General features: G+C 43.2%; 2 protein-coding genes, 3 long non-coding RNA genes and 5 pseudogenes across 15 annotated transcripts; 7 read left to right on the forward strand and 3 right to left on the reverse strand.

The window, feature by feature from the left end:
- Positions 1-389: 389 nt before the first annotated feature.
- On the reverse strand, positions 390-1451 carry LOC145861391 (uncharacterized). The gene is made up of 2 exons (XR_014381163.1): positions 1110-1451; positions 390-903 (listed from the first exon to the last, which is right to left on the reverse strand). It is a non-coding gene; the product is annotated as an uncharacterized LOC145861391 (long non-coding RNA).
- A 102-nt stretch (positions 1452-1553) lies between these two features.
- On the forward strand, positions 1554-7783 carry LOC123728219 (acyl-coenzyme A thioesterase 5-like; annotated as a pseudogene). Its single transcript, XR_014381161.1, has 10 exons — positions 1554-1642; positions 1801-2003; positions 3946-4045; positions 4159-4516; positions 4733-4852; positions 5008-5090; positions 5224-5317; positions 5373-5453; positions 5542-5676; positions 5783-7783. The product of XR_014381161.1 is annotated as an acyl-coenzyme A thioesterase 5-like (transcript).
- A 256-nt stretch (positions 7784-8039) lies between these two features.
- Positions 8040-16691, forward strand: LOC123728218 (arg8-vasotocin receptor-like; annotated as a pseudogene).
- Positions 16692-31276: 14585 nt separating this feature from the next.
- On the reverse strand, positions 31277-32352 carry LOC123728221 (uncharacterized). Its single transcript, XR_006760103.2, has 2 exons — positions 31998-32352; positions 31277-31791 (listed from the first exon to the last, which is right to left on the reverse strand). It is a non-coding gene; the product is annotated as an uncharacterized LOC123728221 (long non-coding RNA).
- A 25-nt stretch (positions 32353-32377) lies between these two features.
- LOC145861389 (acyl-coenzyme A thioesterase 5-like) lies at positions 32378-38224 on the forward strand (annotated as a pseudogene). Its single transcript, XR_014381160.1, has 10 exons — positions 32378-32523; positions 32686-32888; positions 34842-34941; positions 35055-35412; positions 35629-35748; positions 35904-35986; positions 36120-36213; positions 36269-36349; positions 36438-36572; positions 36679-38224. The product of XR_014381160.1 is annotated as an acyl-coenzyme A thioesterase 5-like (transcript).
- Positions 38225-39017: 793 nt separating this feature from the next.
- Positions 39018-47603, forward strand: LOC123728220 (arg8-vasotocin receptor-like; annotated as a pseudogene).
- An 8971-nt stretch (positions 47604-56574) lies between these two features.
- Positions 56575-69616, forward strand: acot5 (Acyl-coenzyme A thioesterase 5). Of its 4 annotated transcripts, none has more exons than XM_082963260.1 (10): positions 56575-56720; positions 63592-63794; positions 65748-65847; positions 65961-66318; positions 66535-66654; positions 66810-66892; positions 67026-67119; positions 67187-67267; positions 67350-67491; positions 67598-69170. In XM_082963260.1, the coding sequence occupies exons 2-10, from the start codon at positions 63605-63607 to the stop codon at positions 67726-67728; spliced, it is 1299 nt and encodes a 432-aa protein (XP_082819386.1). In that variant the 5' UTR covers positions 56575-56720; positions 63592-63604; the 3' UTR covers positions 67729-69170. The 4 variants fall into 4 exon arrangements, with proteins under 4 accessions (XP_082819386.1, XP_082819387.1, XP_045554414.1 ...); XM_082963261.1 differs by lacking the exon at positions 56575-56720 and adding an exon at positions 63291-63407; XM_045698458.2 differs by lacking the exon at positions 56575-56720 and adding an exon at positions 63347-63429.
- LOC145861390 (uncharacterized) lies at positions 62183-63258 on the reverse strand. The gene is made up of 2 exons (XR_014381162.1): positions 62904-63258; positions 62183-62697 (listed from the first exon to the last, which is right to left on the reverse strand). It is a non-coding gene; the product is annotated as an uncharacterized LOC145861390 (long non-coding RNA).
- A 5684-nt stretch (positions 69617-75300) lies between the features above and the next one.
- On the forward strand, positions 75301-80246 carry LOC106576043 (arg8-vasotocin receptor-like; annotated as a pseudogene).
- Positions 80247-84764: 4518 nt separating this feature from the next.
- On the forward strand, positions 84765-101204 carry LOC106576042 (acyl-coenzyme A thioesterase 5). 6 transcript variants are annotated; one of them, XM_082963805.1, is made up of 10 exons: positions 84765-85052; positions 97194-97396; positions 97790-97889; positions 98003-98360; positions 98577-98696; positions 98852-98934; positions 99068-99161; positions 99229-99309; positions 99398-99539; positions 99646-101204. In XM_082963805.1, exons 2-10 carry the CDS (start codon positions 97207-97209, stop codon positions 99774-99776), a joined length of 1299 nt encoding a protein of 432 aa, XP_082819931.1. In that variant the 5' UTR covers positions 84765-85052; positions 97194-97206; the 3' UTR covers positions 99777-101204. The 6 variants fall into 6 exon arrangements, with proteins under 6 accessions (XP_082819931.1, XP_045555650.1, XP_082819930.1 ...); XM_045699694.2 differs by lacking the exon at positions 84765-85052 and adding an exon at positions 88750-89107; XM_082963804.1 differs by lacking the exon at positions 84765-85052 and adding an exon at positions 89228-89604 and having other exon boundaries at positions 99229-99313; positions 99402-99539.
- The last annotated feature ends 246 nt before the right edge of the window (positions 101205-101450 follow it).

The following is a 101450-nucleotide window of genomic DNA, read 5'->3' on the forward strand; positions in this document are numbered from 1 at the left end:
ATTAGCCTATCAGAAGCTTCTAAAGCCATGACATCATTTTCTGGAATGTTCCAAGCTGTTTAAAGGCACAGTCAACTTTGTGTATGTAAACTTCTGACCCACAGGAATTGTGAAACAGTGAATTATAAGTGAAATAATCTGTCTGTAAACAGTTATTGGAAAACTTACTTGTGTCATGCACAAAGTAGATGTCCTAACCGACTTGACAAAACTATAGTTTGATAACAACAAATTTGGGGAGTGGTTGAAAAACATGTTTTAATGACTCCAACCTAAGTGTATGTAAACTTCCGACTTCAATTGTACATGCAAGGACAGCATCACTCAAAGACTGGAATTTGATACTCCTGGTATTGGATTTGACTGAAAAATAATCTCAAAGACATTCATACCTAAACTGCACCTTTATTTGCCAAGGTAGAGTACATGATCAGTGAATATATTAAATGTACAGGCTACAATGTGGGGATCTCATGCATGGTAATAACTACATGTACATACAACTTGCATCCTTGACACAAAGTTATATTATATTCTACTCAATCCATAGCCTTCATTAATGTAATTCAGACTGTTTTCAAGTTGATACAACTGGCTATGATAGCTGAGGTTCATAGCTAGGTTCTGAACTAATATGTATACCACGTTTGGGTCTATACACAGATCGCTAGATAGCTAGCTACACATCCATAGGCATACAGGTATTTTTATCCTCCACTGTACAATAAGCAAGATCATAGCTAGCAACATTATTTCATCTATCTGCATTGCATGGCAAATATCAGCAAGGCAAGCCTACAAAAAAGTACATTCAATTTGCAGTAAATGCTTTAGCTAGCTAGATTCTTTACATCCACTGTTTCACAAGACGATAGCCTGGTTTGCTGGTTGTTTCAGGAGTCCCTAAAACATGAAACAACCAGAATTACAATTTCATACTCATGTCACAACACCCATAAAGCTAGTCAGCTAGCTTGCTAAATAGCGTTTTTTGTAAATTAACTTTATAATAAAAAAATATGTATAATCGTTTGTCGCTACATTAACTAACATATTTATGTCAACTGTAAAAGTTTTGCATGATTCGTTATGACGTTATAATCACTTACATTTGCTTCGATCCTAGGGTGACAAAAATACTATCTTTGCTGAGGAAAGTCTCCAGCCCTGGGTTGCATAGCATCAAATTCATAATGGGAACCACTCGATATGACTTTTATATTACGTGAGGTACTGTTATTTTGAAAATGTCCGAAATTCAGAGACCTGGACGTACGCTGATTAAGCAGATCCTCTTAACAAACAGTACATAAGCCCCTTCATTGTGTGGATTTCATCAACGTAGCCTACGGTCTATGTTGACATTATTAACCGGTGAAGTAAGTAATTGTCCTTTGAGAAAAATGTTGCGGTCTTTATGAAGGTGAATCCTGCAAAGGCCTACAGTTCACCGCTATGGGTTTCTAGTTGCTGTAACTTTGTGGGCAGTGCAGCACGGACTTTGTACTTTCATGCACGAGTAAACTTGTCTAATCGCACCTAGCTATATAAAGCGGTTGCCTATGTCAGCATAGGCAACCGATAATGCCTTTGTCATTATCAAACATTATCAAACTCAGTGTAAGTCATTATCAAACTCAGTGTAAGTACATTTGGACACGAAGTTTGAAGCGAATGGGACTCGTAGGCAATTTGTTCTGTCGCCAACCAGTTTTCACAGGTTAAAGCCAGGACAAATGGAATGTTTATCCCACCATCTTTATCAGTGTTCGGTTGTTTCTGTCTTGTCTTTTTCTACAGGTGTTTGTCCACCATGGTTGGGACTTTCCCGCTTCTGTCAGTGCAGCCAACACGGGGGCTCGTGGATGAGAAGATCCAGGTAGTTGTGAGGAATTTACCTCCAGCGCTCTCAGTGACGCTACATTCCCTTCATCGCTCTGAGGATAAGGACCTTTGGGAGGCGTTCGGCCATTACACCAGCGACGGCCAAGGCACGGTGACGGGTAAGGTTTGTGACCGCCGACCGGGCTTACAGACCGTGTTCTTGGATGTAGCCTTGGCCTAACTTCTGTATGAAATCCCATATATACTATTGTTTAATTCAATTACACGTTGTCCCGGTGGTCGCCAATAAGATCAGCATGCGCTGAACCATGAGATGCTGGCGGCTGGCCAATGTTTTTGCCTGCTAGTTTGCCCTCTATTGCTATCAAGTTAGTATAATATCACTGTACAACACAGCAAACCTTGAGTAAAGGATAGCAAATGAGATGTTATTAAAACCAATATGGCTGTTGTAAAGGTCATTGTAACTCCCTCCATAACCACGAGCACGACAGTGCCTTGATTTTAACTGGTGGTTTTATTCTGTAGTTTGTCATAATTATCACCTTCCGTGAGAACTATAAAGTAAATGAATATACAGTTAAGCACACTCTTACAACCCTCTTGTCTTACGAGTGACTTATTAGCTTGATACAACTCTGAAGTGCTTACATACATAAAAACAGTTTAGCCAGAGATAACAGTATCAGATTAAACACATAAACAAAGGAAAAATACCTCGTTGGCTGCTTATTATAGAAGGGAGGAAATCCCAAACTTCACAATTCTTATTCCTGGCATGAATTCAAGCTTCATCCTTAATTATTATAACGTTACCATCCTAACATACACGCTTCAACCGTTACGAACTACCCCCGAACACAGTGTGGGATTGCCTCACCCCAAAAATGTCGGTTGCTAAGATAATACTCCCGTTAGAACAGTTCTTAGCCACGTAGTTCCGCATGGTTTACAATTTCCCCCGCATAGCGAACACGTAAACAATTCAAACAAAAAACAACGACATAGACTGACAGGTTAATTGTCAGTTACAGTCATGCTGTGGTCGCAAGTAGTATAATTGTTCAAATGCAACACACTTTGAAAGGCGTGACCAAAGTTGATCAACATCTTGACAAAAGTGTTCAACTGGAACACGCTCAAGCAAATGAATACCAAGTTAAAAACACCTGGGAACTTTGATTTTGGAAATATTCGATTTCAGCGTGTTCAAGGCAAGTGGGATGAGCTCCGACTAGGACAAACCGTTTTAAACTGTCAATCAACTTGGAATTCCAAGTTAGGAACTCGGCCTCTTTCTAAAGCTCTGACTTTCATACCTAACAACTACCTCATAACAACTACCTCTTCCCCTACTGTATTTATTTATTTTATTTACTTTTGATCCTTTGCACCCCATTATTTATTTCTACTTTGCACTTTCTTCTACTACAAATCTACCATTCCAGTGTTTTAATTGCTATATTGTATTTACTTTGCCACCATGGCCTTTTTTGCCTTTACCTCTCTTATCTCACCTCATTTGCTCACATTGTATATAGACTTATTTTGTTTTTACTCCATGTGTAACTCTGTTGTTGTATGTTGTCGAACTGCTTTGCTTTATCTTGGCCAGGTCGCAATTGTAAATGAGAACTTGTTCTCAACTTGCCTACCTGGTGAAATAAAAAATAAATAAAAAAATACCTGAAGTTCACTAACATCATTAATTGATTAATAATTAGTTCCCAGTTGTTTTGAAAGCACCATTCAGTGTGTTTTAGAATAAAAAAAAATTAAATAATATTCTTTGTTCTTTACTGACTTGCCTAGTTAAATAAGTTCTTGTTTACAATGACGGCCTACACCGACAAAACCCTGACGGCACTGGGCCAATTGTGCACTGCCCTATGGGATTCCAATCACAGCTGGTTGTGATGTAGCCTGGAATTGAACCAGAGTGTCTGTAGTGATGCCTCTAGCACTGAGATGCAGTGCCTTAGACTGCTGCTCCACTGGGGAGCCCCAGTCAACAGACAACTGACAACTCTGAAAAAACAAGCTCTGATTACAAAAAATACAGAAACCCAAGCCTCTTTCTCTTTTTTGTTGTTGATGTAGTTGCTAAGGATGCCAGTCTTGGAGGAACATATGAAGGAGCAGAGCCCATGGGTCTACTGTGGAGCATGCAGCCTGTTCCAGGCAGTCGGACAGGCCTCAGGTAACACACCAATGCAATTCAATATTTGGGTTCAATTCTACATAGGATAACCAGATAATTTAGGGTGACCAGGCCCGGCTGGACAAGTCAAATAAACTCTCTCTGTCTCTCAGGTTGAGAAAGATGGATGTCCTCACTCCTATGGTGGTACACATCTCTGTGTACAGTGGGCACATGACTGAGGGCTTCAGCAAGCAGTCTCCCTTAGCGACCGTTGTCTCAGAACGATGGTACATGGCACCGGGTGTGTGCAGAATTGACATCAGGGAACATGGAATCCGAGGGACCCTCTTTTTACCCCCAGGTCCTGGACCCTTCCCTGGGGTGTTGGATATGTGGGGAGGGGGTGGGGGGCTGGTGGAGTACCGCTCCTGCCTCCTGGCGTCACAGGGTTTTGTTTCCATGGCGCTAGAGTACCTTTCCCATGACAAGAACAGAACCTCAGACATCGACTTTAAAACCTACTTTGAGGTGATTCTCATACTGTGTGTGTGCCTACAAGGTTGTGCATGTCTTAATGTTCAGAAATGGCCCTGAGAGGGCATAGTCCTGCTGTGACCATTTACCCAGACTCACTGTTATATTACATCACTTCACATTATATTACATCACATTGCATCTGCTACATTGGATCCTACATTGTATCCTTATCACTTGAACTTGAGTTCTATCTCTCTTGTTATGTAGAAAGCGTTCAGGATTGTGCAGGAGCACCCCCTGGTGATGAAGGACAGAGTTGCTCTGTTTGGGCTCTCCTTTGGGGTGTCAGTCGCCCTCACCTTGGTAGCCTACTCCAAAGTCATCAGCGTGAGTCTCGCTCCCACTCTCCTCTTTTTCCTCCAGTTTGGAGCTTTGTATTTATAGAGTGAATTCAGATTCAGAAAGCTATTGTCCCAACACTGACCATGTGTATAAGCTTATGAGTTTGTTCAGTGTGTAACAATAAATCCTGTTTATTCCAGCCCAGATGCTGTGTGTGTATCAGTGGGAGTCACGTCAACCCGGTCAACAAGGCTATCGGTGAAGTGTTTAGAAAGATGAAGGAGTGAGTGGGATGTGGCTGAAAAATAAACCCAAATCTCTTCAAAGTGAAGGTGTAAGGTACCGTGATTATGAAGCTTGTGACATACAGTTCGAATAAAGAAATATAGACTAAAAACATAATTATTTATTGCCAGGGATGGGTATAAGACCCAATTTGATGAAGAGGGCCGTGTGGTCTGGAGAGACATCATTCTGCCCATCCCAACCGACCTTGGAGAGAAAGTGGATGTAAGTCAACACAAACACAGTGGGTTTGTTTACTCATTGCCCTGTCTTCTGACAGATGGGGAGGATAAAGTGTCCATTGATGTTGGTCGTCGGGGAGGATGATCAGAACTTGGCGACAGTGGAGTCTGCCAAGGACGTGAGTACACACACACACAAACACGATTACAAGCTTCCTATGAAATCCATCATTTTCAATGACGCTGAATGTGACCTCTGACCTGCAGATGACCCAGATGATGCGGGTAACGAGCACCTACTGACCATTCTACAATACCCTGATGCTGGACACCTCATTGAGCCGCCCTACACACCCCACTTCAGAGCCAGCAACTTCATAGTGCCTCAAACACGACAGAAAGGTTCTGTACACACACAAAGCTCACACCTATAGTATACACACCTGAACTAAGATATATGTATAACCAATTCTTTACTCCCAATGTAACTAATGATTGTGTGTTGTAGTGATCATGTTGTGGGGAGGGTACCCCAAGCCGCATGCCGATGCTCAGGAAGACTGTTGGGAAAAGAGCCTTAGCTTCCTACGGCAACACCTGTACCCCAGCCCTGACTCTGTCCCTAAGGCCAAGCTGTGATGTCACACCCGAGGAGCATCAAGGACCTAGTATGATTCACTAAGCTATAACTGTTAAAATACATTAACACTTAAAATATAAAAAATACTAAGCTAACATGGAATTGTTTTGGTCATACCATAGATAATTTAACTATTTCATTTAGAATTGTACGACTCCTTTAAGCCAGGTGTATGTTACACGATTTTGGCCCCCATTTAGCTGTCCCAGACAAGTTTTTGAAATTGTCGTTGCCTACTCGAGGCGTTTGGCCGTCACAACGCTCATTTAATGTGAGCAGGTCAGATACGCAATCTGAGGGCAATCAATGTTTGATTTTATCGGCACAATCTGCAGTGCCAGTGAGATTATGATATTTCTCATATCCCAGAATGTGAGCTACTACTACTACTACTACTACTACTACTACTACTACAACAACTACTCCTAGTATGAGTTTTTACTTGCCTTTAACCAAAGTGTCAAATCGGTGCAACTCTGAAGTTCACAAGCAATGTTATTCAATTCAAAATGTTTGCTAGATATTTCGAGTCAGTATGGCAAGCGTGAGTGTCTGACTGAAAACGTTTGAGGCTGCTTTGAGCCACAGCTCGTTGTAGCTATGTTAACAATCTAATCACATAATTATTTTCGCGAGACAGCGTGGTATTGAGAATCCTAACGACCAAGTGAAGAATCTTGTAGTGAGTGACCCCTGTCTTTGCCATGTCGTTTAGTGTGCGCACCACTACATTGTCAAGACAAAAAAACGTCAGGAAAGATGGTTGTTTAATGTGAGAGGCTCAGCGATGTTAGGATTTGGAAAGTTGTGTAGTGTACATCTGGTTTTAGGTATTATTTAAAAAATGTATTACTTAAAATATTGAGTTTGGCCTTTACTACTATAACCCATAGAAACGCATTGAATAACACATTCATAAATGGCAAAAAAGACAGTCCAAAAATGTATCATAAGGAATACGATTTTTTTGTGAGAAGACCAATTTTCGAGATGTCTCGGCCTGACAAACGCCTCAGATGTGGAATGTCTGTCACGTCCTGACCAGTAGAGGGAGTATTTGTTATTGTAGTTTGGTCAGGACGTGGCAGAGGGTATTTGTTTTATGTGGTCCGGGGGTTGTGTGTATTGTAGAGGGGTGTTTTATTTATGTGTTCCAGGGTTTTGGGTGTATGTTCTAGTTATTGGTATTCTACGGTTTTCTGGTTTGTGTATTTCTTTTGTCTGTGTGGCTCTCGATCAGGAACAGCTGTACTTCGTTGTTCCTGATTGAGAGTCATATATAAGGAGCTTGTTTTCACCTGGGGTTTAGTGGGTAGTTGTATTTCGCACTGCTGTGAGTATTATCCTGTGAAACTGTCGGTCTGTCTTGTTCTTCGGTGTTCACATTTAGTTAATAAAATATAATGATTCACATGCAACCCACTGTGCCTTGGTCCTCTCTACCCAACGACACCCGTGACAATGTCGACATAGGCGGGTGCGGTGGATTGAGACACAGCCTATGAAAAAAAAAAATAACATATTTAATCTTAAACTGACAGGATTTTGGTGGAGATTATTATTATGTTACTTAGATTGACGCACGGGTGCATCAATATACTCTTAAGGATTAATATGTGTGAAAAGACAGTCATCAGACCAGTGGACACAGCTGTACAACATAAATTGAGGGCTGATGAGTGTCCACAGTAATGGGTCGGAGTCTCTCATTCACTGAACTGCATGAGTTTCAACCTGCCAATAGTGTTAACACCTGTGCCTGAAACCTAACTGCCATAGTACACAGATGATTGATTCTATTTTTTGATTCATTAGGAAATGTGTTGTCTATGATGTTTATAATAAATCAGAAGAAGAATATGAACAATATCTGTTATTGAGCGCATGAGAGAGCTATTTGGTCATTCTTTTGCAGTTCTTCAATATATCACACGAGGATGATGAATGCACATAGCACGTGTAGTGGTGGGCAACGGATGAGTCCTGGGCCTGTATTCCAACATCTGAGTAGGACTGTTGATCTTGGACAAGGATGTCCCTGTCCATGTTATCTTATTCATTATGATCAGAAAGCCAGAACTGATTCCTTTTTGCAATATGGAGGGAGAAGGAGGGATGGAAGGAGAGAGAGATAGTGTGGAGGGATGGAAGGAGAGAGAGAGATAGTGTGGAGGGATGGAAGGAGAGAGAGAGATAGTGTGGAGGGATGGAAGGAGAGTGTGGAGGGATGGAAGGAGGGATGGAAGGAGAGAGGGATAGTGTGGAGGGTCTGTTTGTCATCTGGATTGTATTGCTCTTTACCGCTCAACCCTTTGACCCTTCCATTTCTACCTCTGATTCATGTTCAAAGGGGAATAGGAAATAGGGAAGTTCAATGCTGACATAAGACCAGTGTATTGCCTATATTCCCTTCACTGTACATCAATTGAAAATTGTTATCTGACCAATTGTGGTACTGTTACAGAGGGTTACTATAGTGTGTGGTTATGGTATGTGTGTAGGCCGAAGGCCAGGCCATATAGAGGATTTGGCTTTGACAGAGAGCAGGGCCGATCTGTTTGCACAGATTTAGTGCTTAACAGCTCACCTGACTAACAGCTACCAGCTCCTCCATGAGCTAATGCAGTCTCGCTCTAAATTCAAAAGTCACTAAAAAGCCATGCAATAAAACAAACACGAGAGCGCGGGTGCACACACACAAACACAGACATTGTTCTAGAGTGATGATAAACTTAATTGGGGCCATACTTGCGAACATTAAACAGTTTAAATTGAAAGTTTCTCCGTCTCAAAATGCACATTAGCCTATTTAAGTATTTGATTAACTTGCACGTGATAGAACGCTACATTGTAGCTGGTCCCATCAGATAACCTGGCACACGTTAGCCCTATGCTAACCTCCACCAGATGAGTGATTATTTCCTGTAACAATGTTCCCATCAGGCTGTCAAAGATCTTAGACTTCATATCCACCGACCAATGGCATTTCTTAAAATAAGTCAACCATGGTCACTAGTGGGATATTTTTAAAAGGTCCAATGAAGCTGTTTATATCGCTATCAAAAAATGTCTGCTGAATAATTTAGTACCTTACTGTGATTGTTTTCAATTAAAATCAGTGTTGTGGATTTATGGACGCCAAGGGAAGCTAGTCTTCCCCAAATATTTGACTTATACATTTTTTTTAAATATCTTTCGTCTCTGTATTTTCATAGTTTTTCGTCAATTCATAAGTGGCTGAATCACACTGGAGAAATCATCAGAGCGAGGGAAACCGCGCCCCTCTGTCTTAGTATGTGTAGCCCATGTATCTGCTGCTATCTGGACCAAAAGCCACTGTCTGTTCACCCCGCTACCATCCAGAAGGCAAGCTCAGTATAGGTGCACCAAAGCTGGGACCGAGAGACTGAAAACAGCTTTTATCTCAAGGGCATCAGACTGTTAAACAACCATCATTACCACAGAGGCTGCTGCCTGCATACAGACTTGAAATCATTGGCCACTTTAATAAATGGATCACTAGTCACTTTAATAATGCCACTTTAATAACGTTTACATATCTTGCATTACTCATCTCATATGTTTATACTGTATTTTATACCATCTATTGCATCTTGCCTATGCCGCTCGGTCATCGCTCAACCATATTTTTATATGTATATATTCTTATTCCATCCCTTTACTTAGATTTGAGTGTATTAGGTAGTTGTGGAATTGTTAGATTACTTGTTAGATATTACTGCACTGTCAGAACTGGAAGCACAAGTATTTCGCAACACTCGCAATAACAACTGCTAACCATGTGTAAGTGACCAATACAATTGAATTTGATTTTACTCCCCAGCAGAACATCTCAAAGAACAACCTGTTCTCTCTACAGACCACTGGGCAATGTTGAGGCAACATGGAGACTCTTCTCTCTCATTGTTCTCACAAAAACACATGAATTAAAATATTTTTAAAAATATATGTTTTTACTTCCTTCCCGGAACAGTGGTTCAAACATAGTTACTTCTGGGTTTGTTTTCAGTTCAGACTCAGGAGCTCTATTGTATAGAACCCACAAAACGTTTTTTTGTGGATAAGTGGAATGCAGTATTCATCTTCCTGAGCTTTTAGGGTTTTTAATGATTGTTTTGGTTGAATAGGCTTGTATATCAGCTCTCTATGTAGCTAACCTATTCCTTCCCCCCAGACAATCTCACTCCGCTATTGTTCAGTGGATTCTGAGCCAAACAACAACACTCACTATAGCTTCATATTGCTTTGGTCTGACAGACCCAGACCTCTCTGCTAAACACACGCACACACAACCCCATACACACACACACCCCCTGTAGCCTGTATATATTTATCTGGCCCTGCTCGATTCAACAGTCTTCCACAGGGCTGTCCTCACTCACACAAAGGCCGGTAATTTTCTTGACACTGGTGGCCACTTAGAGATAAATATGTTGAGGCAGAGACCATACCAAACAATGTGTGTCATATGTCGCCAACCCATATCAAACACATATCATGAGCCAAATTACACCAAACACGCCTCCAACACAATCATCAAGTTTGCAGATGACACAACAGGGGTAGGCCTGATTACCAAAATCGACGAGACAGCCTACATGGAGGAAGTGAGGGCCCCGGCAGAGTGGTGCCAGGACTGTGCGCAAAGAGCGAGTTTATGTAGACGATAGACTCTAAGACATTGCTTAAATTTAAAGCTAGCTGGCAGCAGGTGATCGTGGGCGCGGATTGGTTCAGGACAGTCATGCACTTCTCCGGAGACGCACTCTTCCCTTCAGAGAGCTCACTCAACATCATGGAAGAAAATGTGAACATAGGCTTCGACCCCACCGGCAAGCCGGGGATGATGGAGGACCCTGGGAACGACACCGGCACTCTTGAGAACTCCAGCGACCCGTTTGGCCGGAACGAGGAGGTTGCTAAGATCGAGATCACGGTGCTTAGCGTGACATTCGTCGTGGCTGTGGTGGGGAACCTGAGCGTGCTGCTGGCCATGTACATGAGCCGACGGAAGCCCTTGCGCATGCACCTGTTCATGAAACACCTGAGCCTCGCGGACTTGGTTGTGGCCTTTTTCCAGGTGCTGCCGCAGCTCTGTTGGGAGATCACCTTCCGCTTCTACGGGCCTGACTTCCTGTGTCGCATCGTCAAGCACCTGCAGGTGCTAGGGATGTTCGCGCCCACCTACATGATGGTGATGATGACGCTGGACCGCTACATCGCCATCTGTCACCCGATGCAGACCATTCACCAGCCCACGCAGCGCGCCTATATGATGATCGGGGCCACCTGGGTGTGTAGTCTTGCCCTGAGCATGCCCCAGTATTTTATCTTCTCACTGAGCGAGGTCCACCCGGGCTCGGCCGTGTATGACTGCTGGGGACACTTTATCCAGCCGTGGGGTGTGCGCGCCTACATCAACTGGATCACCGTGGGCATCTTCCTTGTGCCCGTGGCCGTGCTCATGCTCTGCTACGGCTTCATCTGCCGATCCATCTGGTTGAACATAAAGTACAAGACCCAGAAGAGCACGATTGCGATGGCACTTGTGAGCAAGAATGGGCTGATCGGGAAGACTTCAGTCAGCAGCTTCACCACCATTACGCGCGCCAAACTGCGCACAGTGAAGATTACTTTCGTGATCTTGCTGGCATACGTGGTGTGCTGGGCTCCGTTTTTCACCGTACAGATGTGGTCGGTGTGGGATGAGAGCTTCTCGTGGGATGGTACGTGTTGTATTTGGGCTCTGAGCCGTAAGTTAGTGGCAGCGCGCGCTGGTGCCATGTCTCCGTTCATTGTGTTTTTAAACATTCCATTATTGCTTAGGTCTACTTCCTCAATAATACGTTGGCAATAGTGCACAGCTTCAGCATATATTTCATGCATCACCCAAGGGGCTTCCCTAAAATCTGCTTCACTGCTCTCCAAATTTAGATAGCTTTTACGCAACAGTTTACCACGGACATAGTGAGACAAAAACTGTATAACTCCTCAGATACATAGACCAAACTGAAACAAATAGACTATACAGACAGTCAAGACGTATTACTTAGGCTATAGGCTGTGCAAACTGGAGACCTGGGGTACATTATTGTGACCTCAATGGAATAACCGCGCACAAAAACCTCTTACTGGAAGTCATTTCATTATCATTTCTGTGCATGTGAGTTAACTCATAACCCATTGCCTTGATGAGGTCTGTATGTAGCGGATGTTATTCCTCCTGCTGTAGCTTGAATTATCGGACCGTGCGCAATATAGAAAAACAGCAGAACCACCTAAAGGGCATACATAAAGTGTTAAACACGTGCCATTTAACGCAACCGTTGTGCAGGTGTGACAGACAGTTGTGAAAACGACCACCGGTCTTAGTTAGTGCATTCATCTTAGACGCAATCATCAGTTGTACATCCATTTTTAGACTTATAAGTGACGAATACGTACCCACTGATTCTTGAAGAATATAACTCATAAATGCCTTATGAGCTTAGTTAAACTGTCGTACCACATTAGAACCGAAAACATATGATTGTTTTACGCCAATGTTGGTAAACAATGTAAATGTAAACAAACACTGTATAGCCTAAAAATATGGTTAAAAACTACAGTGCCTTCGGAAAGTATTCAGACCCCTTGACTTATTCCAGGAGAGATGGATGCACTGACTCTGATCTCTCCTGGAGAACTCCAAATGTTAATTAAATATTTTGCTGGCGAGTCAGTGACCCTTCAGACCTAGTGGCTTGCTGAGACTCCCTCGAGAATACGCATAAATAGTGTGCGTCACTGCTAGTAGATAAACAGAACAAGCTTGAATGTTTTCTCCTTCACTGACTGGCCGACACCTATTCCCTGTTTCTCTCTCTCCAGACTCTGAAAACACCACAGTCACCATCTCGGCTCTGCTGGCCAGTCTGAATAGCTGCTGTAACCCGTGGATCTACATGATCTTCAGTGGCCACCTCCTCTGACATGGTCCACGGTCTGCCGTGCTGCCGGAGGCTGTTCCACATGTTCGGCCATCAGGACTCGAACAGCAGCATCTGCCGCACCACACTCCTGACCCGGGGACCACCCCTGTCCCTACCCCGGTGGAGCTCAGAGAAAAGCTCTTGCAAAGATTGCATTCACCACTCCCACAGGAACTGTCAATCAATCCCGGTGGAGTCTTGACCGCGCGCTCACAGTAAACACTGTCCATATGGTTCAGTTTACGCGCCACAGCGACGACGACTGTCGTACGTTTAGGGGGAGGCTTAATGGAACCAATGTGAACAGAGTCAGTGCATCCATCTGTCCTGGAGATTGTGTTTCTGCTCAGAGAGGTATTCAACACTCATCAATCCGTCAGTGGAAATGTGGCAGGCAATAACTAGGACATCCTGTCTCTTCTTGCTAAATGTGAACTGACACAGTCAGGAGGCATCTAAAACCCAGGCGGTACTAATATGTATGTTCTTACAGGCTCTTATGGGCCCAGACTCTTGCAGCGATCAGAATCGTTGCCATTAACCAGTCATTTCAAATGAACCGAGAGGTCAGGCCTGTGTTGTTCAGTAACTCATCATATGCCTAATATATGGTAATTGCCATTTTTAAATGACTGGTTGACTGTGACTTGGTGATTATGTTTAGGTTTACTGTACATTGTCCCCATTAAATAGTTAAACTGTTTTTAAAAGGTTTAATAAAAAACAATAATATACTGGCACACACCACTCTTCTTTCTCCCTTCATCACTCTCCCCCAACGGACCGCTCTCTACCCCTCTCCCCATCAAGCCCTTCACTCCATCTTTGTGAAGTATGTTGTTGTTTCCTTCATTGACTCTTCATCATCCCTTAGGGGTTTCCAGTCTGTGAGAGATGGAAGGTTCTAGAAGGTTTACCACCCCAAGATATTCCTGAACAACGTCTATTTGCGCCCCTACTGGATGGAAATTACAAGTGTAATGGCTGTGCTCAATGCAATGCCACTTATAAATGTAGATCCTTCAAACACCCACAAACAGGGAAATCGATCCCAATCAAAGGTGTTATTACGTGCTCCACTAAGGCAGTTATTTATCTTAGAACTTGTCCTTGTGGTAAAAATGATGTGGGTAAAACAAAGCGTGAATTAAAAGTACGTATCTCAGAGCATCGTAGCACCATTAGGTGCAAAAACTTGACTTACCCAGTTGAGGCCCACTTTTTGGAAGCAAACCACTCGATTTCGTCTCTGCTTTATATTGGCATCGAACATGTCACCCTCCCGAGGAGAGGGGGTGACCTTGTTAATTTATTGTGAAAACGAGAGGCTGCCTGGATCTTTAACTTAAAGACCCTTGCTCCCTTCGGTCTCAACATAGACTTTGATCTTAAGCCATTCTTGTGATTATTGTGACTTTGCCATTGTAATTGTTTGTAAGCTTGTGTAGTCTAAAATGAATCTATGATCGTATGCTATCCATTTGTATGCTGTTCTTTGTATGCCATTTTTATATTTGAGAATTAACCAATGATATTAGGCCACACTTGGCCATGATTACAGACACCTGTGTGTCTTTTGACACTATATAAATTAGTCATCTCTCAGTGTTTGTGATCATACCCTGATGAAGACAGCTTGGCTGTCGAAACGTTGGACATTACATTTTTGTGTCTGAGCTCCTAGAGTGTGCGGCTTTCCCTTACTTTCAAGAGATGGAAGGTTGAAGTGAGTCAGTTCGGTCTTGAGTATTCTGTGGGGAGTGTTGAGGAAGGAGACTGGCACCTGGGTTCCATTCCATTCTAAATCCATTTAGATAAAAGCCACGCATCGACGTTTGATATTATTGTAATTATATGACATATATGAAATGTACAGTGTATACTAAATGAAATATCACTATTTCAAGTCAAATCAAATGTTATGTCATATGCGCCGAATACAACAGGTGCAGATCTTACAGTGAAATGCTTACTTACAAGTCCTTAACACTTTTTTTTCTTAAAACTGCATTGTTGGTTTGTAACGGCCGTCGTCAGATTGAGACCAAGGTGCAGCGGAGGATGTGTTCATATTAAGGATTTTAATAAACGAATGAACACTATACAAAAAGAAAACACGACAAGGAATGACAGCCAAACAGTCCTGTCAGGATTAACAAACCTAGACAGAAAACATTCACTCACAAACCCCAAAGGAAAAACAGGCTGCCTATGTATGACTCTCAATCAGCAACAACGATCTACACCTGTTCCTGATTGAGAGCCATACACGGCCGAAACAAAGAAAACCACCAACATAGAAAAAGAAACCTAGAACGCCCACCCATGTCACACCCTGGCCTAACCAAAAATAGAGAACAAAAAACCCTCTCTATGGCCAGGGCGTTACATGGTAAAAAATAGATAGGTAAAAAATAATTAAAGAGCAGCAGTAAAATAACAGTAGTGTGGGGGCACAGGTTAGTCGAGGTAATGGAGGTAATATGAACATGTAGGTACAGGTAAAGTGATGTCACGTCCTGACCAGCAGAGGGCGTATTGCTTAGTCTAGGTCAGGATGTGGCAGGGGGTTTGTGTTTGTTAAATGTTGGGTTGATGATTGGGACTTCCAATTGAAGGCAGGTGTGTATAGTTGCCTTTGATTGGAAGTCCTATATAGGTGTGTGTTTGTCTTTGGGGTTGTGGGGAATTGTTCTGTGTGTAGCCTTGGGCCTTACCAGACTGTTTTTGTCGATCGTAATTAAGTTTGTTATTTTGGGTGTTCATTTTGATAGTTAATAAAAGTCAAGATGAGCCTGCACATACCTGCTGCGTTTTGGTCCTCCTCTTCTCTCCAGTACGACATTTTTAAGGATGAGTACGACTTATTCTATGACAAGTGACTATGCATAGATAATAAACAGAGAGTAGCAGCAGCATAAAAGAGGGGGCTGGGGACAATGCAAATAGTCTGGGTAGTCATTTGTCCTGGAGTGGCTTGGGGGTAGAAACTGTTAAGAAGCATTTTGGACCAAGACTTGGCACTCTGGTACCGCTTGCCGCGCGGTAGCAGAAAGAACAGTTTATGACTAGGGTGGCTGGAGTCTTTGACAAGTGCTAGGGCCTTCCTCTAACATGGCCTGGTATAGAGGTCCTGGATGGAAGAAAGCTTGGCCCCAGTGATGTACTGGGCCGTATGCACAACCCTCTGTAGTGCCTTGCAGTTGGAGGCCGAGAAGTTGCCATACCAGGCAGTGATGCAACCAGTCAGGATGCTCTTGATGGTGCAGCTGTAGAACTTTTTGAGGATCTGAGGACCCATGCCAAATCTTTTCAGTCTCCTGAGGGGGAATAGGCTTTGTCGTGCCCTCTTCACGACTGTCTTGGAGTGTTTGGACCATGTTAGTGTCATGACGTTGGCCTCTTTGAGTACAGGGAGGACAGTTGACCCCCTCCCCCCTTGCACCATCCCCCAACCTACCTTCCGCCACCCAGTCCCTGTGTGAAGGAGTGGTAAAATTCCAGGAGAATCTCTTGCCACATGGCCCATAGAGAGACACAGGAAATTCTTCCAACTCACAGAATTGGGGAGCCAAGCGACATTTGTGTTCTGGAGAAGGTATGGAAGACTGGTGAAGAATCCAGCTACGAACTGGTCCGCTTGGTTCAATTTTGTGATACTCAGAAGAGACAATATAGCCATATTACCATAAAACTGTTTATATAATAGCCTCAGCGATGAGACTTGCATCCACATGGTTGTATAGAATGTATTAATAAGGATAAAGCTATTTGTAATACATTGAGATGCTATGTACTGATGTTAATGTGATAGAATTGTATTTCTGTACCAAGCTTAACTCAGTCATCGGCACGCCCCCAGGGACACAGACAGGACCAGGCGTCATTTGACAAGCCTGTTCTATGGTCACTATAAAACCCCACCCTGATCTACTTTCTGCAGACCAGGCCTCCACTCCATTGCAAGTTGGCCAATAGGTTTAACCATCCAAGTACTCTACTGAAAGTGAACTATACCACGTGGTTAACTTTTAGACTATTGATACCGACAGAATAAGAACAAGTCTTTGATATTAATTAATAGTCTGCAGCTAGAAATTATATAATTGAACGCGAAGACCAACGAAACATCCATTCTATAACGACATTAATGAATGTCGCTTTGAAAGATCCATTCTAACCGAGAGAGAGAGAGAGAGAGAGAGAGAGAACTCTCCAACAGAACGACGCTCCAACAAGGATCCCGACGACACACTGAGCGTAAATATATATTGTTTGCTATTGTTCTCGAATGAGTGAGCGTTCATGTGCAAAGGATTAGCATATCAATTGTTAATATTAATGAACTCTGTGTACCTCCTCAGCTGAACTTTTATGACCCATTGTTGAACAAGACACCAGCCACGCCTGTTTTAGCCCACTAGGGCACATTACTCTACCAATTCTTTGTGATGATAATTACTGTTTGTATACTTTCTGTGAATTACTTAGTTTAGTAAATAAATGATTTTAAGACAATTGATGTATGGATGATTTTAGTAAAGACTGGGTTTGTGCAGATACAACAATTTACGACGTTTGGAATGAGACTGGACACGAGGTAAAATACACCATTTAAACCAGAAGATAATCGGCCTATACTATAATAGAATATAATATATAAGGTTATAATGTAGGAAAGTTATATTAGGAAAATTATAACTTTGTAATCTGAATATTTTCCTTGGTGCCCCGATCTCCTAGTTAATTACAATTAAACGATTAATCAGTTTAATCGCGTGATAATAATTACAGGGAGTTAATTGATAAACATGTCTTCAGTTTAATGGTACCCCAAAGACATGACATTAGTTTGTTGGTGATGTAGACACCAAGGAACTTGAAGCTCTCAACCTGCTCCACTGCAGCCCCGTCGATGAGAATGGGGGCGTGCTCGGTCCTCCATTTCCTGTAGTCCACAATCATCTCCTTTGACTTGATCACGTTGAGGGAGAGGTTGTTATCCTGGCACCACACTGCCAGGTCTCTGACGACCTCCCTATAGGCTGTCTCATCTTTGTTGGTGATCAGGCCTACCACTGTTGTGTCGTCGGCAAACTTAATGATGGTGTTGGAGTCGTGCCTGGCCATGAAGTCATGAGTGAACAGGGAGTACATGAGGGGACTGGGCATGCACCCCTGAGGGGCCCCTATGTTGAGGATCAGTGTGGCAGATTTGTTGTTACCTACCCTTACCATCTGGGAATGGCCCGTCAGGAAGTCCAGGATCCAGTTGCAGAGGGAGGTGTTTAGTCCCAGGGTCCTTAGCTTAGTGATGAGCTTTGAGGGCACTATGGTTTTCAATGCTAAGCTGTAGTCAATGAATAGCATTCTCACATAGGTGTTCCTTTTGTCAAGGTGGGAAAGGGCAGTGTGGAGTGCAATAGAGATTGTATCATCTGTGGATCTGTTGGGGTGGTATGCAAATTGGAGTGGGTCTAGGGTTTCTGGGATAATGGTGTTGATGTGAGCTATGACCAGCCTTTCAAAGCACTTCATGGCTACAGATGTAGTCATTTAGGCAGGTTACCTTAGTGTTCTTGGGCACAGGGACTATGGTGGTCTGCTAGAAACATGTTGGTATTACAGATTCATTCAGGGACAGGTTGAAAATGTCAGTGAAGACAAAACAGTTCTGTAGCTAAGCATCTGCGTTGTCTGACCACTGCTTTATTGACTGAGCCACTGGTGCTTCCTGCTTTAGTTTTTGCTTGTGAGCAGGAATCAGGAGGATAGAATTATGGTCAGATTTGCCAAATGGAGGCTGCATTTCTGTGTGTGGAATAAAGATAGTCTAGAGTTTTTTTCCCTCTGGTTGCACATTTAACATGCTGGTAGAAATGAGACAAAACGGAATTAAGTTTCCCTGCATTAAAAGTCCCCGGCGACTAGGAGCACCGCCACTGGGTGAGCGTTTTCCTGTTTGCTTATGGCCGTATACAGCTCATTGAGTGCGGTCTTAGTGCCAGCATCGGTTTGTGGTGGTAAATAGACAGCTACCTACGAATAATATAGATGATAAACTCTCTTGGTAAATAGTGTGGTCTACAGCTTATCATGAGATGCTCTACCTCAGGCGAGCAAAACCTCGGGACTTCCTTACTATTAGATTTCGTGCACCAGCTGTTGTTAACAAATATACACAGACCGCCAACCCTTGTCTTACCAGAGGTTGCTGTTCTATGTTGCCGATGCAGCGTAAACCCCGTCAGCCGTATGCTATTCATGTCGTCGTTCAGCCACTACTCGGTGAAACATAAGATATTACAGTTTTTAATGTCCGGTTGTTAGGATATTCGTGATCGTAGTTAATCTATTTTGTTATCCTATGATTGTAAGTTGTCCACTATATCTCTGTCTCTTTCTCATGTGAATCACAGGGATTTGGGTTGACTTGTCAGAGAAAAAAATCTTTGTACAGTACCAAGTGAGTAATCTTTGTCCTGATATCTAGAAGCTCTTTTCAGTCATAAGAGACAGTGGCAGAAACATTATGTACAAAATAAGTTACAAATAACGCGAAAAAACACACAATAGCACAATTGGTTAGGAGACCATAAAAAGACAGCCATCTCCTCCGGCGCCATTATACATGCCATTATATTTGCCATCTCAATGTGACCTATTTCACCTGTACATATTATGTCTGAGATTGTAGGACATTATGCTGTAAAGATATGGAATATATAACGCGATCTGGCATGGGACTATATGTTTTCATATGTCACAAGAGCTCCACGCCTAAACCTAGGCTTATACCAGTTATTCTAAACATGTACATACAGAGAGTTTCCTTCAATAACGGATGTTTATATTAGACTTAGTTTACATATCAAGTACATATTCAACAGGGAGGGAGAGACAGAGAGAGATTGGGTGTATGCTTGTGACATTAAGAGCAGGTATAATCCATACACAGCCATGTTACAGTACCAGGCTGACTATGTATTGATATCACATTCAGTGGACTCTGCACCTTTATCTCTTAGATTTTATTCTCCCCTACCAACCCACACACTCACTCTGTCCATTACTATCCCCCGCTATCCTCAAACACGCAAGCTCTCCTGTCCATCAACTTGCCTTGTGCATCAGGAGCTGGACGTCTACTATATGGGAAGTTATGGCTGGGACACTGCTAATTATAACGTTATGGCTGGTAATGTTATCTACCAACAATTTTGCACCAAACCTAAATGTTTTAATGGTGTTTATTATGTTACTTCGTGCAATGCAATGTTTTTCACATTGTTTACCCTGAATGATGGTAAAACCGAATTCCCGATCAGTGATTGTGCTGTTACGCACCACAGATATGTTATACAGAAGTTGTAGTAGTTGGTACTGACTTGTTTGGCCTCCAGGACAGGATAGAGCTCCTGGTCAACTGGTAGGTCCTCAGGAGATTCCCCCTTTCAATGTACTACACTTGTCACGGATCCCTCTGGAAATTTCATTGCGCACCCCTGCCCCTATTCCCACTGATTGTATTTGTATATATGTGCCCTTTGGTCACCATAGTGCTGTCGATTATTGTTACAATGTCCGTCGGTGCGTGTCAGTACCTGTGCTGTGTGTTTTAGCTTTCGTGCCAAGATTGCCAGATGATTACTAGTCTCGTCCCGTGGGTTAATCATTGTGCGTGTGTGTCATTTATTTGAGGTACTCCTCGTTCTTTTGCTTGGGTTTCAACCCTGTGTTTTTTTTACGTGTTTGTTTGGTCTTCGTCCCTGTGCCCTTACATGGCGTGCCATAATTTGGGGTATGATTAACAAAAACGATTACGCATTCCGGTCTGTCTGAGTCTGTCTCCCGAATCATTGTTACCAATGTGACAACACTGAACAAAAATATTAACCTAACATGCAACAACTTCAAAGTTGAGAGAAGTCTGCTGCTCTGCAGGATGTTTCAAGGATGGGGTCTAACAACGCAGCAAGAGAGGCAATCAGTGTGCGGGAGATCTTCACCTCCTACTTATTTGAAGATGATGCTGTTCCCTGGCAACACCATAGACTACACTATGCACAACAAAGGCTCTTTTAACCTCTTTGGGCTAGGGGGCAGTATTTTGATGTCCGGATGAAAAGCATGCCCAGAGTAAACTGCCCGCTACTCCGGCCCAGAAGCTAAGATGTGCATAGTATTAGTATATTTGGATAGAAAACACTCTGAAGTTTCTAAAACTGTTTGAATTATGTCTGTGAGTATAACAGAACTCATATGGCAGGCGAAAACCTGAGCCAAATCCAACCAGGAAGTGGGAAATCTGAGGTTTGTAGTTTTTCAAGTGATTGCCTATCCAATATACAGTGTAAATGGGGTCATATTGCACTTCCTAAGGCTTCCACTAGATGTCAACAGTCTTTAGAACGTTGTATCTTGCTTCTACTGTGAATGGGAAGAGAATAAGAGCTATTGGAATCAGGTGTCTGGAAAATTTCCATGAGCTCAGTCATGCGCACGGCCGTGAGAGCGAGCTGAGTTCCTTTTCATTTCTTACGACATAGGAATTGTCCGGTTGGAATATTGAAGATTTATGATAAAAAACATCCTAAAGATTGGTTCTATAAATCGTTTGACATGTTTCTACGAACTGTAATTGAACTTTTTTTACTTTTGTCGCCACTCACTATCTGGAGCGAGCAGTCGCACCACGCTTCGCTCCACAGGTAATATTACACTTCACTACATTACAACGGCTTGATTTGTTTGATCTGAGCAATTCTTCTTAGCTAGCTACATAGCCGTCTTTGTATCAAAGATAATTGTGTAGTTTAGAGTAATTGAGTAATTATCGAGGCTAGCTATCTTCGTCCTCCTAACGTAGTCAACACTGCTAGCTGCTAGCTGCTAGCTAGCTAGCTAGTCATCACTGCTAGCTAGCCAACTTCTACCGACTAGCAGCACTGCAGAAACTATTACATTACAACGTAACGACTTGATTAGTGTGGTGTTAGTGTGTTAGTTAGCCAGCTACATAGTTGTCTTTGCTGTCTCTGTATCTAAGATAATTGTGTAGTTTGAGTAATTATCGAGGTGAGCTAGCCAGCCGCGACGCGGCGCCAGACTTAGTCAACACACCTAGTCATCATTAATCCACTGCCAGCTAGCCAACCGTTACCGACTAGCAGCGCTGTACTAATACTTTACAACGGAACGATTTGACTAGTGCAGTGTTACCTAGCTAGCTACTTAGTTGTCTTTGTCATAGCTTGATAATTGTTAGCTAGCCAGCCATCGAGGTTAGCTAGCCAGCTATTTCCGTCCCCCACGACGCCATTTTTCCTAACCCAGCCAACTATTACCGACGAGCAGCATTGTAGAAACTAAATACATTACAAGGAACGTCTTGATTAGTGTTATGTTAGCTAGCTAGCTACAAAGTTGCTTTGTATCATGACAAGGTGTAGTACTGAAACTATCGAGGTTACCTAGCCAGCTACACGTTCAAAGTCAACAACGCAGCCACTGCTAGCTAGCCTACTCCACCAGCCAGCAGTACTATCATTTTAGTCAATAAGATTTTTGCAACGTAAGCTTAACTTCCTGAACATTCGAGACGTGTAGTCCACTTGTCATTCCAATCTCCTATGCATTAGCGTAGCCTCTTCTGTAGCTTGTCTACTATGTGTCTGTCTATCCCTGTTCTCTCTCCTCTGCACAGGCCATACAAACGCTCCACACCGCGTGGCCGCTGCCACTTTAACCTGGTGGTCCCAGCGCGCACGACCCACGTGGAGTTCCAGGTCTCCGGCAGCCTCTGGAACTGCCAGTCTGTGGCCAACAAGGCTGAGTTCATCTCAGCCTATGCTACCCTCCAGTCCCTAGACTTCCTGGCGCTGACGGAAACATGGATTACCACAGATAACACTGCTACTCCTACTGCTCTCTCCTCGTCTGACTACGTGTTCTCGCATACCCCTAGAGCATCGAGCCAGCGGGGTGGTGGCACTGGAATCCTCATCTCTCCCAAGTGGACATTCTCTCTTTCTCCCCTGACCCATCTGTCTATCTCCTCATTTGAATTCCATGCTGTCACAGTTACCAGCCCTTTCAAGCTTAACATCCTTATCATTTATCGCCCTCCAGGTTGCCTTGGAGAGTTCATCAATGAGCTTGACGCCTTGATAAGTTCCTTTCCTGAGGATGGCTCACCTCTCACAGTTCTGGGTGACTTTAACCTCCCCACGTCTACCTTCGACTCATTCCTCTCTGCCTCCTTCTTTCCACTCCTCTCCTCTTTCGACCTCACCCTCTCACCTTCCCCCCCTACTCACAAGGCAGGCAATACGCTTGACCTCATCTTTACTAGATGCTGTTCTTCCACTAATCTCATTGCAACTCCCCTCCAAGTCTCCGACCACTACCTTGTATCCTTTTCCCTCTCGCTCTCATCCAACACTTCTCACTCTGCCCCTACTCGGATGGTATTGCGCCGTCCCAACCTTCGCTCTCTCTCTCCCGCTACTCTCTCCTCTTCCATCCTATCATCTCTTCCCTCTGCTCAAACCTTCTCCAACCTATCTCCTGATTCTGCCTCCTCAACCCTCCTCTCCTCCCTCTCTGCATCCTTTGATTTCCTCTGTCCCCTATCCTCCAGGCCGGCTCGGTCCTCCCCTCCTGCTCCGTGGCTCGACGACTCACTGCGAGCTCACAGAACAGGGCTCCGGGCAGCCGAGCGGAAATGGAGGAAAACTCGCCTCCCTGCGGACCTGGCATCCTTTCACTCCCTCCTCTCTACATTTTCCTCTTCTGTCTCTGCTGCTAAAGCCACTTTCTACCACTCTAAACTCCAAGCATCTGCCTCTAACCCTAGGAAGCTCTTTGCTACCTTCTCCTCCCTCCTGAATCCTCCCCCCCCCCCCTCCCTCTCTGCGGATGACTTCGTCAACCATTTTGAAAAGAAGGTTGACGACATCCGATCCTCGTTTGCTAAGTCAAACGACACTGCTGGTCCTGCTCACACTGCCCTACCCTGTGCTTTGACCTCTTTCTCCCCTCTCTCTCCAGATGAAATCTCGCGTCTTGTGACGGCAGGCCGCCCAACAACCTGCCCACTTGACCCTATCCCCTCCTCTCTTCTCCAGACCATTTCCGGAGACCTTCTCCCCTACCTCACCTCGCTCATCAACTCATCCTTGACCGCTGGCTACGTCCCTTCCGTCTTCAAGAGAGCGAGAGTTGCACCCCTTCTGAAAAAACCTACACTCGATCCCTCCGATGTCAACAACTACAGACCAGTATCCCTTCTTTCCTTTCTCTCCAAAACTCTTGAACGTGCCGTCCTTGGCCAGCTCTCTTGCTATCTCTCTCAGAATGACCTTCTTGATCCTAATCAGTCAGGTTTCAAGACTGGGCATTCAACTGAGACTGCTCTTCTCTGTGTCACGGAGGCTCTCCGCACTGCTAAAGCTAACTCTCTCTCCTCTGCTCTCATCCTTCTAGACCTATCTGCTGCCTTTGATACCGTGAACCATCAGATCCTCCTCTCCACCCTCTCCGAGCTGGGCATCTCCGGCGCGGCCCACGATTGGATTGCGTCCTACCTGACAGGTCGCTCCTACCAGGTGGCGTGGCGAGAATCTGTCTCCGCACCACGTGCTCTCACCACTGGTGTCCCCCAGGGCTCTGTTCTTGGCCCACTCCTATTCTCGCTATACACCAAGTCACTTGGCTCTGTCATATCCTCACATGGTCTCTCATATCATTGCTATGCAGATGACACACAATTAATCTTCTCCTTTCCCCCTTCTGACAACCAGGTGGCGAATCGCATCTCTGCATGTCTGGCAGACATATCAGTGTGGATGACGGATCACCACCTCAAGCTGAACCTCGGCAAGACGGAGCTGCTCTTCCTCCCGGGGAAGGACTGCCCGTTCCATTTTCTCGCCATCACGGTTGACAACTCCCTTGTGTCCTCCTCCCAGAGTGCTAAGAGCCTTGGCGTGACCCTGGACAACACCCTGTCGTTCTCCACCAACATCAAGGCGGTGACCCGATCCTGTAGGTTCATGCTCTACAACATTCGCAGAGTACGACCCTGCCTCACACAGGAAGCGGCGCAGGTCCTAATCCAGGCACTTGTCATCTCCCGTCTGGATTATTGCAACTCGCTGTTGGCTGGGCTCCCTGCCTGTGCCATTAAACCCCTACAACTCATCCAGAACGCCGCAGCCCGTCTGGTGTTCAACCTTCCCAAGTTCTCTCACGTCACCCCGCTCCTCCGCTCTCTCCACTGGCTTCCAGTCGAAGCTCGCATCCGCTACAAGACCATGGTGCTTGCCTACGGAGCTGTGAGGGGAACGGCACCTCCGTACCTTCAGGCTCTGATCAGGCCCTACACCCAAACAAGGGCACTCCGTTCATCCACCTCTGGCCTGCTCGCCTCCCTACCTCTGAGGAAGCACAGTTCCCGCTCAGCTCAGTCAAAACTGTTCACTGCTCTGGCACCCCAATGGTGGAACAAGCTCCCTCACGACGCCAGGACAGCGGAGTCAATCACCACCTTCCGGAGACACCTGAAACCCCACCTCTTTAAGGAATACCTGGGATAGGATAAAGTAATCCTTCCAACCCCCCCCCCCTTAAAAGATTTAGATGCACTATTGTAAAGTGGTTGTTCCACTGGATATTATAAGGTGAATGCACCAATTTGTAAGTCGCTCTGGATAAGAGCGTCTGCTAAATGACTTAAATGTAAATGTAATGTAAATGTCTGAACTTAGTGCTCGCGCATTTTGCATTTGGACTGAACGCGCGAACAAAAGGGAGGTATTTGGACATAAATATGAACTTTATCGAACAAAACAAACATTTATTGTGGAACTGGGATTCCTGGGAGTGCATTCCGATGAAGATCAAAGGTAAGTGAATATTTATAATGCTATTTCTGACTTTTGTTGACTCCATAACGGGTATCTGTATGGCTTGTTTTGGTGCCTGAGCGCTGTACTCAGATTATTGCATGGTGTGCTTTTGCCGTAAAGCTTTTTTGAAATCTGACACAGTGGTTGCATGAAGGAGAAGTGTATCTTTAATTCTTTGTAAAACACCTATCTTGTATCAACTTTTAGGAGTATTTCTGTAAATTGATAAGGCTCTCTGCAAAATCAAAGGATTTTGGAGGCAAAACATTACTGAACATAACGCGCCAATGTAAACTGAGATTTTTGGATATTAATATGAACTTTATCGAACAAAACATACATGTATTAGTGATTAATTGAACATGTTTCATTATTTATTTGAGGCTAAATTGATTTTATTGGTGTATTATATTAAGTTAAAATAAGTGTTCATTCAGTATTGTTGTCATTGTCATTATTACAAATAAATATCGGCCGATTAATCGGTATTGGCTTTTTTTGGTCCTCCAATAATCGTTATCTGCTTTGAAAAATCATAATCGGTCGACCTCTACTAGAGACACTTATGTAATTGTATGAACTGAGAGAATTTATGGGTAACACTGATTCATTAGTCATATGCTGCCTTCCCTGCTCCTATGTTCTTACCTCTTTCCCTTTCTGTCTTTTACACCTCTCTCGCCACCTCCTCTTTCTTCCTCTGTTTTTATAATGCCCCCAAAAAATGTGTATTGAGGTACAGATTGAACTTCTATTTATAATATGTATAATGCATGTATTTATAACACTTGGATAATGAACTTCTTGCAATAAAGCGTTTCACATTCTCTACTGGTTGAAATTAAGTCTCTCATTTGATGAAATACTACACATATCCTGTGTTTATCAGATCAATGCGTTATAATGACATTATATAGACGTCGTTAATGACAACTTACATCAGCCTCGTAAACTGTGGAAAACTTTAAAGGACATTGGTTTGAAAACTCCCCATAAGGTAAAATCCTGTAGTATTGGCCTGGATATTGATGATGTTTTATGTTATGACAAGGCAAAGGTTGCAAATTATTTACCACTATAACCTCATCTCTAGTTAATAAGTTACCTAACTGCTCTGGACACTGGCTAGTCTTTCATTAACAACTTTTACCATAGCAAAGGTATCACAAATTATTTGTTTGAGCTGTGAATGGTAACAGAGGGCAACGTTACCAATCTACTTGTCACGGTTGTCGTATGAAAGAGACCAAGGTGCAGCGTGCGTATCGTTCCACATCTTTATTTATATGTGAAACTATGCAAGACAGACAATAAACTATAACCAAAAACAACAAACTGTGACGAAGAGGTGCTACATGCATAAACTCGAAATAATCTCCCACAAACACTAGTGGGAAAAACAACAACTTAAATATGATCCCCAATTAAAGACAACGATGACCAGCTGCCTCTAATTGGGAATCATACGAAAACCCCAACCTAGAAAAAAAGAACCTAGAACACAACATATAACATTTTAACTCGACAAAAACCCCAACATAGAAAAAAGAAATTAGAACCAAACAGAAATAAATAAACTAGACAACCCCCCCAGTCACACCCTGACCTACTCTACCATAGAAAAATACGAGCTCTCTATGGTCAGGACGTGACACTACTATGCTTAATGAGCACAAACAAAGCAACTGGGCTGGATAACCTTCCTGCGAGATTCATAAGGATAGTGCTTGCGTCACTGCTAAAATGATGAAACATATTGTAGACCTTTCTATTAGTAGTGGTACATTTCCCAAGGATCTCAAAACAGCCCAGGTGGTTCCACTCCACAAGAAGAGCATTAAAACAAATGTAGGAAGGTACGGGCCTGTGTCAATCCACAGCACCTTATCCACAGTTGTTGAGAGATTTGTTTTTAATCAACTTGAGGGATACATTACCTTCTTGAGCACAAACTTCTTTATGAACTACAATCTAGTTATAGAACAGCTCATTCCACTGTTACTTGCCTTATCCACCTTTTTGAACACATTAAGCAGGAAAGTGAGAAGGGGAACAATACAGGTATGGTCATATTGGACTTGCAGAAAGCTTTTGACACTGTAGACCACGATATTATCCTGATGAAACTGAAATGCATGGGTCTAAATTATGTAGCAGTGAATTGGTTTAGGTCTTGGAACAGAACATAGATTGCTTAGGGCTGACAAGATAACAGTAAACTGTGCAGGCAAGGAGATTGAATCTAAAACAAGTGTAACTTATCTTGGTGTGTCCCTAGATCAATCCCTTTCTGGAGACCTGATTGCTGCTAAAATTATTTTTAAAATGGCAAACAAATTGACATTTTTATATCGTTACACTAGATATTTTATCATTAAAGTTAATAAACGGCTTGTCTCAACCTTGATTCAGTGTCATTTTGATGATGCCTGCTCTGCTTAGTATAGTGGGCTATCAAAAAAGCTGAAAAAGAGAACGCAGGTCATGCAAAATAATGTTATCAGGTGTATGCTGAATGTCCCCCCTAGGACCCACATAGGAGTTCTGGGAGGTTTGCTTGTTACCTTTGGAGTCCAGAGTGGAGCAACTTAAACTTAATCATATGTTTGACATCTTAAATGACTGCGCCCCAGGTTACATGAAAAATCACATTGATATGGTCTTGTAACGCCCTGGCCATAGAGAGGGGTTTTTTGTTCTTTATTTTGGTTAGGCCAGGGTGTTACATTGGGTGGGCGTTCTATGTTCCTTTTTCTATGTTTTGGTATTTCTTTGTTTTGGGCCATGTGTGTGGCTCCCAATCAGGCACAGCTGAAGCTCGTTGCTGCTGATTGGGAGTCACACATAAGGAGCATGTTTTTCCTTTGGGTTTTGTGGGTAATTGTTTCTGTTTTGAGTATTTTCCTAACAGGACTGTTTGCTGTCGTTTTTGTTCATTTTGTAGTGTTCTCTTGTTTATTTGAATTAAAATTCTAATGATGAACACATCCTCTGCTGCACCTTGGTTCCCTCTTCCAGACAGCCGTTACAGGTCTATAACCAACACAGCACGTATTTCCTTGCCAGGCATTTTTCTGTGGAATAGCCTTCCCTTGGAGATCAAGCAAATAAAAAGTAAAAATAGCTTTAAAAAGCAGGCAAAGTTTTTCATTTGGCAAGGTTGTCTAAGTAAGGGAAACCACTCCATTGCCCCTTGTGCCCCTTCTGCCTGTCAGGTTTATTTATTTGAAGGATCGGTATGATGTACAATTAATAGATTGTTTAAATGTGAAATTAATATGGTTGATTTAAGGTTAGGGAGAAGTGCAGCGAATAGTGCCACTTTTTAGGATGTCAATATAAATTAATGAATTTATGGTTGTTTGTAATTTTGGCTTGTCTTTTAACCATGTGTTATTGTTTTTACCATCGAGGACCACTTTGGAAATAAGTGTTTTAATTCATACTTTCAAGTGATATCCTCTGGGTCCACATTGTGCATTTTGTTGTATATGTATGTTGCCCAAAATAAATTCAATTCAAGGACATTGGATATTGAGATGAACTGGTTTTAGAGTATTTACATGATGCATAGGAAGTGTAGAGTACTGTTTTTAAGTTCTTTTTCTCTAAAAATGAATTACAAACCAGCCTTTAACTAGTTAAATCCTGTTTCTAGTCTATTAGTTACAATGTGTAACCATTGATGTCCCAGGACCAAGCTTGGTGAACACTTTTAAAGTGTATAATTGTAACACATACAGTTGAAGTCGGAAGTTTACATACACCTTGGACAAAAACATTTAAACTCAGTTTTTCACAATTCCTGACATTTAATCCTAATACAAATTCCCTGTCTTAGGTCAGTTAGGATCACCATTTTATTTCAGAATGTGAAATGTCAGAATAATAGTAGAGAATTATTTCTTTCAGCTTTTATTTCTTTCATCACATTCCCAGTGGGTCAGAAGTTTACATTCACTCAATTAGTATTTGGTAGCATTGCTTTTAAATTGTGTAACTTGGGTCAAACGTTTCGGGTAGCCTTCCACAAGCTTCCCACAATAAGTTGGGTGAATTTTTGGCCCATTCCTCCTGACAGAGCAGGTGGTTTGTAGGTTTGTCAGGTTTGTAGGCCTCCTTGCTCGCACATGTTTTCTCAGTTCTGCCCTCAAATTTTCTATGGGATTGATGTCAGGGCTTTGTGATGGCCACTCCAATACCTTGACTTTGTTGTCCTTAAGCCATTTTGCCACAACTTTGGAAGTATGCTTGGGGTCATTGTCCATTTGGAAGACCCATTTGCGACCAAGCTTTAACTTCCTGACTGATGTCTTGAGATGTTGCTTCAATATATCCACATAATTTTCCATCCTCATGATGTCATCTAGTTTGTGAAGTGCACCAGTCCCTCCTGCAGAAAAGCACACCCACAACATGATGCTGCCAGCCCCGTGCTTCACGGTTGGGATGGGATTCTTCGGCTTGCAAGCCTCAACCTTTGTCCTCCAAACATAATGATGGTCAATATGGCCAAACAGTTCTATTTTTGGTTCATCACACCAGAGGACATTTCTCCAAAAAGTCCAATCTTTGTCCCCATGTGCAGTTGCAAACCGTAATCTGGCTTTTTTATGGCGGTTTTGGAGCAATGGCTTCTTTCTTGTTGAGCAGCCTTTCAGGTTATGTCGATATAGGACTTGTTTTACTGTGGATATAGATACGTTTGTACCCGTCTCCTCCAGCATCTTCACAAAGGTCCTTTGCTGTTGTTCTGGGATTAATTTGCACTTTTCGCAACAAAGTACGTTCTTATCTAGGAGACAGAAGGCATCTCCTTCCTGAGCAGAATGATGGCTGCGTGGTCCCATGGTGTTTATACTTGCGTACTATTTTTGTACAGATGAACGTGGTACCTTCAGGCGTTTGGAAATTGCTCCCAAGGATGAACCAGACTTGTGGAGGTCTACAATTATTTTTCTGAGGTCTTGGCTGATTTATTTTGATTTTCCCATGATGTCAAGCAAAGAGGCACTGAGTTTGAAGGTAGGCCTTGAAAAACATCCACAGGTACATCTCCAATTGACTTAAATGATGTCAATTAGCCTATCAGAAGCCTCTAAAGCCATGCCATCATTTTCTGGAATGTTCTAAGCTGTTTAAAGGGACAGTCAACTTAGTGTATGTAAACTTCTGACCCACTGGAATTGTGATACAGTGAATTATAAGTGAAATAATCTGTCTATAAACAATTATTGGAAAAATTACTTGTGTCATGCACAAAGTAGATGTCCTAACCGACTTGACAAAACTATAGTTGGTTAACAAGAAATTTGTGGAGTGGTTGAAAAACAAGTTTTAATGACTCCAACCGAAGTCTTCCGACTTCAATTGTACATGCAGACACAGCATCATTCAAAGACTGGAATTTGATACTCCTGGTATTGGATTTGACTGAAAAATCATCTCAAAGACATTCATACCTAAACTGCACCTTTATTTGCCAAGGTAGAGTACATGATCAGTGAATATATTAAATGTACAGGCTACAATGTGGGGATCTCATGCATGGTAATAACTACATGTACATACAACTTGCATCCTTGACACAAAGTTATATTATATTCTACTCAATCCATAGCCTTCATTAATGTAATTCAGACTGTTTTCAAGTTGATACAACTGGCTATGATAGCTGAGGTTCATAGCTAGGTTCTGAACTAATATGTATACCACGTTTGGGTCTATACACAGATCGGCTAGATAGCTAGCTACACATCCATAGGCATACAGGTATTTTTATCCTCCACTGTACAATAAGCAAGAACATAGCTAGCAACATTATTTCATCTATCTGCATTGCATGGCAAATATCAGCAAGGCAAGCCTACAAAAAAGTACATTCAATTTGCAGTAAATGCTTTAGCTAGCTAGATTCTTTACATCCACTGTTTCACAAGACGATAGCCTGGTTTGCTGGTTGTTTCAGGAGTCCCTAAAACATGAAACAACCAGAATTACAATTTCATACTCATGTCACAACACCCATAAAGCTAGTCAGCTAGCTTGCTAAATAGCGTTTTTTGTAAATTAACTTTATAATAAAAAAATATGTATAATCGTTTGTCGCTACATTAACTAACATATTTATGTCAACTGTAAAAGTTTTGCATGATTCGTTATGACGTTATAATCACTTACATTTGCTTCGATCCTAGGGTGACAAAAATACTATCTTTGCTGAGGAAAGTCTCCAGCCCTGGGTTGCATAGCATCAAATTCATAATGGGAACCACTCGATATGACTTTTATATTACGTGAGGTACTGTTATTTTGAAAATGTCCGAAATTCAGAGACCTGGACGTACGCTGATTAAGCAGATCCTCTTAACAAACAGTACATAAGCCCCTTCATTGTGTGGATTTCATCAACGTAGCCTACGGTCTATGTTGACATTATTAACCGGTGAAGTAAGTAATTGTCCTTTGAGAAAAATGTTGCGGTCTTTATGAAGGTGAATCCTGCAAAGGCCTACAGTTCACCGCTATGGGTTTCTAGTTGCTGTAACTTTGTGGGCAGTGCAGCACGGACTTTGTACTTTCATGCACGAGTAAACTTGTCTAATCGCACCTAGCTATATAAAGCGGTTGCCTATGTCAGCATGCCTCTGACTGTTGTCATTATCAAACATTATCAAACTCAGTGTAAGTCATTATCAAACTCAGTGTAAGTAAATGTGGACACGAAGTTTGAAGCGAATGTGACTCGTAGCCAATTTTGTTCTGTCGCCAACCAGTTTTCACAGGTTATTAAAGCCAGGACAAATGGGATGTCAATCCCACCATCTTTACCAGTGTTCGGTTGTTTCTGTCTTGTCTTTTTCTACAGGTGTTTGTCCACCATGGTTGGGACTTTCCCGCTTCTGTCAGTGCAGCCAACACGGGGGCTCGTGGATGAGAAGATCCAGGTAGTTGTGAGGAATTTACCTCCAGCGCTCTCAGTGACGCTACATTCCCTTCATCGCTCTGAGGATAAGGACCTTTGGGAGGCGTTCGGCCATTACACCAGCGACGGCCAAAGCACGGTGACGGGTAAGGTTTGTGACCGCCGACCGGGCTTACAGACCGTGTTCTTGGATGTAGCCTTGGCCTAACTTCTGTATGAAATCCCATATATACTCTTGTTTAATTCAATTACACGTTGTCCCGGTGGTCGCCAATAAGATCAGCATGCGCTGAACCATGAGATGCTGGCGGCTGGCCAATGTTTTTGCCTGCTAGTTTGCCCTCTATTGCTATCAAGTTAGTATAATATCACTGTACAACACAGCAAACCTTGAGTAAAGGATAGCAAATGAGATGTTATTAAAACCAATATGGCTGTTGTAAAGGTCATTGTAACTCCCTCCATAACCACGAGCACGACAGTGCCTTGATTTTAACTGGTGGTTTTATTCTGTAGTTTGTCATAATTATCACCTTCCGTGAGAACTATAAAGTAAATGAATATACAGTTAAGCACACTCTTACAACCCTCTTGTCTTACGAGTGACTTATTAGCTTGATACAACTCTGAAGTGCTTACATACATAAAAACAGTTTAGCCAGAGATAACAGTATCAGATTAAACACATAAACAAAGGAAAAATACCTCGTTGGCTGCTTATTATAGAAGGGAGGAAATCCCAAACTTCACAATTCTTATTCCTGGCATGAATTCAAGCTTCATTCTTAATTATTATAACGTTACCATCCTAACATACACGCTTCAACCGTTACGAACTACCCCCGAACACAGTGTGGGATTGCCTCACCCCAAAAATGTCGGTTGCTAAGATAATACTCCCGTTAGAACAGTTCTTAGCCACGTAGTTCCGCATGGTTTACAATTTCCCCCGCATAGCGAACACGTAAACAATTCAAACAAAAAACAACGACATAGACTGACAGGTTAATTGTCAGTTACAGTCATGCTGTGGTCGCAAGTAGTATAATTGTTCAAATGCAACACACTTTGAAAGGCGTGACCAAAGTTGATCAACATCTTGACAAAAGTGTTCAACTGGAACACGCTCAAGCAAATGAATACCAAGTTAAAAACACCTGGGAACTTTGATTTTGGAAATATTCGATTTCAGCGTGTTCAAGGCAAGTGGGATGAGCTCCGACTAGGACAAACCGTTTTAAACTGTCAATCAACTTGGAATTCCAAGTTAGGAACTCGGCCTCTTTCTAAAGCTCTGACTTTCATACCTAACAACTACCTCATAACAACTACCTCTTCCCCTACTGTATTTATTTATTTTATTTACTTTCGATCCTTTGCACCCCATTATTTATTTCTACTTTGCACTTTCTTCTACTACAAATCTACCATTCCAGTGTTTTAATTGCTATATTGTATTTACTTTGCCACCATGGCCTTTTTTGCCTTTACCTCTCTTATCTCACCTCATTTGCTCACATTGTATATAGACTTATTTTGTTTTTACTCCATGTGTAACTCTGTTGTTGTATGTTGTCGAACTGCTTTGCTTTATCTTGGCCAGGTCGCAATTGTAAATGAGAACTTGTTCTCAACTTGCCTACCTGGTGAAATAAAAAATAAATAAAAAAATACCTGAAGTTCACTAACATCATTAATTGATTAATTAATTTTTTTTCAGAGTTCCCAGTTGTTTTGAAAGCACCATTCAGTGTGTTTTAGAATTTAAAAAAAATATATATATATTCTTTGTTCTTTACTGACTTGCCTAGTTAAATAAGTTCTTGTTTACAATGACGGCCTACACCGACAAAACCCTGACGGCACTGGGCCAATTGTGCACTGCCCTATGGGATTCCAATCACAGCTGGTTGTGATGTAGCCTGGAATTGAACCAGAGTGTCTGTAGTGATGCCTCTAGCACTGAGATGCAGTGCCTTAGACTGCTGCTCCACTGGGGAGCCCCAGTCAACAGACAACTGACAACTCTGAAAAAACAAGCTCTGATTACAATAAATACAGAAACCCAAGCCTCTTTCTCTTTTTTGTTGTTGATGTAGTTGCTAAGGATGCCAGTCTTGGAGGAACATATGAAGGAGCAGAGCCCATGGGTCTCCTGTGGAGTATGCAGCCTGTTCCAGGCAGTCGGACAGGCCTCAGGTAACACACCAATGCAATTCAATATTTGGGTTCAATTCTACATAGGATAACCAGATAATTTAGGGTGACCAGGCCCGGCTGGACAAGTCAAATAAACTCTCTCTGTCTCTCAGGTTGAGAAAGATGGATGTCCTCACTCCTATGGTGGTACACATCTCTGTGTACAGTGGGCACATGACTGAGGGCTTCAGCAAGCAGTCTCCCCTAGCGACCGTTTTCACAGAACGATGGTACATGGCACCGGGTGTGTGCAGAATTGACATCAGGGAACATGGAATCCGAGGGACCCTCTTTTTACCCCCAGGTCCTGGACCCTTCCCTGGGGTGTTGGATATGTGGGGAGGGGGTGGGGGGCTGGTGGAGTACCGCTCCTGCCTCCTGGCGTCACAGGGTTTTGTTTCCATGGCGCTAGAGTACCTTTCCCATGACAAGAACAGAACCTCAGACATCGACTTTAAAACCTACTTTGAGGTGATTCTCATACTGTGTGTGTGCCTACAAGGTTGTGCATGTCTTAATGTTCAGAAATGGCCCTGAGAGGGCATAGTCCTGCTGTGACCATTTACCCAGACTCACTGTTATATTACATCACTTCACATTATATTACATCACATTGCATCTGCTACATTGGATCCTACATTGTATCCTTATCACTTGAACTTGAGTTCTATCTCTCTTGTTATGTAGAAAGCGTTCAGGATTGTGCAGGAGCACCCCCTGGTGATGAAGGACAGAGTTGCTCTGTTTGGGCTCTCCTTTGGGGTGTCAGTCGCCCTCACCTTGGTAGCCTACTCCAAAGTCATCAGCGTGAGTCTCGCTCCCACTCTCCTCTTTTTCCTCCAGTTTGGAGCTTTGTATTTATAGAGTGAATTCAGATTCAGAAAGCTATTGTCCCAACACTGACCATGTGTATAAGCTTATGAGTTTGTTCAGTGTGTAACAATAAATCCTGTTTATTCCAGCCCAGATGCTGTGTGTGTATCAGTGGGAGTCACGTCAACCCGGTCAACAAGGCTATCGGTGAAGTGTTTAGAAAGATGAAGGAGTGAGTGGGATGTGGCTGAAAAATAAACCCAAATCTCTTCAAAGTGAAGGTGTAAGGTACCGTGATTATGAAGCTTGTGACATACAGTTCGAATAAAGAAATATAGACTAAAAACATAATTATTTATTGCCAGGGATGGGTATAAGACCCAATTTGATGAAGAGGGCCGTGTGGTCTGGAGAGACATCATTCTGCCCATCCCAACCGACCTTGGAGAGAAAGTGGATGTAAGTCAACACAAACACAGTGGGTTTGTTTACTCATTGCCCTGTCTTCTGACAGATGGGGAGGATAAAGTGTCCATTGATGTTGGTCGTCGGGGAGGATGATCAGAACTTGGCGACAGTGGAGTCTGCCAAGGACGTGAGTACACACACACACAAACACGATTACAAGCTTCCTATGAAATCCATCATTTTCAATGACGCTGAATGTGACCTCTGACCTGCAGATGACCCAGATGATGCGGGTAACGAGCACCTACTGACCATTCTACAATACCCTGATGCTGGACACCTCATTGAGCCGCCCTACACACCCCACTTCAGAGCCAGCAACTTCATAGTGCCTCAAACACGACAGAAAGGTTCTGTACACACACAAAGCTCACACCTATAGTATACACACCTGAACTAAGATATATGTATAACCAATTCTTTACTCCCAATGTAACTAATGATTGTGTGTTGTAGTGATCATGTTGTGGGGAGGGTACCCCAAGCCGCATGCCGATGCTCAGGAAGACTGTTGGGAAAAGAGCCTTAGCTTCCTACGGCAACACCTGTACCCCAGCCCTGACTCTGTCCCTAAGGCCAAGCTGTGATGTCACACCAGAGGAGCATCAAGGACCTAGTATGATTCACTAAGCTATAACTGTTAAAATACATTAACACTTAAAATATAAAAAATACTAAGCTAACATGGAATTGTTTTGGTCATACCATAGATAATTTAACTATTTCATTTAGAATTGTACGACTCCTTTAAGCCAGGTGTATGTTACACGATTTTGGCCCCCATTTAGCTGTCCCAGACAAGTTTTTGAAATTGTCGTTGCCTACTCGAGGCGTTTGGCCGTCACAACGCTCATTTAATGTGAGCAGGTCAGATACGCAATCTGAGGGCAATCAATGTTTGATTTTATCGGCACAATCTGCAGTGCCAGTGAGATTATGATATTTCTCATATCCCAGAATGTGAGCTACTACTACTACTACTACTACTACTACTACAACAACTACTCCTAGTATGAGTTTTTACTTGCCTTTAACCAAAGTGTCAAATCGGTGCAACTCTGAAGTTCACAAGCAATGTTATTCAATTCAAAATGTTTGCTAGATATTTCGAGTCAGTATGGCAAGCGTGAGTGTCTGACTGAAAACGTTTGAGGCTGCTTTGAGCCACAGCTCGTTGTAGCTATGTTAACAATCTAATCACATAATTATTTTCGCGAGACAGCGTGGTATTGAGAATCCTAACGACCAAGTGAAGAATCTTGTAGTGAGTGACCCCTGTCTTTGCCATGTCGTTTAGTGTGCGCACCACTACATTGTCAAGACAAAAAAACGTCAGGAAAGATGGTTGTTTAATGTGAGAGGCTCAGCGATGTTAGGATTTGGAAAGTTGTGTAGTGTACATCTGGTTTTAGGTATTATTTAAAAAATGTATTACTTAAAATATTGAGTTTGGCCTTTACTACTATAACCCATAGAAACGCATTGAATAACACATTCATAAATGGCAAAAAAGACAGTCCAAAAATGTATCATAAGGAATACGATTTTTTTGTGAGAAGACCAATTTTCGAGATGTCTCGGCCTGACAAACGCCTCAGATGTGGAATGTCTGTCACGTCCTGACCAGTAGAGGGAGTATTTGTTATTGTAGTTTGGTCAGGACGTGGCAGAGGGTATTTGTTTTATGTGGTCCGGGGGTTGTGTGTATTGTAGAGGGGTGTTTTATTTATGTGTTCCAGGGTTTTGGGTGTATGTTCTAGTTATTGGTATTCTACGGTTTTCTGGTTTGTGTATTTCTTTGTTGTCTGTGTGGCTCTCGATCAGGAACAGCTGTACTTCGTTGTTCCTGATTGAGAGTCATATATAAGGAGCTTGTTTTCACCTGGGGTTTTGTGGGTAGTTGTATTTCGCACTGCTGTGAGTATTAGCCTGTGAAACTGTCGGTCTGTCTTGTTCTTCGGTGTTCACATTTAGTTAATAAAATATAATGATTCACATGCAACCCACTGTGCCTTGGTCCTCTCTACCCAACGACACCCGTGACAATGTCGACATAGGCGGGTGCGGTGGATTGAGACACAGCCTATGAAAAAAAAAAATAACATATTTAATCTTAAACTGACAGGATTTTGGTGGAGATTATTATTATGTTACTTAGATTGACGCACGGGTGCATCAATATACTCTTAAGGATTAATATGTGTGAAAAGACAGTCATCAGACCAGTGGACACAGCTGTACAACATAAATTGAGGGCTGATGAGTGTCCACAGTAATGGGTCGGAGTCTCTCATTCACTGAACTGCATGAGTTTCAACCTGCCAATAGTGTTAACACCTGTGCCTGAAACCTAACTGCCATAGTACACAGATGATTGATTCTATTTTTTGATTCATTAGGAAATGTGTTGTCTATGATGTTTATAATAAATCAGAAGAAGAATATGAACAATATCTGTTATTGAGCGCATGAGAGAGCTATTTGGTCATTCTTTTGCAGTTCTTCAATATATCACACGAGGATGATGAATGCACATAGCACGTGTAGTGGTGGGCAACGGATGAGTCCTGGGCCTGTATTCCAACATCTGAGTAGGACTGTTGATCTTGGACAAGGATGTCCCTGTCCATGTTATCTTATTCATTATGATCAGAAAGCCAGAACTGATTCCTTTTTGCAATATGGAGGGAGAAGGAGGGATGGAAGGAGAGAGAGATAGTGTGGAGGGATGGAAGGAGAGAGATAGTGTGGAGGGATGGAAGGAGAGAGAGAGATAGTGTGGAGGGATGGAAGGAGAGTGTGGAGGGATGGAAGGAGAGTGTGGAGGGATGGAAGGAGGGATGGAAGGAGAGAGGGATAGTGTGGAGGGTCTGTTTGTCATCTGGATTGTATTGCTCTTTACCGCTCAACCCTTTGACCCTTCCATTTCTACCTCTGATTCATGTTCAAAGGGGAATAGGAAATAGGGAAGTTCAATACTGACATAAGACCAGTGTATTGCCTATATTCCCTTCACTGTACATCAATTGAAAATTGTTATCTGACCAATTGTGGTACTGTTACAGAGGGTTACTATAGTGTGTGGTTATGGTATGTGTGTAGGCCGAAGGCCAGGCCATATAGAGGATTTGGCTTTGACAGAGAGCAGGGCCGATCTGTTTGCACAGATTTAGTGCTTAACAGCTCACCTGACTAACAGCTACCAGCTCCTCCATGAGCTAATGCAGTCTCGCTCTAAATTCAAAAGTCACTAAAAAGCCATGCAATAAAACAAACACGAGAGCGCGGGTGCACACACACAAACACAGACATTGTTCTAGAGTGATGATAAACTTAATTGGGGCCATACTTGCGAACATTAAACAGTTTAAATTGAAAGTTTCTCCGTCTCAAAATGCACATTAGCCTATTTAAGTATTTGATTAACTTGCACGTGATAGAACGCTACATTGTAGCTGGTCCCATCAGATAACCTGGCACACGTTAGCCCTATGCTAACCTCCACCAGATGAGTGATTATTTCCTGTAACAATGTTCCCATCAGGCTGTCAAAGATCTTAGACTTCATATCCACCGACCAATGGCATTTCTTAAAATAAGTCAACCATGGTCACTAGTGGGATATTTTTAAAAGGTCCAATGAAGCTGTTTATATCGCTATCAAAAAATGTCTGCTGAATAATTTAGTACCTTACTGTGATTGTTTTCAATTAAAATCAGTGTTGTGGATTTATGGACGCCAAGGGAAGCTAGTCTTCCCCAAATATTTGACTTATACATTTTTTTTAAATATCTTTCGTCTCTGTATTTTCATAGTTTTTCGTCAATTCATAAGTGGCTGAATCACACTGGAGAAATCATCAGAGCGAGGGAAACCGCGCCCCTCTGTCTTAGTATGTGTAGCCCATGTATCTGCTGCTATCTGGACCAAAAGCCACTGTCTGTTCACCCCGCTACCATCCAGAAGGCAAGCTCAGTATAGGTGCACCAAAGCTGGGACCGAGAGACTGAAAACAGCTTTTATCTCAAGGGCATCAGACTGTTAAACAACCATCATTAGCACAGAGGCTGCTGCCTGCATACAGACTTGAAATCATTGGCCACTTTAATAAATGGATCACTAGTCACTTTAATAATGCCACTTTAATAACGTTTACATATCTTGCATTACTCATCTCATATGTTTATACTGTATTTTATACCATCTATTGCATCTTGCCTATGCCGCTCGGTCATCGCTCAACCATATTTTTATATGTATATATTCTTATTCCATCCCTTTACTTAGATTTGAGTGTATTAGGTAGTTGTTGTGGAATTGTTAGATTACTTGTTAGATATTACTGCACTGTCAGAACTGGAAGCACAAGTATTTCGCAACACTCGCAATAACAACTGCTAACCATGTGTATGTGACCAATACAATTGAATTTGATTTTACTCCCCAGCAGAACATCTCAAAGAACAACCTGTTCTCTCTACAGACCACTGGGCAATGTTGAGGCAACATGGAGACTCTTCTCTCTCATTGTTCTCACAAAAACACATGAATTAAAATATTTTTAAAAATATATGTTTTTACTTCCTTCCCGGAACAGTGGTTCAAACATAGTTACTTCTGGGTTTGTTTTCAGTTCAGACTCAGGAGCTCTATTGTATAGAACCCACAAAACGTTTTTTTGTGGATAAGTGGAATGCAGTATTCATCTTCCTGAGCTTTTAGGGTTTTTAATGATTGTTTTGGTTGAATAGGCTTGTATATCAGCTCTCTATGTAGCTAACCTATTCCTTCCCCCCAGACAATCTCACTCCGCTATTGTTCAGTGGATTCTGAGCCAAACAACAACACTCACTATAGCTTCATATTGCTTTGGTCTGACAGACCCAGACCTCTCTGCTAAACACACGCACACACAACCCCATACACACACACACCCCCTGTAGCCTGTATATATTTATCTGGCCCTGCTCGATTCAACAGTCTTCCACAGGGCTGTCCTCACTCACACAAAGGCCGGTAATTTTCTTGACACTGGTGGCCACTTAGAGATAAATATGTTGAGGCAGAGACCATACCAAACAATGTGTGTCATATGTCGCCAACCCATATCAAACACATATCATGAGCCAAATTACACCAAACACGCCTCCAACACAATCATCAAGTTTGCAGATGACACAACAGGGGTAGGCCTGATTACCAAAATCGACGAGACAGCCTACATGGAGGAAGTGAGGGCCCCGGCAGAGTGGTGCCAGGACTGTGCGCAAAGAGCGAGTTTATGTAGACGATAGACTCTAAGACATTGCTTAAATTTAAAGCTAGCTGGCAGCAGGTGATCGTGGGCGCGGATTGGTTCAGGACAGTCATGCACTTCTCCGGAGACGCACTCTTCCCTTCAGAGAGCTCACTCAACATCATGGAAGAAAATGTGAACATAGGCTTCGACCCCACCGGCAAGCCGGGGATGATGGAGGACCCTGGGAACGACACCGGCACTCTTGAGAACTCCAGCGACCCGTTTGGCCGGAACGAGGAGGTTGCTAAGATCGAGATCACGGTGCTTAGCGTGACATTCGTCGTGGCTGTGGTGGGGAACCTGAGCGTGCTGCTGGCCATGTACATGAGCCGACGGAAGCCCTTGCGCATGCACCTGTTCATGAAACACCTGAGCCTCGCGGACTTGGTTGTGGCCTTTTTCCAGGTGCTGCCGCAGCTCTGTTGGGAGATCACCTTCCGCTTCTACGGGCCTGACTTCCTGTGTCGCATCGTCAAGCACCTGCAGGTGCTAGGGATGTTCGCGCCCACCTACATGATGGTGATGATGACGCTGGACCGCTACATCGCCATCTGTCACCCGATGCAGACCATTCACCAGCCCACGCAGCGCGCCTATATGATGATCGGGGCCACCTGGGTGTGTAGTCTTGCCCTGAGCATGCCCCAGTATTTTATCTTCTCACTGAGCGAGGTCCACCCGGGCTCGGCCGTGTATGACTGCTGGGGACACTTTATCCAGCCGTGGGGTGTGCGCGCCTACATCAACTGGATCACCGTGGGCATCTTCCTTGTGCCCGTGGCCGTGCTCATGCTCTGCTACGGCTTCATCTGCCGATCCATCTGGTTGAACATAAAGTACAAGACCCAGAAGAGCACGATTGCGATGGCACTTGTGAGCAAGAATGGGCTGATCGGGAAGACTTCAGTCAGCAGCTTCACCACCATTACGCGCGCCAAACTGCGCACAGTGAAGATTACTTTCGTGATCTTGCTGGCATACGTGGTGTGCTGGGCTCCGTTTTTCACCGTACAGATGTGGTCGGTGTGGGATGAGAGCTTCTCGTGGGATGGTACGTGTTGTATTTGGGCTCTGAGCCGTAAGTTAGTGGCAGCGCGCGCTGGTGCCATGTCTCCGTTCATTGTGTTTTTAAACATTCCATTATTGCTTAGGTCTACTTCCTCAATAATACGTTGGCAATAGTGCACAGCTTCAGCATATATTTCATGCATCACCCAAGGGGCTTCCCTAAAATCTGCTTCACTGCTCTCCAAATTTAGATAGCTTTTACGCAACAGTTTACCACGGACATAGTGAGACAAAAACTGTATAACTCCTCAGATACATAGACCAAACTGAAACAAATAGACTATACAGACAGTCAAGACGTATTACTTAGGCTATAGGCTGTGCAAACTGGAGACCTGGGGTACATTATTGTGACCTCAATGGAATAACCGCGCACAAAAACCTCTTACTGGAAGTCATTTCATTATCATTTCTGTGCATGTGAGTTAACTCATAACCCATTGCCTTGATGAGGTCTGTATGTAGCGGATGTTATTCCTCCTGCTGTAGCTTGAATTATCGGACCGTGCGCAATATAGAAAAACAGCAGAACCACCTAAAGGGCATACATAAAGTGTTAAACACGTGCCATTTAACGCAACCGTTGTGCAGGTGTGACAGACAGTTGTGAAAACGACCACCGGTCTTAGTTAGTGCATTCATCTTAGACGCAATCATCAGTTGTACATCCATTTTTAGACTTATAAGTGACGAATACGTACCCACTGATTCTTGAAGAATATAACTCATAAATGCCTTATGAGCTTAGTTAAACTGTCGTACCACATTAGAACCGAAAACATATGATTGTTTTACGCCAATGTTGGTAAACAATGTAAATGTAAACAAACACTGTATAGCCTAAAAATATGGTTAAAAACTACAGTGCCTTCGGAAAGTATTCAGACCCCTTGACTTATTCCAGGAGAGATGGATGCACTGACTCTGATCTCTCCTGGAGAACTCCAAATGTTAATTAAATATTTTGCTGGCGAGTCAGTGACCCTTCAGACCTAGTGGCTTGCTGAGACTCCCTCGAGAATACGCATAAATAGTGTGCGTCACTGCTAGTAGATAAACAGAACAAGCTTGAATGTTTTCTCCTTCACTGACTGGCCGACACCTATTCCCTGTTTCTCTCTCTCCAGACTCTGAAAACACCACAGTCACCATCTCGGCTCTGCTGGCCAGTCTGAATAGCTGCTGTAACCCGTGGATCTACATGATCTTCAGTGGCCACCTCCTCTGACATGGTCCACGGTCTGCCGTGCTGCCGGAGGCTGTTCCACATGTTCGGCCATCAGGACTCGAACAGCAGCATCTGCCGCACCACACTCCTGACCCGGGGACCACCCCTGTCCCTACCCCGGTGGAGCTCAGAGAAAAGCTCTTGCAAAGATTGCATTCACCACTCCCACAGGAACTGTCAATCAATCCCGGTGGAGTCTTGACCGCGCGCTCACAGTAAACACTGTCCATATGGTTCAGTTTACGCGCCACAGCGACGACGACTGTCGTACGTTTAGGGGGAGGCTTAATGGAACCAATGTGAACAGAGTCAGTGCATCCATCTGTCCTGGAGATTGTGTTTCTGCTCAGAGAGGTATTCAACACTCATCAATCCGTCAGTGGAAATGTGGCAGGCAATAACTAGGACATCCTGTCTCTTCTTGCTAAATGTGAACTGACACAGTCAGGAGGCATCTAAAACCCAGGCGGTACTAATATGTATGTTCTTACAGGCTCTTATGGGCCCAGACTCTTGCAGCGATCAGAATCGTTGCCATTAACCAGTCATTTCAAATGAACCGAGAGGTCAGGCCTGTGTTGTTCAGTAACTCATCATATGCCTAATATATGGTAATTGCCATTTTTAAATGACTGGTTGACTGTGACTTGGTGATTATGTTTAGGTTTACTGTACATTGTCCCCATTAAATAGTTAAACTGTTTTTAAAAGGTTTAATAAAAAACAATAATATACTGGCACACACCACTCTTCTTTCTCCCTTCATCACTCTCCCCCAACGGACCGCTCTCTACCCCTCTCCCCATCAAGCCCTTCACTCCATCTTTGTGAAGTATGTTGTTGTTTCCTTCATTGACTCTTCATCATCCCTTAGGGGTTTCCAGTCTGTGAGAGATGGAAGGTTCTAGAAGGTTTACCACCCCAAGATATTCCTGAACAACGTCTATTTGCGCCCCTACTGGATGGAAATTACAAGTGTAATGGCTGTGCTCAATGCAATGCCACTTATAAATGTAGATCCTTCAAACACCCACAAACAGGGAAATCGATCCCAATCAAAGGTGTTATTACGTGCTCCACTAAGGCAGTTATTTATCTTAGAACTTGTCCTTGTGGTAAAAATGATGTGGGTAAAACAAAGCGTGAATTAAAAGTACGTATCTCAGAGCATCGTAGCACCATTAGGTGCAAAAACTTGACTTACCCAGTTGAGGCCCACTTTTTGGAAGCAAACCACTCGATTTCGTCTCTGCTTTATATTGGCATCGAACATGTCACCCTCCCGAGGAGAGGGGGTGACCTTGTTAATTTATTGTGAAAACGAGAGGCTGCCTGGATCTTTAACTTAAAGACCCTTGCTCCCTTCGGTCTCAACATAGACTTTGATCTTAAGCCATTCTTGTGATTATTGTGACTTTGCCATTGTAATTGTTTGTAAGCTTGTGTAGTCTAAAATGAATCTATGATCGTATGCTATCCATTTGTATGCTGTTCTTTGTATGCCATTTTTATATTTGAGAATTAACCAATGATATTAGGCCACACTTGGCCATGATTACAGACACCTGTGTGTCTTTTGACACTATATAAATTAGTCATCTCTCAGTGTTTGTGATCATACCCTGATGAAGACAGCTTGGCTGTCGAAACGTTGGACATTACATTTTTGTGTCTGAGCTCCTAGAGTGTGCGGCTTTCCCTTACTTTCAAGAGATGGAAGGTTGAAGTGAGTCAGTTCGGTCTTGAGTATTCTGTGGGGAGTGTTGAGGAAGGAGACTGGCACCTGGGTTCCATTCCATTCTAAATCCATTTAGATAAAAGCCACGCATCGACGTTTGATATTATTGTAATTATATGACATATATGAAATGTACAGTGTATACTAAATGAAATATCACTATTTCAAGTCAAATCAAATGTTATGTCATATGCGCCGAATACAACAGGTGCAGATCTTACAGTGAAATGCTTACTTACAAGTCCTTAACACTTTTTTTTCTTAAAACTGCATTGTTGGTTTGTAACGGCCGTCGTCAGATTGAGACCAAGGTGCAGCGGAGGATGTGTTCATATTAAGGATTTTAATAAACGAATGAACACTATACAAAAAGAAAACACGACAAGGAATGACAGCCAAACAGTCCTGTCAGGATTAACAAACCTAGACAGAAAACATTCACTCACAAACCCCAAAGGAAAAACAGGCTGCCTATGTATGACTCTCAATCAGCAACAACGATCTACACCTGTTCCTGATTGAGAGCCATACACGGCCGAAACAAAGAAAACCACCAACATAGAAAAAGAAACCTAGAACGCCCACCCATGTCACACCCTGGCCTAACCAAAAATAGAGAACAAAAAACCCTCTCTATGGCCAGGGCGTTACATGGTAAAAAATAGATAGGTAAAAAATAATTAAAGAGCAGCAGTAAAATAACAGTAGTGTGGGGGCACAGGTTAGTCGAGGTAATGGAGGTAATATGAACATGTAGGTACAGGTAAAGTGATGTCACGTCCTGACCAGCAGAGGGCGTATTGCTTAGTCTAGGTCAGGATGTGGCAGGGGGTTTGTGTTTGTTAAATGTTGGGTTGATGATTGGGACTTCCAATTGAAGGCAGGTGTGTATAGTTGCCTTTGATTGGAAGTCCTATATAGGTGTGTGTTTGTCTTTGGGGTTGTGGGGAATTGTTCTGTGTGTAGCCTTGGGCCTTACCAGACTGTTTTTGTCGATCGTAATTAAGTTTGTTATTTTGGGTGTTCATTTTGATAGTTAATAAAAGTCAAGATGAGCCTGCACATACCTGCTGCGTTTTGGTCCTCCTCTTCTCTCCAGTACGACATTTTTAAGGATGAGTACGACTTATTCTATGACAAGTGACTATGCATAGATAATAAACAGAGAGTAGCAGCAGCATAAAAGAGGGGGCTGGGGACAATGCAAATAGTCTGGGTAGTCATTTGTCCTGGAGTGGCTTGGGGGTAGAAACTGTTAAGAAGCATTTTGGACCAAGACTTGGCACTCTGGTACCGCTTGCCGCGCGGTAGCAGAAAGAACAGTTTATGACTAGGGTGGCTGGAGTCTTTGACAAGTGCTAGGGCCTTCCTCTAACATGGCCTGGTATAGAGGTCCTGGATGGAAGAAAGCTTGGCCCCAGTGATGTACTGGGCCGTATGCACAACCCTCTGTAGTGCCTTGCAGTTGGAGGCCGAGAAGTTGCCATACCAGGCAGTGATGCAACCAGTCAGGATGCTCTTGATGGTGCAGCTGTAGAACTTTTTGAGGATCTGAGGACCCATGCCAAATCTTTTCAGTCTCCTGAGGGGGAATAGGCTTTGTCGTGCCCTCTTCACGACTGTCTTGGAGTGTTTGGACCATGTTAGTGTCATGACGTTGGCCTCTTTGAGTACAGGGAGGACAGTTGACCCCCTCCCCCCTTGCACCATCCCCCAACCTACCTTCCCCCACCCAGTCCCTGTGTGAAGGAGTGGTAAAATTCCAGGAGAATCTCTTGCCACATGGCCCATAGAGAGACACAGGAAATTCTTCCAACTCACAGAATTGGGGAGCCAAGCGACATTTGTGTTCTGGAGAAGGTATGGAAGACTGGTGAAGAATCCAGCTACGAACTGGTCCGCTTGGTTCAATTTTGTGATACTCAGAAGAGACAATATAGCCATATTACCATAAAACTGTTTATATAATAGCCTCAGCGATGAGACTTGCATCCACATGGTTGTATAGAATGTATTAATAAGGATAAAGCTATTTGTAATACATTGAGATGCTATGTACTGATGTTAATGTGATAGAATTGTATTTCTGTACCAAGCTTAACTCAGTCATCGGCACGCCCCCAGGGACACAGACAGGACCAGGCGTCATTTGACAAGCCTGTTCTATGGTCACTATAAAACCCCACCCTGATCTACTTTCTGCAGACCAGGCCTCCACTCCATTGCAAGTTGGCCAATAGGTTTAACCATCCAAGTACTCTACTGAAAGTGAACTATACCACGTGGTTAACTTTTAGACTATTGATACCGACAGAATAAGAACAAGTCTTTGATATTAATTAATAGTCTGCAGCTAGAAATTATATAATTGAACGCGAAGACCAACGAAACATCCATTCTATAACGACATTAATGAATGTCGCTTTGAAAGATCCATTCTAACCGAGAGAGAGAGAGAGAGAGAGAACTCTCCAACAGAACGACGCTCCAACAAGGATCCCGACGACACACTGAGCGTAAATATATATTGTTTGCTATTGTTCTCGAATGAGTGAGCGTTCATGTGCAAAGGATTAGCATATCAATTGTTAATATTAATGAACTCTGTGTACCTCCTCAGCTGAACTTTTATGACCCATTGTTGAACAAGACACCAGCCACGCCTGTTTTAGCCCACTAGGGCACATTACTCTACCAATTCTTTGTGATGATAATTACTGTTTGTATACTTTCTGTGAATTACTTAGTTTAGTAAATAAATGATTTTAAGACAATTGATGTATGGATGATTTTAGTAAAGACTGGGTTTGTGCAGATACAACAATTTACGACGTTTGGAATGAGACTGGACACGAGGTAAAATACACCATTTAAACCAGAAGATAATCGGCCTATACTATAATAGAATATAATATATAAGGTTATAATGTAGGAAAGTTATATTAGGAAAATTATAACTTTGTAATCTGAATATTTTCCTTGGTGCCCCGATCTCCTAGTTAATTACAATTAAACGATTAATCAGTTTAATCGCGTGATAATAATTACAGGGAGTTAATTGATAAACATGTCTTCAGTTTAATGGTACCCCAAAGACATGACATTAGTTTGTTGGTGATGTAGACACCAAGGAACTTGAAGCTCTCAACCTGCTCCACTGCAGCCCCGTCGATGAGAATGGGGGCGTGCTCGGTCCTCCATTTCCTGTAGTCCACAATCATCTCCTTTGACTTGATCACGTTGAGGGAGAGGTTGTTATCCTGGCACCACACTGCCAGGTCTCTGACGACCTCCCTATAGGCTGTCTCATCTTTGTTGGTGATCAGGCCTACCACTGTTGTGTCGTCGGCAAACTTAATGATGGTGTTGGAGTCGTGCCTGGCCATGAAGTCATGAGTGAACAGGGAGTACATGAGGGGACTGGGCATGCACCCCTGAGGGGCCCCTATGTTGAGGATCAGTGTGGCAGATTTGTTGTTACCTACCCTTACCATCTGGGAATGGCCCGTCAGGAAGTCCAGGATCCAGTTGCAGAGGGAGGTGTTTAGTCCCAGGGTCCTTAGCTTAGTGATGAGCTTTGAGGGCACTATGGTTTTCAATGCTAAGCTGTAGTCAATGAATAGCATTCTCACATAGGTGTTCCTTTTGTCAAGGTGGGAAAGGGCAGTGTGGAGTGCAATAGAGATTGTATCATCTGTGGATCTGTTGGGGTGGTATGCAAATTGGAGTGGGTCTAGGGTTTCTGGGATAATGGTGTTGATGTGAGCTATGACCAGCCTTTCAAAGCACTTCATGGCTACAGATGTAGTCATTTAGGCAGGTTACCTTAGTGTTCTTGGGCACAGGGACTATGGTGGTCTGCTAGAAACATGTTGGTATTACAGATTCATTCAGGGACAGGTTGAAAATGTCAGTGAAGACAAAACAGTTCTGTAGCTAAGCATCTGCGTTGTCTGACCACTGCTTTATTGACTGAGCCACTGGTGCTTCCTGCTTTAGTTTTTGCTTGTGAGCAGGAATCAGGAGGATAGAATTATGGTCAGATTTGCCAAATGGAGGCTGCATTTCTGTGTGTGGAATAAAGATAGTCTAGAGTTTTTTTCCCTCTGGTTGCACATTTAACATGCTGGTAGAAATGAGACAAAACGGAATTAAGTTTCCCTGCATTAAAAGTCCCCGGCGACTAGGAGCACCGCCACTGGGTGAGCGTTTTCCTGTTTGCTTATGGCCGTATACAGCTCATTGAGTGCGGTCTTAGTGCCAGCATCGGTTTGTGGTGGTAAATAGACAGCTACCTACGAATAATATAGATGATAAACTCTCTTGGTAAATAGTGTGGTCTACAGCTTATCATGAGATGCTCTACCTCAGGCGAGCAAAACCTCGGGACTTCCTTACTATTAGATTTCGTGCACCAGCTGTTGTTAACAAATATACACAGACCGCCAACCCTTGTCTTACCAGAGGTTGCTGTTCTATGTTGCCGATGCAGCGTAAACCCCGTCAGCCGTATGCTATTCATGTCGTCGTTCAGCCACTACTCGGTGAAACATAAGATATTACAGTTTTTAATGTCCGGTTGTTAGGATATTCGTGATCGTAGTTAATCTATTTTGTTATCCTATGATTGTAAGTTGTCCACTATATCTCTGTCTCTTTCTCATGTGAATCACAGGGATTTGGGTTGACTTGTCAGAGAAAAAAATCTTTGTACAGTACCAAGTGAGTAATCTTTGTCCTGATATCTAGAAGCTCTTTTCAGTCATAAGAGACAGTGGCAGAAACATTATGTACAAAATAAGTTACAAATAACGCGAAAAAACACACAATAGCACAATTGGTTAGGAGACCATAAAAAGACAGCCATCTCCTCCGGCGCCATTATACATGCCATTATATTTGCCATCTCAATGTGACCTATTTCACCTGTACATATTATGTCTGAGATTGTAGGACATTATGCTGTAAAGATATGGAATATATAACGCGATCTGGCATGGGACTATATGTTTTCATATGTCACAAGAGCTCCACGCCTAAACCTAGGCTTATACCAGTTATTCTAAACATGTACATACAGAGAGTTTCCTTCAATAACGGATGTTTATATTAGACTTAGTTTACATATCAAGTACATATTCAACAGGGAGGGAGAGACAGAGAGAGATTGGGTGTATGCTTGTGACATTAAGAGCAGGTATAATCCATACACAGCCATGTTACAGTACCAGGCTGACTATGTATTGATATCACATTCAGTGGACTCTGCACCTTTATCTCTTAGATTTTATTCTCCCCTACCAACCCACACACTCACTCTGTCCATTACTATCCCCCGCTATCCTCAAACACGCAAGCTCTCCTGTCCATCAACTTGCCTTGTGCATCAGGAGCTGGATGTCTACTATATGGGAAGTTATGGCTGGGACACTGCTAATTATAACGTTATGGCTGGTAATGTTATCTACCAACAATTTTGCACCAAACCTAAATGTTTTAATGGTGTTTATTATGTTACTTCGTGCAATGCAATGTTTTTCACATTGTTTACCCTGAATGATGGTAAAACCGAATTCCCGATCAGTGATTGTGCTGTTACGCACCACAGATATGTTATACAGAAGTTGTAGTAGTTGGTACTGACTTGTTTGGCCTCCAGGACAGGATAGAGCTCCTGGTCAACTGGTAGGTCCTCAGGAGATTCCCCCTTTCAATGTACTACACTTGTCACGGATCCCTCTGGAAATTTCATTGCGCACCCCTGCCCCTATTCCCACTGATTGTATTTGTATATATGTGCCCTTTGGTCACCATAGTGCTGTCGATTATTGTTACAATGTCCGTCGGTGCGTGTCAGTACCTGTGCTGTGTGTTTTAGCTTTCGTGCCAAGATTGCCAGATGATTACTAGTCTCGTCCCGTGGGTTAATCATTGTGCGTGTGTGTCATTTATTTGAGGTACTCCTCGTTCTTTTGCTTGGGTTTCAACCCTGTGTTTTTTTTACGTGTTTGTTTGGTCTTCGTCCCTGTGCCCTTACATGGCGTGCCATAATTTGGGGTATGATTAACAAAAACGATTACGCATTCCGGTCTGTCTGAGTCTGTCTCCCGAATCATTGTTACCAATGTGACAACACTGAACAAAAATATTAACCTAACATGCAACAACTTCAAAGTTGAGAGAAGTCTGCTGCTCTGCAGGATGTTTCAAGGATGGGGTCTAACAACGCAGCAAGAGAGGCAATCAGTGTGCGGGAGATCTTCACCTCCTACTTATTTGAAGATGATGCTGTTCCCTGGCAACACCATAGACTACACTATGCACAACAAAGGCTCTTTTAACCTCTTTGGGCTAGGGGGCAGTATTTTGATGTCCGGATGAAAAGCATGCCCAGAGTAAACTGCCCGCTACTCCGGCCCAGAAGCTAAGATGTGCATAGTATTAGTATATTTGGATAGAAAACACTCTGAAGTTTCTAAAACTGTTTGAATTATGTCTGTGAGTATAACAGAACTCATATGGCAGGCGAAAACCTGAGCCAAATCCAACCAGGAAGTGGGAAATCTGAGGTTTGTAGTTTTTCAAGTGATTGCCTATCCAATATACAGTGTAAATGGGGTCATATTGCACTTCCTAAGGCTTCCACTAGATGTCAACAGTCTTTAGAACGTTGTATCTTGCTTCTACTGTGAATGGGAAGAGAATAAGAGCTATTGGAATCAGGTGTCTGGAAAATTTCCATGAGCTCAGTCATGCGCACGGCCGTGAGAGCGAGCTGAGTTCCTTTTCATTTCTTACGACATAGGAATTGTCCGGTTGGAATATTGAAGATTTATGATAAAAAACATCCTAAAGATTGGTTCTATAAATCGTTTGACATGTTTCTACGAACTGTAATTGAACTTTTTTTACTTTTGTCGCCACTCACTATCTGGAGCGAGCAGTCGCACCACGCTTCGCTCCACAGGTAATATTACACTTCACTACATTACAACGGCTTGATTTGTTTGATCTGAGCAATTCTTCTTAGCTAGCTACATAGCCGTCTTTGTATCAAAGATAATTGTGTAGTTTAGAGTAATTGAGTAATTATCGAGGCTAGCTATCTTCGTCCTCCTAACGTAGTCAACACTGCTAGCTGCTAGCTGCTAGCTAGCTAGCTAGTCATCACTGCTAGCTAGCCAACTTCTACCGACTAGCAGCACTGCAGAAACTATTACATTACAACGTAACGACTTGATTAGTGTGGTGTTAGTGTGTTAGTTAGCCAGCTACATAGTTGTCTTTGCTGTCTCTGTATCTAAGATAATTGTGTAGTTTGAGTAATTATCGAGGTGAGCTAGCCAGCCGCGACGCGGCGCCAGACTTAGTCAACACACCTAGTCATCATTAATCCACTGCCAGCTAGCCAACCGTTACCGACTAGCAGCGCTGTACTAATACTTTACAACGGAACGATTTGACTAGTGCAGTGTTACCTAGCTAGCTACTTAGTTGTCTTTGTCATAGCTTGATAATTGTTAGCTAGCCAGCCATCGAGGTTAGCTAGCCAGCTATTTCCGTCCCCCACGACGCCATTTTTCCTAACCCAGCCAACTATTACCGACGAGCAGCATTGTAGAAACTAAATACATTACAAGGAACGTCTTGATTAGTGTTATGTTAGCTAGCTAGCTACAAAGTTGCTTTGTATCATGACAAGGTGTAGTACTGAAACTATCGAGGTTACCTAGCCAGCTACACGTTCAAAGTCAACAACGCAGCCACTGCTAGCTAGCCTACTCCACCAGCCAGCAGTACTATCATTTTAGTCAATAAGATTTTTGCAACGTAAGCTTAACTTCCTGAACATTCGAGACGTGTAGTCCACTTGTCATTCCAATCTCCTATGCATTAGCGTAGCCTCTTCTGTAGCTTGTCTACTATGTGTCTGTCTATCCCTGTTCTCTCTCCTCTGCACAGGCCATACAAACGCTCCACACCGCGTGGCCGCTGCCACTTTAACCTGGTGGTCCCAGCGCGCACGACCCACGTGGAGTTCCAGGTCTCCGGCAGCCTCTGGAACTGCCAGTCTGTGGCCAACAAGGCTGAGTTCATCTCAGCCTATGCTACCCTCCAGTCCCTAGACTTCCTGGCGCTGACGGAAACATGGATTACCACAGATAACACTGCTACTCCTACTGCTCTCTCCTCGTCTGACTACGTGTTCTCGCATACCCCTAGAGCATCGAGCCAGCGGGGTGGTGGCACTGGAATCCTCATCTCTCCCAAGTGGACATTCTCTCTTTCTCCCCTGACCCATCTGTCTATCTCCTCATTTGAATTCCATGCTGTCACAGTTACCAGCCCTTTCAAGCTTAACATCCTTATCATTTATCGCCCTCCAGGTTGCCTTGGAGAGTTCATCAATGAGCTTGACGCCTTGATAAGTTCCTTTCCTGAGGATGGCTCACCTCTCACAGTTCTGGGTGACTTTAACCTCCCCACGTCTACCTTCGACTCATTCCTCTCTGCCTCCTTCTTTCCACTCCTCTCCTCTTTCGACCTCACCCTCTCACCTTCCCCCCCTACTCACAAGGCAGGCAATACGCTTGACCTCATCTTTACTAGATGCTGTTCTTCCACTAATCTCATTGCAACTCCCCTCCAAGTCTCCGACCACTACCTTGTATCCTTTTCCCTCTCGCTCTCATCCAACACTTCTCACTCTGCCCCTACTCGGATGGTATTGCGCCGTCCCAACCTTCGCTCTCTCTCTCCCGCTACTCTCTCCTCTTCCATCCTATCATCTCTTCCCTCTGCTCAAACCTTCTCCAACCTATCTCCTGATTCTGCCTCCTCAACCCTCCTCTCCTCCCTCTCTGCATCCTTTGATTTCCTCTGTCCCCTATCCTCCAGGCCGGCTCGGTCCTCCCCTCCTGCTCCGTGGCTCGACGACTCACTGCGAGCTCACAGAACAGGGCTCCGGGCAGCCGAGCGGAAATGGAGGAAAACTCGCCTCCCTGCGGACCTGGCATCCTTTCACTCCCTCCTCTCTACATTTTCCTCTTCTGTCTCTGCTGCTAAAGCCACTTTCTACCACTCTAAACTCCAAGCATCTGCCTCTAACCCTAGGAAGCTCTTTGCTACCTTCTCCTCCCTCCTGAATCCTCCCCCCCCCCCCTCCCTCTCTGCGGATGACTTCGTCAACCATTTTGAAAAGAAGGTTGACGACATCCGATCCTCGTTTGCTAAGTCAAACGACACTGCTGGTCCTGCTCACACTGCCCTACCCTGTGCTTTGACCTCTTTCTCCCCTCTCTCTCCAGATGAAATCTCGCGTCTTGTGACGGCAGGCCGCCCAACAACCTGCCCACTTGACCCTATCCCCTCCTCTCTTCTCCAGACCATTTCCGGAGACCTTCTCCCCTACCTCACCTCGCTCATCAACTCATCCTTGACCGCTGGCTACGTCCCTTCCGTCTTCAAGAGAGCGAGAGTTGCACCCCTTCTGAAAAAACCTACACTCGATCCCTCCGATGTCAACAACTACAGACCAGTATCCCTTCTTTCCTTTCTCTCCAAAACTCTTGAACGTGCCGTCCTTGGCCAGCTCTCTTGCTATCTCTCTCAGAATGACCTTCTTGATCCTAATCAGTCAGGTTTCAAGACTGGGCATTCAACTGAGACTGCTCTTCTCTGTGTCACGGAGGCTCTCCGCACTGCTAAAGCTAACTCTCTCTCCTCTGCTCTCATCCTTCTAGACCTATCTGCTGCCTTTGATACCGTGAACCATCAGATCCTCCTCTCCACCCTCTCCGAGCTGGGCATCTCCGGCGCGGCCCACGATTGGATTGCGTCCTACCTGACAGGTCGCTCCTACCAGGTGGCGTGGCGAGAATCTGTCTCCGCACCACGTGCTCTCACCACTGGTGTCCCCCAGGGCTCTGTTCTTGGCCCACTCCTATTCTCGCTATACACCAAGTCACTTGGCTCTGTCATATCCTCACATGGTCTCTCATATCATTGCTATGCAGATGACACACAATTAATCTTCTCCTTTCCCCCTTCTGACAACCAGGTGGCGAATCGCATCTCTGCATGTCTGGCAGACATATCAGTGTGGATGACGGATCACCACCTCAAGCTGAACCTCGGCAAGACGGAGCTGCTCTTCCTCCCGGGGAAGGACTGCCCGTTCCATTTTCTCGCCATCACGGTTGACAACTCCCTTGTGTCCTCCTCCCAGAGTGCTAAGAGCCTTGGCGTGACCCTGGACAACACCCTGTCGTTCTCCACCAACATCAAGGCGGTGACCCGATCCTGTAGGTTCATGCTCTACAACATTCGCAGAGTACGACCCTGCCTCACACAGGAAGCGGCGCAGGTCCTAATCCAGGCACTTGTCATCTCCCGTCTGGATTATTGCAACTCGCTGTTGGCTGGGCTCCCTGCCTGTGCCATTAAACCCCTACAACTCATCCAGAACGCCGCAGCCCGTCTGGTGTTCAACCTTCCCAAGTTCTCTCACGTCACCCCGCTCCTCCGCTCTCTCCACTGGCTTCCAGTCGAAGCTCGCATCCGCTACAAGACCATGGTGCTTGCCTACGGAGCTGTGAGGGGAACGGCACCTCCGTACCTTCAGGCTCTGATCAGGCCCTACACCCAAACAAGGGCACTCCGTTCATCCACCTCTGGCCTGCTCGCCTCCCTACCTCTGAGGAAGCACAGTTCCCGCTCAGCTCAGTCAAAACTGTTCACTGCTCTGGCACCCCAATGGTGGAACAAGCTCCCTCACGACGCCAGGACAGCGGAGTCAATCACCACCTTCCGGAGACACCTGAAACCCCACCTCTTTAAGGAATACCTGGGATAGGATAAAGTAATCCTTCCAACCCCCCCCCCCTTAAAAGATTTAGATGCACTATTGTAAAGTGGTTGTTCCACTGGATATTATAAGGTGAATGCACCAATTTGTAAGTCGCTCTGGATAAGAGCGTCTGCTAAATGACTTAAATGTAAATGTAATGTAAATGTCTGAACTTAGTGCTCGCGCATTTTGCATTTGGACTGAACGCGCGAACAAAAGGGAGGTATTTGGACATAAATATGAACTTTATCGAACAAAACAAACATTTATTGTGGAACTGGGATTCCTGGGAGTGCATTCCGATGAAGATCAAAGGTAAGTGAATATTTATAATACTATTTCTGACTTTTGTTGACTCCATAACGGGTATCTGTATGGCTTGTTTTGGTGCCTGAGCGCTGTACTCAGATTATTGCATGGTGTGCTTTTGCCGTAAAGCTTTTTTGAAATCTGACACAGTGGTTGCATGAAGGAGAAGTGTATCTTTAATTCTTTGTAAAACACCTATCTTGTATCAACTTTTAGGAGTATTTCTGTAAATTGATAAGGCTCTCTGCAAAATCAAAGGATTTTGGAGGCAAAACATTACTGAACATAACGCGCCAATGTAAACTGAGATTTTTGGATATTAATATGAACTTTATCGAACAAAACATACATGTATTAGTGATTAATTGAACATGTTTCATTATTTATTTGAGGCTAAATTGATTTTATTGGTGTATTATATTAAGTTAAAATAAGTGTTCATTCAGTATTGTTGTCATTGTCATTATTACAAATAAATATCGGCCGATTAATCGGTATTGGCTTTTTTTGGTCCTCCAATAATCGTTATCTGCTTTGAAAAATCATAATCGGTCGACCTCTACTAGAGACACTTATGTAATTGTATGAACTGAGAGAATTTATGGGTAACACTGATTCATTAGTCATATGCTGCCTTCCCTGCTCCTATGTTCTTACCTCTTTCCCTTTCTGTCTTTTACACCTCTCTCGCCACCTCCTCTTTCTTCCTCTGTTTTTATAATGCCCCCAAAAAATGTGTATTGAGGTACAGATTGAACTTCTATTTATAATATGTATAATGCATGTATTTATAACACTTGGATAATGAACTTCTTGCAATAAAGCGTTTCACATTCTCTACTGGTTGAAATTAAGTCTCTCATTTGATGAAATACTACACATATCCTGTGTTTATCAGATCAATGCGTTATAATGACATTATATAGACGTCGTTAATGACAACTTACATCAGCCTCGTAAACTGTGGAAAACTTTAAAGGACATTGGTTTGAAAACTCCCCATAAGGTAAAATCCTGTAGTATTGGCCTGGATATTGATGATGTTTTATGTTATGACAAGGCAAAGGTTGCAAATTATTTACCACTATAACCTCATCTCTAGTTAATAAGTTACCTAACTGCTCTGGACACTGGCTAGTCTTTCATTAACAACTTTTACCATAGCAAAGGTATCACAAATTATTTGTTTGAGCTGTGAATGGTAACAGAGGGCAACGTTACCAATCTACTTGTCACGGTTGTCGTATGAAAGAGACCAAGGTGCAGCGTGCGTATCGTTCCACATCTTTATTTATATGTGAAACTATGCAAGACAGACAATAAACTATAACCAAAAACAACAAACTGTGACGAAGAGGTGCTACATGCATAAACTCGAAATAATCTCCCACAAACACTAGTGGGAAAAACAACAACTTAAATATGATCCCCAATTAAAGACAACGATGACCAGCTGCCTCTAATTGGGAATCATACGAAAACCCCAACCTAGAAAAAAAGAACCTAGAACACAACATATAACATTTTAACTCGACAAAAACCCCAACATAGAAAAAAGAAATTAGAACCAAACAGAAATAAATAAACTAGACAACCCCCCCAGTCACACCCTGACCTACTCTACCATAGAAAAATACGAGCTCTCTATGGTCAGGACGTGACACTACTATGCTTAATGAGCACAAACAAAGCAACTGGGCTGGATAACCTTCCTGCGAGATTCATAAGGATAGTGCTTGCGTCACTGCTAAAATGATGAAACATATTGTAGACCTTTCTATTAGTAGTGGTACATTTCCCAAGGATCTCAAAACAGCCCAGGTGGTTCCACTCCACAAGAAGAGCATTAAAACAAATGTAGGAAGGTACGGGCCTGTGTCAATCCACAGCACCTTATCCACAGTTGTTGAGAGATTTGTTTTTAATCAACTTGAGGGATACATTACCTTCTTGAGCACAAACTTCTTTATGAACTACAATCTAGTTATAGAACAGCTCATTCCACTGTTACTTGCCTTATCCACCTTTTTGAACACATTAAGCAGGAAAGTGAGAAGGGGAACAATACAGGTATGGTCATATTGGACTTGCAGAAAGCTTTTGACACTGTAGACCACGATATTATCCTGATGAAACTGAAATGCATGGGTCTAAATTATGTAGCAGTGAATTGGTTTAGGTCTTGGAACAGAACATAGATTGCTTAGGGCTGACAAGATAACAGTAAACTGTGCAGGCAAGGAGATTGAATCTAAAACAAGTGTAACTTATCTTGGTGTGTCCCTAGATCAATCCCTTTCTGGAGACCTGATTGCTGCTAAAATTATTTTTAAAATGGCAAACAAATTGACATTTTTATATCGTTACACTAGATATTTTATCATTAAAGTTAATAAACGGCTTGTCTCAACCTTGATTCAGTGTCATTTTGATGATGCCTGCTCTGCTTAGTATAGTGGGCTATCAAAAAAGCTGAAAAAGAGAACGCAGGTCATGCAAAATAATGTTATCAGGTGTATGCTGAATGTCCCCCCTAGGACCCACATAGGAGTTCTGGGAGGTTTGCTTGTTACCTTTGGAGTCCAGAGTGGAGCAACTTAAACTTAATCATATGTTTGACATCTTAAATGACTGCGCCCCAGGTTACATGAAAAATCACATTGATATGGTCTTGTAACGCCCTGGCCATAGAGAGGGGTTTTTTGTTCTTTATTTTGGTTAGGCCAGGGTGTTACATTGGGTGGGCGTTCTATGTTCCTTTTTCTATGTTTTGGTATTTCTTTGTTTTGGGCCATGTGTGTGGCTCCCAATCAGGCACAGCTGAAGCTCGTTGCTGCTGATTGGGAGTCACACATAAGGAGCATGTTTTTCCTTTGGGTTTTGTGGGTAATTGTTTCTGTTTTGAGTATTTTCCTAACAGGACTGTTTGCTGTCGTTTTTGTTCATTTTGTAGTGTTCTCTTGTTTATTTGAATTAAAATTCTAATGATGAACACATCCTCTGCTGCACCTTGGTTCCCTCTTCCAGACAGCCGTTACAGGTCTATAACCAACACAGCACGTATTTCCTTGCCAGGCATTTTTCTGTGGAATAGCCTTCCCTTGGAGATCAAGCAAATAAAAAGTAAAAATAGCTTTAAAAAGCAGGCAAAGTTTTTCATTTGGCAAGGTTGTCTAAGTAAGGGAAACCACTCCATTGCCCCTTGTGCCCCTTCTGCCTGTCAGGTTTATTTATTTGAAGGATCGGTATGATGTACAATTAATAGATTGTTTAAATGTGAAATTAATATGGTTGATTTAAGGTTAGGGAGAAGTGCAGCGAATAGTGCCACTTTTTAGGATGTCAATATAAATTAATGAATTTATGGTTGTTTGTAATTTTGGCTTGTCTTTTAACCATGTGTTATTGTTTTTACCATCGAGGACCACTTTGGAAATAAGTGTTTTAATTCATACTTTCAAGTGATATCCTCTGGGTCCACATTGTGCATTTTGTTGTATATGTATGTTGCCCAAAATAAATTCAATTCAAGGACATTGGATATTGAGATGAACTGGTTTTAGAGTATTTACATGATGCATAGGAAGTGTAGAGTACTGTTTTTAAGTTCTTTTTCTCTAAAAATGAATTACAAACCAGCCTTTAACTAGTTAAATCCTGTTTCTAGTCTATTAGTTACAATGTGTAACCATTGATGTCCCAGGACCAAGCTTGGTGAACACTTTTAAAGTGTATAATTGTAACACATACAGTTGAAGTCGGAAGTTTACATACACCTTGGACAAAAACATTTAAACTCAGTTTTTCACAATTCCTGACATTTAATCCTAATACAAATTCCCTGTCTTAGGTCAGTTAGGATCACCATTTTATTTCAGAATGTGAAATGTCAGAATAATAGTAGAGAATTATTTCTTTCAGCTTTTATTTCTTTCATCACATTCCCAGTGGGTCAGAAGTTTACATTCACTCAATTAGTATTTGGTAGCATTGCTTTTAAATTGTGTAACTTGGGTCAAACGTTTCGGGTAGCCTTCCACAAGCTTCCCACAATAAGTTGGGTGAATTTTTGGCCCATTCCTCCTGACAGAGCAGGTGGTTTGTAGGTTTGTCAGGTTTGTAGGCCTCCTTGCTCGCACATGTTTTCTCAGTTCTGCCCTCAAATTTTCTATGGGATTGATGTCAGGGCTTTGTGATGGCCACTCCAATACCTTGACTTTGTTGTCCTTAAGCCATTTTGCCACAACTTTGGAAGTATGCTTGGGGTCATTGTCCATTTGGAAGACCCATTTGCGACCAAGCTTTAACTTCCTGACTGATGTCTTGAGATGTTGCTTCAATATATCCACATAATTTTCCATCCTCATGATGTCATCTAGTTTGTGAAGTGCACCAGTCCCTCCTGCAGAAAAGCACACCCACAACATGATGCTGCCAGCCCCGTGCTTCACGGTTGGGATGGGATTCTTCGGCTTGCAAGCCTCAACCTTTGTCCTCCAAACATAATGATGGTCAATATGGCCAAACAGTTCTATTTTTGGTTCATCACACCAGAGGACATTTCTCCAAAAAGTCCAATCTTTGTCCCCATGTGCAGTTGCAAACCGTAATCTGGCTTTTTTATGGCGGTTTTGGAGCAATGGCTTCTTTCTTGTTGAGCAGCCTTTCAGGTTATGTCGATATAGGACTTGTTTTACTGTGGATATAGATACGTTTGTACCCGTCTCCTCCAGCATCTTCACAAAGGTCCTTTGCTGTTGTTCTGGGATTAATTTGCACTTTTCGCAACAAAGTACGTTCTTATCTAGGAGACAGAAGGCATCTCCTTCCTGAGCAGAATGATGGCTGCGTGGTCCCATGGTGTTTATACTTGCGTACTATTTTTGTACAGATGAACGTGGTACCTTCAGGCGTTTGGAAATTGCTCCCAAGGATGAACCAGACTTGTGGAGGTCTACAATTATTTTTCTGAGGTCTTGGCTGATTTATTTTGATTTTCCCATGATGTCAAGCAAAGAGGCACTGAGTTTGAAGGTAGGCCTTGAAAAACATCCACAGGTACATCTCCAATTGACTTAAATGATGTCAATTAGCCTATCAGAAGCCTCTAAAGCCATGCCATCATTTTCTGGAATGTTCTAAGCTGTTTAAAGGGACAGTCAACTTAGTGTATGTAAACTTCTGACCCACTGGAATTGTGATACAGTGAATTATAAGTGAAATAATCTGTCTATAAACAATTATTGGAAAAATTACTTGTGTCATGCACAAAGTAGATGTCCTAACCGACTTGACAAAACTATAGTTGGTTAACAAGAAATTTGTGGAGTGGTTGAAAAACAAGTTTTAATGACTCCAACCGAAGTCTTCCGACTTCAATTGTACATGCAGACACAGCATCATTCAAAGACTGGAATTTGATACTCCTGGTATTGGATTTGACTGAAAAATCATCTCAAAGACATTCATACCTAAACTGCACCTTTATTTGCCAAGGTAGAGTACATGATCAGTGAATATATTAAATGTACAGGCTACAATGTGGGGATCTCATGCATGGTAATAACTACATGTACATACAACTTGCATCCTTGACACAAAGTTATATTATATTCTACTCAATCCATAGCCTTCATTAATGTAATTCAGACTGTTTTCAAGTTGATACAACTGGCTATGATAGCTGAGGTTCATAGCTAGGTTCTGAACTAATATGTATACCACGTTTGGGTCTATACACAGATCGGCTAGATAGCTAGCTACACATCCATAGGCATACAGGTATTTTTATCCTCCACTGTACAATAAGCAAGAACATAGCTAGCAACATTATTTCATCTATCTGCATTGCATGGCAAATATCAGCAAGGCAAGCCTACAAAAAAGTACATTCAATTTGCAGTAAATGCTTTAGCTAGCTAGATTCTTTACATCCACTGTTTCACAAGACGATAGCCTGGTTTGCTGGTTGTTTCAGGAGTCCCTAAAACATGAAACAACCAGAATTACAATTTCATACTCATGTCACAACACCCATAAAGCTAGTCAGCTAGCTTGCTAAATAGCGTTTTTTGTAAATTAACTTTATAATAAAAAAATATGTATAATCGTTTGTCGCTACATTAACTAACATATTTATGTCAACTGTAAAAGTTTTGCATGATTCGTTATGACGTTATAATCACTTACATTTGCTTCGATCCTAGGGTGACAAAAATACTATCTTTGCTGAGGAAAGTCTCCAGCCCTGGGTTGCATAGCATCAAATTCATAATGGGAACCACTCGATATGACTTTTATATTACGTGAGGTACTGTTATTTTGAAAATGTCCGAAATTCAGAGACCTGGACGTACGCTGATTAAGCAGATCCTCTTAACAAACAGTACATAAGCCCCTTCATTGTGTGGATTTCATCAACGTAGCCTACGGTCTATGTTGACATTATTAACCGGTGAAGTAAGTAATTGTCCTTTGAGAAAAATGTTGCGGTCTTTATGAAGGTGAATCCTGCAAAGGCCTACAGTTCACCGCTATGGGTTTCTAGTTGCTGTAACTTTGTGGGCAGTGCAGCACGGACTTTGTACTTTCATGCACGAGTAAACTTGTCTAATCGCACCTAGCTATATAAAGCGGTTGCCTATGTCAGCATGCCTCTGACTGTTGTCATTATCAAACATTATCAAACTCAGTGTAAGTCATTATCAAACTCAGTGTAAGTAAATGTGGACACGAAGTTTGAAGCGAATGTGACTCGTAGCCAATTTTGTTCTGTCGCCAACCAGTTTTCACAGGTTATTAAAGCCAGGACAAATGGGATGTCAATCCCACCATCTTTACCAGTGTTCGGTTGTTTCTGTCTTGTCTTTTTCTACAGGTGTTTGTCCACCATGGTTGGGACTTTCCCGCTTCTGTCAGTGCAGCCAACACGGGGGCTCGTGGATGAGAAGATCCAGGTAGTTGTGAGGAATTTACCTCCAGCGCTCTCAGTGACGCTACATTCCCTTCATCGCTCTGAGGATAAGGACCTTTGGGAGGCGTTCGGCCATTACACCAGCGACGGCCAAGGCACGGTGACGGGTAAGGTTTGTGACCGCCGACCGGGCTTACAGACCGTGTTCTTGGATGTAGCCTTGGCCTAACTTCTGTATGAAATCCCATATATACTCTTGTTTAATTCAATTACACGTTGTCCCGGTGGTCGCCAATAAGATCAGCATGCGCTGAACCATGAGATGCTGGCGGCTGGCCAATGTTTTTGCCTGCTAGTTTGCCCTCTATTGCTATCAAGTTAGTATAATATCACTGTACAACACAGCAAACCTTGAGTAAAGGATAGCAAATGAGATGTTATTAAAACCAATATGGCTGTTGTAAAGGTCATTGTAACTCCCTCCATAACCACGAGCACGACAGTGCCTTGATTTTAACTGGTGGTTTTATTCTGTAGTTTGTCATAATTATCACCTTCCGTGAGAACTATAAAGTAAATGAATATACAGTTAAGCACACTCTTACAACCCTCTTGTCTTACGAGTGACTTATTAGCTTGATACAACTCTGAAGTGCTTACATACATAAAAACAGTTTAGCCAGAGATAACAGTATCAGATTAAACACATAAACAAAGGAAAAATACCTCGTTGGCTGCTTATTATAGAAGGGAGGAAATCCCAAACTTCACAATTCTTATTCCTGGCATGAATTCAAGCTTCATTCTTAATTATTATAACGTTACCATCCTAACATACACGCTTCAACCGTTACGAACTACCCCCGAACACAGTGTGGGATTGCCTCACCCCAAAAATGTCGGTTGCTAAGATAATACTCCCGTTAGAACAGTTCTTAGCCACGTAGTTCCGCATGGTTTACAATTTCCCCCGCATAGCGAACACGTAAACAATTCAAACAAAAAACAACGACATAGACTGACAGGTTAATTGTCAGTTACAGTCATGCTGTGGTCGCAAGTAGTATAATTGTTCAAATGCAACACACTTTGAAAGGCGTGACCAAAGTTGATCAACATCTTGACAAAAGTGTTCAACTGGAACACGCTCAAGCAAATGAATACCAAGTTAAAAACACCTGGGAACTTTGATTTTGGAAATATTCGATTTCAGCGTGTTCAAGGCAAGTGGGATGAGCTCCGACTAGGACAAACCGTTTTAAACTGTCAATCAACTTGGAATTCCAAGTTAGGAACTCGGCCTCTTTCTAAAGCTCTGACTTTCATACCTAACAACTACCTCATAACAACTACCTCTTCCCCTACTGTATTTATTTATTTTATTTACTTTCGATCCTTTGCACCCCATTATTTATTTCTACTTTGCACTTTCTTCTACTACAAATCTACCATTCCAGTGTTTTAATTGCTATATTGTATTTACTTTGCCACCATGGCCTTTTTTGCCTTTACCTCTCTTATCTCACCTCATTTGCTCACATTGTATATAGACTTATTTTGTTTTTACTCCATGTGTAACTCTGTTGTTGTATGTTGTCGAACTGCTTTGCTTTATCTTGGCCAGGTCGCAATTGTAAATGAGAACTTGTTCTCAACTTGCCTACCTGGTGAAATAAAAAATAAATAAAAAAATACCTGAAGTTCACTAACATCATTAATTGATTAATTAATTTTTTTTCAGAGTTCCCAGTTGTTTTGAAAGCACCATTCAGTGTGTTTTAGAATTTAAAAAAAATATATATATATTCTTTGTTCTTTACTGACTTGCCTAGTTAAATAAGTTCTTGTTTACAATGACGGCCTACACCGACAAAACCCTGACGGCACTGGGCCAATTGTGCACTGCCCTATGGGATTCCAATCACAGCTGGTTGTGATGTAGCCTGGAATTGAACCAGAGTGTCTGTAGTGATGCCTCTAGCACTGAGATGCAGTGCCTTAGACTGCTGCTCCACTGGGGAGCCCCAGTCAACAGACAACTGACAACTCTGAAAAAACAAGCTCTGATTACAATAAATACAGAAACCCAAGCCTCTTTCTCTTTTTTGTTGTTGATGTAGTTGCTAAGGATGCCAGTCTTGGAGGAACATATGAAGGAGCAGAGCCCATGGGTCTCCTGTGGAGTATGCAGCCTGTTCCAGGCAGTCGGACAGGCCTCAGGTAACACACCAATGCAATTCAATATTTGGGTTCAATTCTACATAGGATAACCAGATAATTTAGGGTGACCAGGCCCGGCTGGACAAGTCAAATAAACTCTCTCTGTCTCTCAGGTTGAGAAAGATGGATGTCCTCACTCCTATGGTGGTACACATCTCTGTGTACAGTGGGCACATGACTGAGGGCTTCAGCAAGCAGTCTCCCCTAGCGACCGTTTTCACAGAACGATGGTACATGGCACCGGGTGTGTGCAGAATTGACATCAGGGAACATGGAGTCCGAGGGACCCTCTTTTTACCCCCAGGTCCTGGACCCTTCCCTGGGGTGTTGGATATGTGGGGAGGGGGTGGGGGGCTGGTGGAGTACCGCTCCTGCCTCCTGGCGTCACAGGGTTTTGTTTCCATGGCGCTAGAGTACCTTTCCCATGACAAGAACAGAACCTCAGACATCGACTTTAAAACCTACTTTGAGGTGATTCTCATACTGTGTGTGTGCCTACAAGGTTGTGCATGTCTTAATGTTCAGAAATGGCCCTGAGAGGGCATAGTCCTGCTGTGACCATTTACCCAGACTCACTGTTATATTACATCACTTCACATTATATTACATCACATTGCATCTGCTACATTGGATCCTACATTGTATCCTTATCACTTGAACTTGAGTTCTATCTCTCTTGTTATGTAGAAAGCGTTCAGGATTGTGCAGGAGCACCCCCTGGTGATGAAGGACAGAGTTGCTCTGTTTGGGCTCTCCTTTGGGGTGTCAGTCGCCCTCACCTTGGTAGCCTACTCCAAAGTCATCAGCGTGAGTCTCGCTCCCACTCTCCTCTTTTTCCTCCAGTTTGGAGCTTTGTATTTATAGAGTGAATTCAGATTCAGAAAGCTATTGTCCCAACACTGACCATGTGTATAAGCTTATGAGTTTGTTCAGTGTGTAACAATAAATCCTGTTTATTCCAGCCCAGATGCTGTGTGTGTATCAGTGGGAGTCACGTCAACCCGGTCAACAAGGCTATCGGTGAAGTGTTTAGAAAGATGAAGGAGTGAGTGGGATGTGGCTGAAAAATAAACCCAAATCTCTTCAAAGTGAAGGTGTAAGGTACCGTGATTATGAAGCTTGTGACATACAGTTCGAATAAAGAAATATAGACTAAAAACATAATTATTTATTGCCAGGGATGGGTATAAGACCCAATTTGATGAAGAGGGCCGTGTGGTCTGGAGAGACATCATTCTGCCCATCCCAACCGACCTTGGAGAGAAAGTGGATGTAAGTCAACACACACACAAACACACACACAGTGGGTTTGTTTACTCATTGCCCTGTCTTCTGACAGATGGGGAGGATAAAGTGTCCATTGATGTTGGTCGTCGGGGAGGATGATCAGAACTGGGCCACAGTGGAGTCTGCCAAGGACGTGAGTACACACAAACATGATTACAACCTTCCTATGAAATCAATAATTGAGATTGACGCTGAATGTGACCTCTGACCTGCAGATGACCCAGATGATGCGTGCAGCGGGTAACGAGCACCTACTGACCATTCTACAATACCCTGATGCTGGACACCTCATTGAGCCGCCCTACACACCCCACTTCAGAGCCAGCAACTTCATAGTGCCTCAAACACAACAGAAAGGTTCTGTACACACACAAAGCTCACACCTATAGTATACACACCTGAACTAAGATATATGTATAACCAATTCTTTACTCCCAATGTAACTAATGATTGTGTGTTGTAGTGATCATGTTGTGGGGAGGGTACCCCAAGCCGCATGCCGATGCTCAGGAAGACTGTTGGGAAAAGAGCCTTAGCTTCCTACGGCAACACCTGTACCCCAGCCCTGACTCTGTCCCTAAGGCCAAGCTGTGATGTCACACCCGAGGAGCATCAAGGACCTAGTATGATTCACTAAGCTATAACTGTTAAAATACATTAACACTTAAAATATGATCAAGTCTAAGTCTTTGGGGGGGGGATGGGAGGGTTCTACTAAGCTAACATGGAATTGTTTTGGTCATACCATAGATAATTTAACTATTTGATTTAGAATTGTACGACTCCTTTAAGCCAGGTGTATGTTACACGATTTTGGCCCCGATTTAGCTGTCCCAGACAAGTTTTTGAAATTGTCGTTGCCTACTCGAGGCGTTTGGCCGTCACAACGCTCATTTAATGTGAGCAGGTCAGATACGCAATCTGAGGGCAATCAATGTTTGATTTTATCGGCACAATCTGCAGTGCCAGTGAGATGATGATATTTCTCATAACCCAGAATGTGAGCTACTACTACTACTACTACTACTACAACAACTACTCCTAGTATGAGTTTTTACTTGCCTTTAACCAAAGTGTCAAATCGGTGCAACTCTGAAGTTCACAAGCAATGTTATTCAATTCAAAATGTTTGCTAGATATTTCGAGTCAGTATGGCAAGCGTGAGTGTCTGACTGAAAACGTTTGAGGCTGCTTTGAGCCACAGCTCGTTGTAGCTATGTTAACAATCTAATCACATAATTATTTTCGCGAGACAGCGTGGTATTGAGAATCCTAACGACCAAGTGAAGAATCTTGTAGTGAGTGACCCCTGTCTTTGCCATGTCGTTTAGTGTGCGCACCACTACATTGTCAAGACAAAAAAACGTCAGGAAAGATGGTTGTTTAATGTGAGAGGCTCAGCGATGTTAGGATTTGGAAAGTTGTGTAGTGTACATCTGGTTTTAGGTATTATTTAAAAAATGTATTACTTAAAATATTGAGTTTGGCCTTTACTACTATAACCCATAGAAACGCATTGAATAACACATTCATAAATGGCAAAAAAGACAGTCCAAAAATGTATCATAAGGAATACGATTTTTTTGTGAGAAGACCAATTTTCGAGATGTCTCGGCCTGACAAACGCCTCAGATGTGGAATGTCTGTCACGTCCTGACCAGTAGAGGGAGTATTTGTTATTGTAGTTTGGTCAGGACGTGGCAGAGGGTATTTGTTTTATGTGGTCCGGGGGTTGTGTGTATTGTAGAGGGGTGTTTTATTTATGTGTTCCAGGGTTTTGGGTGTATGTTCTAGTTATTGGTATTCTACGGTTTTCTGGTTTGTGTATTTCTTTGTTGTCTGTGTGGCTCTCGATCAGGAACAGCTGTACTTCGTTGTTCCTGATTGAGAGTCATATATAAGGAGCTTGTTTTCACCTGGGGTTTTGTGGGTAGTTGTATTTCGCACTGCTGTGAGTATTAGCCTGTGAAACTGTCGGTCTGTCTTGTTCTTCGGTGTTCACATTTAGTTAATAAAATATAATGATTCACATGCAACCCACTGTGCCTTGGTCCTCTCTACCCAACGACACCCGTGACAATGTCGACATAGGCGGGTGCGGTGGATTGAGACACAGCCTATGAAAAAAAAAAATAACATATTTAATCTTAAACTGACAGGATTTTGGTGGAGATTATTATTATGTTACTTAGATTGACGCACGGGTGCATCAATATACTCTTAAGGATTAATATGTGTGAAAAGACAGTCATCAGACCAGTGGACACAGCTGTACAACATAAATTGAGGGCTGATGAGTGTCCACAGTAATGGGTCGGAGTCTCTCATTCACTGAACTGCATGAGTTTCAACCTGCCAATAGTGTTAACACCTGTGCCTGAAACCTAACTGCCATAGTACACAGATGATTGATTCTATTTTTTGATTCATTAGGAAATGTGTTGTCTATGATGTTTATAATAAATCAGAAGAAGAATATGAACAATATCTGTTATTGAGCGCATGAGAGAGCTATTTGGTCATTCTTTTGCAGTTCTTCAATATATCACACGAGGATGATGAATGCACATAGCACGTGTAGTGGTGGGCAACGGATGAGTCCTGGGCCTGTATTCCAACATCTGAGTAGGACTGTTGATCTTGGACAAGGATGTCCCTGTCCATGTTATCTTATTCATTATGATCAGAAAGCCAGAACTGATTCCTTTTTGCAATATGGAAGGAGAGAGAGGGATAGTGTGGAGGGATGGAAGGAGAGAGTGTGGAGGGATGGAAGGAGAGAGTGTGGAGTGAGAAGGAGGGATGGAAGGAGAGAGGGATAGTGTGGAGGGATGGAAGGAGAGAGGGATAGTGTGGAGGGATGGAAGGAGAGAGTGTGGAGGGATGGAAGGAGAGAGTGTGGAGGGAGAAGGAGGGATGGAAGGAGAGAGGGATTGTGTGGAGGGTCTGTTTGTCATCTGGATTGTTTTGCTCTTTACCGCTCAACCCTTTGACCCTTCCATTTCTACCTCTGATTCAGGTTCAAAGGGGAATAGGAAATAGGGAAGTTCAATGCTGACATAAGACCAGTGTATTGCCTATATTCCCTTCACTGTACATCAATTGAAAATTGTTATCTGACCAATTGTGGTACTGTTACAGAGGGTTACTATAGTGTGTGGTTATGGTATGTGTGTAGGCCGAAGGCCAGGCCATATAGAGGATTTGGCTTTGACAGAGAGCAGGGCCGATCTGTTTGCACAGATTTAGTGCTTAACAGCTCACCTGACTAACAGCTACCAGCTCCTCCATGAGCTAATACAGTCTCGCTCTAAATTCAAAAGTCACTAAAAAGCCATGCAATAAAACAAACACGAGAGCGCGGGTGCACACACACAAACACACACACACAGACATTGTTCCAGAGTGATGATAAACTTAATTGGGGCCATACTTGCGAACATTAAACAGTTTAAATTGAAAGTTTCTCCGTCTCAAAATGCACATTAGCCTATTTAAGTATTTGATTAACTTGCACGTGATAGAACGCTACATTGTAGCTGGTCCCATCAGATAACCTGGCACACGTTAGCCCTATGCTAACCTCCACCAGATGAGTGATTATTTCCTGTAACAATGTTCCCATCAGGCTGTCAAAGATCTTAGACTTCATATCCACCGACCAATGGCATTTCTTAAAATAAGTCAACCATGGTCACTAGTGGGATATTTTTAAAAGGTCCAATGAAGCTGTTTATATCGCTATCAAAAAATGTCTGCTGAATAATTTAGTACCTTACTGTGATTGTTTTCAATTAAAATCAGTGTTGTGGATTTATGGACGCCAAGGGAAGCTAGTCTTCCCCAAATATTTGACTTATACATTTTTTTTAAATATCTTTCGTCTCTGTATTTTCATAGTTTTTCGTCAATTCATAAGTGGCTGAATCACACTGGAGAAATCATCAGAGCGAGGGAAACCGCGCCCCTCTGTCTTAGTATGTGTAGCCCATGTATCTGCTGCTATCTGGACCAAAAGCCACTGTCTGTTCACCCCGCTACCATCCAGAAGGCAAGCTCAGTATAGGTGCACCAAAGCTGGGACCGAGAGACTGAAAACAGCTTTTATCTCAAGGGCATCAGACTGTTAAACAACCATCATTAGCACAGAGGCTGCTGCCTGCATACAGACTTGAAATCATTGGCCACTTTAATAAATGGATCACTAGTCACTTTAATAATGCCACTTTAATAACGTTTACATATCTTGCATTACTCATCTCATATGTTTATACTGTATTTTATACCATCTATTGCATCTTGCCTATGCCGCTCGGTCATCGCTCAACCATATTTTTATATGTATATATTCTTATTCCATCCCTTTACTTAGATTTGAGTGTATTAGGTAGTTGTTGTGGAATTGTTAGATTACTTGTTAGATATTACTGCACTGTCAGAACTGGAAGCACAAGTATTTCGCAACACTCGCAATAACAACTGCTAACCATGTGTATGTGACCAATACAATTGAATTTGATTTTACTCCCCAGCAGAACATCTCAAAGAACAACCTGTTCTCTCTACAGACCACTGGGCAATGTTGAGGCAACATGGAGACTCTTCTCTCTCATTGTTCTCACAAAAACACATGAATTAAAATATTTTTAAAAATATATGTTTTTACTTCCTTCCCGGAACAGTGGTTCAAACATAGTTACTTCTGGGTTTGTTTTCAGTTCAGACTCAGGAGCTCTATTGTATAGAACCCACAAAACGTTTTTTTGTGGATAAGTGGAATGCAGTATTCATCTTCCTGAGCTTTTAGGGTTTTTAATGATTGTTTTGGTTGAATAGGCTTGTATATCAGCTCTCTATGTAGCTAACCTATTCCTTCCCCCCAGACAATCTCACTCCGCTATTGTTCAGTGGATTCTGAGCCAAACAACAACACTCACTATAGCTTCATATTGCTTTGGTCTGACAGACCCAGACCTCTCTGCTAAACACACGCACACACAACCCCATACACACACACACCCCCTGTAGCCTGTATATATTTATCTGGCCCTGCTCGATTCAACAGTCTTCCACAGGGCTGTCCTCACTCACACAAAGGCCGGTAATTTTCTTGACACTGGTGGCCACTTAGAGATAAATATGTTGAGGCAGAGACCATACCAAACAATGTGTGTCATATGTCGCCAACCCATATCAAACACATATCATGAGCCAAATTACACCAAACACGCCTCCAACACAATCATCAAGTTTGCAGATGACACAACAGGGGTAGGCCTGATTACCAAAATCGACGAGACAGCCTACATGGAGGAGGTGAGGGCCCCGGCAGAGTGGTGCCAGGAAAATAACCTCTCCCTCAATGTCAACAAAACGAAGGAAATGATCATGGATTTCAGGAGACAGCAGAGGGAGCACACCCGTATCCACATCAACCGGGCCGCAGTGGAGAAGGTGAAAATCTTTAAGTTCCTCTGTGTACACATCACTGACAATCTGAAATGGTCCACCCACACAGACAATGTAGTGAAGAAAGCGCAACAGCCCCTCATCAACCTCAGGAGGCTGAAGAAATTCGACTTGGCCCCTAAGACCCTCACAAACTTTTACAGATGCACCTATGAGAGCATCCTGTTGGGCTGTATCACCGCCTGGTACGGCAACTGCATCATCCGCATCGATCCGCATCGATCCGCACCGATCAACTGCATCATCCACAACCACAGGGCTCTCCAGAGGGTTCTTCACTACATTGTCTGTGTGGGTGGACCATTTCAGATTGTCAGTGATGTGTTGTGCGGTCTGCCCATATTATCACCGGGGGCACACTTCCTGCCCTCCAGGACATCTACAGCACCCGTGACACAGGAAGGCCAAGAAGATCATGAAGGACCTCAGCCACCCAAGGTCAGTACAGGTGCATCAAAGCTGGGGCCGAGAGACTGAAAAACAGCTCCTATCTCAAGGCCCTGAACTTAGTCACTGTGAATAGCTGGCTACCAGCCGGTTACTCAAACCTGCACCTTAGAGGCTGCTGCCCTATGCACATAGACATGGAACACTGGTCACTTTAATAACGGAACACTGATACATTTTATAATGTTTACATACTGTTTTACCCATTTCACATATATATATACACTGTATTCTAGTCAAGGCCATCCTATTCAATTATTACTGTACAAATAGTATTCTATCCTAGGTATTCTACAGATATACTATATATTCTATCCACCCGGACAGCTGAAGAAACTGAGGAGTATTTCTCTCTGTAATAAAGCCCTTTTGTGGGGAAAGACTCATTCTGATTGTCTGAGCTTGGGTCCCCAGTGGGTGGGCCTTGCTCCCAAGTGGGTAGGCCTATGCCCTCCCAGGCCCACCCATGGCTGCGCCCCTGCCCAGCCATGTGAAATCCATAGATTTGGGCTAATTTATTTAAATATGAATTGTAACTCAGGAAAATCATTGGAAATTGTTGCATGTTGCGTTTATATTTTTGTTCAGTAAATATTTATACTCCGGACTCCGGCATTGCTTGTCCTTATATTTCTATATTTCTTAATTCCATTATTTTACTTTTAGATGTGTGTATTGTTGTGTATTGTTAGATATTAATGCACTGTTGGAGCTGGGAACACAAGCATTTCTAAATATGTGTATGTGACAATAACATTTGATTTGATTTTGATTTGATACATTGAGTTCAATGATGATGTATCACCGCCTGCAGTGAGAGTCTGACATGCCTAATGACTGGCCAGTTTCATGAATCCATATACTCTGACATTGCCATTACCCTCCATTGTTTGTAATGTAACAATACGTTACGTAACTCACCATCTGCAATCTGGCCTTCTCTCTCCGGTTCCAACTCTTTGACATGAGAAACACGTTCTTCCGTGAGAGCTGCATCACATTCCTCTCTGCTGGTTTTCACTCTCTGCATACAGACTGAACATTGGAATTGTTGTAAGGTTACAGGGACAATGTTGTAATTCAGATCAGAAGAGCTCAGTAAGTAGAGGAGTGTTTCACACAACCCACACATGTTGTATCTTACTTTAGAAGACAAGAGAGTTGGACGACCTGACCAGGGATCATTTTCAGCAGTAAGAGGGAGGCAGTGCCATGGGTAGGCAGGTAGAAAGATAGACTTTTCAATATCTGAGAGGAGATAAGAGGACACAATCTCCCCGCCCTGTGTCTCTACTGTAATGTGGAAACAATGCTCTTCTATTGCTCCACAAAAGTATATGAATTACATTTCCATTTGAATCATTTAGCAGACGCTCTTATTCAGAGCAACTTAGTTAGTGCATTCATCTTAGAGGCAATCATCAGTTGTACATCCATTTTTAGACTTATAAATGAAGAATATGTACCCATTGATTCTTGAGGAATATAACTCATAAATACCTTATGAGCTTAGTTAAACTGTCTTACCACATTAGAACCGAAAATATATGCTTGTTTTACTCCAATGTTGGTAAACAAAGTAAATGTAAACAAACACTGTATAGCCTAAAAATATGGTTAAACCTACAGTGCCTTTGGAAAGTATTCAGACCCCTTGACTTATTCCACATTTTGGCAAAAGAGAGAGAGTGATCTGAATCTATTGTGCATAAAACATGAAAAAGGTGATATGTCAGAATGTAATATAATAGAAAACCTTTATTGTCCACACAATGTGGGCGGCAGCGTAGCCTAGTGGATGGAGCATTGGACTAGTAATCGAAAGGTTGCAAGATCATATCCCCGAGCTGACATGGTAGAAATCTGTCGTTCTGCCCCGAACAAGGCAGTTAACCCACTGTTCCTAGGCTGTCATTGAAAATAAGAATTTGTTCTTAACTGACTTGCCTAGTAAAATAAAATGTGGAGAAGTTGCTTTGGCATCACAGTAATATGATAAACATCAGAACAAGATCATCTGAAAGACGAAAATGGGTCACCTTACAAGTTTTAAAAAATGGTTACCTTTTCAAAAAGGATTCTTAGCGGTATGATAAGTAAATGGATATGGATACTGACCAGCATTATGAATATTTACCCACTAATTGCACCATTCGTTATTAGGGTTAGCAGTAAAGAATCTGGAGACATTTACAGTTGAAAACATCAGTGTATTCCCTATTTAATTGCAAGTGGTAACGAGTCTTTCAGAGAAATTCCACCCATGCAAACAATACTGTTTTCCATACATGCTGTTTCTCTCTGCTGTTGTTTTTGTGTTCAAGGCTGTTTAGAGGCGGTTGGCGATGTGGGGGCGGTCTCTGGGGGTATACAATCATTTTAAAAGAGTTGGTGGAGACTGCGCACAGATACAGTTTCACACCATGAAGTGCTCCACATCTTTGCCAAGCCAACACATATGTCGGTCTGTGCGCAAAGAGCGAGTTTATGTAGACGATAGACTCTAAGACATTGCTTAAATTTAAAGCTAGCTGGCAGCAGGTGATCGTGGGCGCGGATTGGTTCAGGACAGTCATGCACTTCTCCGGAGACGCACTCTTCCCTTCAGAGAGCTCACTCAACATCATGGAAGAAAATGTGAACATAGGCTTCGACCCCACCGGCAAGCCGGGGATGATGGAGGACCCTGGGAACGACACCGGCACTCTTGAGAACTCCAGCGACCCGTTTGGCCGGAACGTGGAGGTTGCTAAGATCGAGATCACGGTGCTTAGCGTGACATTCGTCGTGGCTGTGGTGGGGAACCTGAGCGTGCTGCTGGCCATGTACATGAGCCGACGGAAGCCCTTGCGCATGCACCTGTTCATGAAACACCTGAGCCTCGCGGACTTGGTTGTGGCCTTTTTCCAGGTGCTGCCGCAGCTCTGTTGGGAGATCACCTTCCGCTTCTACGGGCCTGACTTCCTGTGTCGCATCGTCAAGCACCTGCAGGTGCTAGGGATGTTCGCGCCCACCTACATGATGGTGATGATGACGCTGGACCGCTACATCGCCATCTGTCACCCGATGCAGACCATTCACCAGCCCACCAAGCGCGCCTATATGATGATCGGGGCCACCTGGGTGTGTAGTCTTGCCCTGAGCATGCCCCAGTATTTTAACTTCTCACTGAGCGAGGTCCACCCGGGCTCGGCCGTGTATGACTGCTGGGGACACTTTATCCAGCCGTGGGGTGTGCGCGCCTACATCAACTGGATCACCGTGGGCATCTTCCTTGTGCCCGTGGCCGTGCTCATGCTCTGCTACGGCTTCATCTGCCGATCCATCTGGTTGAACATAAAGTACAAGACCCAGAAGAGCACGATTGCGATGGCACTTGTGAGCAAGAATGGGCTGATCGGTTAGAGTTCAGTCAGCAGCTTCACCACCATCACGCGCGCCAAACTGCGCACAGTGAAGATTACTTTCGTGATCTTGCTGGCATACGTGGTGTGCTGGGCTCCGTTTCTCACCGTACAGATGTGGTCGGTGTGGGATGAGAGCTTCTCGTGGGATGGTACGTGTTGTATTTGGGCTCTGAGCCGTAAGTTAGTGGCAGCGCGCGCTGGTGCCATGTCTCCGTTCATTGTGTTTTTAAACATTCCATTATTGCTTAGGTCTACTTCCTCAATAATACGTTGGCAATAGTGCACAGCTTCAGCACATATTTCATGCATCACCCAAGGGGCTTCCCTAAAATCTGCTTCACTGCTCTCCAAATTTAGATAGCTTTTACGCAACAGTTTACCACGGACATAGTGAGACAAAAACTGTATAACTCCTTCTCAGATACATAGACCAAACTGAAACAAATAGACTATACAGACAGTCAAGACGTATTACTTAGGCTATAGGCTGTGCAAACTGGAGACCTGGGGTACATTATTGTGACCTCAATGGAATAACCGCGCACAAAAACCTCTTACTGGAAGTCATTTCATTATCATTTCTGTGCATGTGAGTTAACTCATAACCCATTGCCTTGATGAGGTCTGTATGTAGCGGATGTTATTCCTCCTGCTGTAGCTTGAATTATCGGACCGTGCGCAATATAGAAAAACAGCAGAACCACCTAAAGGGCATACATAAAGTGTTAAACACGTGCCATTTAACGCAACCGTTGTGCAGGTGTGACAGACAGTTGTGAAAACGACCACCGGTCTTAGTTAGTGCATTCATCTTAGACGCAATCATCAGTTGTACATCCATTTTTAGACTTATAAGTGACGAATACGTACCCACTGATTCTTGAAGAATATAACTCATAAATGCCTTATGAGCTTAGTTAAACTGTCGTACCACATTAGAACCGAAAACATATGATTGTTTTACGCCAATGTTGGTAAACAATGTAAATGTAAACAAACACTGTATAGCCTAAAAATATGGTTAAAAACTACAGTGCCTTCGGAAAGTATTCAGACCCCTTGACTTATTCCAGGAGAGATGGATGCACTGACTCTGATCTCTCCTGGAGAACTCCAAATGTTAATTAAATATTTTGCTGGCGAGTCAGTGACCCTTCAGACCTAGTGGCTTGCTGAGACTCCCTCGAGAATACGCATAAATAGTGTGCGTCACTGCTAGTAGATAAACAGAACAAGCAGAACTAAGCTCTCTTTTGAAGAACATATCAAGACTGTTTCAAGGACAGCTTTTTTCCATCTACGTAACATTGCAAAAATCAGAAACTTTCTGTCCAAAAATGACGCAGAAAAATTAATCCATGCTTTTGTTACTTCTAGGCTGGACTACTGCAATGCTCTACTTTCCGGCTACCCGGATAAAGGACTAAACAAACTTCAGTTAGTGCTAAATACGGCTGCTAGAATCCTGACTAGAACCAAAAAATTGGATCATATTACTCCAGTGCTAGCCTCCCTACACTGGCTTCCTGTTAAGGCAAGGGCTGATTTCAAGGTTTTACTGCTAACCTACAAAGCATTACATGGGCCTGCTCCTACCTACCTTTCCGATTTGGTCCTGCCGTACATATCTACACGTACGCTACGGTCACAAGACGCAGGCCTCCTAATTGTCCCTAGAATTTCTAAGCAAATGGCTGGAGGTAGGGCTTTCTCCTATAGAGCTCCATTTTTATGGAATGGTCTGCCTACCAATGTGAGAGACGCAGACTCAGTCTCAACCTTTAAGTCTTTACTGAAGACTTATCTCTTCAGTAGGTACTATGATTAAGTATAGTCTGGCCCAGGAGTGTGAAGGTGAACGGAAAGGCTGGAGCAACGAACCGCCCTTGCTGTCTCTGCCTTGCCGGTTCCCCTCTTTCCACTGGGATTCTCTGCCTCTAACCCTTTTACAGGGGCTGAGTCACTGGCTTACTGGTGTTCTTCCATGCCGTCCATGGGAGGGGTGCGTCACTTGAGTGGGTTGAGTCACTGACGTGGTCTTCCTGTCTGGGTTGGCGCCCCCCTTGGGTTGTGCCATGGCGGAGATCGTTGTGGGCTATACTCGGCCTTGTCTTAGGACGGTAAGTTGGTGGTTGGAGACATCCCTCTAGTGGTGTGGGGGCTGTGCTTTGGCAAAGTGGGTGGGGTTATATCCTGCCTGTTTGGCCCTGTCCGGGGGTATCATCGGATGGGGCCACAGTGTCTTCTGATCCCTCCTGTCTCAGCCTCCAGTATTTATGCTGCAGGAGTTTATGTGTCGGGGGGCTAGGGTCAGTCTGTTACATCTGGAGTATTTCTCTTGTCTTATCCGGTGTCCTGTGTGAATTTAAATATGCTCTCTCTAATTCTCTCTTTCTCTCTTTCTGTCTTTCTCTCGGAGGACCTGAGCCCTAGGACCATGCCTCAGGACTACCTGGTATGATGACTCCTTGCTGTCCCCAGTCCACCTGGCCGTGCTGCTGCTCCAGCTTCAACTGTTCTGCCTGCGGCTATGGAACCCTGACCTGTTCACCGGACGTGCTTGTTGCACCCTCGACAACTACTATGATTATTATTATTTGACCATGCTGGTCATTTATGAACATTTTAACATCTTGACCATGTTCTGTTATAATATCCACCCTGCACAGCCAGAAGAGGACTGGCCACCCCTCATCGCCTGGTTCCTCTCTAGGTTTCTTCCTAGGTTTTTGGCCTTTCTAGGGAGTTTTTCCTAGGGAGTTTTTCCTAGCCACCGTGCTTCTTTCACATGCTTTGCTTGCTGTTTGGGGTTTTAGGCTGGGTTTCTGTACAGCACTTTGAGATATCAGCTGATGTACGAAGGGCTATATAAATAAATTTGATTTGATTTGATTTGCTTGAATGTTTTCTCCTTCACTGACTGGCCGACACCTATTCCCTGTTTCTCTCTCTCCAGACTCTGAAAACACCACAGTCACCATCTCGGCTCTGCTGGCCAGTCTGAATAGCTGCTGTAACCCGTGGATCTACATGATCTTCAGTGGCCACCTCCTCTGACATGGTCCACTGTCTGCCTTGCTGCCGGAGGCTGTTCCACATGTTCGGCCATCAGGACTCGAACAGCAGCATCCGCCGCACCACACTCCTGACCCGGGGACCACCCCTGTCCCTACCCCGGTGGAGCTCAGAGAAAAGCTCTTGCAAAGATTGCATTCACCACTCCCACAGGAACTGTCAATCAATCCCGGTGGAGTCTTGACCGCGCGCTCACAGTAAACACTGTCCACAGTTTACGCGCCACAGCGACGACGACTGTCGTACGTTTAGGGGGAGGCTTAATGGAACCAATGTGAACAGAGTCAGTGCATCCATCTGTCCTGGAGATTGTGTTTCTGCTCAGAGAGGTATTCAACACTCATCAATCCGTCAGTGGAAATGTGGCAGGCAATAACTAGGACATCCTGTCTCTTCTTGCTAAATGTGAACTGACACAGTCAGGAGGCATCTAAAACCCAGGCGGTACTAATATGTATGTTCTTACAGGCTCTTATGGGCCCAGACTCTTGCAGCGATCAGAATCGTTGCCATTAACCAGTCATTTCAAATGAACCGAGAGGTCAGGCCTGTGTTGTTCAGTAACTCATCATATGCCTAATATATGGTAATTGCCATTTTTAAATGACTGGTTGACTGTGACTTGGTGATTATGTTTAGGTTTACTGTACATTGTCCCCATTAAATAGTTAAACTGTTTTTAAAAGGTTTAATAAAAAACAATAATATACTGGCACACACCACTCTTCTTTCTCCCTTCATCACTCTCCCCCAACGGACCGCTCTCTACCCCTCTCCCCATCAAGCCCTTCACTCCATCTTTGTGAAGTATGTTGTTGTTTCCTTCATTGACTCTTCATCATCCCTTAGGGGTTTCCAGTCTGTGAGAGATGGAAGGTTCTAGAAGGTTTACCACCCCAAGATATTCCTGAACAACGTCTATTTGCGCCCCTACTGGATGGAAATTACAAGTGTAATGGCTGTGCTCAATGCAATGCCACTTATAAATGTAGATCCTTCAAACACCCACAAACAGGGAAATCGATCCCAATCAAAGGTGTTATTACGTGCTCCACTAAGGCAGTTATTTATCTTAGAACTTGTCCTTGTGGTAAAAATGATGTGGGTAAAACAAAGCGTGAATTAAAAGTACGTATCTCAGAGCATCGTAGCACCATTAGGTGCAAAAACTTGACTTACCCAGTTGAGGCCCACTTTTTGGAAGCAAACCACTCGATTTCGTCTCTGCTTTATATTGGCATCGAACATGTCACCCTCCCGAGGAGAGGGGGTGACCTTGTTAATTTATTGTGAAAACGAGAGGCTGCCTGGATCTTTAACTTAAAGACCCTTGCACCCTTCGGTCTCAACATAGACTTTGATCTTAAGCCATTCTTGTGATTATTGTGACTTTGCCATTGTAATTGTTTGTAAGCTTGTGTAGTCTAAAATGAATCTATGATCGTATGCTATCCATTTGTATGCTGTTCTTTGTATGCCATTTTTATATTTGAGAATTAACCAATGATATTAGGCCACACTTGGCCATGATTACAGACACCTGTGTGTCTTTTGACACTATATAAATTAGTCATCTCTCAGTGTTTGTGATCATACCCTGATGAAGACAGCTTGGCTGTCGAAACGTTGGACATTACATTTTTGTGTCTGAGCTCCTAGAGTGTGCGGCTCTCCCTTACTTTCAAGAGATGGAAGGTTGAAGTGAGTCAGTTCGGTCTTGAGTATTCTGTGGGGAGTGTTGAGGAAGGAGACTGGCACCTGGGTTCCATTCCATTCTAAATCCATTTAGATAAAAGCCACGCATCGACGTTTGATATTATTGTAATCATATGACATATGAAATGTACAGTGTATACTAAATGAAATATCACTATTTCAAGTCAAATCAAATGTTATGTCATATGCGCCGAATACAACAGGTGCAGATCTTACAGTGAAATGCTTACTTACAAGTCCTTAACACTTTTTTTTCTTAAAACTGCATTGTTGGTTTGTAACGGCCGTCGTCAGATTGAGACCAAGGTGCAGCGGAGGATGTGTTCATATTAAGGATTTTAATAAACGAATGAACACTATACAAAAAGAAAACACGACAAGGAATGACAGCCAAACAGTCCTGTCAGGATTAACAAACCTAGACAGAAAACATTCACTCACAAACCCCAAAGGAAAAACAGGCTGCCTATGTATGACTCTCAATCAGCAACAACGATCTACACCTGTTCCTGATTGAGAGCCATACACGGCCGAAACAAAGAAAACCACCAACATAGAAAAAGAAACCTAGAACGCCCACCCATGTCACACCCTGGCCTAACCAAAAATAGAGAACAAAAAACCCTCTCTATGGCCAGGGCGTTACATGGTAAAAAATAGATAGGTAAAAAATAATTAAAGAGCAGCAGTAAAATAACAGTAGTGAGGGTATATACAGGGGGTACCGGTACAGAGTCAATGTGTGGGGGCACAGGTTAGTCGAGGTAATGGAGGTAATATGAACATGTAGGTACAGGTAAAGTGATGTCACGTCCTGACCAGCAGAGGGCGTATTGCTTAGTCTAGGTCAGGATGTGGCAGGGGGTTTGTGTTTGTTAAATGTTGGGTTGATGATTGGGACTTCCAATTGAAGGCAGGTGTGTATAGTTGCCTTTGATTGGAAGTCCTATATAGGTGTGTGTTTGTCTTTGGGGTTGTGGAGAATTGTTCTGTGTGTAGCCTTGGGCCTTACCAGACTGTTTTTTGGCGATCGTAATTATGTTTGTTATTTTGGGTGTTCATTTTGATAGTTAATAAAAGTCAAGATGAGCCTGCACATACCTGCTGCGTTTTGGTCCTCCTCTTCTCTCCAGTATGACATTTTTAAGGATGAGTACGACTTATTGTATGACAGAATCACCCACCAACAAAGGACCAAGCAGCGGAAGAAGGCTGGCGAGGACTGGGAGACACAACGGGTAAGGGAGACCGAGAGGCACCCCCAATAATTTTTTAGGGGGGGGCACAAGGGCTGTTTGACGGGGCAAGAGCTGCCCGCCAGTCAACAGTCGTCAGAGCTGCCCGCCAGTCAACAGTCGTCGTCAGAGCTGCCCGCCAGTCAACAGTCGTCGTCAGAGCTGCCCGCCAGTCAACAGTCGTCGTCAGAGCTGCCCGCCAGTCAACAGTCGTCGTCAGAGCTGCCCGCCAGTCAACAGTCGTCGTCAGAGCTGCCCGCCAGTCAACAGTCGTCGTCAGAGCTGCCCGCCAGTCAACAGTCGTCGTCAGAGCTGCCCGCCAGTCAACAGTCGTCGTCAGAGCTGCCCGCCAGTCAACAGTCGTCGTCAGAGCTGCCCGCCAGTCAACAGTCGTCGTCAGAGCTGCCCGCCAGTCAACAGTCGTCGTCAGAGCTGCCCGCCAGTCAACAGTCGTCGTCAGAGAGGTCAGACTGCGCTGACCTGCCGGAGCTGCCAGACTGCCCCGACTGCCCCGAGCTGCCAGACTGCCCCGACTGCCCCGAGCTGCCAGACTGCCCCGAGCTGCCAGACTGCCCAGACTGTCCCGTGCTGCCAGAGTGGCCCGACTGCCTGGAACGGCCTGCACCTGAGCCACCTCCAGGATAGGTGGGTTGGGGAGGGAGGGTGTAGTACAGTGCCGTCGTTGACGGCAGCCACCCTCCCTTCCCTCCCTTATGGTTTAGGGGTTATTGTTTGTTGGGTTTTTGTTGGGGTATTGGGGATTTTCTTGTTTTTCTTTTTTAGGTGCATCCTGGAGTCTGCACCTTGAGGGGGGGGTACTGTCACGTCCTGACCAGCAGAGGGCGTATTGCTTAGTCTAGGTCAGGATGTGGCAGGGGGTTTGTGTTTGTTAAATGTTGGGTTGATGATTGGGACTTCCAATTGAAGGCAGGTGTGTATAGTTGCCTTTGATTGGAAGTCCTATATAGGTGTGTGTTTGTCTTTGGTTGTGGGGAATTGTTCTGTGTGTAGCCTTGGGCCTTACCAGACTGTTTTTGTCGATCGTAATTATGTTTGTTATTTTGGGTGTTCATTTTGATAGTTAATAAAAGTCAAGATGAGCCTGCACATACCTGCTGCGTTTTGGTCCTCCTCTTCTCTCCAGTACGACATTTTTAAGGATGAGTACGACTTATTCTATGACAAGTGACTATGCATAGATAATAAACAGAGAGTAGCAGCAGCATAAAAGAGGGGGCTGGGGACAATGCAAATAGTCTGGGTAGTCATTTGATTAGCTGTCCTGGAGTGGCTTGGGGGTAGACACTGTTAAGAAGCATTTTGGACCAAGACTTGGCACTCTGGTACCGCTTGCCGCGCGGTAGCAGAAAGAACAGTCTATGACTAGGGTGGCTGGAGTCTTTGACAAGTGCTAGGGCCTTACTCTAACATGGCCTGGTATAGAGGTCCTGGATGGAAGAAAGCTTGGCCCCAGTGATGTACTGGGCCGTATACACAACCCTCTGTAGTGCCTTGCAGTTGGAGGCCGAGAAGTTGCCATACCAGGCAGTGATGCAACCAGTCAGGATGCTCTTGATGGTGCAGCTGTAGAACTTTTTGAGGATCTGAGGACCCATGCCAAATCTTTTCAGTCTCCTGAGGGGGAATAGGCTTTGTCGTGCCCTCTTCACGACTGTCTTGGAGTGTTTGGACCATGTTAGTGTCATGACGTTGGCCTCTTTGAGTACAGGGAGGACAGTTGACCCCCTCCCCCCTTGCACCATCCCCCAACCTACCTTCCCCCACCCAGTCCCTGTGTGAAGGAGTGGTAAAATTCCAGGAGAATCTCTTGCCACATGGCCCATAGAGAGACACAGGAAATTCTTCCAACTCACAGAATTGGGGAGCCAAGCGACATTTGTGTTCTGGAGAAGGTATGGAAGACTGGTGAAGAATCCAGCTACGAACTGGTCCGCTTGGTTCAATTTTGTGATACTCAGAAGAGACAATATAGCCATATTACCATAAAACTGTTTATATAATAGCCTCAGCGATGAGACTTGCATCCACATGGTTGTATAGAATGTATTAATAAGGATAAAGCTATTTGTAATACATTGAGATGCTATGTACTGATGTTAATGTGATAGAATTGTATTTCTGTACCAAGCTTAACTCAGTCATCGGCACGCCCCCAGGGACACAGACAGGACCAGGCGTCATTTGACAAGCCTGTTCTATGGTCACTATAAAACCCCACCCTGATCTACTTTCTGCAGACCAGGCCTCCACTCCATTGCAAGTTGGCCAATAGGTTTAACCATCCAAGTACTCTACTGAAAGTGAACTATACCACGTGGTTAACTTTTAGACTATTGATACCGACAGAATAAGAACAAGTCTTTGATATTAATTAATAGTCTGCAGCTAGAAATTATATAATTGAACGCGAAGACCAACGAAACATCCATTCTATAACGACATTAATGAATGTCGCTTTGAAAGATCCATTCTAACCGAGAGAGAGAGAGAGAGAGAGAACTCTCCAACAGAACGACGCTCCAACAAGGATCCCGACGACACACTGAGCGTAAATATATATTGTTTGCTATTGTTCTCGAATGAGTGAGCGTTCATGTGCAAAGGATTAGCATATCAATTGTTAATATTAATGAACTCTGTGTACCTCCTCAGCTGAACTTTTATGACCCATTGTTGAACAAGACACCAGCCACGCCTGTTTTAGCCCACTAGGGCACATTACTCTACCAATTCTTTGTGATGATAATTACTGTTTGTATACTTTCTGTGAATTACTTAGTTTAGTAAATAAATGATTTTAAGACAATTGATGTATGGATGATTTTAGTAAAGACTGGGTTTGTGCAGATACAACAATTTACGACGTTTGGAATGAGACTGGACACGAGGTAAAATACACCATTTAAACCAGAAGATAATCGGCCTATACTATAATAGAATATAATATATAAGGTTATAATGTAGGAAAGTTATATTAGGAAAATTATAACTTTGTAATCTGAATATTTTCCTTGGTGCCCCGATCTCCTAGTTAATTACAATTAAACGATTAATCAGTTTAATCGCGTGATAATAATTACAGGGAGTTAATTGATAAACATGTCTTCAGTTTAATGGTACCCCAAAGACATGACATTAGTTTGTTGGTGATGTAGACACCAAGGAACTTGAAGCTCTCAACCTGCTCCACTGCAGCCCCGTCGATGAGAATGGGGGCGTGCTCGGTCCTCCATTTCCTGTAGTCCACAATCATCTCCTTTGACTTGATCACGTTGAGGGAGAGGTTGTTATCCTGGCACCACACTGCCAGGTCTCTGACGACCTCCCTATAGGCTGTCTCATCTTTGTTGGTGATCAGGCCTACCACTGTTGTGTCGTCGGCAAACTTAATGATGGTGTTGGAGTTGTGCCTGGCCATGAAGTCATGAGTGAACAGGGAGTACATGAGGGGACTGGGCATGCACCCCTGAGGGGCCCCTATGTTGAGGATCAGTGTGGCAGATTTGTTGTTACCTACCCTTACCATCTGGGAATGGCCCGTCAGGAAGTCCAGGATCCAGTTGCAGAGGGAGGTGTTTAGTCCCAGGGTCCTTAGCTTAGTGATGAGCTTTGAGGGCACTATGGTTTTCAATGCTAAGCTGTAGTCAATGAATAGCATTCTCACATAGGTGTTCCTTTTGTCAAGGTGGGAAAGGGCAGTGTGGAGTGCAATAGAGATTGTATCATCTGTGGATCTGTTGGGGTGGTATGCAAATTGGAGTGGGTCTAGGGTTTCTGGGATAATGGTGTTGATGTGAGCTATGACCAGCCTTTCAAAGCACTTCATGGCTACAGATGTAGTCATTTAGGCAGGTTACCTTAGTGTTCTTGGGCACAGGGACTATGGTGGTCTGCTAGAAACATGTTGGTATTACAGATTCATTCAGGGACAGGTTGAAAATGTCAGTGAAGACAAAACAGTTCTGTAGCTAAGCATCTGCGTTGTCTGACCACTGCTTTATTGACTGAGCCACTGGTGCTTCCTGCTTTAGTTTTTGCTTGTGAGCAGGAATCAGGAGGATAGAATTATGGTCAGATTTGCCAAATGGAGGCCGCATTTCTGTGTGTGGAATAAAGATAGTCTAGAGTTTTTTTCCCTCTGGTTGCACATTTAACATGCTGGTAGAAATGAGACAAAACGGAATTAAGTTTCCCTGCATTAAAAGTCCCCGGCGACTAGGAGCACCGCCACTGGGTGAGCGTTTTCCTGTTTGCTTATGGCCGTATACAGCTCATTGAGTGCGGTCTTAGTGCCAGCATCGGTTTGTGGTGGTAAATAGACAGCTACCTACGAATAATATAGATGATAAACTCTCTTGGTAAATAGTGTGGTCTACAGCTTATCATGAGATGCTCTACCTCAGGCGAGCAAAACCTCGGGACTTCCTTACTATTAGATTTCGTGCACCAGCTGTTGTTAACAAATATACACAGACCGCCAACCCTTGTCTTACCAGAGGTTGCTGTTCTATGTTGCCGATGTAGCGTAAACCCCGTCAGCCGTATGCTATTCATGTCGTCGTTCAGCCACTACTCGGTGAAACATAAGATATTACAGTTTTTAATGTCCGGTTGTTAGGATATTCGTGATCGTAGTTAATCTATTTTGTTATCCTATGATTGTAAGTTGTCCACTATATCTCTGTCTCTTTCTCATATGAATCACAGGGATTTGGGTTGACTTGTCAGAGAAAAAAATCTTTGTCCAGTACCAAGTGAGTAATCTTTGTCCTGATATCTAGAAGCTCTTTTCAGTCATAAGAGACAGTGGCAGAAACATTATGTACAAAATAAGTTACAAATAACGCGAAAAAACACACAATAGCACAATTGGTTAGGAGACCATAAAAAGACAGCCATCTCCTCCGGCGCCATTATACATGCCATTATATTTGCCATCTCAATGTGACCTATTTCACCTGTACATATTATGTCTGAGATTGTAGGACATTATGCTGTAAAGATATGGAATATATAACGCGATCTGGCATGGGACTATATGTTTTCATATGTCACAAGAGCTCCACGCCTAAACCTAGGCTTATACCAGTTATTCTAAACATGTACATACAGAGAGTTTCCTTCAATAACGGATGTTTATATTAGACTTAGTTTACATATCAAGTACATATTCAACAGGGAGGGAGAGACAGAGAGAGATTGTGTGTATGCTTGTGTGACATTAAGAGCAGGTACAATCCATACACAGCCATGTTACAGTACCAGGCTGACTATGTATTGATATCACATTCAGTGGACTCTGCACCTTTATCTCTTAGATCTTATTCTCCCCTACCAACCCACACACTCACTCTGTCCATTACTATCCCCCGCTATCCTCAAACACGCAAGCTCTCCTGTCCATCAACTTGCCTTGTGCATCAGGAGCTGGACGTCTACTATATGGGAAGTTATGGCTGGGACACTGCTAATTATAACGTTATGGCTGGTAATGTTATCTACCAACAATTTTGCACCAAACCTAAATGTTTTAATGGTGTTTATTATGTTACTTCGTGCAATGCAATGTTTTTCACATTGTTTACCCTGAATGATGGTAAAACCGAATTCCCGATCAGTGATTGTGCTGTTACGCACCACAGATATGTTATACAGAAGTTGTAGTAGTTGGTACTGACTTGTTTGGCCTCCAGGACAGGATAGTGCTCCTGGTCAACTGGTAGGTCCTCAGGAGATTCCCCCTTTCAATGTACTACACTTGTCACGGATCCCTCTGGAAATTTCATTGCGCACCCCTGCCCCTATTCCCACTGATTGTATTTGTATATATGTGCCCTTTGGTCCCCATAGTGCTGTCGATTATTGTTACAATGTCCGTCGGTGCGTGTCAGTACCTGTGCTGTGTGTTTTAGCTTTCGTGCCAAGATTGCCAGATGATTACTAGTCTCGTCCCGTGGGTTAATCATTGTGCGTGTGTGTCATTTATTTGAGGTACTCCTCGTTCTTTTGCTTGGGTTTCAACCCTGTGTTTTTGTTACGTGTTTGTTTGGTCTTCGTCCCTGTGCCCTTACATGGCGTGCCATAATTTGGGGTATGATTAACAAAAACGATTACGCATTCCGGTCTGTCTGAGTCTGTCTCCCGAATCATTGTTACCAATGTGACAACACTGAAGAAAAATATTAACCTAACATACAACAACTTCAAAGTTGAGAGAAGTCTGCTGCTCTGCAGGATGTTTCAAGGATGGGGTCTAACAACGCAGCAAGAGAGGCAATCAGTGTGCGGGAGATCTTCACCTCCTACTTATTTGAAGATGATGCTGTTCCTTGGCAACACCATAGACTACACTATGCACAACAAAGGCTCTTTTAACCTCTTTGGGCTAGGGGGCAGTATTTTGACGTCCGGATGAAAAGCATGCCCAGAGTAAACTGCCCGCTACTCCGGCCCAGAAGCTAAGATGTGCATAGTATTAGTATATTTGGATAGAAAACACTCTGAAGTTTCTAAAACTGTTTGAATGATGTCTGTGAGTATAACAGAACTCATATGGCAGGCGAAAACCTGAGCCAAATCCAACCAGGAAGTGGGAAATCTGAGGTTTGTAGTTTTTCAAGTGATTGCCTATCCAATATACAGTGTAAATGGGGTCATATTGCACTTCCTAAGGCTTCCACTAGATGTCAACAGTCTTTAGAACGTTGTATCTTGCTTCTACTGTGAATGGGAAGAGAATAAGAGCTATTGGAATCAGGTGTCTGGAAAATTTCCATGAGCTCAGTCATGCGCACGGCCGTGAGAGCGAGCTGAGTTCCTTTTCATTTCTTACGACATAGGAATTGTCCGGTTGGAATATTGAAGATTTATGATAAAAAACATCCTAAAGATTGGTTCTATACATCGTTTGACATGTTTCTACGAACTGTAATTGAACTTTTTTTACTTTTGTCTGAACTTAGTGCTCGCGCATTTTGCATTTGGACTGAACGCGCGAACAAAAGGGAGGTATTTGGACATAAATATGAACTTTATCGAACAAAACAAACATTTATTGTGGAACTGGGATTCCTGGGAGTGCATTCCGATGAAGATCAAAGGTAAGTGAATATTTATAATGCTATTTCTGACTTTTGTTGACTCCATAACGGGTATCTGTATGGCTTGTTTTGGTGCCTGAGCGCTGTACTCAGATTATTGCATGGTGTGCTTTTGCCGTAAAGCTTTTTTGAAATCTGACACAGTGGTTGCATGAAGGAGAAGTGTATCTTTAATTCTTTGTAAAACACCTATGTTGTGTCAACTTTTAGGAGTATTTCTGTAAATTGATAAGGCTCTCTGCAAAATCAAAGGATTTTGGAGGCAAAACATTACTGAACATAACGCGCCAATGTAAACTGAGATTTTTGGATATTAATATGAACTTTATCGAACAAAACATACATGTATTAGTGATTAATTGAACATGTTTCATTATTTATTTGAGGCTAAATTGATTTTATTGGTGTATTATATTAACTTAAAATAAAAGTGTTCATTCAGTATTGTCGTCATTGTCATTATTACAAATAAATATCGGCCGATTAATCAGTATTGGCTTTTTTTGGTCCTCCAATAATCGTTATCTGCTTTGAAAAATCATAATCGGTCGACCTCTACTAGAGACACTTATGTAATTGTATGAACTGAGAGAATATATGGGTAACACTGATTCATTAGTCATATGCTGCCTTCCCTGCTCCTATATTCTTACCTCTTTCCCTTTCTGTCTTTTACACCTCTCTCGCCACCTCCTCTTTCTTCCTCTGTTTTTATAATGCCCCCCAAAGATGTGTATTGAGGTACAGATTGAACTTCTATTTATAATATTACAATTATAATATGTATAATGCATGTATTTATAACACTTGGATAATGAACTTCTTTCAATAAAGCGTTTCACATTCTCTACTGGTTGAAATTAAATTATTTACCACTATAACCTCATCTCTAGTTAATAAGTTACCTAACTGTTCTGGACACTGGCTAGTCTTTCATTAACAACTTTTACCATAGCAAAGGTATCACAAATTATTTGTTTGAGCTGTGCATGGTAACAGAGGGCAACGTTAACAATCTACTTGTCACGGTTGTCGTATGAAAGAGACCAAGGCGCAGCGTGCTTATCGTTCCACATCTTTATTTCTATGTGAAACTATGCAAGACAGACAATAAACTATAAACAAAACAACAAACCGTGACGAAGAGGTGCTACATGCATGAAATCAAAATAATCTCCCACAAACACTAGTGGGAAAAACAACAACTTAAATATGATCCCCAATTAGAGACAACGATGAGCAGCTGGCTCTAATTGGGAATCATACGAAAACCACAACCTAGAAAAAAGAACCTAGAACACAACATAGAAAATGTAAACTAGGCAAAAACCAACACAGAAAAAATAACCTTGAACACAACATAGAAAATGTAAACTAGACAAAAACCCCAACATAAAAAAAATAAACTAGAACCAAACATAGAAATAAATAAACTAGACAAAACCCCCCAGTCACGCCCTGACCTACTCTACCATAGAAAAATACGAGCTCTCTATGATCAGGACGTGACAGTACCCACCCCCCCAAAGGTCCGGCCGCAAAACCTGAAACCAAAAGGGAGGGTTAGGGGTGGTGTCTAGTGTTGGTGGCGGCTTTGGTGCAGCATGAAGAACCTTCTCATCCCGCGGATCCTCCCGCATCGGAGGCGGTTCAGGTGCGGGACGAAGAACCCTCTCATCCTGCGAACCCACTAGCATAGGAGGCGGCTCTGGTGCAGGACGAAGAACCCTCTCTTCCTGCGAACCCGCCAGCATCGGTGGAGGCTCCGGGCCGTCGCTGGAGGCTCCGGGCCGTCGCTGGAGGCTCCGGGCTCTGGACTGGGGACTGTCGCTGGAAGCTCCGGACTGGGGACTGTCGCCGGAAGGCCCGGGCTGGGGACTGTCGCCGGAAGGCCCGGGCTGGGGACTGTCGCCGGAAGCTCTGGGCTGGGGACTGTCGCCGGAAGCTCTGGGCTGGGGACTGTCGCCGGACTGGGCAGGCGCACTGGAGGCCTAGTGGGTGGAGCCGGGACTGGTGACACGCACATCAGGGCGAGTGCGAGAAGCAGGCACAGGACGTACTAGACTGGGGAGGCGTACTGGAGGCCTGATGCGTGGGACCGGTACAGGTGGCACCGGACTAGTGACACGCACCTCAGGGAGAGTGCGAGGAGGAGGCACAGGACATACCTGACTGGGAACACGCACTTCAGGGAGAGTGCGGGGAACAGGCACAGGACGTACTGGGTAGTGGAGGCGCACTGGCGACACAGTGCGTAGAGCTGGTGCAGGATATCCTGGACCGAGGAGATACACCGGAGACCAGGAGCGCTGAGCCGGCACAACCCGTCCTGGCTACATGCTCACTTTAGCCCGGCAAATGCGGGGCGCAGGCACAGTGCGCACCGGGCTATGAATGCGCACTGGAGATACAGTGCGCATTACCGCATAACACGGTGCCTGACTGGTCACAAGCTCCCCACGGTAAGCACGGGGAGTTGGCTCAGTTCTCAACCCTGACTCCGCCAATCTCCCCGTGTGCCCCCCCCCCCAAAAAAATTGGGAGCTGCCTATCGGGCTTCCGTCGTTTCCGTGCTAGTTCCTCGTATCATCACCGTTCCTCTCTCGCTGTCTCCGCCTGCTTCCATGGCAGGGTCTTGTCCCCTGCCATTACCTCCTCCCAGGTCCAGGATGTCCTCCACTCTCTTCTCTACCGGGCCCAGGATCCCTGCTCCTCCTGGGCACGCTGCTTGGTCCTTTGGTGGTGGGAGATTCTGTCACGGTTGTCGTATGAAAGAGACCAAGGTGCAGCGTGCGTATCGTTCCACATCTTTATTTATATGTGAAACTATGCAAGACAGACAATAAACTATAACCAAAAACAACAAACTGTGACGAAGAGGTGCTACATGCATAAACTCGAAATAATCTCCCACAAACACTAGTGGGAAAAACAACAACTTAAATATGATCCCCAATTAAAGACAACGATGACCAGCTGCCTCTAATTGGGAATCATACGAAAACCCCAACCTAGAAAAAAAGAACCTAGAACACAACATAGAACATTTTAACTCGACAAAAACCCCAACATAGAAAAAAGAAATTAGAACCAAACATAGAAATAAATAAACTAGACAAAACCCCCCAGTCACACCCTGACCTACTCTACCATAGAAAAATACGAGCTCTCTATGGTCAGGACGTGACACTACTATGCTTAATGAGCACAAACAAAGCAACTGGGCTGGATAACCTTCCTGCGAGATTCATAAGGATAGTGCTTGCGTCACTGCTAAAATGATGAAACATATTGTAGACCTTTCTATTAGTAGTGGTACATTTCCCAAGGATCTCAAAACAGCCCAGGTGGTTCCACTCCACAAGAAGAGCATTAAAACAAATGTAGGAAGGTACGGGCCTGTGTCAATCCACAGCACCTTATCCACAGTTGTTGAGAGATTTGTTTTTAATCAACTTGAGGGATACATTACCTTCTTGAGCACAAACTTCTTTATGAATTTACAATCTAGTTATAGAACAGCTCATTCCACTGTTACTTGCCTTATCCACCTTTTTGAACACATTAAGCAGGAAAGTGAGAAGGGGAACTATACAGGTATGGTCATATTGGACTTGCAGAAAGCTTTTGACACTGTAGACCACGATATTATCCTGATGAAACTGAAATGCATGGGTCTAAATTATGTAGCAGTGAATTGGTTTAGGTCTTGGAACAGAAGAATAGATTGCTTAGGGCTGACAAGATAACAGTAAACTGTGCAGGCAAGGAGATTGAATCTAAAACAAGTGTAACTTATCTTGGTGTGTCCCTAGATCAATCCCTTTCTGGAGACCTGATTGCTGCTAAAATTATTTTTAAAATGGCAAACAAATTGACATTTTTATATCGTTACACTAGATATTTTATCATTAAAGTTAATAAACTGCTTGTCTCAACCTTGATTCAGTGTCATTTCGATGATGCCTGCTCTGCTTGGTATAGTGGGCTATCAAAAAAGCTGAAAAAGAGAACGCAGGTCATGCAAAATAATGTTATCAGGTGTATGCTGAATGTCCCCCCTAGGACCCACATAGGAGTTCTGGGAGGTTTGCTTGTTACCTTTGGAGTCCAGAGTGGAGCAACTTAAACTTAATCATATGTTTGACATCTTAAATGACTGCGCCCCAGGTTACATGAAAAATCACATTGATATGGTCTTGTAACGCCCTGGCCATAGAGAGGGGTTTTTTGTTCTTTATTTTGGTTAGGCCAGGGTGTTACATTGGGTGGGCGTTCTATGTTCCTTTTTCTATGTTTTGGTATTTCTTTGTTTTGGGCCATGTGTGTGGCTCCCAATCAGGCACAGCTGAAGCTCGTTGCTGCTGATTGGGAGTCACACATAAGGAGCATGTTTTTCCTTTGGGTTTTGTGGGTAATTGTTTCTGTTTTGAGTATTTTCCTAACAGGACTGTTTGCTGTCGTTTTTGTTCATTTTGTAGTGTTCTCTTGTTTATTTGAATTAAAATTCTAATGATGAACACATCCTCTGCTGCACCTTGGTTCCCTCTTCCAGACAGCCGTTACAGGTCTATAACCAACACAGCACGTATTTCCTTGCCAGGCATTTTTCTGTGGAATAGCCTTCCCTTGGAGATCAAGCAAATAAAAAGTAAAAATAGCTTTAAAAAGCAGGCAAAGTTTTTCATTTGGCAAGGTTGTCTAAGTAAGGGAAACCACTCCATTGCCCCTTGTGCCCCTTCTGCCTGTCAGGTTTATTTATTTGAAGGATTGGTATGATGTACAATTAATAGATTGTTTAAATGTGAAATTAATATTGTTGATTTAAGGTTAGGGAGAAGTGCAGCGAATAGTGCCACTTTTTAGGATGTCAATATAAATTAATGAATTTATGGTTGTTTGTAATTTTGGCTTGTCTTTTAACCATGTGTTATTGTTTTTACCATCGAGGACCACTTTGGAAATAAGTGTTTTAATTCATACTTTCAAGTGATATCCTCTGGGTCCACATTGTGCATTTTGTTGTATATGTATGTTGCCCAAAATAAATTCAATTCAAGGACATTGGATATTGAGATGAACTGGTTTTAGAGTATTTACATGATGCATAGGAAGTGTAGAGTACTGTTTTTAAGTTCTTTTTCTCTAAAAATGAATTACAAACCAGCCTTTAACTAGTTAAATCCTGTTTCTAGTCTATTAGTTACAATGTGTAACCATTGATGTCCCAGGACCAAGCTTGGTGAACACTTTTGAAGTGTATAATTGTAACACATACAGTTGAAGTCGGAAGTTTACATACACCTTGGACAAATACATTGAAACTCAGTTTTTCACAATTCCTGACATTTAATCCTAATACAAATTCCCTGTCTTAGGTCAGTTAGGATCACCATTTTATTTCAGAATGTGAAATGCCAGAATAATAGTAGAGAATTATTTCTTTCAGCTTTTATTTCTTTCATCACATTCCCAGTGGGTCAGAAGTTTACATTCACTCAATTAGTATTTGGTAGCATTGATTTTAAATTGTGTAACTTGGGTCAAACGTTTCGGGTAGCCTTCCACAAGCTTCCCACAATAAGTTGGGTGAATTTTGGCCCATTCCTCCTGACAGAGCAGGTGGTTTGTAGGTTTGTCAGGTTTGTAGGCCTCCTTGCTCGCACATGTTTTCTCAGTTCTGCCCTCAAATTTTCTATGGGATTGATGTCAGGGCTTTGTGATGGCCACTCCAATACCTTGACTTTGTTGTCCTTAAGCCATTTGGAAGACTCATTTGCGACCAAGCTTTAACTTCCTGACTGATGTCTTGAGATGTTGCTTCAATATATCCGCATAATTTTCCATCCTCATGATGTCATCTAGTTTGTGAAGTGCACCAGTCCCTCCTGCAGAAAAGCACACCCACAACATGATGCTGCCAGCCCCGTGCTTCACGGTTGGGATGGGATTCTTCGGCTTGCAAGCCTCAACCTTTGTCCTCCAAACATAATGATGGTCAATATGGCCAAACAGTTCTATTTTTGGTTCATCACACCAGAGGACATTTCTCCAAAAAGTCCAATCTTTGTCCCCATGTGCAGTTGCAAACCGTAATCTGGCTTTTTTATGGCGGTTTTGGAGCAATGGCTTCTTTCTTGCTGAGCAGCCTTTCAGGTTATGTCGATATAGGACTTGTTTTACTGTGGATATAGATACGTTTGTACCTGTTTCCTCCAGCATCTTCACAAGGTCCTTTGCTGTTGTTCTGGGATTGATTTGCACTTTTCGCAACAAAGTACGTTCATATCTAGGAGACAGAAGGCATCTCCTTCCTGAGCGGAATGACGGCTGTGTGGTCCCATGGTGTTTATACTTGCGTACTATTTTTGTACAGATGAACGTGGTACCTTCAGGCGTTTGGAAATTGCTCCCAAGGATGAACCAGACTTGTGGAGGTCTACAGTTATTTTTCTGAGGTCTTGGCTGATTTGTTTTGATTTTCCCATGATGTCAAGCAAAGAGGCACTGGGTTTGAAGGTAGGCCTTGAAAAACATCCACAGGTACATCTCCAATTGACTTAAATGATGTCAATTAGCCTATCAGAAGCCTCTAAAGCCATGCCATCATTTTCTGGAATGTTCTAAGCTGTTTAAAGGGACAGTCAACTTAGTGTATGTAAACTTCTGACCCACTGGAATTGTGATACAGTGAATTATAAGTGAAATAATCTGTCTGTAAACAATTATTGGAAAAATTACTTGTGTCATGCACAAAGTAGATGTCCTAACCGACTTGACAAAACTATAGTTGGTTAACAAGAAATTTGTGGAGTGGTTGAAAAACAAGTTTTAATGACTCCAACCTAAGTCTTCCGACTTCAATTGTACATGCAGACACAGCATCATTCAAAGACTGGAATTTGATACTCCTGGTATTGGATTTGACTGAAAAATCATCTCAAAGACATTCATACCTAAACTGCACCTTCATTTGCTAAGGTAGAGTACATGATCAGTGAATATATTAAATGTATAGGCTACAATGTGGGGATCTCATGCATAGTAATAACTACATGTACATACAACTTGCATCCTTGGCACAAAGTTATATTATATTCTACTCAATCCATAGCCTTCATTAATGTCATTCAGACTGTTTTCAAGTTGATACAATCGGCTATGAGAGCTGAGAGCTGAGGTGTCGCTACATTAACTAACATATTCCTGTCAACTGTAAATGTTTTGCATGATTTGTTATGCCGTTATAATCACCTACATTTGCTTCGATCCTAGTATTTTTGTCACCCTCAACTTTGTGAGCAGTGCCGCACGGACTTTGTACTTTCCTGCACGAGTAAACTTGTCTACTCGCACCAGAATTATGTAACTACACAGAGCGGTTTTCTATGTCAGCATGTCTCTGACTTGTCATTGTTGAATAACTCCGTGTAAGTAAATGTGGACACGAAGTTTGAAGCGAATGTGACTCGTAGCCAATTTTGTTCTGTCGCCAACCAGTTTTCACAGGTTAAAGCCAGGACAAATGGGATGTCAATCCCACCATCTTTACCAGTGTTCGGTTGTTTCTGTCTTGTCTTTTTCTACAGGTGTTTGTCCACCATGGTTGGGACTTTCCCGCTTCTGTCAGTGCAGCCAACATGGGGGCTCGTGGATGAGAAGATCCAGGTAGTTGTGAGGAATTTACCTCCAGCGCTCTCAGTGACGCTACATTCCCTTCATCGCTCTGAGGATAAGGACCTTTGGGAGGCGTTCGGCCATTACACCAGCGACGGCCAAGGCACGGTGACAGGTAGTTAGTTCACTGACATCATTATTTGACCTTGTTTTTTCCCCAGTTGTTTTGAAAGCAATTAAAAAAAATAATAATAATAATGTTCTTTACTGTCTTGCCTAGTTAAATAAATTCTTGTTTACAATGACGTCCTACACCGGCAAAACCCTGATGGCACTGGGCCAATTATGCACTGCCCTATGGGATTCCAATCACAGCTGGTTGTGATGTAACCTGGAATTGAACCAGAGTGTCTGTATTGATGCCTCTAGCACTGAGATGCAGTGCCTTAGACTGCTGTGCCACTCGGGAGCCCCAGTCAACAGACAACTGACAACTCTGAAAAAACAAGCTCTGATTACAAAAAATACAGAAACTCAAGCCGCTTTCTCTTTTTTGTTGTTGATGTAGTTGCTAAGGATGCCAGTCTTGGAGGAACATATGAAGGAGCAGAGCCCATGGGTCTCCTGTGGAGCATGCAGCCTGTTCCAGGCAGTCGGACAGGCCTCAGGTAACACACCAATGCAATTCAATATTTGGGGTCAATTTTACATAGGAAAACCAGATAATTTAGGGTGACCAGGCCCGGCTGGACAAGTCAAATAAACTCTCTCTGTCTCTCAGGTTGAGAAAGATGGATGTCCTCACTCCTATGGTGGTACACATCTCTGTGTACAGTGGGCACATGACTGAGGGCTTCAGCAAGCAGTCTCCCCTAGCGACCGTTGTCACAGAACGATGGTACATGGCACCGGGTGTGTGCAGAATTGACATCAGGGAACATGGAGTCCGAGGGACCCTCTTTTTACCCCCAGGTCCTGGACCCTTCCCTGGGGTGTTGGATATGTGGGGAGGGGGTGGGGGGCTGGTGGAGTACCGCTCCTGCCTCCTGGCGTCACAGGGTTTTGTTTCCATGGCGCTAGAGTACCTTTCCCATGACAAGAACAGAACCTCAGACATCGACGTTAAAACCTACTTTGAGGTGATTCTCATACTGTGTGTGTGCCTACAAGGTTGTGCATGTCTTAATGTTCAGAAATGGCCCTGAGAGGGCAGAGTCCTGCTGTGACCATTTACCCAGACTCACTGTTATATTACATCACTTCACATTATATTACATCACATTGCATCTGCTACATTGGATCCTACATTGTATCCTTATCACTTGAACTTGAGTTCTATCTCTCTTGTTATGTAGAAAGCGTTCAGGATTGTGCAGGAGCACCCTCTGGTGATGAAGGACAGAGTTGCTCTGTTTGGTCTCTCCTTAGGCACGTCAGTTGCCCTCAACTTGGCAGCCTACTCCAAAGTCATCAGCGTGAGTCTCGCTCCCACTCTCCTCTTTTTCCTCCAGTTTGGAGCTTTGTATTTATAGAGTGAATTCAGATTCAGAAAGCTATTGTCCCAACACTGACCATGTGTATAAGCTTATGAGTTTGTTCAGTGTGTAACAATAAATCCTGTTTATTCCAGCCCAGATGCTGTGTGTGTATCAGTGGGAGTCACGTCAACCCGGTCAACAAGGCTATCGGTGAAGTGTTTAGAAAGATGAAGGAGTGAGTGGGATGTGGCTGAAAAATAAACCCAAATCTGTTCAAAGTGAAGGTGTAAGGTACCGTGATTATGAAGCTTGTGACATACAGTTCAAATAAAGAAATATAGACTAAAAACATAATTATTTATTGCCAGGGATGGGTATAAGACCCAATTTGATGAAGAGGGCCGTGTGGTCTGGAGAGACATCATTCTGCCCATCCCAACCGACCTTGGAGAGAAAGTGGATGTAAGTCAACACACACACAAACACACACACAGTGGGTTTGTTTACTCATTGCCCTGTCTTCTGAAAGATGGGGAGGATAAAGTGTCCATTGATGTTGGTCGTCGGGGAGGATGATCAGAACTGGGCCACAGTGGAGTCTGCCAAGGACGTGAGTACACACACACACAAACACGATTACAAGCTTCCTATGAAATCCATCATTTTCAATGACGCTGAATGTGACCTCTGACCTGCAGATAGCCCAGATGATGCGTGCAGCGGGTAACGAGCACCTACTGACCATTCTACAATACCCTGATGCTGGACACCTCATTGAGCCGCCCTACACACCCCACTTCAGAGCCAGCAACTTCATAGTGCAGCAAACACGACAGAAAGGTTCTGTACACACACAAAGCTCACACCTATAGTATACACACCTGAACTAAGATATATGTATAACCAATTCTTTACTCCCAATGTAACTAATGATTGTGTGTTGTAGTGATCATGTTGTGGGGAGGGTACCCCAAGCCGCATGCCGATGCTCAGGAAGACTGTTGGGAAAAGAGCCTTAGCTTCCTACGGCAACACCTGTACCCCAGCCCTGACTCTGTCCCTAAGGCCAAGCTGTGATGTCACACCCGAGGAGCATCAAGGACCTAGTATGATTCACTAAGCTATAACTGTTAAAATACATTAACACTTAAAATATAAAAAATACTAAGCTAACATGGAATTGTTTTGGTCATACCATAGATAATTTAACTATTTCATTTAGAATTGTACGACTTCTTTAAGCCAGGTGTATGTTACACGATTTTGGCCCCCATTTAGCTGTCCCAGACAAGTTTTTGAAATTGTCGTTGCCTACTCGAGGCGTTTGGCCGTCACAACGCTCATTTAATGTGAGCAGGTCAGATACGCAATCTGAGGGCAATCAATGTTTGATTTTATCGGCACAATCTGCAGTGCCAGTGAGATGATGATATTTCTCATAACCCAGAATGTGAGCTACTACTACTACTACTGCTACTACTACTACTACTACAACAACTACTCCTAGTATGAGTTTTTACTTGCCTTTAACCAAAGTGTCAAATCGGTGCAACTCTGAAGTTCACAACAATGTTATTCAATTCAGAATGTTTGCTAGATATTTCAAGTCAGTATGGCAAGCGTGAGTGTCTGACTGAAAACGTTTGAGGCTGCTTTGAGCCACAGCTCGTTGTAGCTATGTTAACAATCTAATCACATAATTATTTTCGCGAGACAGCGTGGTATTGAGAATCCTAACGACCAAGTGAAGAATCTTGTAGTGTGTGACCCCTGTCTTTGCCATGTCGTTTAGTGTGCGCACCACTACATTGTCAAGACAAAAAAACGTCAGGAAAGATGGTTGTTTAATGTGAGAGGCTCAGCGATGTTAGGATTTGGAAAGTTGTGTAGTGTACATCTGGTTTTTGGTACTATTTAATAAATGTATTACTTAAAATATTGAATTTGGCCTTTACTACTATAGCCCATAGAAACGCATTGAATAACACATTCATAAATGGCAAAAAAGACAGTCCAAAAATGTATCATAAGGAATAAGATTTTTTTTGTGAGAAGACCAATTTTCGAGATGTCTCGGTCTGACAAACGCCTCAGATGTGGAATGTCGACATAGGCGGGTGCGGTGGATTGAGACACAGCCCATGAAAAAAATATATATTTCTCTTAAACTGACAGGATTTTGGTGGGGATTATTATTATGTTACTTAGATTGACACACGGGTGCATCAATATACTCTTAAGGATTAATATGTGTGAAAAGACAGAGTCATCAGACCAGTGGACACAGCTGTACAACATAAATTGAGGGCTGATGAGGAGTGTCCACAGTAATGGGTCGGAGTCTCTCATTCACTGAACTGCATGAGTTTCAACCTGCCAATAGTGTTAACACCTGTGCCTGAAACCTAACTGCCATAGTACACAGATGATTGATTCTATTTTTTGATTCATTAGGAAATGTGTTGTCTATGATGTTTATAATAAATCAGAGGAGTATGAACAATATGTTGTTATTGAGAGCATGAGAGCTATTTGGTATGCTTCTTGCAGTTCTTCAATATTCCACACGGGGGTGATGTATGCATGTATAGTTGTGGTCAATTGATGAGTCTTGGGGCTGTATTCCAAATGTCTCAAGAGTAGGAGTGTTGATCTTGTATAAGGATCCCCCCATCCATTTAAACTTATTATGATCTGAAAGCCAGAACTGATCCTAGATCAGCACTCCTGCGATGTTTCATACATGGGTTG

Source organism: Salmo salar, chromosome 17 (genome assembly GCF_965601325.2).
Source record: "Salmo salar chromosome 17, fSalSal1, whole genome shotgun sequence".
Classification (NCBI taxonomy): domain Eukaryota; kingdom Metazoa; phylum Chordata; class Actinopteri; order Salmoniformes; family Salmonidae; genus Salmo; species Salmo salar.

Coding starts and splice junctions, on each gene's coding strand:
- acot5 (XM_045698458.2), top strand. CDS start 63,365: ATGCCTCTGACTGTTGTCATTATCAAACATTATCAAACTCAGTGTAAG. Junction 67,120..67,186: donor ACCTTGGAGAGAAAGTGGAT/GTAAGTCAACAC, acceptor GTCTTCTGACAG/ATGGGGAGGATAAAGTGTCC. Junction 67,268..67,349: donor CAGTGGAGTCTGCCAAGGAC/GTGAGTACACAC, acceptor TCTGACCTGCAG/ATGACCCAGATGATGCGTGC.
- LOC106576042 (XM_082963804.1), top strand. CDS start 89,417: ATGTTTCTACGAACTGTAATTGAACTTTTTTTACTTTTGTCTGAACTT. Junction 99,314..99,401: donor GGAGTCTGCCAAGGACGTGA/GTACACACACAC, acceptor ACCTGCAGATAG/CCCAGATGATGCGTGCAGCG. Junction 99,540..99,645: donor GCAGCAAACACGACAGAAAG/GTTCTGTACACA, acceptor TGTGTGTTGTAG/TGATCATGTTGTGGGGAGGG.